Genomic DNA, 117,797 nt, shown 5'->3' with positions numbered 1-117,797 from the left:
AGCTTGGAGATGACTGGGACATTTTGTGGCCTTCCCAGAGGAGATGTTGGACCTGCTATCTACACAGAGGCCAGAGAGGGAGCCCCGTCTCTCTAACTGGGGGGAGAGGGGGAAAGAGGGGAAATGGTTGTGAACACATAGGATGGCCACACCTTTGACTGTCAGCAGCCAGGAGAGGTGCAGAATGGAGCACAGAATCTTGCTGTGCAGTCTACAGCAAGCATGTCAAACTCAACAGCTGACACAGGCCAAATAAACAAGGCTTAAGTTTATGTGGGCCGCAAAAAAAACAAAAGCTTCAATTTTCATAGAAACATAGGTTTATTTCAATAGAGACAATGCTGAATACAAAGGGCTGAAATAAGTGAGTAATCATTAACATAAAATAATAGAACATTTTAATAAAAATCAATATTTTTTCTTGAACATTAACTTACCTGACACTGAATAACTGCACAAATAATAAGTGTAATACAAATAAACCTATTTTTCTTTTTAAAAATATATTTTGTTGATTTATTACAGAGTGGAAGGTAGAGGGATAGATAGTTAGAAACACTGATTAGAAACATCAATCGGCCGCCTCCCGCACACCCCCTACTGGGGATGTGCCTGCAACCAAGGTACATGTCCCTGACCGGAATCGAACCTGGGACCCCTCAGTCCTCAGGCCGATGCTCCATCCACTGAGCCAAATCGGTTTCAGCTAAACCTATTTTTCTCCAAAAGCTATGTATTTCCTGTTGCCCACACCAAACAAGTCAGTACAGGACTCATGACTTAGCAATCGGCTGCTAAAATATTTGCTGCTAGTATTAGTGAAGAGAAATGGTGCGCTTGTGCATAAGGCACGTAAGGGAAATGAATGCAACACAATTATAATAATCAGTCAATAGGGAACATTGTAGTTCGTTATTAATAACTAGAGGCCCGGTGCATGAAATTCATGCATGGGGAGAGGGTTCCCTCAGCCCAGCCTGCACCCTCTCCAATTGGGGACCCCTTAGGGGATGTCCAACTGCCAGTTTAAGCCTGATCCCAACAGGCAGTTGACATCCCTCTCTCAATCTGGGACTGCTGGCTCCTAACAGTTCACCTGCCTGCCTGGCTGATCACCACTAACTGCCTCTGCCTACCTGATCACCCCTAACTGCCAGCCTGAGCTTGCCCCCAATCACTCTCCCCTGCTGGCCTAATCTTGCCCCCAGTTACCCTCCCCTGCCAGCCTGATTGCCCCTAATTATCTCTGCCTTGGCCCCCACCACCATGGCTTTGTCCGAAAGGAAGTTAGACGTCCGGAAGATGGCTGGTTGACCCGGTCTAATTAGCATATTACCCTTTTATTACTATAGATGGATTGTAGAGGATAGGATTGCTTAAATAGGAGGGAAAGCCTTTTTCAGCAGGAGAGCCTTTTTCAACCATGTACCTTGGTTGCGGGCACATCCCCAGTAGGGGGTGTGTAAGAAGCAGCTATCAATGATTCTCTCTCATTGATGTTTCTAACTCTCTGTCCCTCTCTCTTCCTCTCTGTAAAAAAATCAATTAAAATATATTTTAAAAACACACATAATCTTTTTATCTGCCTGATAGTCAGCCATGTGCACTATACTGCCAAACCAGTCATTAAAAAATTAAACCACTTTCTTACACCTTACACCAAACAGCTGTTGCCCTTAAAACCCCTCATCAGCCCCCACAGACTTTGCAGTTCACCCAGATTAGGTTCTGATTGGTTGGTTTCTATGACAGTGTCAGAAGCTTCTCCAAGACTCCTTGCAGTTCACCCAGATTTGGCCATTGGCTCCTTGCAGTTCACCCAGATTTGGTTCTGATTGTTCAGTTTCTATGCCAGTCAGCGTCTCCGGGCCTATCTCTGGGCCTGATTAGAGAGGCGGGGCTGATCAACAGCCACTCCAGGCTGCTGGCAAGCGGGCTGAACTGCTGATCTCTCAGAGAGAGAGGCGGCTGCTGTTCGAGGCCCCAAGAGAGAAACTGTGGCTCAGATGCTGCATCTCTCTCTCTCAGGGCCTCGCCAGCCAGCAGCCATTGCAGCCACTGATCAGCCCGCCTCTCTCAGTCCCTGCTCGCCAGAGCCTGCTGCGCGTGCAGCCTGGAGTTTGGTTGAGCCTTCAGTTGTTACGGACCCTGGTATTTTATATATTAGGATTTATATATTAGGATAATAACAAAATATTGTAAAAATTAAGTTACAAAATCTTTATTAAAACATTTCTTACATACCGTTATATTGGTTGGGCCGCTAAAATATTTGTTGTGGGCTGTATATGGTCTGCGAGTTTGACATGCTTGGTCTATAGCATCTTATGCCTACTCTGTGTGTCATGGCCACAGCAGGCTTCTCAAGCAAAAGAGTCTTTAGGAAGGTCTCAGGTGTGTCTTTGCAGCCACATAGAGCCCCACGATTGCAGTGCTGACAGGCCAGCTCCTGGGTTCTCGTCTGTGAGAACCCTCCGAAGGAACCGGAAGGGGCCTGTGGCTGTGAAGGTCTCTGCCCGTCCACTTCAGCTCCCGCCCTCACGGAAGTTAGGGTGCAGCTGGCACACACTGAGCTCCAGACCCTGTAACTAGCACTCCCCTGGATTATGTCACTTCATCTCACAGCAACTTTATGAGGTTGGACAATTATTTTCCCCTTCTGAGATGAGATTGAAGCTCATGGACATTGAGTAGCTTGCCCAGCACCCACAGCTAATATATAAGATGAGGCTGGAATTGAATTTAGTAGTCTTGTTTCCGGATGATCAGTTGTGAATTAATATTTTAAAAGTATATCTTTATTGTTACAAGTATTATAGATGTCCCTCTTTTTCACCCCATTGACCTATTAATATTTTTTAAATATAGACATTAGTAACAGCCTCTGTAGTATTTTTATAGTGTCTTAGTTTTTCACTAATGGAAAGATCTAGTCAAACTAGGTGATCCTACAGGAAGAAAGTATTCTTTGATAAATGCAATCACACTTTATTTTCTGTTCGTTAATCCTCACTTGAGGATATTTTTCCCCTTGGTTTTTAGAGAGGGAGGGGTGGAGACAGGGAGAGAGAAACATCAATGTGTGAGAGAGGCACCGATTGGTTTCTCCCACAAAAGCCCCAACCAGGGCCAGGGATCAAGCCTGCAACCGACGTATGTGCCCTTGTTTGGAACTGAACCCGGGACCTGTCAGTCCAAGGGCCGACACTCTATCCACTGAGCCAAACTGGCTAGGGCAGTGGTCGGCAAACCACGACTCACGAGCCACATGCGGCTCTTTGGCCCCTTGAGTGTTCTAATGCCGCTTCTTCAAAATAGACTCACCCAGGCCGAAAATCGACTTCTGTGCATGGGCCACGAAGTTTCAATCGCACTGTACGTGCGTGCCTGCACATGGTATTTTATGGAAGAGCCACACTCAAGGGGCCAGAGAGCCACATATGGTTTGTGAGTTGTGGTGTGCCGACCACTGGGCTAGGGCTAATGACACTTTCTTACCTTAATTCTTTTTTTTTTTTTTTTTTTTTTTTACAGAGGAAGGGAGAGGGATAGAAAGTTAGAAACATTGATGAGAGAGAAACATCCATCAGCTGCCTCCTGCACACCTCCCACTGAGGACGTGCTCGCAACCAAGGTACATGCCCTTGACCGGAATCAAACCTGGGACCTTTCAGTCTGCAGGCCGATGCTCAATCTACTAAGCCAAACCAGTTAGGGCTTACCTTGATTCTTATCCATAGTGTTCGAATCTTGGGAACAGCAGGAACAGACTTGCAAATCAAATGACCCTGATTTGGTACTTTTAAACCAAGGAGGCCAACAAAGGAGAATTTCAAGAAGGGAGTTGTTAATAATGCTATATGCTATGCAAAAGTCAATAAAATGGGAACTTTTAAGATTCCATCAGAGTTGTGATTAAATTTTTTATTTTTATTTAACTTACTGGGGTGACATTGATTAATAAAATTATATAGATTTATATCTATTGTATACCAAAAGAGGTCTTCCTCCCCCCAGTTTAAATGAACTAGATCATATATATGTGGTACCAAATTCAAAATATCTGAGGCACACAATGAAAAGCCTAGGTCTCCCTCCCATTCCTGGACCCTAGGTACCCAGTTCCCTTTCCAGGAAGCAAACCATGTTACCAACTTATTGTGTATCCTGAGATACTCTGTATACATATCCTATATAATAAAGAGGTAATATGCAAATTGACCATCACACCTTCACAAGATGGCTGCCTATGACCAGGCCAGCAGGGGGGTTAGTGAGGGACGACCAACGACTGAACAGCAGGCTGTATGGGGCTACCAGGACAGCAGGGAGAGCAGTTAGGGGCAACCAGGCCGTCAGAGGGGGCAGTAAGGGGTGACCAGGCCAGCAGGGGGGCAGTTAGGAATGATCAGGCTGACATGCAGAGGCAGTGAAGGGTGATCAGGTTGGCAGGGAGGGGCAGTTATGGGCGACCAGGAAGGCAGACAGGTGAGCGATTAGGAGGCAGTGGTCCAGGATTGTGAGAGGGATGTCCAATCCCTGTGATTGGGCCTAAACTTGCAGTTGGACATCCCCGAAGGGCTCCCAGACTGCAAGAGGGTGCAGGCTGGGCTGAGGGACCCTTCCCCCCTCCCCCCTGCCCTGAGTGCAGGAGTTTCGTGCACTGTGCTTCTGATAACAAGTGCATAAACTTTTTATTTTCATTTATTTATTTATTTATTTATTTTTTTTTTATAAAGGCTCCTACTATATGCAGTGTCATGCACCTTTGTTAATTTAACAATATTCTCTGGTCTTGTAGAACCTTCCATAACAGTACAGCAGGTTCCTCATTACTTTCTGCAGATGCACAGGGTTCCATGGTGTGGATGTTTCCTGATTTATTTAATAAAGGTATGCTTCCAGCTGACCCTCAAAAGCACTGACACCTAGGAAAGATACCACAAAGGGCTTTCTCTTTGGACAGCAAGGTAGCTGCCTGGGTAAGTAGAGCTGAGGAACTCTCATGTGGAAAGGGGTACTGTACGAGGGCTAACTGACCTCAGCAAGAACTAGCTTACTTCAGAGGGGCTTTCTTACAACCTACAATATGATTTATAAACTTAATTTCTGAAAATGGCATACCTCCTTACACATTAGCTAGAGGAGCGGGCAAGATACTATCTTCAATCTTTTGTGAAATGAGGTAAGTTATAAATCTTTTTCATCTTTGTAACTCAAGCATCCTCAGAGAATCTAAGTATCTTTTCATTTTCTAGCTTCTAATTCCTAATATCCTAATATGTGTAACATCCTCTAATTCCTCATTTCCAGGAGAGAAAATTCTTCACTCAGACTTGACCAGTTTAAAATCCACTACTGACTGACTATGGATAATGGCTGAACCCTGACCTCATATCTCATCTATAAAGCAGGACCTGTATTACCTATTTCCTTAGGGTTTTTATTAGGATTAAATGAGGTAACATTTAGAACACCTAACAAAGTCCTTGTCATAAAAAGTTTAAATTATTTGTTTTCTCTGTTTTGCTCTTCTGCCTCTTATAAGGTACTAGTAGCCCTGCACACAAATACGTGCGCCAGTAGCTCTCTGCGGAGCCTGGTTGCTCCATGCCTGCTGTCCAGAGGCTCTCCGCGGCCCAGAGGCCCATCTGTTGCTGGGCACAGAATGCTTGCCTCATTGCTGGGGTGATGATGGAAGCACCCCTCCCCCCCAGCTGCTCTGTGCCACTGCCCAGAGGCCCTCCGAGGCCAGGGTGGAATGCTTGCATTCCCCCCTACAACTGCTCATGCTGCCCCCTCCCCTCCCCCCCCCAATCCCAGGATTGGGGGCACTCTGGTGGGGCTGAGAGGACTGGGCACCGCCATCTTGTGGCTATGGGTGCCACCATCTTTGTGACGGAGTGATGATTAATTTGCACACTACCCTTTTATTAGATAGGATGACCCATGCAACTGATCATTGCTCATTCTTGATATATGTTAACTTAAAAATTGGAATAGATATTTATAAATCAGTTTTCTGTGTTTTGTTGTAGTCTTAGAATAGAATCTTTTAATTTTTACTAGAGGCCCGGTGCATGAAAATTCATGCACTCGAGGGGGGTCCCTCCGCCTGGCCTGTGCTCTCTCATCTAAGCTGTTAGTTGGACATCCTTAGCACTGCCACAGAGGCGGGAGAGGCACCTGCCACTGCCGCTGCACTGGCCAGCCATGAGCCGGCTTCTGGCTGGGCAGTGACCCCCTGTGGAAGCGCACTGACCACCAGGGGCAGCTCCTGTATGGAGCATCTGCCCCCTAGTGGTCAGTGCGCATCATAGTGACCAGTTGTTCCACCGTCAGGGCCAATTTGCATATTGCCCTTTTATTATATAGGATTTTAAGTAGAGGATACATGATCAGAAATTCCTTTGTGTGTGAACTGCATAATTTAAAAAATTACTCACAAAATTAACAATTCAAAATATATTTTAGCAACACAAAAATGGTTTAATCAGTTTTATTCTCATAGAAGTTCGTAGTTATAGGCCTAGTTTAAGTTATAGGTAAATATAATAAAAATCAAGGAGAATTCTTGAATTGTGGCTTGTATTCTATTTCAACTCTGAATCTATTCTCTCTCAATTCTGAATCTATGTTCACATCAAAATGATTAGCAATTCTCTAAAAGAGGATGTGTTTTCTCTGAATCAGACTGATATTGGCAACTATTTCATGACTTCCCACCCCCCAAATGGCAGAAAGTCCTCTTAAACCAGTGATTCCCAAAGTGGTCTATATCGACCCCCATGGGTCTATGACAACCTGCAAGGGGTCTACGTCAGTGAAAAAAAAATTTGGGGGTCCATGAAATGAAAATGGGGGTCCACGATAGTGGATCTCAACATACACTGATAGTACCTATTTACTTACATCATATTATCTTATAATATAAAAACATATAAATTATTTATAAAAGTACCTATGAAGTAAAAAATTTATTATATATGTTTATAAAATTGTGTAAGTTGTAGGATAAAAACCTGCACATAATGATATACCAGTATCATCTTGTTACAAGCATACGCGCAGTAAACATTCTTGCCAATTTTTGTCTCAAAGCTTTGCGAACTTGCACCCACTTGTTCAATTCGTCACTCTATAAATATGAATGTGAGAAAAATACGTTCATTCATTTCCTAAATCTTGAATAGGAAAGTGCTGAGAAAATATTTAAAAAAATATAAACTGGTAGTTTATCATATAAATTATAGTGAATCAGTGTTATTTTGTTTGAGAATGCCGGAGAAAAGTAGGTACATTATTTTTTATTAAATTTTAACACTAAACTTCACTACAGTTAGAAATTTACAAAAAAATCAATATCAGGTAAGTAGGGGGTCTACCCAAAACCGAAAAACATGGCAAGGGGTCTATGGCACAAACAAGTTTGGGAACCTCTGTCTTAAACTGTCTTAAGCCAAAAAATGAACTTAATGACTCAGGTAATTAAAAAAAAAAAAAAAAAAAGGGATCTTCAGGTATGTCTTGATTCTATCAATGTAAGTTTTTGGTCATAAAAATATTTAGGAGATGCCGAAACCAGTTTGGCTCAATGGATAGAGTGTCGGCCTGGGGACTGAGAGGTCCTAGGTTTGATTCCAGTCAAGTGCAAGTATCTTGGTTGCGGGCACATCTCCAATGGGGGGTGTGCAGGAGACAGTTGATCGATGTTTCTCTCTCATCAATGTTTCTGACTCTCTGTCCCTCTCCCTTTCTCTCTGTAAAAAATCAGTAAAATATAATATATATATATTTTTTAAAATTTAGGAGATATTTTTGTTTTAAAAGTTTATTTTTGGCTTATTAAACCTAAACTGAAAAACTCAGTTCTTATAATTAAGTTCAACTTTAACTATAATTAAATGTTCCACCTTTCCTTCTTGAATATAGGGAATATAGTTAAAATAATTGTTTTAATGTCTGTTTATTCTGTCATCTGTGACATTTCTATATATATTTCTACTGACAATTTTCCTCCTTCTGAGCTTTATTTTCCTGTGTCTTATCTGGTAAGTTTTGGTTGGATTGCAAACACTATTATCTTGTATTCCTCTATTCTTGAGCTTTCTTGCACATCATTAAGTTACTTAGAAGCAATTGGATTCTATTGGCTCTTGCATTTAAGGTTTGTTAGGTAGCAACAGAATAGCATTTAGTCCTATTTCCCTCATTACCGTGTGAGTACTCTGCCAATTCCTCATGAATAATGAGGCAACTGGTTGATAGGAACAGACTAATTCTGGCCCCATATGAGCAGATTGTTCCTGCTCCCCATCACCCTCTGAAGTTCTTTCCCATGCCTCAGGTGGTTTCCTTACACACATGCACTTATCATATTCATCTGATCTGCACATCTCCAGAACTTGCTTCCTCTATGGCTCTCTTCTCTCCAGTACTCGACCCTGTCCAGCCTGCCTTGACTTCCCCAGATGTCCACTCTATCTCTGCAGCTCAGGGAGGCCACTCGGCTACAACTGCCGGTGCTATAGTCTGACAATCTCTCTCCAGGTCAATCGGTGCAATGGCAGCACTTACTTTATTTCCTTCTCTTAGCACACTGTCCTGTGCTATCTGATGTCCAGTGCCTATAACCTGGCTGCTTATATAATATTTTGTCCGGTTTGCATTTCGTTGCCTCTCTTAGGATGTTTAAATCATCCATTGGATTTTGCACCCCTTTCAAGGCTGTGTCTGCCCCTGGCTGCAACACTCAGTTATACTAAGGAGAGACTGAGGGGTTCAAATGATGTTATTAGGACTTCTCTGGGCTCTGCATTGGCTTCATTTTGGGCGTCTTGCTGTGATGTCTACAGCCTGTTTAAAGCCCTCCAGTGTAAAAAGACTGCGCTTCTTGTGCCGCTCAAGCAAGATCTCAGTGGGAGTCTGATGGCCTCCCATTGGCCGGGTTTGGTTCCTTACCTATCCCTTAATCAATTACTGTTATCAGGAATAGTGTCTGCTCCACCTGAGACACGCGTGAGAGATCAGGTGACAAAAACCAGGGAAAATTATGCTGACCGGCAAATCAACATATTACAGTCACAGCCATAATCCTTCTGGAGAGTCCTGGCGTTCATGTGGGTCTTTGGGTTCTCAGGAGACCAGGCCATCTTGGTCCGTAGAGCCTGCTGTTAGCACAGTCAGCGGCTCCTCTGGAAGCCGAGCATGCTGACGGTGCTGCTGCCTGATAGTCTACACCCATCCTGAGGTTCCCATTGTTTTTTTCTTTTCTTTTTCTTTTCTGAGGTTCCCACTGTAAAAGCAGCTACAGATGTTTAAAGGCTAGCACACACTCACCAACAGCCAGGAATCTGTTTGCATATCAGTTTTTGAAATTTCATGATTCTGCTGAAGCTAGAGCAATTCGGCCAAATGAAGTTGGATTAGTCCCCAGTTATCTCTGCTTAGTCTATGTAGATTTTGACGTGGTTACCCTGACAAACCAGAAATCCAATTCCCAGTTTTCTTTACTCACAGTCTTATAAGCCCCTGAAGTTAGGATACTCTGACGCCAGGGATTTATAATTTAAAAAATTATTTAAAAAAAAACCCCACCAACTTTCTCTAATGTCCACAGTTTGATCTGGATGTATTTAAGTGAATTCAAATGTTCATACCCAGCTTCAACTTCTTTAGAATATTACCTAAAAATTGTAAATTTTAAGGGCATAAGTAAAAATTTCATAATTTTGATCACACTAGGACGTAAGGCTGTCTTGCCATCAGTCACAGCACACAATTACCTGGTGGTGGTGATGAAATGGAAGCTTTCATTCCAGGGCAGACTTTTCTTTTTGATTTTGCCTTTTCTTTCATGTAGAGCCCCATCTATGCCAAGCAAACTCATCTTCCCCATGTTTATGCCAAACTGCCGAGATCCTCTCCGACAGGTGGCCAAGCCTGCCAGCTCGTGTGTGAGCTCACTAGTGAGGGATCTGTTTTGTCGACCACCCTGAGCGAGCCGGCTCAGGGGCGATGCCCTGGCCGGAGGGCCCAGGACCGATGCTCCTACTGGGCACAACGCTCACAGGAGGAAAGGGGGAGGAAGTGACTGACTGAGGGTGGCCAGGGAGGAGTGGCTTGGCACGACTCCAAGCCTCGAGCAGTGGAAGGCAGATTCGGAGCAGAAAGATGTATGTTGTCCTCGGCCCCACTGTGTGCCATGACTGTTAGCAGGGTACTTCACCTTCTGGGTTTTGTTTCCATCTATAAAGTTAAAAATTGTATTATCTCCGTGTCAGTGTTGTGAGGATGAAGCGACGGGACCTTTGTGAATCACTTGGCGGAGCACTTCCCTTTCCTACTGACCTGTACCCCTGCTCCGAGCTTTCCCAGGGCAGGTATCAACTCTGAGGAGCATCGCCCTCGTGTTTCTGAATTAGCCACGTGTGGCCTCGCGGGTAAGCCCTGCTGAGCGGCCGTCCGGTAGTACACGGTGGCCCTGGCGATATGCTGGATGGCCTGCTGAGTCACCCACACCAGGACAGATGGGACTGAGCTGGACAGTTTGAGAAAGGCCAAGGTTCCCCCAAGACGTTTTATTTTAAAGACCAAACCTTTATAGACTCCTCAGGAAGGTTTCTATCTTATAACCTTTGCAATGGACTTCTTTTTTGTGGCCATAAGACAAGCTTTAAAAAATTGTATTTTCAGTGATGAGAATATTTCCCTTAAATTTTTTTCCAATTACAGTTCACATACAATATTATATTAGTTTCAGGTGTACAAGACAATGATTAGACATTTATATAATCTATGAAGTGACAGCCTCAATAATGCTAGTACCCATCTTACATAGTTATTACAATATTATTGACTATATTCCCTATGCTCTACTTTACATCCCCATAACTATTTTTTAACTGCCAATTTGTACAACTTAATCCCTTCACCCTTTTCACTCATCTTCCCAACCACCTTCAGTTATCTATAAGTTTGTTTTTTAGATTCTACATATAAGTTTTTTAGATTCTACATGATATTTGTCTTTCTCTGACTTATTTCACTTAGCATAATACCCTCCAAGTCAATTTGTTGCAAATGGCAAGATTTCACTCTTTTTTATGGCGATGTAATATTTCATTGTATATATGTATCACTTCTTTATCTATCTGTCTATTGATGGACACAGGTTGCTTCTACATCTTGGCTATTATTAAGTGACACTGCAATGAACTTAGGATGCATATTATTTTTGAATTAGTGTTTTTTATTTCTTTGGATAAATAGCCAGAAGTGAAATTGCTGGGTAATTGCTCTTAGTTCTATTTTTAATTTTTTGAGGAACCTCCATAGTATTTACTGCACCAATTTACAATCCCACAGCAGTGCACGAGGGTTCCCTGTTCTCCACATCCTTGAGAACACTTGTTTGTTGACCTATCGATGATAGCCATTCTGGCCTGTGCTTTGGTGTGATGACACTGACTCAGGGGGCAGAAATAGTCCTGTGAGTCTTGTACTAGTAGGATGTTGTCGGTAAATTACAGGTTCCTCTTCATAAAAGGGACAGCTCTTTCTTTGGAGCAATAGACTAGCTTTTACTTTATGATTGACCAGGATTCCTTCTTGGTGCTGCATGCCAGGAAGGCTGGCACCAAATTTAACACTCACTTTTATGTAAGATTTAGAACTTCATGGGATAAATGTTTTATATATGTTCATTCTAGATGTTGTGTTTGTTGATATTATATAAAGGAGGGATTTTATGTGGTAAGATGTACTTAGATGTGCTAGAGGGAGAAGAGACATTAAAATGGTTTTAAAACCTCCACTTAAAATCTAGGGGCCATATGGGAAACCAAAAACCACAAGACAGTGATTTCATAATAAAAATGCATACAAGTAGGAGAGTCATGAACCAATAAAGTAACATTTGTAAATTATATTCTTAAACTTCTCTAGTTTCAATAACGTATTTGTTATTATAGCAATATTTCAACATTATATTCAGACAGAGGTTTCTTTCCTTCCAAGCACTTTCTCATTTGGGAAACATAACAGGAGAGAGAATGTACAATGTTAAAAATTTATTTCTGAAATGCTTTATTCTTTTAATCAGTATACATTATATTAAGTATAGAATTTCCTTAAAAATTAACAAATAATTTTAAGTTTCACTGTTAGGACACTTATAGAGGGAAGAAAACATCTGGCCCTTTCGACTTTTCTTTTTACATTTGTCCAAGTCCAAGTAGAGTCTCGTATTAGGGTTCTTCTGTGCTACTTCTGTCCAAGTTGTGACAGCTACAACATAAATACAGCTTTTTATTAATCACAAAAGATACATGCATTCAAATATTTTAAACACCTTAAAATGCACTTTTGCATTTATTGCATTTCTAGAATAATAATACATTTTCAGCACTAACTCAAATGTTTAAGATTTGTAGATATTTTAAAATTAAATAGCAATAAACACTGTCATGGCAAAAAATGTGGAAAACATAGGTGCAAATTCAACCAATGAAATTTATAAACCCTGAGAATAAAATTAATACTTAACTCAACATGAAAATGCAAAGAAAAAAACGTCATGTGGGACTTCACTGCTGACAGATCACTTCTCCACTTATTTTAATTAATTTTATTTCTAGGCAGTTGTTAAAAGGACAAGGCTTTTATCTCTTATTGGATGAATTCTCTCAGAGATAGCAACTATAAATTTTAAGCAAAATACAAAACCAACTCCCCGAAGGCAATGGAGAACAGCTGACAGGAGGGGACAGCAAATTCAACCAATGAAATTTATAAACCCTGAGAATAAAATTAATACTTAACTCAACATGAAAATGCAAAGAAAAAAACGTCATGTGGGACTTCACTGCTGACAGATCACTTCTCCACTTATTTTAATTAATTTTATTTCTAGGCAGTTGTTAAAAGGACAAGGCTTTTATCTCTTATTGGATGAATTCTCTCAGAGATAGCAACTATAAATTTTAAGCAAAATACAAAACCAACTCCCCGAAGGCAATGGAGAACAGCTGACAGGAGGGGACAGCACTGGCCGAGTCCCTGCTCCAGCGGTTCTCAGCCTCCGGGAGGGCAGCTGGTGCCACACTGGTAGCTAAATTCCGATAGAAAAACTGCTGTCATTCTGGCCTGAAGGTCTAGAGGAGTGTGGGGCAACGAAAGTCATTGGAAAGTGAGGGAGAAATCCTGGAAAGGCAAGAGCCAGTGTGATGCGGTCCTAAACTCTGTGCTAGACTTTTCCTAAGTCTATGGTAACACCCTGAACCACTGGTGAATGAGAGAGTAAGAACTGTCCCAGAGACAGAGTCTGAAATCTGAGTCTAACCAAGGTAATCACCTGCTAACACCACAAGTCAACACTCTTTAGAGAAATAGAATTCAGTTTAAAAAAAAACACCAAACAATATTAAACATACAATCTAAAATTAAGTCAATATATGAACAGGAAAATATGATCCAGGAAAGACAATGGAGACTGACAGCAAGATAATCTGGGTTTTTAAAGCAGCTATGACAACTTTCCTCAATAAAATTATGAAAAATATGCTAACAATGATAAAAAGTAAAAATTCTAGAATTGGTAAATATGATATTATTCAACAGTAGAATGGGATAACAGGGAAAATAGACTTAGTGAAGCTGAGGACGGAGAAACTTAAAACTGTACAATCTAATGAACAGAGTTCTCAGGGATCTGTGAAACAATATAAAAAGTTGAACATATATGTAGATGGAGCCCCAAAAGGAGAAAGAGAATTGGGTATAAAAATATTTGAAGAAATAAAAGCTGAAAATCCCCCAATTTTGTGATTGTATAAATATATAGGTTTTAAAAAATTCAGTGATCCTGAAATATAACAGTCAAAAAACCATAACTAAATTGCTGAAAACCAAAGATAATAAAAAAATATTAAAATCCAGAGAAAAATTATATATTACATATAAAGTTATATCCATCTGAATGTCTGCTGACTTCCCATCAGAAACAATGGAAGACAGAAGATTATGGAATGATCTTTAAAGTGTTGAAAAACTGTCAATTCAGAATTCTATATCCAACAATAATTTAATTGAAGGTGAGATAAGGACATTTTCATATAAAAGAAAATTAAGAGAATTCACTGCCAGCATTCCTGAGCTACAGTGACTAGAAAAAGTACCGGAGCTACAGTGAGTGATAGAAAAAGTTTTTCAGTCAACAGATAAAAATTAGAATTATTCTAAGGGATAAAGAGCACTGGAAATCATATCTGTGTAAATGTGAAAGACTTCTTTATATCTGAAGTACAAATGAGAACACTGTCCATTATGCAATGTTAGTAATATGCGTATATACAAATGATATGACAATCACAGAATAAATATTGAGGAAATAAGTCTATATGATTGCAAGATTTCTGCATTTAATGCAAATGGCACAATATTTAATCTATGAACAGTGAAAGATGTGTGTATATATTGTATATGATGATCTCCACAGAAACCACTAAATAATGTGGAGATATAGCTAAAAAAAATCTGTGGGTGAATTAAAATAGAATTCTAAAAAGTGTTCAGATAATTCAAAGTAAGGCAGGGAAGGAAGAACAGATGAACACCAAACAGAAGACTAGTAGAAAGTAAACAGTATGGTAGCCCTAAATCCAATGATATAAATAATTAATTAGATAGCAACAGACTCCAATTAAAAGAGAGATTATTGCCCAGCTGGTGTGGCTCAGGGTCTGAAGTCATGGTTCACTTCCCAGTCAGAGCACATACCCAGGTTGCAGGCTCGATCCCCAGTAGGGGATGTAGAGGAGGCAGCCAACCAATGATTCTTTCTCATCATTGCTGTTTCTTTCTCTCTGTCTCCCCTCCTTTCTGAAATCAATAAAAATTTATTAAAAAAAAGGCAGATTGTCAAATGGTTGTAAAAAACCCAAAAGATCCAACTATATGCTACCTATAAGATATGCAAGTTGAAAGTAAACAGATGGAAAAGTTGTAATATGTAAGCTATAAGTGTGAGAAAGCTAGAGTGGCTATGTTAATACCAGATAAAGTAGACTTCAAGACAAAATATTATCAGATGTGTAGAAGAATCGTATATAATAAAAGAGTAATATGCAAATTGACCATCACTCCAACACACAAGATGGCTGCCCCCATGTGGACACAAAATGGCCACAACAAGATGGTCAGCAGGGGAGGGCAGTTGGGGGCGATCAAGCCTGAAGGGGAAGGCAGTTAGGGGTGACCAGGCCAGCAGAGGAGGGGAGTTGGGGTGACTGGGCCTGCAGGGAAGGGTAGTTGGGGGCAATTGGGCCAGCAGGGGAGGGCAGTTAGGGGCAATTGGCAGAGGAGTGGTTAGGGTGTGATCAGGCTGGCAGGCAGAAGTGGTTAGGGGCAATCAGGAAGGCAGGCAGGCGAGTAGTTGGGAGCCATCAGTCCTGGATTGTGAGAAGGAGTCAGACATCCCTCAAGGGGTCCCAGATTGGAGAGGGTGCAGGCTTGGCTGAATTTCATGCACCGGGCCTCTTGTATTACATAATAACAAAAGGGGCTATTAGGGAATACAACAATCATGTATGTGTGCTTACTAATAACAGAGCTAAAAGTGTACAAAGCAGAAATTGAAAGAGATAATTCTATAATTATAGTTGATTTTAATATGTCTTTTCATACCTAATAGAAATATACAAAAAAAAAAAAAAAATGACACAATTTAAGTAATGCCTTCAACTATCTTGACCAAGTTGCTATTTATAGATCCCTTCCCTCAATTTCTGCATAATGCATGTTCTAATTAAGTGCATATGAAGTGACTTGCAAAATAGACCATATGTTGGGCCATAAAAAGAATTTATGTTCTCTAACCACAAGGGTATGAAATTAGAATTCAATAAGAATAATATATCTAGAAACCCTGCAAACACTTGAAAACAATAGATCTCTACATAATATATGGGCTAAAGAATAATCCACCTGGTAAATTAAAAATATTTCAAACAATGATTATGAAGATATATCAACATTTGTGGAGCACAGCTAAAGCAGTGTTTGGCAAAAGTTTCAATTTTATAGTTTTTTTTAAATGCTTATTTTAGAAAAGAAAAACTAAAGTTGTTAACTTAATATTCCAACTTCAGAAAAGGATAAAGTAAACTCAAAGTAATCAAAATAAAATGATAAAAGCCTTGAAATCAATGACTAGAAAACAGAAAATTAGCACAAAGAACATCTTGTTCATTAGAAAATATTAACAAATTTGAGGATTCTCTAGTTAACCTAATCAAACAAAAAGATTGTTTACATGATGTTCTAGAATAGGCAAAATTAATCAGCAATGGAAAAACATCAATACAGTGTTGTTGGGCAGGGGTTAGGAGGGGCTAGAATTGCCTGGGAATGGTCACAGAGAAACTTTGTGGTGTGATGATTCTGTATCTTGTTGGGGGTTTGAGTTACTCAGGTGAACACATCTGATACAACTCAGGGATGTACACTTAAGATCTGTGTATTTCATTGCTGTAAATTTTACCTCCAAAGGCTTAAAAAAACAACACCCTAAGGCCTAGGGGTGTCGAACTCAATCAGAGAAGGGGCCAAAATCTAAAATCCAGCCCAAATCGCGGGCCGAATGGTTTACTGAACAGTCATAAACTGACAATGTCATAAACTGACAGCGGAGTGCAGTGATGACAGCGCGGTGCGGGCCACATTGCAAGGCCTGGCGGGCTGGATTTGGCCTGCGGGCCTTGTGTTTGACACATGTGCCCTAAGCAAACAATGAACTCTAAGTAATAGTATTGACATGATGTGTTAAGAGGGAAGTATATTGATATCTATAATTTACTTTAAAATTAATTCAGTAAGTTGGGATGATGAATGAACAATGGATAGATGGGTAGGTATCTTAGAAAGTACAGTAAAATGTTAATGGGGAATGTACAGGTGCTCACCGCAAATTCTCCAACTTTTCTGTATTTAAAATTCTCATAATACCATTGGGCCACTATATTGAGGTTAAAAATATCAGAACTACATAATGGGGTAAGAAAGTTGTGCTAGAAAAGGAACAGCTACTAAAAATGAGTAAAGAATATGGTCACTTTTGTGGCAGTCATGGCAAAGGCGAGTGAACATGACTGGTCAGTCTACTGAGCAATTCAGGTAGTTCAAGCTTACGAAAGTCATAAAGTTAATATATTACTGAGAACACTGGGGGAACAATACTACAACGTATAGACCTTGTGCACCTCAGCCACTGCTGTCATTAACTTTCATAGTGAATGTAATTCCACTGTTATCACCTGAGCACATTTGGTAGTAACAGCCCAAGAAAGTTACTTTATTTCTTAGCCTAATTTGTGATATGCTTTGCAAAATCAGAAATGTAGACAGTATCTAAGGAAATGTTGAATTAAAATTTTCCTAACTAAGTATATTACTTGAATTTAAAATTTTCTGAATTTATCTTTTTACACATTTGGGATACTGAAAATAATTTACTTATCAGACAGAGTTTTTTACATAGTTGTCCATGTTAAAACCTTACATTTTATTATAGCTCTATGGTTTCAGCTGGTTCAGATGAATATAATTATTCTCTTGTTCTTTTTTGAAAAGTACCAACAGCAACTTAGGGTATGTTAACAGAAACAAACTAAAAAGGTAAACTTTACCTGTTTTACAAATTGTGTAGCATTAAAAAGTTCACTGCAGCCATATAGAATGTGTTTGCCTGGTTTCCCCTGTAAAAATCAGAATCAAGTAAGTAACAAGTATTCTCAAGAAGAGGGACTAAAGCTAATCTTTTTGTTATTCTTAAAGATTTTTTTCTGGGGGGGGGAGGGTGTTGGATTTTAACCCAAAATTGCATAGAAAAAATGGTGAAGTGGCATAGTATTTTTTTAAATATGTTAACAGAAGGGATTTGATAACTGCCACATTTCATAACTATCTATAAAAACTTAGGCCAACACTCTTGCAATGAAGGATCTGTATTACTTGAAGAAAACATTCTCAGACTTTTTTATGTGGAAAGTGGGAGATGGTGCAGTTAGCATGGACTGTCATTTTAGTCTCATTTGTGCAATACAGTATTTCCATGTTAATACATCCCATTCCATTTTGTAACAATGAATTTCCATTCCTAATTTTGGAAAGTTCTTAATGCTAAAATTATTATATGTATTGTGAACTTGAAGGTAAATTCATATTTCTTTTGCAATGTAAAAAGTTTATTCCATAACAAGGCAAATATAATTCACCATGGAACTAAAGAATTATGGCTTTGCAATCCAAGAGAAGGACATTTCGCTGTGACGTAGAGGCTGAATAAATCTCATACAGCTGGCCATCTTTGAGAACAAAACAACAGTTACACCTCACTCAATTTTTTTTAGAATGAAATGGTAGGTGCAACAATTACAAAGGGTTATAAAATTTGGATTTTGAGGCTTCACAAGATATACTTGCATGAGACATTAATAGAGGTAGAGATCATAGCATATAAAGATAAAGCAGCCCAGTGTGGCTCAATGGTTGAGCGTAGACCTATGAACCAGGAGGTCACAGTTCGGTTCCCTTTCAGGGTATGGGCATAGGAGACGGCCAATCAGTGATTCTCTCACATTACGATGTTTCTATCTTCCTTTTCCTCTCCCTTACTCTCTGAAATCAATATATCCTATCTAATAAATGAGTAGCGTATTTTCCGGCGTATAAGACGACTTTTGAAACGGAAAAAAAAAAAAAAAGCCTGCTCAGATTGGCCAGTCTATTAAAAAAAGAACTGGTGTTGCCTCGGAAGTGGGGGGTAGTTTTGTACAGCGAATATAGGCCTAAACCTATGTTTTAACTGTAAAATTAGGGGAGTCGTCTTATACGCCGGAAAATACATAATATACAAATTGACCATCACTACAACACACAAGATGGCTGCCCCATGTGGTCAAAGATGGCTGCCCCCATGTAGACACAAGATGGCCACAAGATGGCCAGCAGAGGAAGGCAGTTGGGAGGGAACAGGCCTATGAGGGAGGGCAGTTGTGGGCGATCAGGATAGCAGGGGAGGGAAGCTGGGGATGATCAAGCCTGTAGGGGAGGGCAGTTAGGGGCAAACATGCTGGCAGGGGAGCAGTTAGGCATCAATCAGGTTGGCAGGGGAGTGGTTAGGGCGTGATCAGGCTGGCAGGCAGAAGCGATTACTGGCAATCAGGAAGGCAGGCAGGTGAGCAGTTAGGAGCTAGCAGTCCTGGATTGTGAGAGGGATCCCAGATTGGAGAGGGTGCAGGCTGGACTGAAGGACACCCCCCCCCCCCCAATGCATGAATTTTGTGCACCGGACCTCTAGTACACACACACACACACACACATACACACACATACACACACACACGCACAATAAAGAAGGCACAGGGAAACATTACAGAGGTCCATAACGTCTAAGCACAGCTCCTAGGATTCCATCTCAGTAGCACAATTCATTTTTAATTGTGAACCACCAAGATACAGTGAAGATTGCTTAGTCTCAGGGGAGCTCAAGGAGGGGTCTTTTATACCTCTCTGACCACATAGCCAAAATCATGAGCAGGTTCAATAGCAGAAACAAGAATATATGACAGAAACCAGGTGCCAACCATTAATCTTTTAAACAGTGCTGGTCTACCCTGTATACTAGCATAAGACCAAATAAATCACTAGTTAGTACAGTTTATTGAGGACTGACCAAGTTTCCTTATCCATTCACCCATTGATGGCACTTAGGTCTGTGGCAACCCTGTGTTTATCCTTGGGAACACTTAGAACCAGTCCTGTGGTTGACCTTTGGTCAAACCTGAATGAAATAGACCATCTTGTGATTAATACAGTCCTAAGGGTCATGGATAGACCAGGAGACAATTAGCACTAGCTTGTCACCACTGTTTATAAAAAGTATCAGTTGGCACCTGGTTTATGTTATGTGCTCTTGGTTCCCATTTTTTTTTTTTTAATGAATCTTTATTGTTCAGATTATTAAAAATGTGATCCTCTACCCCCCCTCAATTGCTCCCCTTCACCAGGTTCCCACCCCACCCTCTGTCCTTTCCCCATCCCCCATTGTCCTCATCCATATGTGCACAGTTTTTGTTCAGTCTCTTCCCGCACCCCCACTCCCCTTTTCCCCGAGAATCGTCAGTCCACTCCCCTTCCATACCTCTGATTCTATTATATTCACCAGTTAATATTGTTCATCAGATTTTTTAATTCCCTTGGTTTTTAGATTCACTTGTTGATAGTTACATATTTGTTGATCATAATTTTTATTTTTATCTTCTTCCTCTTCCTAAATAACCCCCTTCAGCAATTCATATAATTCTGGTTTGGTGGTGATGAACTCTTAGCTTTTTTTTATTTGTGAAGCTCTTTCTCTGTCCTTTGATTCTGAGTGATAGCTTTGCTGGGTAGATTATTTTTGGCTGTAGGTTTTTGCTATTCATCACCTTGAATATTTCTTGCCATTCCCGTCTGGCCTGCATGGTTTCTGTTGAGAAATCAGCTGACAATCTTATGGGTGCTCCTTTATAGGTAATTACCTGCTTTGCTCTTGCTGCTTTTAATATTCTCTCTTTGTCTTTTGCTCTTGGAATTTTAATTATGATGTGTCTTAGTGTGGTCCTCCTTGGATTCCTTTTGTTTGGGGTTCTGCGGGCTTCCTGGACTTGTAAGTCTATTTCTTTCCCCAGGTGGGGGAAGTTTTCTGTCACTATTTCTTCTAGTATTCTTTCGGTATCTTGCTCTCTCTCTTCTGGAATCCCCATAATTCTGATGTTGGTTCGCTTGAAATTGTCCCAGAGGTTTCTTACACTATCTTCAACTTTCTGGATTCTCTTATCTTCTCGCTTCTGCAGAGGAGTGTCCTCTGGCTCTTTGTGTTCTAAATCTTTGTCTTGATTCCTCGATCTTCCAGTCTGTTTTTAGGACTTTGTATAATATTTTTTATTTCAGACAATGTTTTCTTCATTTCTAGTTGATACCTTATTATTTCTAGTTGCTCCCTTTTCATATCCTCATAGGTCTCATTTATTTTATTGGCCTTTTTTAGGATATTGTTGAATAACCTTATAACTGTAGTTTTGAACTCAATGTCCAATCTTTTCTTTTCCTCCATCTCCTTCCTTTGTGTCCTTCTTCGTGTCTGCATTTTAGTTGTTTCCCTGATTTGATGGAATAGCTTTGTGTGCTAGGTGTTCTGGTAGAGCCCAGTAGCACAGCCTTCCCAGTTACCTGCGGTGGACAGTCTTGGTGTAACCCTTTGTGGGCTGTGTGTGCAGTCTTGTTGTTAAGCCTTGCTTATTGTTGGTATCACTGGGAAGCATTGATCTCCAAGCCAATTGGCTGTGAGGATCAGCAGTGTCTCAGGTAGGAGGGCTTCTGAACTCCGCTTGGATAGGGTGGGGTCTCGGGGTGGCGCAGACAATCTTTGGTTCCCTGTCAGTCTCGCCTTAGAAAAGTCCTGTTCGCCGAGTTTCGGAAGATTGGTTGCAGGCGTGCACACCTCTTTGGTAAAGGCGCAGACAAGCTTTGGATTCCGGCCAGTCCCTCCTTAGAGAAAGCCAGCCTCTGAGAGAGCTTCTGTGCTCAGCCACAGATGGGACGGAGTCTCGGGTTGGTGCAGACAAACTTTGTTTTTCCTTCGGCTCCTCCCCAAGTCCCTCTGGCTTCACACACCTCCAAGAGATCTCTGCCCGCTGCCTGACAGTCTGGCCTCTCCCTGTCTGGTGCCGTCTATCAGTGCAACAGGAGGTGGAAAAGTCCAGTAGCGAACTCAGCCCGGCCCGCCCTCTCTGCGCCGGGAGTAAGCCAGCAGGGATCTCAGTCTGGCCCTTCCTCTCCGTGCCAGGAGTAAGCCAGCGCCTTTTTGCGCACACAGTTCTCCGTACGTTCACAGTTCCTGAGGTTCAGCGTGCCTTCTCTCTCCTTCCCAGATGGCAGAGCCTCCTCTTAGCCAGCAGTCTGGTGCTTAAGGGCGATGTTTCCCCTGTTTTCCAGTTCTAAATTCAAATTTGTTGTGGTAGGCTGCATTCGGGTGTTTACCCTATGCCGCCATCTTGGTTTCCGGTTCCCATTTTTTGATTCTGGCTCTATGGTCACAGAGGCTATAAAAGATCCCTCCTTGTACAAGATGATACCCTTGAGACCCAAGGATCTTCCACAGATCTTGGGAGTTTACACTGTGAAGATGAAATATATCCTGTGCAAGTGACATAGCAGTTGTGCTGGGAGTTTGAAGATTTATGGCATCGGCATATTTTTCCCCCCTCCTGTTGTATCAAAATCTCTATCTTTATTAAAACCTTACATAACATAGGACATAAGGAATGATAATTCTTTAATGTTAAGTAAATAAATGAAGATTCCAAGATGTCTTTCTAACAATCACTAATTCCATCACCCCCGCATTTATTAATATATTTAGCTTTTCAAATCACACCCTTTTCTCCATATTCTCCTGCTTAGTTGTCCATCACTCCCTGATGCTGTCAGCTCTGAGGAGTACTCCACTGCTAATTTGCTACCTTTAAAGCTCCTGTATGCTGAAAAAGCAGCATTCTAAATTTGTGAGAAGTATGTTGCTGACTGAAGTCAATGGGATGGGAGAAAAGTGCTTATGATTCAGGTAAATGCGTTTGATAAATCATTTCACCATGGGAGACTCTTTGGGAGAGGGGTTACTTGAAGTCTCTAAACATGTAAAGTCAAACTAAGATAGGTAGCTGAAAAATACACTACATCAAAACGATGAAATATTTTCCACCTCAAGTACAATTTTAGTCTAGAAATGAATGTGATAGGAATAAAAAAAATCCTATGTAAGTGGTTTATGTAAGAATCAGGAGAGCCCTCAAGATAGAGAATGTCAGCATTCTAAAGACGAACAACTCTTGTAAGTATCTTATATAATAAAAGCCTAGGTGGCATCGTGTGATGCTGCAACGTCACAAGATGGCTGGCAGGGGAGGGCAGCTGTGGGAGATTGAGCTGGCAGGAGAGGGCAGTTGTGGGAGATCGAGCTGGCAGGGGAGGGCAGTTGGGGACAATTGGGCTGGCAGGGGAATGGTTAGGGGCCATCAGGCAGGCAGGCGGTTAGGAGCCAGTAGTCCCAGATTGTGAGAAGGATGTCTGACTGCTGGTTTAGGCCCAATTACTGTGGGATCAGGCCTAAACTGGCAGTCGGACATGCCCTGAGGTGTTCCATATTGGAGAGGGTGCAGGCTGGACTGAGGGACAAACTTCTTTGTGCACAAATTTTGTGTACCAGGCCTCTAGTTAAATGATCCTAGGGCCTAGGGCCTAGGTAATAAAGAAGGGATATGCAAATTTGCCGCCACAACATCATAAAGCTGGCAGCGCCCACAGCCACAAGACGGCTGCTCCCAGTCCCCTCAGCTCACTGGAGTCTCCCCGTCCTTTCAGCCCAGCCAGCGGGGGGGGGGGGGGGGGGGGGGGAGGACAGACACACGGTGTGGCTGGACCAACCCTCAGACCCCCAGCTGCCCAGGGCTGGCCCGAGGTGCAGGCAAGCTTCAGATGTCAACTGCCCAGCCACCCAGAGCGGGCCAGAGGCGCAGGCAAGCCTCGGATGGCGGCTTCTCAGCTGCCCAGGGCCATCTGAGGCTTGCACTGCCGGCAGTGGCAGCAGCAGAGGTGTGATGGGGGCGTTGCCTTCCCCTGATCGCATTGCCTCCTGCCCCTGAGGGCTCCCAGACTGTGAGAGGGGGCAGGCTGGGCTGAGAGACCCCCCCTCCAGTGCATGAATTTTCATGCCTCGGGCCTCTAGTAAAAGAATAAAAAAGTCAACATGTACCTTTATGTAGTCAATAAGATTTTGATATTCAATGTAGTTGCCTCCTCCAACCACAAAAACAATTGCCTAAAAATGCAAACAGAAAAATAAGTAAGTTAAAAGAAATAGGTAAAATACTATTTTAAAACAGTATTTTAAGTTTTCAAGCAGAAAGTTTTTAAGTGGGAACATACTCCACAACACAGATAAAAGAAAAACTAGCTAGCAAAGGTCATATCCTGCATGCCTGATGTTACTTATAAATTTGTTTCTAAAAAGTTTATATATTTATAAATTTCTAATGTCTATTAAGAAGTAAATGACACAGGTTTTCAGAAACAATTTAGAGGAAAATAAACCTCATTCTTCACATAAGCAATAGCAAGGAAATCCAAAGGGCCTTCTCCAAAGGCATTTTTGAATTTTAGGTTATTTACTGTAGGTAGAAAGAACAAAACTTAGCAATTATATAATTCCCAATATACATGATGGGGCAATATACAGGGTGGGGTAAAAGGTTCACAGCTGTCCATATAAAAAACAATGCAATAACTAATTAATAATAACACAAGAATAAACTGTTTCTGTGTACTTACAACTGTAAACCTATTTTTGCCCAACCCCGTATGTTCTTTAATTGTATTTTTACTAAGAATCTTCTTTGTATTTCAAATGCAAGCATAGTCACAAAAGTTTAGAATCTAATTTTAGAAGTTCCAAACATATAAAACTTTCTTAAAGACTTCTTTTTCTGAGAATTACTTAATTTCATGTCAGGTATTTTAAGCTTAAATGATTCTCAGTGTTTAAAGCAGCTTTATAAATCAGAAAAATATAGTTGCTAAGAATATATATTTTTAAAGAATCTTGGGTGCACAGAATTGGATTTATCAAGATTGCCATATTTATATATATAACGAGCCAGGATCCATAATGTCCAAAACGACCAAAGGGATGGCTGAATGCCAGGCTGTGCTCGCAGCTGGCTCTGGTGGGCGGGGCCTGGCAAGTGGGCTGAAATGCTGACCTCTCTGATTAGGCCCAGAGACACTGACTGGCCTAGAAACCAACCAATCAGAACCAAATCTGAGTGAACTGCCAGGAGCCAATGGCTGCCTAGGAGGTGAAGTTTTTGATACTGACTGGCATAGAAACTGACCAATCAGAACCAAACCTGGGTGAACTGTAAGGAGCCAATGGCTGCCTAAGAGGCGGAGCTTTTGATGATGACTGGGATAGAAACAGACCAATCAGGAACTAATCTGGGTGAACTGCGAAGGCAGAACCTAAGTTGGGGTCTAAGGAGGGGTTTTAAGGGCAACAGCTCTTTGGTGTAAGGTGTAAGGAAGCGGTTCAATTTTTTAATGACCAGTTTGGCGGTACAGTGCATATGGCTATCAGTCCAGGTATAGAAATTATATGTTTTTTTGTCTGCCAAGAGCATCTCTTCCTGCTGAAAAAGGCTCCCCCTACCCCAACTATTTAAGTAATCCTATCCTATATAATTTATCTATACTAATAAAAGGGTAATATGCTAATTAGACTGGGTTGACTGGCCATCTTCTGGATTTCTGACTTCCTTCCAGACAAAGCCATGGTGGTGGGGGCTGAGGCAGAGGTAGTGAGGGATGATGGGGCCGGCAGTGGAGGGCAGTTGGGAGTGAGATCAGAATGGCAGGGGGTTAAGGGGCAATCAGGCCAGCAGGTGAGGGCAGTTGGGGGGTGAGATCCGGCTGGCAGGGGAGGGCCGTAAGGGGTATCGGCAGGCAGAGGCAGTTAGGGGTGATCAGGCCGGCAGGGGAGAGCAGTTAGGGGCAAAAGCAGGCCAGCAGAGGAGGGCAGTTGGGGGCAATCAGGCTGGCAGGGAAGGGCCGTTAGGGGTCATCAGGCAGGCAGAGGCAGTTAGGGGTAATCAGGCTGGCAGGGGAGAGCAGTTAGGGGCAAGATCAGGCCAGCAGAGGAGGGCAGTTAGGGGCGATCAGGCAGGCAGGTGAGCGGTTAGGAGCCAGTGGTTCAAGATTGTGAGAGGGATGTCCCCAATTGGAGATGTATACCACATCATTTCACTAAAAACCCTTTCCCCCAGTGCATGAATTTTGTGCATTGGGCCACTAGTAGTCACCATAATAAATCATGTTTAGGATAAAGATGTTCTTGACTGCTTGGTCATCTTTTCATCTTTCCTTTTCAGGGACAGATTATTTTTAAATGAGACGTACCTCTTGGAATGGACTTTTGTTCCTCGGAACTGAGCTGTAACAAAGAAAAACCATACTGAAAATTTCACCCACGGCTTTTCTGATGGAGAAAAATAGGCATGGGACACACACACACACACACACACACACAATTAGATATATATTTACAATTCTTCCTCTTTCACTGTCTTGGAGGGTGGGTCCTTTAGTTTTGTGTAGCCTGGTAATGAATTGGGATGCAGAGGAAGAATACAGAAGAGGTACATGTCTCAGTGTCTAAAAGGAAATGGGGCAACCTATGGACCTTAAAATAAAATTATAGGAGAAGACTGAGCAGCAGCTCCCATAGAGTGGAAATCTGGGTTTAAGATGAGTTGATAAAGTATATATTTTAGTGATAAATTATATAAAATTTTTTACCATATTCAACATAATATTACAGTGTGGATATCTACATTTGTAAAAAAAATCATGTAAACAGAAGGTTAACAATTTAGGAAAGAAAAAGGGAAGGGAGTAGGGATTTGCACTTTACTATAGCATATATATATATATATATATATATATATATATATATAGCGTGTGTGTGTGTGTGTGTGTGTATATATATATATATATATATATATATATTAGTATTATATACAAATTACATATTTATTTATACTAGTATATTTATAATATAGTTTAAAAATACTTCCTTAGTGTCCAAGAGATCTTTTTATAAAAACGTTTTCAAAGCTCTTGTGAATCAGATGTATATTTGTTTTGGGCGCTAAAATAGGCTGTACAAAGATAACTCAGTTTTTCCTCAGAAACAATTTTTGAAAATCCCAACCAAGAGAGGAGAGCTATTATAACTTCCCTTAGTTATTCAGAGGCTGATGCCACGGTCCTATCACCTTGCAATTTCTGTGGTTTATTGGAATATTCTACAGAGACCAGAGCCCATCTGACTGAAACACCTCCTCAGTACTGAACTGCCTTCTAGAGTGCTTTAAGTTCAAGCGGTTGCCAAGCTTCTGGACCTCGCGGACCACCAGTTGGTGACCACTGATCCTGGGCACCTGCTTTAGTTGCTCTGAGTACAAGTGGAATGAGGAGAGATAAGATTTAAGTAGCACAGCATTACTAGTTACTAATCACCCAGATCCAGTTGTGATGACAGTTCAGAGAAGAAGAAGAGCCTGAGCTCCTGTTTTATCACTGCCGGTATTCCTCCTCATTATCACACTTAACAGACAAGTCAGATGAAGAGAGTTCCTCAGTACGTTTCCAAGAAGAAAAATGTTATTTACTTGTTAGTATATGAAAACGCAAGGAAAAAAGCCCAGAGAATATTGAGATAGGAAAAGAATTTTAAAATCCACCATTTTAAATTGTGCACTCAGTGATTTTTAGTATGTTTACAGAGTTTTAAAACCATTACTAGTGTCTACTTCAGAACTATTTTTATCATTCCCCAAAGAAGCCCCAATACCCATTAGTTGTCACTCTTCATCTCTCTCTTCTATAACTTATCCTTTGTCAATTCCTTCTTGGCAGCTGTAGCTACTATCAGCAGCTTATTTGCAACTTTGTATTTCTGATAAGTTCAAAAATGAGAATAACCTTTTAAGATACCACAAGTACCAAATCATCAGCTATCTAATGATTAGATTATCTATCCTGACTACCTACAAAGATGTGAAAGCTTGGGGTAAAGCAAAGACAAAAATTCCATTTTTGTCATGATATATAGAAATTCTCTGTAGAATGTTTCATTGTTAAAAAGAAGTATTTATAGCAATCCATAGTGACGTAGATTACATGGACCAGTTAAGTAAAAAATAAAAACAACAAAACAACTGGTATCTGCCCTGGCCAGTGTTACTCAGTGGTTAGAGCGTCAGCCCGAGCACTAAAGAGTCTTGGATTTGATTCCTGGTCAAGGTATGTACTTGGGTCCAGTTTCGATCCCTGGCCCTTATTGGGGCATATACAGGGGCAACCAATCAATGTGTCTCTCACGTTAATGGATGTCTCTCTTTCTCTCCCTCTCCCCTTCCACTCTAGGAATCAATGGGAAAAAATATCGAGGATTAACAACAACAAAACACCCCTTCCCCCTTACCCTCCAAAAAAGAACCCAACTGGTATCTAACATAAAGACACATTTTTCATTTGGTCCAAAAAAGAGTATTTATTTAAAAACATACATATTATCCAAGATCCTCCTCTCCCCCACAGCTTGTTATACCACATCATTTCACTAAAAACAAAACAAAAAGCATCTAAAGGTACTTTTGTATGTGTATATCTTGAAAGGAAAAGCACAAAAACATTTTAAGTATAATTACCAGTGATTATCTCTGGATTTACTTACCAGTTTTCTATGCAGTTTAATTTTTTAATATTAAGCAATTACTAATTTATAACAAAAATAATTATGTTACTTCCATTCTTGGCAGGGGTGGGGAAACCTACAACAAACACACAAGAGCTGCTTACCTGTCATTGCCTCGTAGCATTTTGGGATCAAAATATCTGAAGTCATCAGTTTCCTATTAAAAAAATAGAATTTTACCATGACTATGGAATTTGTCTTCAGAAAGGTACAGTTTGGCTTAATTTATTTTAATGAACCTATTAGTCTGATAGAATGCGTAACCATCACCATCACCACCACTACCACCACCACCACCACCACCACTACCACCATTTACCAAGCACCTTCTATGTGTTAAGCATTATTCTACTGCTTTCAATAAAATAACTTAATCCTGATAATATCAGTGAGGTAGTAATTATTATCCCTATTTTTCAGGGGAGCAAGCTGGAATACATAGAGTATATAACTTTGCTAAGGTCACATAATTAGTATTTATGTTAACTCCAAGATCTGAGCCCAGGTAATCTAGTTTTAATGCCCACACTCTTTTTTCTTTCTTTTTTTTTTTTTTTAATATATTTTATTGATTTTGTACAGAGAGGAAGGGAGAGAGATAGAGAGTTAGAAACATCGATGAGACAGAGTCATCGATCAGCTGCCTCTTGCACACCCCCTACTGGGGATATGCCCGCAACCAAGATACATGCCCTTGACCAGAATCGAGCCCGGGACCCTTCAGTCCCCAAGCCGACGCTCTATCCATTGAGCCTAACCGGTTTCGGCAAATGCCCACACTCTTAATCATTATACTATCCTGTTTCTTGAAAATGTATCAGGTTTACAAGTGATGTATTTTTTTTTTTTTTTTTTTTTTTTTTTAGAATTTTATTATCTTTATATGTCCATGATTTAAAAATATATATATATTTTTATTGATTTCAGAGAGGAAGGGAGAGGGAGAGAGAGAAACATCAATGATGAGAGAACCATTGATTGGTTGCCTCCTGCATGCCCCACACTGGGGATTGAGCTCACAAACTGGCATGTGCCCTGAACAGGAATCGAATCTGGGACCCTTTAGTCCTCAGGCCCATGCTCCACCCACTGAACCAAACCAGGTAAGGTTATATGAGAATGATTTTATTGAATGTACTGAATACCTATTACAGGTTCACAATCTCTTATTTGAAACATTTGGAGTTATATGTATATTGAATTTTTAATTAAAAAAATGTTTTAGATAACATCATGCATAAACTGTATACGGCTACACTCCCAGGGGATAGCACCCCATCATCTACCACATTAACATTTCTGCAACTAAGTATACGAATATCAATATAAAGGAGGATAACTAAAAACTATAGAACCTCAACTTCAATTAAGGTTAGGTCTGTCACCAAATGAGTTCTATAAAATCATTTAGTTTTCAGAACATTTTGGATTTTAGAAGTGGTGGATAAGGGGTTGTGGACCTCCTCTATATTGGAAACTAGTGTCTCATATTAAAGGAGTTGGAAAGGACTGCTTTACTGCTTATGATGTAATCGCTAATCTCTGCCTCCCTCTCTCCTTCCATGGCCCAACCAGCCAAAGGAAATCGTTCTTTTCTACAGTATGGATGGCACTATCCAAACCTGACTGATGACAAACTACTAAAGTGTTGCCACTATCAAGTCTTGTGCTAATCAATCATAGAACTCTCAGTGAACCAAATACATTGTCAGATCCATTAATATTCTGATCCAGGAAACCATTACTGGCTAGATTTACAAGGTAATATACAACCTATCTGATAAAGCCTTAATCCTTTTCTTTCAGTTTATTCAATTAAGACAAATAAAAAGAGAACACTAAATTAACAAATATAAGTTATAAGAATGCACCTAGAATGTTTATAGCATTTTAAAGCCATTCAAAACATTTTTACATACTATCTCATTTAATTCTTATTAGGCACTTAAGTGTGTAATGAATATTAGCTAATACCATTATCACTGTCATTATTCATCATCTCAGCTTCAAGATAGGGATAGTAATAAAATACAATAAACTTCCTCAATGCCTTGTAGATTTAGTATTAGTCTAAAAGTTCACATTTATTTATAGTTTTACTCTTTACTAGAGGCCCGGTGCACAAAATTTGCTCAGGGTGGAGGGGTGGGGGTGGGGGAGGGTGTGTCCCTCAGCCCAGCCTGAACTCTCTCCAATCTGGGACCTAAACGGGCAGTCGGACATTCCTCTCACAATCCAGGACTGCTGGCTCTCAACTGCTCGCCTGCCTGCCTTCCTGATTGCCTCTAACTGCTTCTGCCTGCCAACCTGATCACCCCCTAACCACTCCCCTGCCAGCCTGATTGATGCCTAACTGCTCCCCTGCCAGCCCAACTGCCCTCCCCTGCAGGCCAGAGTCCCACCCAACTGCCCTTCCCTACAGATCTGATTGCACCCAACTTTCCTCCTCTGCTGGCCGGGTCACTCCCAACTGTCCTCCCTTGCAGGCCCAATCCTTCCCAATTGTGCTCCGCTGCTGGCCTGATTGCCCAACAACTGCCCTCCCTTGCAGACCTGATCCCTCCCCTGCTGGCCATCTTGTAGTGGCCATCTTGTGTTCACATGGGGGCAGGATCTTTAACCACATAGGGGCAGCCATCTTGTGTGTTGGAATGATGGTCAATTTGCATATTACTCTTTTATTAGATGGGATAGAGGCCTGGTGCGAGGGTGGGGGCTAGCTGGTTTGTCCTGAAGGGTGTCCCAGATAAAGGTGGGGATCCTTTGGGACGTAGGGTGGCCTGGGTGAGGGGCCTGTGGTGTTTTGCAGGCCAGCCATGCCCCCCAGCGACCCAAGCGGAGTCCCTGGTAGCTGGGATTTATTTATTTTCTACAATTGAAACTTTTTAGCCTTGAGTGGAGGCTTGGGCAGGCCATTGCCAGGGAAACCAAAGCCTCCTGCTCGCTCTATGGATGCCACCATTTTTGTTGGGATTTATTTATCGTCTAATTTTGTAGCCTTAAGTGGAGTCCACGGCAGGCCAGGGTGTGCAGGAAGCTTGGCTTCCTCCATTGCTGGGGAAACCCAAGCTTCCTGCTCCCTCCGTGGCTGCAGCCACCTTGGCTGGGTTAATTTGCATACTCGCTCCTGATTGGCTGGTGAAGTGGCTTGTGGGTGCAACAGAGGTACGGTCAATTTGCATAATACTCTTTTATTAGATAAGAGGATTACTGTTTGGAATATCTTCCAGACATTTACTGCCTATAATAAAGTCATATTCGCTAAGATCATTATAAGTATGTATTTCTTGCAGGCTTTTCAAGAGAGCTCCTTCCTCATATATTCTAGGACAGTGGTCAGCAAACTCATTAGTCAACAGAGCCAAATATCAAACAGTACAACAATTGAAATTTCTCTTGAGAGTCAAATTTTTTAAACTTAAACTTCTTCTAACGCCACTTCTTCAAAATAGACTCGCCCAGGCTGTGGTATTTTGTGGAAGAGCCACACTCAAGGGGCCAAAGAGCCACATGCGGCTTGCGAACCGCAGTTTGCTGCGGTTCGCAAGCCGCAGCCCTAAGGCATCCCAGCCCTAAGGCATCCCAGCTAATTTGCATATTAATTTTATATATCTATATGTGTGTGTGTGTGTGTGTGTGTGTATATATATATACACACACACACATAGCTTGGAAACTGATTCTTTAAGTAAATGATAACAATATTTACTCATTTGTCTATTCACTCAACATTTTATCTCTCAATTTACTTTTCAGCCCCAAAGACTTTAGTACCACCTGAACACATATACTTAAAAATTTCACTATACATTCCTTTCCTAATTTTTAGAAAATTAAATTTGTTTAGTTCTCTTTATGTTATACCAGCTGATACTTACTATTCTTTTTCATTTATAGAAATGTGCTCCTTAGGATATATTTTATATTAAATTATACATGTAGATTATACATTTAATTTGGATGAGGACTGCCAGAATGGTTGTAGTAGCTGAGAAACCAATTCCCATTATCTGTGATAACAGCTAAAAAAGAACATGGACTCTTTTCTTCCCCTCATATAGTCTGTTGTAATTAAGGTCATAGCAAATTCATCTTTTATCACCTTCATATAGTCAGTTTGATATATTTAAGAATTTTACAAGTATAATGTTACATGCTACTCACAGGGTTTGACTTCATCTCCATGAGATTGTCTAAAATACGAGTAACAGGTAGATTCTGTGGAAGAGATTAGTATTTTCATGAGAAAAGTCCTCTATTATTAAACAACGAAATCATTCTAAAGTTAAGTATACTTACCTTCCAACTGAACACATTCTAAGATTAAGTATTCTGTGAATTTTTTCATAGACATAAATAGCTTGGCACTACTCAAGTTTCCATAGAAAAACAAATTCTAAACCAAAAGGTCCTTTTAATGTTTAGATGTATCTAGATTTTACATGTTTGGGCTTCTTTACTTTGTTAGATGTCTGCTTTTTAACATTAGTAATGGAAAGCTTTTGTTTTGATCACATAAGATTCCTATTGTGTGTTTTTTTTCTTTCATTTCCTCTTTGAAAATTGTAAGTTTCTTTAAAAACAGAGTAACTTAAACTTTGTGAAGATGTATGAGATTAAATGACCTATCAGAGTTCTTTAATTTCTACTGTATATTCTTCTATGCCAAAAGATACTTGTGCTCTTTAAAAAATGGGGAAATGAATATATACAAACTTTACTGACCATTTTTATTTTGCCTGGGATAAATTCCAAATTTTCAATGACACTCTGCAATGTCTTCTTATGGAACAAACTGCACCTTGAATATGAAATGTTGTTGGCAGAAGATTGCCTTTTGACATGCTTACATGCCTTTGGGATAAGTAATACTATTGTTACATTTCAGTCTGATGATTTTTATCATTATTTTGAAAATAACACATGGAATATAGAAAATTTACTATGTGATTATTATGCCTATTCAAAGTGCATTCCTACTGGGATGGTATTCTGCCTACTTTGAACTGATATTTCCTTTGTGAGCTGTACAGGAAGTTCTGGAAAAAAGTTTTGAATCTTAGAGACTTCACACAACAAAGGCAACATAAAGTCTGATTATTTAAATATCTGTATATAACACATTACTATTTTGCAAGGAGTTTTACTTTCCTTAGGCAATACAACATTTTTGAGTTACTAAAATGGACCATCACTAAGGAAAATACTGCCTTGAGCAAACAGAAAAATATGCATTTTTTTTTCTTTTACTTACTCTGGATGGCAAGTAAAAGCCTTTTAAAATTAAAAGCTATTTCATTATCTGATATTTGTTGGCCAGGAACTTTTTAATATAAACACAGCACCAAATGCTCAAGCTGACTAAATGTGCTTCCTGAATTCTATTATTTAGGATTAAAGAAAAAAAAAAGTAGTACAAAAATGTTCTTTTAAGTTTGTTTCAAGTAAAATTGAGTTTGTTCATGAAAGAAAAAGTCTAAGCCATTACTTTCTCTAAGCAATAATGGTACAAATTTAAATCTATAAAAATGCTTTATCCAAAAGAAAAAACTATAGTTGTAAATTTATTCTAAGCAATACTAATAGAAAATGATGGAGTACTTTGCAACATAACAGAGAGAAATAATTTTTTAAAAAATCTGAATTAAGGGAACATTATAAATTATAAGATTTTACGAAAGTTAACTTTATATGCATTTCTTTATTTACATATAACTCTTTAGTTCCCTAAATTGTACTATTTGATTTGTGCAATGGAGAAAAATTCTGAAGAGATTTTGTAAAAATAAAGCCATTTTAATATTTATACCTATGTCTCATAATAAATCTTTATTTAGTATAAAAGATTTTTCCATGGAACAGACGGTCAAATCTCAGAGGAAAGGCAGGGATGGATGGGTGGAAAGAAAGAGATCAACCACAGAGCTTGTATGCACATATACATAACCTATGGACACAGACAATAGGGGATGGGGTTAGGGGTGGGCTAGAAGGGGTCATTGTGGGGAAAAAAGGGGACACAAGTAAAACTTTCAACGATGTTTGAAAAAAATAAGATTTTTAAAAAAGATACAAATTTTGCTTTTTATTTTATAGCTCAGTAGATAATAAAGACAAGCTTACCAGTGATTAAGCCATTAAATCACTTAAGAAAAATTTCTTTCTAGCAGAATAGTTCAAATGTTCATAAGCCCATAGACAATTCTTTATATTTTTGTCTGGTCTTTACAACCAGACAACGCCAAAAGAATCATTTACCACTTCTGCCCCATACAATATTCACACACTGTCACAGATAAAGGGAAACTTCATGTGTAGAGAATGATAAAGGAAGTATATGATGTATTTTTTTTAATATATTTTATTGGTTTTTTTACAGAGAGAAGAGAGATAGAAAGTTATAAACACCAATGAAAGAGAAACATCGATCAGCTGCCACCTGCACAGCCCCCACTGGGGATGTGCTCGCAACCAGGGTACATGCCCTTGACCGGAATCGAACCTGGGACCTTTCAGTCCACAGGCCGATGCTCTATCCACTGAGCCAAACCGATTTCAACATAATATGCAAATGGTCATTACGCTGTAAAGCTTAATGACCAACCACATAATGACCTGATCATGGATCGGCAAGAGAGTGTGGCAGCGAGCTACAAGCGGGTGGTGGAGAGGTACAGGAGGGGGAAGGGCAACAAGCTATGAGAGGGATGGGGTGGGGGGAAAAGAGGGAGAGCCACTGGAGGGCAGCAGTGAGTCACTGGCAAGCTACTGGTGAATGGATTCGTGTGCAGGGCTACTAGTAATAGAATAAGAGAAAAACAATGCAAATACGAAAACCATTTAAAAATGTCTTATGTGTAAAACTGTCATTTGATTTCAAAATAAAGTATGAAATCAAGTGGCAGTTTTATTACCCCAATACATAAATTATACTTAAATTTTTAAAAAATATATTTTGATTTCAGAGAGGAAGGGAGAGGGAGAGATAGAAACATGAATGATGAGAGAAAATCATTGATTGATTGCCTCCTGCATGCCCCACACTGAGGATGGAGCCCGCAACCCAGGCATGTACCCTTGACCAGAATCGAACCCAAGACCCTTCAAGTCCACAGGCTGATACTCTATCCACTGAGCCAAACCAGCGAGGGCTTAAAATGTTTTTCTTATTCTAATTTACACAAGCCTTTAGGCTACTAAATTCATTACTCTACTCTCTTAATATGCTAAAACTTAAATAATATGGATTATGTATCAGTTTGTTATTCTAAATAGGTTTTATTTTTCTCAAGACACTTATGGCTTTATTATTACAAATATACACAAAAATGTAAGTAAAATCCAAGAGCAAATTAAAAACAAGAAAACAAAAACAATGACAGACCTCGGAAAAATTCTTAAATATATCAACAAAAGACCCCTAGTTTTACTTTATTCCTAATAGTTATAATTTGAATATATCTAGAAGTTGCTTTAGCTGAGCAACCTGTCAACATGTGAAGTTATACTGAAAGATTACCAGTATGTTTTCTAACAAGTGTACTTACTTGCTGTTTCAATACCAGGTTCTTCACTCCTTCCATCACAAACTGCGATCCAGTATTCATGACTCGTGACAAGAGACTAGGGGCAAAAGAGGATCACAATAAGCATAAACTATCTCTCCAATAGGTTATAGATAAAATATTTGCTTAATTACATACCACATGCTGATGCCCTCTATACCTACCATATTTGTTTTCACTAAACAGAAGTAACCTGAGAATTCTGGTATTACTGCTGCAATTTTATTTAACAATGAAAAAATAATAAAATACTAACTAGTCAATAATTATTAACAAAATGTAAAAATGAAATGCCCTCAAAAATAAACATTTTGATTGTTGAGCCTTAGCTATAGCTTTTTAAAAAGCTGTTGACAGTATTACAGATGTCCCGGATTTCCTCCTTCCACCAGCCCTCCCCATCCCAGGCCTTCCTCACACTACTGTCTGTGTCCATGTGCTATGCATGTAATATTCTCTTATTAATCTCTTCCCATCCCTCCCACCCACTCTGAGATCTGTCAGTCTGTTCCATGTATCCATGTCTCTGGACCCATTTTGATTGTCAGTTTATTTTGTTCATTAGATTCCACATATAAGTGAGATCATGTGATATTTGTGTTTCTCTGACTGACTTATTTTGCTTAGCATAATACTTTCCAAGTCCATCCATGCTGTCTCAAAGGGTAAGAGACCCTTCTTTTTACAACCGCATAGTGTTCCATGGTGTAAAATGTATCATAGTTTTTTTATCCACTCATCTACTGATGGACACTTGGGCTGTTTTCCAGATCTTAGAGATTGTAAATAATGAGCCTTAGCTATAGTTTTTAGGCAAATTATAACTTGTAGAGAACTGCTTGCTTTCTTGGTTGTCTTAATGCTAAAAGAAAAAAGTTAAAGATAGCAAATTAAGTTGCTTTAGGAATTCAAAACACCAACAGCGTGTGTGTGTGTGTGTGTGTGTGTGTGTGTGTGTGTGCCCATAAGAACGATCAGGTCAAAAGATACTATTTTCTCTTTATCATAGCAGTTAGATCCAATCCTGCATTGTAAATGGTCTTTCTATATATAAAATCTATCATATAAAATGTGAAGTATACACACCTGTGAATTTTACCTCAATTCTGAAGAATGTTATCTAAAATTTTAACATAAAAAATACCAACAAATGATTTGCCATACTAGGTTTATACGTGTGCTTCCAACAGCCTCTTTTGGGACCAAAGGATGCTTTGTGAAACAGATTGATAATCCTGTGTTAAGGTATCAGAAGGCTAGAGATATCCTTTAAAGCATCTAAAATTTTATTGTCACAATTTTATTTAAATCCTCAACTACAAGATCCATAAGAAATGTAAGAGGCTTTTACTATTCAATAGGATTTTCATGCCTTAAAATATATTTTCTTTGCAGTTTAGGTTTTTACAAGGGTATTTCTGGATCACATGATCTCACACATCTAGAGGAAATAATGAACAACATAAACAGACCCAGAGAAAGAGAACCAGCGATCAGACTCTCAAACCTCAGAGGGAAAGTAAGGGAGGATGGAGGTAAGGGGAAGAGATCAACCAAAGGACTTGTGTACATACATATGGGCCTAGCCAGTGGCCATGGACAACGGGGGTTGGGGGGGGGGGCATATCTAGGGAGGGGTTTGGGATGGGAATGGGGGAATAAGGACAATTATGTGAGACCATAATCAATAAAAAAAAAATTAAAAATATATATATTTTCTTTTTCCGTATCTTGTCCTTATTCCTCTCTGAAATGAAGAGATGGACAAAGATCAGAAACAATAGAAAGCAACCTTTGTTGGAATGGACAATTTTCAGGTGGTTCCCTAGTACCAGGAACTCTGAGGAAGTATGCTAACTTATACAGCACGACTGTAGGTGAAGTCAGCTGGACTCATTTTGTCAAACACTTATAAAGCTCTGCATTATGACAAGTAATTTTGTTTTTGTGAATGGTTTCATTAAAAGGTGTAGCTCAGGCCAGGCCCGGAGCAGCGGCTGCCAGGCTGGGAGCGGCCAGGCCCGGAGCAGCCGGGTCTGGTGCGGCCAGGCCCAGAGCAGTGGCTGCCAGGCTGGGAGTGGCCAGGCCTGGAGAAGCGGCTGCCAGGCTGGGAGCGGCCAGGCCCGGAGCAGCTGGGTCTGGTGCGGCCAGGCCAGGAGCAGCGGCTGCCAGGCTGGGAGCGGCCAGGCCCGGAGCAGCAGCTGCCGGGCTGGGAGCGGCCAGGCCCGGAGCAGCCGGGTTGGGTGCGGCCAGGCCCGGAGCAGCGGCTGACAGGCTGGGAGCCGCCAGGCCCGGAGCGGCAGGGACCGGAGCAACCGGGCCCAGAGCAGCCGGGTCGGGTGCGGCCAGGCCTGTAGCAGCAACAGCCAAGTCCAGAGCAACTAGGTCGGGAGCGGCAGTGACCAGACCCGGAGCAGCTGGTTGTGGAACGGACCAGAGCAACAGAGGCCAGGCCCGGAGCATCCAGGCCCGAAACAGCTCGCTCCTCGCCTGTACCTGCCCACGGCTGCCTCTCAGACATGGCTGGAAACTTTTGCGGGAACTTGAGGGTCTGCTGAATCAAGTGATGAAGGCTTAGATCTGGATGTGTTGAGTTAGTATAGCGCTGGGGTGTTGATCTGTGAGTGCCTTGGGTGGGGCCTGGATGAGGCTGGTTGACCTATTTGAAAATGTCTTTTGTGTGAAGTGTATCATTGGGCATGTGGAGGTATTATTGATATGAGAAAATGCTAAGTAACAGATTTACTATCTGAAAAGGAATTTACTATCGGGGAAAGGGAGGAAGAGACTGAACATAAACTGTGCACCTATGGATGAGGACAATGGGGGATGGGGAGGGGGCAGAGGGTGGGGTGGGAACCTGGTGGAGGGGGGAAGAAATGAGGAACCTTTGTAATAATATGAACAATAAAGATTGATTAAAAAAAAAAAAAAAAAAAAAAAAAAAGGTGTAGCTCAAACCCTGGCCAGTGTGGCTCAGTTGGTTGAGCATCATCTCATGCACTAAAAGGTCGCTGGTTCAATTTCCAGTCAAGGAACATGCCCCACTAGGAGCTGTGCAGGAGACAGGTGATCAATGATTCTCTCTCATCGATGTTTCTCTTTCTTTGCCTTCCTCTTTTTATCTAAAATCAATAAAAACCCATTTTTTTAAAAAGTGGTAGTGCCAGGCGTAGCTCAGTGTTGAGCATCGACCTATGAACCAGGAGGTCACGGTTAGATTCTAGGTCATGGCACAGGCCCCGGGTTGTGGGCTCAATTCCAACAGGTGGTGTGCAGGACTCAGTCGATCAATGATTCGCATCACTGATGTTTCTATCTCTTTCTTCCTCTCTCTTTTTAAAAAAAGCTATAGCTAAGGCTCAGCATCAGGCATATTGATATTTTAAAAAAATGGTAGCTCAGGATAGGGCTAGGATAAACCTGTTTTTCTCTGGGCTTCATGCGTTTGCTCTAAACTATAAAATATAAGTTAAGAACTTGAAACTAGTGTGATATGGAAAAGAGTGGTTAGAATTACTTTGTTCAGCTCCTCTGAAAATCATGCAGACTTTGTACAATACTGTGGAGTCAGAAGCCATGCCCAGCCCTGGGGACTTCCTCCCTTTATTTAGCAGGATGCCCAGGTCTACCCTGAAGCTAGGTCTTAAGTGCTTCAGACCTAGCTTCAAGTCTATATCCGTTAACAACATTGATGTAAAGATGCCTTTAGCCTTCATTTATCTTCTGGAAATGAAAAATGTAATGTTTTAAGAAGGGAGCAAAAGAAGCCAATAGCTCATACCATATAAAATACATGAACTTATATTTTAAAATGAAAACTTAAACTAAGAAGCTAAAGGCATATTGATATTTACTCTCTATCACTAAAAATATTCTGCATTTAGAGTGTCTGTGGTGTTAAGGCCTGAAAGTCCAATGATGGTCTAACGCACCAGACTCACCCAATCGGAATTATTAAAAACACTTACCCCATTGGTTTAGTAGTAGTGCTGCCATAGCTGGTAGGAGCTGAGGCCATCTTGGCAAAAGCCCTAAGAAATAAAATTTATAGGTAAATGTTAATTATTAGAGCTAACATTCAGTATCATGGTATTAAAATATATATTGAGCCCGGCTGCTGTGGCTCAGTGGTTGAGCTTTGACCCACGAGCCAGGTCACAGTTTGATTCCCGGTCAGGGCATATATCTGAGTTGTGGGCTTGTTCTCTTGTGTGAGGCATGCAGGGGGCATGCAGGGGGCAGCCAGTCAGTGATTCTCATCATTGATACTTCTCTCCCTTCCTCTCTGAAATGAAAAAATAAAATAAAATATTTTTAAAAAATAAGTATTTACTAGAGGCCCAGTGCACAAAATTCATGTATGGGGGCAGGGATTGGGTTGGGTGTCCCTCAGCCCAGCCTACACCCTCTCCAATCTGGGACCCCTAGAGGGATGTCCAACTGCCCGTTTAGGCCCAACTGTCCTCCCCTGCTGGCCATCTTGTGGTGGCCATCTTGTGTCCACACGGGGGCATGATCTTTGAACACATGGGGGCAGCTATTTGTGTTGGAGTGATGGTCAATCTGCATATTACTCTTTTATTAGGTAGGATAGAGGCCTGCTGCATGGGTGGGGGCCAGTTGGTTTGCCCTGAAGGATGTCCCGGATCAGGGTGGGGGTTCCCTTGGGGCGTGGGGCGGCCTGAGCCAGGGGCCTGTGGTGGTTTGCAGGCAGGTCACACCCCCTGGCAACTCAAGTGGAGGCCCTGGTATCTGGGATTTACCTTCTACAATTGAAACTTTGTAGCCTGGAGTGGAGCCAAGCCTCCTGCTCGCTCCGAGGCAGCAGCCATTTCTGTTTGGATTTGTTTACCTTCTATAATGAAAACTTTGTAGCCTTGAGTGGAGGCTTAGGCTGGCTAGGGCAGGCGGAAAGCTTGGCTTCTTGTGTTGCCTGGGAAACCCAAGCCTCTCTCCTGCTTTCTGTGGCTGTAGCCATCTTGGTTGGGTTTATTTGCATACTTGCTCTGATTGGCTGGTGGGCATGGCTTGTTGGTGTAGCAGGGTAATGGTTAATTTGTATATTAGTCTTTTATTAAGTAGGATTGACAAAGAAGCGTGGGGGAGGTAGAAGTAGGTACAGGTTAGATAAATGGTGATGGAAAGAGACTTGACTTGGTATGGTAATACAATATACAGGTAATATATTATAGAATTGTAAACTTGAAACCTATATAATTTATTAACTAACGAGGGGCCTGGTGCACAAAATTTGTGCATGGGGGGGAGAGGATGGTGGTGTTCCTCAGCCCAGCCTGTACCCTCTCCAATCTGGGACCCCTCTCCAATCTGGAATCCCGGTAAAATTGGGCCTAAATGGGCAGTTGGACATCCCTCTCACAATCCAGGACTGTGTGGCTTGTGGGTGTAGTGGAGTTGCTGAGTCCTTTGTCTCTGGTATAGCCTTTGTTTTAAAGTCTATTTTGTCTGGTACAAGTATTACTCTACCACTTTGTTTTGTTTCGTTTCCATTTTCATGAAATGGAAACCCCTTTTCTTTCAGTCTCTGTGTGTCTTTTAATCTGAAATGAGTCTCTGGTAGACAGTGTTATGTAAGGTTCTTGTTTTGTTATCCATTCAGTCATCATATATATGTCTTTTGATTGAGGCATTTAATCCATTTGCATTTAAAGTAATGATATATATATATTGTAATTTTATTATTCATATTTTGACTTTTCCCCCTTCTTCTTAAAGAAGACCCTTCATCCTTTCTTATTCTAGTGGTTTGGTGATGATGAACTCTTTTAGCTTTTTCTTGTCTAGAAGCTCTTTATCAATTTATCTTCAAATTCTAAAGGATAGCTTTGCTGGGTAAAGTAATCTTGTTTATAGGTCCTTCCTTTTCTTCATTTTGATAATTTTGTGCCAATCCTTTCTGATAGACACATTTCTGTTGAGAAACCAGACATCAGTCTAATGGGGGCTCTCTTGTAGGAAAGAGACAGTCATTCTTCTGCTGCTTTTAAGATTCCCTCTCTGCCTTTATCCTTTGGCATTTTAATTATGATGTGTCTTGGTACAGGCCTCTTTGGGTTCATCTTATTTGAGACTCTGTTTTTCTGAACTTGTATGTCTAGCTCCTTCACCAGGTTAGGGATGTTTTCTGGCATTATTTTTCAAAAAGAATTTTCAATTTCTTGCTCTCTCTCTTCTCCTTCTAGCACTGCCATGACATAAATGTTGGTATGCATAAAGTTGTTTCAGATTCACTTTTGGGGATTCCTTTTTCTTTTTGCTGTTCTGATTAGGCATATTCTGCTTTTTTTATATTCCAAATTGCTGATTGATTTTCTGCTTCATCTACTCTCCTATTGATTCCCTGTAATTTATTCTACATTTCAGTTAGTGTACTCTTCTTCATTTCTGACTGGTTCCTGTCTTTTTATATGCTGTTTAATTTTTCAGTAAGTTCATTAAACATCCTTATAATCAGTATTTTGAACTCTGTATCTGGTAGTTTGTTTGCCTCCATTTCATTTAGTTCTTTTTCTGGAGATTTCTCCTGTTCTTTCATTTGGGATCTGATTCTTTGGCTGCTTCCCTATGTTTGTTTCTATGTATTAGGTAGAGCTGCTATGTCTCCTATACTTCGTCGAGTGTTTTTTTGTAGTAGGTATCCAGTGGTGAAACTTCCCTAGTAACCTGAGCTAGACACTCCAGGTACGCCCCCTGTGTGAACTATGTGCAGTGTCCTGATACAATTGAGCTTTGATTGCTATGGGCAGGTGACTGGGAGGAAGTGACCCTAAGGCTGATTGGCTGGGAGGACCGGCTGTAACTACAGTGGAGAAGTTTCTGTACAGGGGCTGACCCCATGGAGCAGGACTCGCTCCAGTAGGCTTTGGTGCCAGATGAGTTTGCCTCTTGAGTGTGTCACTTGTGGAGGTATTTGGGTTTTAATCCAGTGTAGTCTGAAGCTGTCTACTAGGTGCACTGGCTCTGGGGCCTTCCGAGGGATGCAAGGTTAGCCACTGCCTGTGCCCTGCCCACATCACCTGCCATGAGCTACAGAGTGATCCATAAAAGGCTACTTGTGCTGGCTTGGTGGTGCCTAGGAGAGGTGAGTTGAAAACCAAGGCTGACTGATGCTAGTGCCAGACCTGGAGCCACTTAGCAAAAGGAAAGGGGCATGCTGCTAGTTTGAGAGATTTTAGGAAAGTCTGAAGCCTGAGTTAAGAGAGGCTGTATTGAAAATCCACTGGAAACAGCTTGGGTGGCCTGCAAGTTGGGTGGGACAGGGTCTCAGAAAATCACCAGGGAGGGACAGTGTTAGCTAGGCTGATGGAGATTCATATATGGCACCCACCTGCCAATTTTGTGGTGAAAGGTCCCAGAAAAGGAACAATGACCTTTGTCAGCACTACCAGTCTTAATGTAGCTTCTTTATATAGCACTTATGCTTAGCTAAACTTCAGGCAGTTCTGAATGATGATTTTTCTATTTAGTTATGCATATTTTTTAATAAAGCTGAGATCAGAAAGTATATTCAACCTTATAGCCTTAAAACAATTATTTTAAGAAATATTTTGAAGGTAATGTTTGTTGTAGAAAATTTGGAAAATAAAGATAAGTACCCAAAAGAAAAAAAAATTCTACCACTCAAAGTTAGTCACTAATAACACTTAGGTGTACATCACTTCAGCTATGTAACTACATACACTGAGTGGCCAGATTTTTATGATCTCTGAACACATAATAATCTGGCCACAGTGTGTGTATGTGTATGTGTGTGTGTGTGTGTGTGTGTGTGTGTGTATTAGAGGCCTGGAGCATGAATTCGTGCATGGGTGGGGTTGGGCCAGCCTGGCCAGGGGGAAGGAAAATGGGCATTTGGCCAGTCTGCCTGCTGGTTGAACTCCTGGTCGAGGGGACAATTTGCACATTAGCCTTTTATTATATAGGATACACACTGAGTGGCCAGATTATTATGCGTTCAGAGATCATAATAATCTGGCCACTCAGAGTGTGAGTGTGTGTGTGTGTATATACATATTTATACACACACACACACACACACACACACACACACACACATGTTCATATACACACACGAATGGGTAAATGGATTTTAGGGATACTATAAATGATGTCATATAAATTTTGGCTCAAATATCACTTCCCAGAGACTTTTCATATCTCCTCAATAAATTTAGTCACCACTCACAACAGGTTAAGATGTTATCACTGCTTTATATCACTTAATATAATTTAATATTTTGTTCATTTGTTTACTTGATTTATTGTTCCCTCAACACAAACAAACTCAATGTGTAGGAGCCTTCTTTAGCACACTCACTATTGTATTCCTGATGTCTAGAAGAGTCCCTATGCACACAGACAAGGGAAATAATTATTTATTGTAGAGGGCTGCCTGGGAAGACACATGGGCATTTTCCTTTAAATTGTCAGCTGAATCTGCAACAACTGGCAGAGCTGAGGCTCAGATACACATTTCCCCAAGATGGCAGAAAGTGTAATCAGCTTGGCCTTCATATCAAGCCCAGGTGTTGGCAGGGGCGGGTCTAGATATGTAAATCCAGACAAGCAACAGGAATGCTAGGGCCTACTTAAGAATGCAAATAAGCTCCTTTGACCCTAAGTTTTGGTGTTACTTCCTGGTATTGGGGGTATAAAATAAATGCGATGGGAAGGATCACGTTGTCATCCTCCTGCCTCTCCATCAGAGAGAATGGCAGCCCACCCAGCTCCCAGCTTTTAATCTATCTCTGTGTCTTCTCTCTTTGTTTCCATTCTTTCTCAATCCCTGGCCGCCTCCACTTAGAATCGGTTTGTTCATCTCTCTCTGCACTGGACATGGAAAAGGGAGATCCCCGCCATGTTTGGCCTCTGCCGCATCAGGCCCCCACAATTTATCAAACAAATCAAGGAATACTGTGGTAAACTACTTTTACACTTTCAATATAATGAACATTGCCCAATGTCATTAAATAAGTCTTCTACAATGATTTTTTAATGACTCTTGAATTTTGTCTTATGGAAAGACCATAATTAATTTACTAATCTTATTGGTGGACATTTAGGTAGGTTTTCAAAATTTCATTATTAAATTGCTTCTAAATTTTAGAACTCTAATACTCTTTGGGATAAATCCTCAAGAGTAGAAGTTATAGACCAAGGGCATTTAATTTTTTAAAAAATTAAAACCTTAGCCCTAGCTGGTTGGCCTGAAGACTGAAGCGTCCCAGGTTTGATTCCAGTCAAGGGCATGTACCTCGGTTGCAGGCTCCTCCCTGGCCAGGGCTCTGCTCAGGGCATGCAGAAGGCAACCAATTGATGTGTTTCAGTATTTCTCTCTGTCTTTCGCTCTCTTCACTCTCTAAAAAAATCAATGGGAAAATACCTCAGGTAAGGATTAAAAATTTTTAAAAATTAAAACTTAAAAAAAAAACTTTATACTATCCAGCAGAATTGAGACAACTTATATTTCTAATAGCAGAATATAAATGTATCAATTATTTTGCTTGCATCCTGGGCACAATATTTTGTAAATATTTACATTATATTAATTTGCATTTCTCTGAGAACTAGTGAAATTAAAACTTTATTTTAATGTTTTTGAGACATTTGACCCAAAATTTCATTCTTTGACTTTCTCATCTTATCAGTGAAGAGAAATAAACATGTCTGGAAATAAAAACATTGTTATTTTGTATAATATTAATTGTGAATAGGGAGGGATAAGAAAATATTCAAACCACTGAATAAAATATATTAAAGCATTATTCAATTTTCTTAGTAACATTGCCATTTTCTTGAGAATTCAACTTCCATTATGCTCTCTTAAATGATGAAAATTTAAAAGGAAAACTTACTTCCATTGTTTGATATACTGTAAGGGGTTAAGGTTGCATCCTGCATCAGTTAAGGCTTTTTTGTATTGCTCCAAGTCAGCCTAAAATAAGCAAAGAACGATATGACAAAATTTTTACTTTCATGAAAGAAAAGACCATGTTATTTGTTGTCATTTGATTATTCAAAAAAGGTCAGACTAAAGGCATGAGTTTGAATTTGAGGAACCCAAGTGGAGTGGAGTTGCATTTGAAGTGAGTATCCAAGTTGGGCACCTGAGACAAAAATCACATATGAAAATTACCTTTGACATGCTCTCAAATCACATATAAAGCACACAGTTTTGTCAAAAAAGGCCAACAGACTGTTTTTTCCTCCACTGTTGAAACAGATGGCCTTTCCTTAAGACAGGGGTCCTCAAACTTTTTAAAGTGGGGGCCCGATCACGGTCCCTCAGAGAGCTGGAGGGCCGGACTATATGAACTACTAATTCCTACTGTAACACCTCGGCTGCGCTCACTGCCCAAAAAACCTGGCGGGCAGGATCAGACTCCTCTGCGGGCCGCATGTGGCCCGCGGGCCGTAGTTTGAAGACCTCTGCCTTAAGATAAGCATTAAATAAAAGATTTGGCTTGACCAAGATCATTTCAAACGAGACACACAAGAGAAATGACATCTCATATTCATTGCAGAGGTCAAATTCTTTTTTTTTTTTTTTTTTTTTAAATATTGTAGAGAGCCACCTGAGAAGGCACATGGACATTCTTTTTATCAGCTGAGCCTGAGGGCACTGGCAGAATCCTGTTATTAGTACTGATTTCTTAATCCATGTGCTTGGAATGAGGAACAAATAGGACCTTGACTCACCCAGGTCTTGATATGCTAAATCTTGTACCAAAAAATAAGGAGCTTACCCAGATTTTGATGAATAGGATCTGGGCACACCCGAAACTCCTTTTGACCTTATATTCCCCTTTGGAAGCCAATAAATATGCTGTGTTGTCTGTGGTGAGTGTGACTGTCTCTCCATCAGAGAGATGGCACCCACCAAGCTCCCAGCTTTATGAATCTATTTCTGCCTATTGTCTCTTTCTTTCTCTAAGTTCTTAATCCCCAGCTCCTCCCCTCAGGAACCTGTCATTTTTCCGTGTGGGACACGGAAAAAGGAGAAACTCCACAAAATATATTTTGTTGATTTTTTACAGAGAGGAAGAAAGAGGGATAGAGAGCTAGAAACATCAATGAGAGAGAAACATCTATCAGCTGCCTCCTGCACACCCCCAACTGGGGATGTGCCCGCAACCAAGGTACATGCCCTTGACCAGAATAGAACCTGGGACCTTCAGTCCCCAAGCCGTCGCTCTATCCACTGAACCAAACCCGTTTCATGAGGTCAAATTCTTAACTAAATAGAAGTTGTCTTACAATTTAAAAATCATTGTTTTCTCTTTTTTGCTCTTTTTATTTACTGATGAATAAATTTAGTTGAAATAGTGTAATTTATAGGAGCTTATTAGCAGTGACTTCATTCTAAAAATTTTATAAGACAGAACCTTTAAGCTCATCTTCAACCAGTAATGTTTACTCCTTTGCATTTTTGAGGCTATTAAATCTGATATCAATAGTCATAATTTACTTCAAACCTCTTAATGGTCACTTAAAGTTAAGAAAAAACATAATCCTTATCTATCTATCTATCTATCTATCTATCTATCTATCTATCTATCCATCCATCCATCCATCCATCCATCCAAAAGGCTAATATGCAAAGTGTCCCCTCGGGAGTTTGACCGGGAGATCAGGAATTCAATTGCTCGCTATGATGTTTGTTGACCACCGGGGGTGTGTGGAACAAGGTGGGAATTGTGCACTGGCGGCAAAGGGGTGGCAAGGGAAGGAAGTGGGGAGGCAGGGAAACGGATCAGCTCTGAGTGCCAGCCAGGCCCAGGGAACCTACCTCTGCACGAATTTCATGCACCAGGCAGGCCTCAAGTAAAAAATAAATGTGTTCAAATTTAAAAAATCTTGAATTAAGTTTTTAAGTTATATGTTCTTAAGGTAATTTTATAAATAGGCTATGAGGATCCCCTAAGATACAGGTATACCTCTATTAATGAGAAATAAAGATCAACTATGTGTTCCTAGGATAAGGTAAAATTGGCTGAAAACAAATGATAGGTTTAGTTTGCTGATTTAACTTGCCACAGATTTTTTTTACCAAAAGCCTTGCAATAATCCAGATATTTTTAAAAAAATCAATACTACCAGCAAAGAAAAAGAGTTTACAAGAGCCATATCATTCTAGATGTCATCTGCGAGCTTCTTATACTTTTTGAAAAGTTGGTAAAATTATACTGAGTTAACATTAGAACAAGTTAAGAGGTTTCTAACTCAACAACAGGACTGATACCAAAATCTTTGCTTTCCTTCAGAGCAAGTTTAATGGCCTACACATACTTAAAAAAAATTTTTTTTTTCAAAAGCAATTGATGGCTCATTACAGATAAAAAAACCAAAACAATAAAATTACCCACAATCCATACTTTCAATGAGAAAAAAAAAAACAAAACAAAAAAAACCTAGAAGGACCCTTTATAATTTTCCAATTATTCTTAGGAACTTATTCTAACATAAAAGTAGTTATTTTATTGCAATACAAAGAATCTCAACTTTATTTTTATATGAATCATGCAAAATGAATCTGAAGTTTACCTAAACCTTATTAAACTACAATCATTACAGGACTTTTTGGAACACTGTATATTTTTCTTTAAGCGACTCATTTTCTATAATAAACATTAGTTTTTAAAAAATCTTTAAAAATTACCAAATTTTTACTTGAGGTGAAAGATAAATTCTTTGGGAAGCAAATAAATATTAGTAGCTACCACTTAAAGAAATGGAGCTTTTGCCCTGGTTGGTGTAGTTCAGTTGGTTGGGTGTTGTCCCATGCACTGAAAGGTTGGCGGTTCGATTCCTGGCCAGAGCACATGCCTGGGTTGCAGCTCGATCCCTCAAAGGGGGAATGTGGGAGGGAGCCAATTTATGTTTTGCTTTCACACTGATGTGTCTTTATCTCCCCCCTTTCCCTTCCTCTCTCTCTAAAAATCAATTAATCAAATAAAAAAATACAAAAGAGAAATGGAACTTTTAAGATCATCACATCAAGAGAAATAAACTTGGTTAACTTAGTTTAGAATAGCTATTTTCTACAAATAAAAATGTTGGCTACTTGAATTCCGTTCATATTCCAACAACTTAAAAGGGGTCAGACATTTAATGAGAGGATAGTTTTCTTGGTGGCAATAAACACTGTTATAAAACTCATCAGTATAGGGAACCAGCCTTAACAAAGAAAGGGATGAAGTCATTATTTGCCCATAGTGATTTTTAACTCTATTTTTTAAACAAACACGTTTTCCCAATAAATGGAGACCATACCTCAGAAGGTGCCTGCTGTGCGCTTATATAATAGATAAGAAACAGCCTCATTTTATCTTCTGGAGTTCCTGCTACATAAGGGAAAGCAGAATTTTAAAAACCCTTCATAATTCTGGGTATTTAGTCCACACAAGTATATAAAAAGTCAAGACATATCTAAATGTGAATCTTCATTCAGCTGATTTAAGGTTATAAACACTTTAGTTACAATCAGATAAAATATAGATATGAAAAATTTGTAAATGCTTTGGGATTAAAGAGATGGGATATGGAAGTATCTCCATTCTTTTTTTTTAATACTTTACATTATTTTGAGATTTATAGGATACTACTGCAATGAAAAGGGGATGTTAATAATAATTATGGAAAGACAACCGACATAAAAATGGGACTGTCCTGGGACACAAGTTGTGTGGTCACCCTAGGTATTAGGTTATGAAATCTTGCGGCCTAAAATCATCCAGATCAGCCTAAGGTCATACTTTTAAATTGGGATCATTAAATATACATGTCTCCTCTTTCTGAAGGGCATTATATTACATTTAATGCATTTATATTAAACACTGATGTACTATGCATAACATATTTGTCTAAAATTTTAAGACAAAACAAGATTTTAAAGAAATGTCTTGCTTGTAGTGGGTGCCTTGGGCTACTACTACTCCTATTACCCAAAGCCCAAAACTGTCCAGAGAAGCTAACTTATTCTCCCCTCTGCTACTCGGTTTATTTGGGTCAAAAGTGTTAACAGTCATAGGTAACTCAGTTTCACTACTCAACAAATAATATGCACTCTCACTTCAAACTACATCCTAATACTCAAGAAATCAAATTGTTATACTTTATTACAGAATAAAAACAAGGAGAAATTTTTCAAAATATGACTGATAAACCATTTTTAAAAAATATGGTTAGAATCTAGACACCCATTCTTAAAATTATCCTTATTCCCTATATATGACAACAATGGTGATAAAGATCTTTCTCCAAGGTTCTCATGCTTACAAATATAGTATCTTGGACACTTTGAATATCAGGTTGAGATTCATGGTCTTGTTTAAATCCTAGGAAAAGCTGGCACTTTTGTTTTAGCAGGTAATTAGCCTGCTGGTTCAGCCAAAGTTCCTACCACCTTCCTGTGGGTTGTGGTTCCATCTCTGATTCTATTTTCAAACCCTTCTGCAGTGCTATGGGGATGTGTCTCACTGCCCAGTGGCCAATAGGAGAACTGGGAGATCATGCAGCCCTTCACCTCTTAGTCTTTGGAATGTTGTTTAGGATCAGATTCCCATATAGGCAGTTTAGAGGTGAGCCCAGGAATTCATAACAACTTGATGGGGTAGCTTTTCTGAGCTCCTTCTCTGCAATCTTCCTGGTTCTTCCCAGTTCCCTTGGCCCTTCCTTTTTGGTGCTCCAGCCAAAAAGCTTTGGCTTTAGTTACCCTGCTCCATAATGCATTTCCTGTAACTGACCAAGCAGCTAGAGGAAGTAAGAGAAAAAGAGCAATGGGCTTGCTTTAGGTTCTTGGGACCACAGCTTGTAGGTAGTAGAGAAAGGGTCCCCTCCCTCAGAGTGTAGGGGCCTGCGGTTCCCTGCTGTTGCTTTTAATCTTCTCAGCATCTAGTAGCACAGCCTTTCTCATGGAAGGCACACATTCTGTTTAAAGAAGGAACAGTTCCCATTCCTCAAGGGGAAACATTTTATAGTTGCTATGTGCTAATAAATGCCCCAAACCTCTGCTCATGTTTTTAAGAGTCCTGGTAAGAGCTATAGAGCATCCAAATACTTAACATGCACGTGAATCACAGGGGAACCAAATTGAAATTGCATCTTCATAGTTACAAGTACTCTAGCGCTTGTAGCCACAGCTTGGATCCTCTTGTCACACGTAAGTTTCTACGTAACTGCACTCTATTTTAAAGTCAGAGTGTCCAGCTCATTATATACTTTCTTTCCCCAATCTCAGCCCTGGAATCAACCACTTCTCCAATGAGTCCTGATGTAAAATGGTATTTATAAGCTAATACCTTTACTATAGGGGCACTGCTGCTTCCAGCCCTGCTCAATTGGCAGAGCTAGATAATACATATATAGGATGTCCCCCAAAACTTATATATGCACTTTGAGTAATTATAAAGGCAATGTTTAATAAAATAATTTCATTTTAAAAATTGTGCTATCAGCTGTTCAAGTGTGTATACATTTTTGGGGGGCACCCTGTATAAGTGCACACACACACACACACACACACACACTCACACACACACACACAAACATCTGTATTTATTTCTCTGACAGATACATAGTGAAAACACTAAGTATATAACAACACCTCCAATTCCAATCCAACATTCCAGGATTCATTCTCGTCCTCTCCCTTTCCTATTTATAACTTCCTTTTCCAACAAGGAGAAACCTGGCTCCCTTTATGTTATCTGATATAGTTACTTATTTAACCAGTTCCTTGTATGTAACAAATATCATATCTCTGCTGCCATCTTTGCCTGCATGGAAGCCTCCACGTGGACACGGATTCCCTACAGTGGACCCATTCACATGCCTGGCCACACTGCTCACCCCTTTGGGCTGATGTTGGGTTGGCTCCTGGGCAGCGATCTCTTAGAGCTCTAACACCCGTGCTGGACTGTTTCCACCTGTGGACACTGCCCACTTCACTCGGACTCAATACCTTATTACAAATTATCAACACTCCCATTACCTACATGTAGACGCCCTTCTCATTTTACTCAGGTTCCAACATCTTGTTCTGGTTGAAAGTGACTTAGGCTTCTGCTCTGCATAAATGCCTACATTGCTCAGCCTTATTTAATGTCTTTAAAAATAAAGTGTTTGAGAAAGTAGTGGGGAAAGAACAATGAAGGTTCTGTTTGCCCTTTTATCAACACACTATTTATTTTAACTTTAACTCAAAAGTTAAATGCCTACTTGTTAATAACTCTGAAGCATTTTTTTCATTGTAAAATAAAAATACTTATAAAATGCTATGCTCTCACTACAAATCTAGCTTTTTAAAAGTATAAGCAAGCCTAGCTATATGGCTCAGTAGGTGAGCCTCAATCCATGTACCAAGAGGTTGCTGGTTCAATTCCTGATCAGGGCACATGTCCAGGATGTAGGGTCAATCCACAGTAGGGTGCATGCAGGAGGCAGCCGGTCAATGCTTCTCTCTCTCCCCTTTCCTCACTCTAAAATCAATAAAAACATATATATATTTTTTAAAGTGAGAGCAATACTTATGGCTTCTCAGAAGTTGTATGAATAGAATCTTTAATTACAAATAATTTGGATGTCTTAAAATTATTTTAATTTGAAATACAGTCAAAAGCTCATACCAGCCCAGCCGATGTGGTGCAGTGGTTGAATATCAACCTATGAACCCAGAGGTCACAGGTTCCATTCCCAGTCAGTTCCATTCCCAGTGCTTGGATTATGGGCTCAAGCCCCAGTAGGGGGCATGCAGGAGACAGCCAATCAGTGATTCTCTCATCATTGATGTTTTTTTCTCTCTCTCCCTCTAAAAATTAAAATTAATAAAAACATATTAAAAAAAACAACAACTCAAAAACCATTATCATCAGGCGAGTAACGTTTGTGCAAAATATAAGATGAGTAGAGCTTATATCCTTTCTGTTCACTTTGGAAAAGGGCTGAGATTTGAACTGATAACTATTCTGAAATGATTAATAACTCTCTAAAGTTTTGTGATTTTAATATGCTAAAACCTATGTAGATCCTATGATCATTATAATTGAAAGCAATAATTAAATTACATTTTCCAAATACAAAGAGTATGTCTTATCTTAAGAAAATTTAACATACAAATATTTAAATGATTATAAAATATAAGGGACTGACTAAAGAGTTTCTTTAAAAGTGAATTCCCTAAATATTTAAAATAGAATCCAGCTTTAGATACATCTTTTTAGAAAACTCTTTAGGTTTAAACCAAATTTAAAAAGTGTATCACTTAGCGACACCTGCTTTGAATGTTATACTTTCAAATCTTCCTGGACCAACAGAAATTGAGCTTCAAATGCAGCACTTTAAATGAATATAAAAAGTGCTTAAATACCATTAAAGAAAAGTTCAATGAAATAAAATACAAATAATTTTTCTACTTTATGAACTGCTATGCTACAAACTTCTCAAAAGAAAATAATTTAATTATCTCATTATTAGCATAAATGGTTAAAAAAATATTTCTATTTAGATTTTACTAAAATTGAAAATGCTGGATTCACATGTGAAACTTACATTAACCTCAAATTTATGATACATACCATCAGGGTCTGATATTATATCTAGAAGAGATTTATCCAGAGTAGTTTTGCTCATTATTTTTTCTTCATATTCAAAATATACATCTAGTTTTCTTGCCTGTTTCAAAATAAATATTAGATTAGAATACCTCAAGTAATAAAAACACATTAAGGGCTTCTCAGCTTACAAGTTTTATTTTCTACTAGAGGCCCAGTGCACGAATTTTCATGCACTGGAGGGGGTTCCCTCAGCCTGGCCTGCCCCCTCTCAGTCTGGGAGCCCTCGGGGGATGTCCTACTGATGGCTCAGGCCTGCTGGCCTCCCTCTGCAGGAAGCAACCGGGAGGATCAGAGGAAGACGCCACCCCCATCGCCCCACTGCTACAGCCAAAGCCAGTGTCTGGGGCTGCCAAGCCTCAGCCCTTGCTTCTTAGCGCTGGCCCCAACCCCCACCCACTTGTGTGTGTAGAGGCGATCTGGAGCCAGGCTGGCTGTGGGAGGGGCTGTGGGAGGTTGAGGCACCACAGCTGCACCCCATCCAGCCTCTGTGTAGGCTCCAGGACTGCGCGCTGCCCCACCTCTCCTAGCGCCTCCTCTGTGAATGGAAGGGCCACACAGCGCAGGTGGAACCAGCCCAGGCCTACTGGCTCTGCCCTGCCTCTCCCGTGCCACTGGCCCTTAGCCCTGGCAGAAGCTGTGGCTTTGTCCAGAAGGACATCCGGTCTAATTAGCATATTACCCTTTTATTGGTATAGATCTGTGGTCGGCAAACTGCAGCTCGCAAGCCGCATGCAGCTCTTTGGCCCCTGAGTGTGACACTTCCACAAAATATCACGGCCTGGGCGAGTCTATTTTGAAGAAGTGGCATTAGAAGAAGTTTAAGTTTAAAAAATTTGGCTCTCAAAATAGATGTCAATTGTTATACTGTAGATACTTGGCTCTGTTGACTAATGAGTTTGCTGACCACTGGTATAGATGATCAATTTTAAAAGCAAACATTCATTTCCTAATAGAATTTATTTTAAAGTGTCTTACTTCCAATCATATACTTTATGTAAAGAAAACCCCAGGTTCAAACCTCAGAGGGAAGGCAGGGGAGGGTGGGGGTAAGGGGGAGAAATCAACCAAAGGACTTGTATGCAATGGACAACAGGGGGGTGAGGGCATGAGTGGGGGGGAGTTTGGGAGTAATGAGAGAATGAGGACACATATGTAATATCTTAATTAATAAAGAAATTAAATCAAAACAAAACCCAGATTGATCCTTTGTTTACCATATTTGACTTATAAATTCAAATTTGTCATATTTTTATTAGCAAAGATAAAAACCACACAAATCTCAATTGCTATATACATCAGTAACTAGCTAACAAATAATATTCTATTCCATGGAAATTAGTGGTCATGTAATAGTTATATATTTTTTTTTTTGTGAAAAAATCTACATATTTTTACCTTAATAGAATAGAAAGTTACCCTAAATTATTTTCAATGTTTTTTAAATAAAACTGTTTTTCCTCATTAATACCCCATTTAATACTTTGAAGTTTTAGGTATCAGAAAAGTAATCAAGCTTAGCTTTTTGATATCACACCTTTTCCCAAATTAAAAATTTGATTAAAATTATCCAAATGAAATTAACATGTTAGGATCCTCCTAATAAAAATTAATACCAAGTATCTATTAAATTATGTTTCAGATAATACATGAGAGAAAAAAAATAACAAGTTTTCTATTGAAGGTGTTAATAACATGTTTTCTATTGAAGGTGTTAATCTAAGACAGTGATTTTTAGCCTTTTTCATCTCATGCACACATAAACAAATTACTGAAATTCTGCAGCACATCAAAAATAATATTTTTTACAGTCTGACAGAAAAACCCCCATACAGATATAATATTGATTCATTCACACTGGATGGCTATTATTGTGTTGCCAGTTGTCATGTTTTATTTGACAATCTAAGGGAAAAGAGGTCAGTGCCCCTGACTACATAGTCAGGTATTGCATATTTTAAGAATTCTTGCTGCACACTGGTAAAAAGTCACTGCTCTAAATGAATAGAAACCACTTATGAAATAAGTTAGAATATTTGTAGATACCAACAAAGAACCAATATATAAATATAGAGCATAAATAAATATAAATATATAATCATTAAAAAAAAAAGCTAAGGTGACAGAATGAAATAGTTAACCAATTGTGGAGGAAGAAGTGATAAAATTTGAGTTGAATTTTGAAAGTGATCTGAAGGATAGAGTTCATTTCAGTGAAAGGGATCATACCAAGGCATAATAGGCCTAAAGAAAGAGGCATAATAGGCTAAGAAGTGATTTTATATATATATGAGGTACAAGGAGATCAGTAAGAGTCCCTCAATCCACTCCCCCGCAGTGGCACAGGTCAAAGTTCTAAATAGATGAAATACTCAGTTAAAATCCCAAACAACATAAAAAGATATATGTACATTGAGATCTGCCCCCACCCTTGGCCTCTTCCACCCCATTTCCACCTATTCTTATGAATATTTACTTTATTTATTAATAGTTTTATTTTTTTGCATGTAAGCAAATAGGGTCTATATCCTAATATCCTTATATTTACTGACACAAAAGGTAATATACTGTACTCTTCTGTCCTTCGCTTTTACTCAACAAAATACATGGAGAATTTCCTAATCAAGGAGCTCCTGATAAGAGTATAATAAACTTTACAAGTTTTCCTTTTTATAAATTATTTGGCACTTTATCTTCTTCAGACTTCCTGACATAGGAACTATCTTAGCTACTCTACAAGCTATTTTGAATACCAAAATAGAAGAGGTTAAGTCCTAGGAATAAAAAAGTATAATATTGCTGAAACCGGTTTGGCTCAGTGGATAGAGCGTCGGCCTGCGGACTGAAAGGTCCCAGGTTCGATTCCGGTCAAGGGCATGTACCTTGGTTGCAGGCACATCCCCAGTAGGGGGTGTGCAAGAGTCAGCTGGTCGATGATTCTCTCTCATCGATGTTTCTAACTCTCTATCCCTCTCTCTTCCTCTCTGTAAAAAAAAATCAATAAAATATATTTAAAAAAAAGTATGTGGTTTGTGAGCCGCAGTTTGCCAACCACAGATCTAGGTGAAAATAAATAATAAGCATTTAAAAGGACATAGGTCCAGTCGGCGTGGCTCAGTAGTTGAGCATTGACCGATGAACCAGGAGGTCACAGTTCAATTTCCAGTCAGGGCACATGCCCGGGTTGTGGGCTTGATCCCTAGTGTGGTGCATGTAGGAAGCAGCCAATCAATGATTCTCTCTTGTCACTGATGTTTCTCTCTCTTTCTCCCTCTACCCTCCTCTCTGAAATATATAAATATATAAAAGAATAAAATCTTGCCATCTGCAACAAACCTAGAGGGTATTGTGCTAAGAATGAAGACAAACGCCATATGATTTCACTTAAATGTGGAAGCTAAAATAGAAGATAAATGAACAATTGGAACAGAAACAGACTCATAGGTACAAAGAACATTTTAATAGTTGTCAGATGGGAGAGGGATTAGCAGGATGGCTAAAAAAGGTGAAGGGATTAAGAATACACCCTGGTAATCACAGAATAGTCATGGGGATATAAAGTACAACAGAGGGAACACAGCCAGTAATATTGTAATAACTATTTATGGTGTCAGATGGTATAAATTTATCAGGGTGATCACTTCTAATCACTGGGTTGTACACCTGAATGTAAATATAATATTGTACGTCAACTTTAATTTAAAAATAAAAAATTATTGCCCTGAAAAAAAAAATAAATAAATAAAAAAATAAAAAAAATAAAAAAAATAAAAAAAAGTATAATATTAAAAATGGACGAAAGAAGCAGAAAAGAGATCCTAGAAAAGACCATAGCGGTGGCTGTGGAAATGGAAAGAGACAGATACTTAATAATTAACATGAGAATGGAGATTTAAAGCAAATAGTGAAAAAAGTCTAAGATAACTCATGAGGAACTAGGATAATGGCAGTAGTAATTTTGTTAATGTGAATATTATATTGGGAAAGGCTAATCGTCTGTAGAATGAAGCAAGAAATGGAGGGAGTAATGTGATAAAGTAAGGTGTTAAGTTTACTTGCAGACCCTCACAATCTGCTCCAGCCAACCTTTTCTGTTTAACTACTATACACTTGGATAGTTCCCTAAAGTCACATCAAATAACTCACTGACATTTCTTCATTAGACATCATGAGTCTAGGCTTAGGCTCAGATTATTCTCTTAGTTTTTTAAGAATATATCCTTCTTCTATCGCCTGCCTGGGGAAGACTACTCATTCTTCAAGGACCAGCTTCTTTGCAACTCTTTCTTCAATCTCCAATCTTTCCCATTCTTGCCCCTCCCCCAGTCTCTTAGCTATAATAATGAAAGAGAATTTATTATTCCTTTAAATGTGCACCTTACATACATTTCCATAATAACAATGAACCTATATACTGGGAATACCTAAAAGGCTAATATGCAAATAGCCGAACGGAGGAACGACCAGTTACTATGATGTGCACTGACCACCAGGGGGCAGATGCTCAACGCAGGAGCTGCCCCCTGGTGGTCAGTGCAGTCTGGGCTCACAGCTGGTAAGCACAGATGCGGTGGCAGGAGCCTCTCCCGCCTCAAAAGCAGTGCTAAGGATGTCTGACTGCCAGCTTAGGGCTGCTCCCCACTAGGAGCTGTCCTAAATTATCAGTTGGACATCCCCAAAGGCTCCCAGACTGCGAGAGAGTGAAGGCCGGGCTGAGGGACCCCTGCCAAATGCACAAATTTCGTGCACCAGGCCTCTAGTTATACTATATTATCCTCCTTTGTTTACATGCTACTCTGAAAAAAGTAACCTCTCTAGAGTGTGTCTAATTAATCATTTAACACTAATAGTTTAAAAAGGCATATGGCTCATAACAAGTATTGACAAAATAATTGTTGAATTTCAAAGCTATAAGATCAGGATATATATACAGGTAAGTAGTCATCTCTGTTAAAGGTATTTAAATTTATTTGATTTGAGAGTAAGTGGGGGAAGGAGGGAGAGAGAGAAACATCTAGTTGTTGTTCCACTCATTTATGGATTCATTTGTCGATTCTTATATGGGATCAAACCAAAACCTTATCATGCCAGGACCATGCTCTAACCAACTGAGAAGTCCAGCCAGAGCCTAATTAATAGTCATCTTTAAAAGTTATGCAAGAAAAAAAGTGATGAAAGTAGAAGTGAAAAATGCAATCAATCTCTAGTGATTTGATATATGAAATTAAGTATGCTAAATGACATAATCTAATCTAATGCATAAGCCTACATAAATCAGTGAAGAAATATTAGATCCATTTTGTTCTTCTTGATGGATTAGTTTACATTTGAACTTCCTGCATAAGAGAACTAATATCTTTCAGCATTTATTATGTACAATGCACTTTACAATTATATTGTTATTTATTTATTTATTTATTTATTTATTTAAAATCCTCACTGGAGGATATCTTTTTCATTGACTGCTAGAGAGAGTGGAAGGGCGAGAGACATACATCGACTGGCTGCCTCCTGAACTATCCCCTACCAGAGCTGGGGAGCCTGCAACCAAGGGACATGCTCTTAAACAGGAATCAAACCTGTGACCCTTTGGTCTTCAGGCCAATGCTCTAACCACTGAACAACTGGCCAGGACATCATTCAAATGTTTTTAAACAGTGAACCTCAGGACCCTCTTTCTCAAATTAAGTCTTCTGCAGAACCCTAAACATAAAATAGCTTTAAGGTAACCCATTAAAAGTCTCTATAGAGCTCAAGGGTAGCAGAGAACAGTGTTTAAAAACTAACTTAGATTATCTCATTTTAATTCTCCAGATAATAATATGAGCTAGAAATTACTAGTCTCATTTTAAAGATGAAGGACACAAAGAAACATATTCTTATTTTAAGGTTACCAGAGTAAAAGTAGGAGAGTTCAGATTCAAATCCAGGTCAGACTCCAATGTATATCATAGAGAAAGTGTAGGAAAAATTTTATTTTCCTTAAATACAATTTTACTTCTTTGTATATGCTTTATGAAAAATAAAAAGTATATTTTCTAATTAGTATATATTTAGGTTTTTTGAAATACACATAATTTAGTATATGTGCCACAAGGTTGTTTTGACCCGATACATAATATTTTTAGGTCCTTTCTCAACTTCTTGAAATAAGGGATCATCCATATAAGGAACAACTTCTGTACAGAAACAACTTCTGTAATCCCAAAAAGACTAATTACTTTTATATACTACTAGAGGCCCGGTGCATGGATTCGTGCACCTTAGCTTGGCCTGCGTCCTCTCACAATCTGAGACCCCTTGGGGGATGTCAGAGAGCCAGTTTCAGCCCGATCCCCACAGTCCAGGCTGAGGGACCCTGCCAGTGCACGAATCTGTGCACCAGGCCTCTAGTATTCATATAAGATCTTTGGTTAAACTCTTCCTGTCCTCCCCCCTCCCCTTCCCTCTGAGATTCATCAGTCTGCTCCATGTTTCCATGCCCGTGGTTTCCGTTCCCGCTTTGAGCATCTGCCCCCTGGTGGTCAGTGCACATCATAGCTACGATATGGTCAGATGATCAGCTGATCGCTTAAGCTTTTATATATATATATAAAATATGAGTTCAAAGGAGAATACAACTGTGATTACAGGAGTTAATTGAAAAAATAGACAAGTTAAAAATATAAAACAAAATAATAAGGTCAAAATAAACAGGATTTTTGGTAGCTTCAATAAATATCAAGAATAAGTAAGAAGGGAATTTTATATAAAACCAAAGGACTATGCATGGAATATAAATTATAGCTAGTGAATATAAATTCTAAGCCATGAATTTCTCAAAAATCCCTTTTAAAATCAGCTGTCCTCTTTCTTCACTATAATGGAAAACTCTTAATAGTTACCTGGGATATATAAGTACAGTTGACCCTTGAACAACAGGGATTTGAACTGCATGGGTCTTACGTACCAAATTTTTCTATAAATATACAGTTGGCCCTCTGTGTCCCTGGGTTTTGCATCTGGGAATTAAATCAACCTCAAACCAAAAATGCTATTTTTTTTATTTCAACTGAGGGTTGAGTGGTGCCCCTAATGCCAGTTTTGTTCAAGGGTCAAGTATACAAATTTTTGCTTTTGAAAATCATTAACTAAAAACATTTGTCATATGACCCATATAGGACATGAAGTGAATTCCCTTTTCCTTCTGACAATTTAAGAGTATTCACTCACACACACACACACACACACCCGCCCAGTTCCTCTTTCCATTCTAAGTACAGAAGACACCACCACTGTGAAACTCCCTACTCACTACTAGCTACAATTTTCTTTCCTCACCTCAGTCAATGACTGGTTGATAACAAGATCTACATTGCTATTTCTTGGCCTTCCCTCTCTTCTAATTCTCAATTCTAATCTCTAACATTAGTCAGTAGTGAAAGACAAGAAAAAAGGAGAGTTAACTTTTTTTACTATAAAGAATTCATGCCAAAAAAGGTTTGGCTCAGTGGTAGTGTCGGTCTGTGGACTGAAAGGTCCCAGGTTCGATTCCGGTCAAGGGCATGTACCTTGGTTGCGGGCACATCCCCGGTAGGGGGGTGTGCACGAGGCAGCTAGTCTATGTTTCTCTCTCATTGATATTTCTAGCTCTCTGTCCCTCTTCCTTCCTCTCTGTAAAAAAAAAAAAAAAATCAATAAAATATATTAAAAATAGAAAAAGAATCCAAATATTCCTCTCCTCCTTCCTATCACAGGAGGGAGAGGGGTTGATAAACTATTCTCTGTTTCAACACATTAGGAATCTTTCACATTATGAATTAAATAGGGTTTGGACAGGGACCAATCATGTATTTTCCATAGAAAAGTATATCCTAAGCTAATAGGAACTTAGAACTATATCTTTAGTCGGATATGTATAAACTATATCTATGTTGAAGATCATTTAAACTCTAGCCTTTTTTATAAAAAAAACAAACAACAAAAACCAAAATTTTTATTGATTTCAAAGAGAAAGGAAGAGCGAGAGAAATATCAATGAGAGAGAACCACTGACTGGCTGCGTCCTGCATGCCCCACACTGGGAACCGAGCCCGAAACGCGGGCATATGCCCTGACCAGGAATCAAACCATGGTCGACGCTCAACCACTGAGCCACGCCAGCCGGGATGTTCTTTTTCTTTCTTCTTTTGCTCATGTTTAGTTCCTATCAATTTTTAGGTATGTATATGGATATCTCACCCTCCTAGTGGTTAGCATCTGTATGTTGCACTTAATAGTCTGCATATGCCCCTAGCCTAGAGTATAAATTCCTCGTGACTAGTTGTTCTTTGTTGTATGCCTTGTGCCCTGGAAGATGACTGAAATTCTCCAAAAGCACAATTACTTTTTATAATATAACAACACAGCACATTAATATATTCTCAGTTAATTACATGTATTTTTTTTGGCATTTCATATTGGTGAGTTTTTAATGGGTCTGCCAAGATGAAAAATTATGTTGCACAAAAATCAGATGATCCATGAACTTATATTTGAAGGTGTTGTATAACACAGGCGGCTGAAAATGCTTACTTTGGAGCACTTGCTCATATGTCAGAATGACTGAGACACTTTAAATAAATCATTCTACATAAGGGAATACATCTCTTCTGTGCAGAGATGGGACAATATACTGGTGGGAAACCTGGGCCTAAATATATATTCTGCAGAATGCTACTTCTCAGAGTTGGTTATAAGAAGTATTACCTAAAAGTGTTTCAAAGTCAAAGGAGTTTGAGAAATACTGGCTAATTAAGTTTTCTAAAATCATGACTTGCAGATTACTTTATATATTACATTGCACTGTGAATCTCCAAGAGGAGAATAGAGTAAATTTTATTTCTAACCTTATTTGACCAGGGAAGAAACCTCACTACTTTGTAGAATCTACTTAGAACTCTGTCCCTAGGTACCTTCTAGCTTGACAGTCTTAAGCTCCACGGTAGGTTCACGAAGGACTCTGGAAAATAGAGACCAAAGAACAGAGGAAAATGTAAGGGCTATGTTTGACTCTGGCTTTCTACTCTAACTTATATATCCCTGATTCTCATCAATCATTCGCTACTCAGATATTGTGTGTGCTGTCATTGTAAGCTATCTCAGAACAAGTCAAGGTATACATAAATAAACTGTGAGGAATTTAATTAAAAAAATAAGAACTGCATCTGTCCTCTCCTTTTATTTTAAACATTTTAATCTTCATTTTAATTTGCTTCTATTCTCTGCATTTATCTTACTGCCTATTTCTGTAAGGAAAAAGTATATAAAAATTATTTCGGGCTTACCTATTCACAAATTATGTACTATATTCTGTTTCTTGCTATTCTAGGTCACTTTAAACCTAAATCAAACATTCTCATTACCAAAATTAATCTTTGGTTTTCTCAATGACTTAAACAAAATGTGGTTTTTTTTTGTTTTTTTTTTTTTTAATCTGTGAAATAACTTATTTAAAATAACCACTAAGCTTTGTTTGAATTTCTGAAGAGTAACTGACATACAATACACAGAATTTGGTAAATTTTAACATATGAATGAATTCATGAATACAATTCAGATAGAGAACATATCAGTCATTACCCAGATAAGTTTCCTTGTTGTAATGCATCCCTTTTTACCTTCTAACACTTCTCTTTCTGTCCTTAGATAAGAACTGATCTACTTTATGTTACTATAAATTAGCTTCATTTTTGCAAATTTATGTAAACTGAATTAAAGATTATGTACTCTTTTTTTAAAATTAAATTTTTGGGGTGACATTGGTTAATACAATTATGTAAGTTTCGGGTATACAATTCTATATCATCTGTATACTGCATTAAGTGCTTACCACTCAAATTAAAGTCTTAGACAGTCACCGAGAGTAAACAAATGCACAAAGCTGGGGTGCTGCTTAGTGCATCTGGGAACATTGACTGCAGATGTTAAAACTGATGCAGAAAGTCATGCCAGAGACAACAGAACCAATTACTGCAACTGATGCAGTGTAATCACTTGCAGAACTCTATTTACCAGCGGTGACTCTTGGGTTTAAATATGTAGACTATACTTGCAAATATGTAATATTAATGTTGCCAAAATTACTATAGCAGATAGGCCATGTTTTCATAATACACTAGAGGCCCAGTGCACAGAATTCGTGCAGGGGGCAGGGGGCGGGGGAGTGTTCCTCAGCCCAGCCTGCACCCTCTACAATCTGGATCCCTCTCACAACCCAGGACTGCTGGCCCTCCTGATTGCTCCTAAGCACTTCTGCCTGTCAGCCTGATCACCCCCTACCTACTCCCATGCCAGCCTGAATGATGTCTAACTGCTCCCCTGCCAGCCTGTTTAACCCCAACTTTCCTCCTCTGCTGACCTGGTCACCCCTAACTGCCCTCCCCTGCAGGGTTGATCGCCTCCAACTGCCCTCCCTTGCAGGCCTGGTGCCTCCCAACTGCCCTCCCCTGCTGGCCATCTTGTGGTGGCCATCTTTTGTCCACATGGGGGCAGGATGTTTGTCCACATGGGGGCAGCCATCTTGTGTGTTGGAATGATGGTCAATCTGCATATTACTCTTTTATTAGATAGGATGGCAAATCTGTTAAAATGTGTTAAAAATAGTAAATTAGTAATAAAACAACACAAAAACTAATTTAATTATAAGCAAATCTTATTTAAAAGCTTTTTAAAATTAACAGGTATTAATTTTCACATATGACATATGGACTGGAAATATTCTCCATTAAATTCAAAGTCTGTTAAATCAAGGTCCGCAAAAAGAAGGGTTTACTGTACTTTCCTTTTTTTTTTTTTTAAATGTGACTCCTTACACTCTTATTTTGAGATGCACCCATGTTGTTGCATGTATCAATAGTTTATCGCTGATTAGTATTCCATTGGATATACCATGATTTGTTTATCCAATTTATCTGATGATATTTGGATGTTTCCAGTTTTGGGGTATTATAAAGACACAGTTATGAACATTTGTGTACAATGAATATATGCTTTCATTTACACTGAGTAAATGCCTTGGAGTGAAATGGCTGGTACATAAGAGGTTTGTATTTAACATTTTAAGAAATTGAGAAATTATTTTCCAAAGTGGATGTACGCTTTTACATTTCTACCAGTAATTTATGAGTTCTCTAGGTCCTCTGTATTTTTGCCAAAGGTTGACATGAACAATCCTTTTAATTTTAGACACTTTAATAGATGTGTAGTGGTATCTCACTGTGGTTTTAGTATTTTTTTAATGATGGAAACTTATTTGCTATCTATATATTTTTTTAAATATATTTTTATTCATTTCAGAGAGGAAGAGATAGAAACATCAATGATGAGAGAGAATCATTGATCAGTTGCTTCCCGCACGCCCCCCACTAGGGATCAAGCCCGTAACCCAGGCATGCGCTCTTGACCGGAATTAAACCCGGGTCGCTTCAGTCTGCAGGCCAATGCTCTATCCATTAAGCCAAATCAGCTAGGGCTATCTTTATTTTTTTTACGTCAAATTTCTGTTCAAATACTTTGGCCATTTTTTAAACTTAATTGTTTATTTCTTATTATTAGGTTTTGAGAAGTCTTATTTCTTTAGATTAACCTTTAATAAGAATCTATTAAACTAGGTCATGCTAAATGACAATGCTTCATCTTCACAAAAACGGATGGCAGAGAAGTGAAAGCAAAGAGCCCAAGAAAAGTAATTTCACGTTTTTTTTTTGGAGATGTGTAAGTAGTCTCCAGAAATTCAGTGTGTGAGAAATTGAAGGGTATTCTACTCATTTAAGAGCTATCTTTGGTCATACTTTAAGTAAGAAATACGTATTCAAGTCCTAGTAATGATTAGCCTTATTTGGGATGAGAAGAGGTAGAAGATAGTGGTAGCTTGTCCATGGGGACTTCCTGATTCAGAACGTATTTTCCCCTGCCTTGAAGAAAAGACAACTAGGTCATAACAATATTCACGTGGCATGTATATTGGAGAAGAGATCATTTTAAATAGATGAGTCAAAGTCCAGCCAGAGAAATGCTCTAATTTCTAGCACAGTAAAATTCCTTCCCTACTGTGATCAGGAGGGGGGTGAGCAGTTAATCAAAGCCAGTTAATAGAAAGACAGATACAAGAAGATCTGTGTTGTATATATACATTTTAAACATTGCCTTTTAACTTAAGACCTAGAATGTACAATTATATGTCAATTAATTATATGATATTTTTTCTTTCTTGCATAAAGTACACCTAAAAGGCATCATCAATGATTTCCAGTTTCTTTCTTTCGAATGGACTAAAAAAATTTGTAGACATTTTCAGAGCAATTTTATTACTTCTGAAATTTTCCAATCTTTTAGTGTTTTTTACCCACTACTAATTTGAACAATAATTAGATCACCACTTCATTGAGTGTTTCTAAGATGTGAACTTAAGTTTTATACACAGAATACTCTTTTCCTATTCATAAAACGATAGGTTGGAATTAAATACAAATGGCTATTTTTTGGTAAGCTAAAAATTCCACTTGTAAAACATACTAGCTGTCAGTTGTCAATATGTCAATATTGTGGCAAGTTAGCACTATGCTTTACAGAGAGAATGAAGGGCATCAATTAATTTGATGTATTGACTAGTGGAGACCAAATAAGAGAATTTCTAAAAATTAACCACTGGAGCAAGGGTTGTGGTTAAAAGCTAGCACTGCTAGCAGGGACTCAGAGTGTAGACCTAGGGCTACACATGTTTGCTTGATCAGATAATGTCTTCAGACCTCATAACTTTCTTCACAGGAAGTAGTAAAACAAAATGATGATTCAACACCAATGAAGACTCAATCCACAACAGCTTATTAACAGTTGGTTCTTTATTGGCTACAAGAGGATAAAGCTTTCTGATGTCACAGCTCTTCCTCTCAAAGGGGGGGCATTAGGTGAAAGAGCACATAATGCTACTTCTCTCTCTCTCATATACTATGATTTGTAAGTTGGTAAGTAGGTATCTTTTCCTATCTTAGGTGTCAGATGCTAAAGAGTACTTAATTCAATTTAACGATAAAAAAATTTAAATCTGGCCTAACTCGTTTGGCTCAGTGGATAGAGCATTGGCCTGTGGATTGAAGGGTCCTGGGACCGATTCCGGTCAGGGGCATATGCCTGGGTTGTGGGCTCGATCCTTAGTAGAGGGCATGCAGAGGCAGCGATCAATGATTCTCTCTCATCATTGATATTTCTCTCCCTCTCCCTCTCCCTCTTCCTCTCCTCCCTTCCTCTCTGACATATTTCTTAAAAAATTAAAATATGTTTGCAAATTATTTAAGTAGTCTAAGAAGCCATTCCTTAACAACCAGCAAGTGGGGAAAATCATATTTTTATGAGAAATAAAAGAACTACTAAAGGAAAGGTTTGAAAGTTATGAATTACAGAACTTTCAGTCAAGATGACAGAGTACTAGGTAAATGCGGTACATAAATATTCCCACAAACATATCAAAATTACAACCAAACTAAGGAACAACCATCATTGAGAACCTCATGAAATGTAGCTGAACAGAAGTCCTATAGCTAAGGATTTACAGAAGAAGCACATCAAAACTGGTCGGCCGGGTAAAGATGTGCAATAGGCTGGTCCCATACCCACATGTGGCGATTAAAAATCAGAGGGTATCTTTGGTTCAGAGGTTCCCCCCTGAGGGTCAAAGTGTCCCAGCCCCTTCCTAGCTCCCTCCTCCCCAGCTCAGGGATCCACAGGAAGAGAAGTCCCTATAACTCTGGCTGTAAAAACCAACGGGGATTGAGGGCTGAGGGCTGCTGGATTCCCAGGCATTCTTCATAAAGGGCCAGCACACAGACTTACTGGAACTCACTCGCTCTGACCTCCAGCCTTGGGACAGCAGATTGAAAGGCACCAGGGGCATACGGGGAGGAACTGAATTGTCTGGCTGTGGGTGAGAGCTGGCAGAGACCATTATTCTGCTGCTGAGCCCTTAACCTACAGAGCAGGCAGGTTGAGTTTCCATCAACTTGACTAATTGTGTTCCTCCTACCCTGATGATAACCCACCTCCCTTAAAATACTTTCACTGGCTTTTCCATACACACAGCCTATCTTGGCTTATGCTGTGAACTTTCTTAAAACCTCACAAGGACCTCAGGTAAACAGATCTGAACAGTCTCTTTCCACTTTATAGAAATGTTGCATATAAAAAAAGGGAAAATATCAGCAGAACCATTTAGACTGAACATTTATGTTTCTATTCCTATAGGTACATGAAAACAGTAATTATCAATATGAATATGAATATGTAGAAGGAAAAAATTAGGCTGTCAGCTTAATAGAAATTTGCAGATTTAAATTCCAAGCTGCACAATGCTTCTTATCTATCTACATTAGCTCGTTTCTAACCCTCTGTGACTTTTTAAATAATTTTAAAAAGAAAACATTTAATTTCCCTTTCCATAAATCCAAGATACTAACAACATCTTGGATAGGCAGCTGACATATCCAACTTTTTTACAATGCTTTTCAAATGTTTATTAAATGGGAAGTAGGAGTCACATCCTAGCATATGATGAAGCTGTAACTAGAATTCAGTTCTATGTCCAGAGTATAAGTACCTGTACAATGCTGGAACTAAATCAAGCCAATATCAGGTAATCATGAATGAAGTAATGAGAAAAAACTATAACAACATATATAAGATCAATTTATTTGTTTCACAGTACAATAGGAGATAGAAAGAAGCTTTAATGCTAACAGACTCATCTAAAACTAAAAAGTTCAGGGCCAAATTACATAATGAAATGATGATGATATTAACAGCTATTTTAGATAGTACTACAATAAAACGAATGTCTAAATCTGTATTGCTGATGGTGAGATACAGCTCTACTGTTAATTGAATAATATGTATAAAAATTTAAAAAATTATATTGGGGAGGATAAAAGTTAAATTTACCTTTATATGTTCTAAAACAGCAGTAGCAACATTTGTGTGGAGATCAATAAGTCTTTTTTTTTCAAGGAGTTCTGGCAAAGAACTACAAGTATAAAAAAATTTAAAATGAACCATTATATTTTCTAATTAATGACATAGACCTTAACAAAACCCACCTGGTATGTCCTCTAAGGAAACTTAGATAAAACAGTAACAAAATGACAAATTAAACTATCAACTGGATGTAATCTCTAGCCTTGAACACATACAGTATTTACTACTCTAATGCAGGTGAAGTGCTTCTTAGTTTAAAATCATCTGCCTCCTAAATATCATTACTCCACCGTTCACTTTTTGGTTCCAATATCTGGAGGCTTAGAATAAAATCAGGTTAATGGAAATATGATTGTACTTATACTTCTAAAACATTTTTCCTTTCTCCTTAATAGCATTTAAAGTATCCAAAGAAATTGCTTAACCTTTAGTTAATAAAGTAATAGTAGCAATGATAAATTTAATAACAATTTGCATTACTTTATCATCAATATTATCTTCTTTGTAAAATTATCCACATTACACAATATTCCAACTAGTAAGAGAAGCAAATGATCTGCTATATAAAAGAAAGAACTTAGACTGAACATGTTAAAAATACAATTTAGTTCTTTAAAGGTATATGTTATTACCTAATATATCCTATTACTAAAAATATTAACAAAATTTTACCACCTAAGTAAATCTTCTCAATAAAAAGTCTTCAAAGAGGAGATATTCCTTACTTACCTAACAGCTGATGTTAGCTTAGCAGTATTGTCAGAAAGCATACTTATGGCTCCTTCATCTTCCCCTTCTAGTCCCTGGAAAGGAAAAAGTTTCCAGTAACTACTCACACATCCCAAAGCCCAAGCATAAAAATCAACATATTTCTAAGATCACTGGTAAAGAGTAAGATTTAGGTCATCAAGAATAATAATTCTTCTCCTTTAAGGAATAAACATATGTCTTTTAACAATTATAGAAAAGTTCTAGCCACCAACAGCCCAATAAATGGTTGATGACTATAAAAAGGATCAGCTGGCATTTCAGACTGGCCCAGAAACTTTTCACAGGTAACAGAGTAATAAATAGTAGAGCTAAAATCTAAAGTTAGCTCAAAGTACAGAATGAGTAGCACTGAAACACATCCTACCTAATAAAAGTGTAATATGCAAATTAACCATCGCTCCGCTCCACAAACCACGCCTACCAGCCAATGAAAGCGAGTATGGAAATAAACCCAACCAAAACGGCTATAGCCACAGAGAGCAGGAAGGAGGCGTTTCCCCAGCAATGGAGGAAGCCAAGCTTTCCATCTGTCCTTACCGGCCTAAGCCTCCTCTCAAGGCTACAAAGTTTCAATTATAGAAGGTAAACAAATCCAAACAGAAATGACTGCCACCACAGAGCAAGCAGGAGGCTTGGCTCCGCTCCAGGCTACAAAGTTTCAATTGTAGAAAGTAAATATATCCCAGATACCAGGGCCTCCACTTGAGTTGCTGGGGAGCATGGCCGGCCTGCAAACCACCACAGACCCCTCGCCCAAGCTGCCCCATGCCCCAAGAGAATCCCTACCCTGATCTGGGACACCCTTCAGGGCAAACCAGCTGGTCCCTGCCCATGCACCAGGCCTCTATCCTAACTAATAAAAGAGTAATATGCAGATTGACCATCACTCCAATACATAATAAGGCTGCCCCCATGTGTTAAACGATCCTGTCCCCATGTGGACACAAGATGGCCAGCAGGGGAGGGCAGTTGAGAGGGATCAGGCCTGCAAGGGAGAGCAGTTGGAGTTGCTTTATGACCCAGCAATTCCACTTCTGGGTACATAACTTCCTTCCCTGCAGGGGAGGGAAGTTAATGATGACCAGGCTGGCAGAGGAGGGAACTTGAGGGCAAACGGGCTGGCAGGGGAGCAGTTAGACATCAATCAGGCTGGCATGGGAGTGGTTAGAGGATGATCAGGCTGGCAGACAGAAGCAGTTAGGGACAAGGTAGGCAGGAAGGTAGGCAGGTGAGCAGTTTAGGCACAAGGGGATTGGTCTTAAAAGGGCAGTTGGATATCCCTCAAGGGGTCCCAGATTGGAGAGGGTGCAGGCTGGGCTGAGGGACAACCCCCATTTGCCCCTGTGCATGAATTTCCTGCACTGGGCCTCTAGTATTTCTAAAATAACACTGCATTTTATATATATATTTCAAACAGTAAATTAATATTTAAAAATATTTGCTCTACTCAGTATTTAGATTTTATTATGAAAAAGATCTTTTATGTAAGTTGAGGTATTTCTTTTTCTTTTTTAATAAAAGCAATGAATGGCCTTGAATTTTTAGAAGAAAAAGTTAACTTCTTTCTCCTTCCAGATGGTCTTCTGCTTCCCTATAATTCTAAAAAAGTAAACAGAATCTTACCATAATGCTTTTAAGTCGTTTAACTTCATCTTCCTGTGCTCTGTAAGATTCTAGTTCTTGTTGAACTGATTCTGCAACTTCTGGGAATGGACTGAAACAGTTTTGGACAGAGGGATTAATATCCAATATTTATTGAGAACTCAAGTTAACTCCCCCAAAATCCAAACAATTCAACTAAAAAGTGGGCAGAGGACCTGAAGACACTTCTCCCAAGAGGACATACAATTGGCTAACAGACATGAAAATATGCTCAACATCACTAATCATCAGAGGAAAGCAAGAATGTAACACCTTATACCTGTCAAAGGCTATCTCATGCACTCTTGGTGGGACTACAAATTGGTGAAGCCACTATGGAAAACAGTGTAGAGATTACTCAAAAAAATTAAAGGTTTTTTTTTTTAAGAGACAGAGAGAGGAAGAGGGAGAGACAGAAACATCAATGATGGATCGGCCGCCTCCTACATGCCCCCTACTGGGAAGTGAGCTCACAACCCAGGCATGTGCCCTGACCAGGAATCAAACAGACAACCTCTGGCGACCCTTGGTGCCATGGTACAATGCTCAACCAACTAAGTCACACCAGCTGGGCCCTCAAAAAATTAAAAATGGAATTGCTTTATGACCCAGCAATTCCACTTCTGGGTACATATCTGAAGAAATCTAAAAGACTAATTTCAAAGAATATATGCACCCCTGTGTTCACTACAGCATTATTTACAATAGTCAAGGTATGTATGCAATCTGTAAGTAACCATCAATACGTGAGTGCATTAAAAAGAACCTGTGGTACATACAATGGAATATTACTTGGCCATAAAATAGAATAAAATCTTAACATCTGTCACAGCATAGATGGCCCTAGAGGTTATTATGCTAAGTGAAATGTGCCAAACAGAGAAAGATAAAATACCACATGATTTAATTTATATGTGGAATCTAAAGAACAAAATAAATGAAAGAACAAAATAAAAATAGACTTGAAGATACAGAAATAGACTGATGGATGCCAGAGGGGAGGAGAATTGGGGGCCAGGTGAAAAAAGTGAAAGGATTAAAAAGTACTAATTGGTAGTCACATGGATTAAGTAAAGCATAGGGAATATAGTCAACAATCTACAATATACTAATAAAAGTATAATATGATAATTAGACCAGAAGATCTTCTGGGAGACATTCCAGATGTCCTTTCGGACAAAGCTATGGTGGCGGGGCCGAGACAGAAGCGGTTAGGGGTGATCAGGCCAGGAGAGGAGGGCAGTTGCGGGTGATCAGGCTGGTGTGTGTGTGTGTTGGCGGGGAGGGATAGGAAACAGTTGGGGGTAAGCGGGCTGGTGGGGGGTGCAATTGAGTATGATCAGGCCAGTTGGGGGAGTAGTTGGGGACAAGCAGGTTGGGGGTGGCAGTTGGGGATGAGCAGGCTGGCAAGGGGGGCGCAGTTGGGGTTGAGAAGGCTGGGGGCAGCAGCTGGGGATGAGCAGGCTGGCAAGGGGGCATAATTGGGGGCGAGAATGCTGGTGGGGGGCAGTTAGGGGCAAGCAGACAGGCAAGCAGAGTGGTTAGGGGCGATCAAGCAGGCAGGCAGGCAGGCAAGCAGGCAGATGAGTGGTTAGGAGCTAGCAGTTCTGGACTGCGAGAGAGATGTCCGACTGCCAGTTTAAGCTTTTTCTCTATTAGGAAATATAAATTTAACATAAACTTTAAAATACCCTACATCCTCTATAAATAAGGTAACTTCTTGTATTTCCCCATTCTGGAAGGAAATGTAGACTATGAAATTCTAAAGAGGAGAGAATTATTTAAAATAAAGTAAATCTTGCCGGGACCGGTTTGGCTCAATGGATAGAGCATCGGCATGGGGACTGAGGGGTCCCGGGTTCGATTCCGGTCAAGGGCATGTACCTTGGTTGCGGGCATATCCCCAGTAGGGGTGTGCAAGAGGCAGCTGATCAATGACTCTCTCTCATCCATGACTCTCTCTCATCGATGTTTCTAACTCTCTATCTCTCTCCCTTCCTCTCTGTATAAAATCAATAAAATATATTTTTAAAAAATGTTAAAATAAAATAAATCTTAACAGTACTCAAATTTGCCATAGTCAGAAAGAGGAAGATAGTGGCTTTTTCTGTACAGAGAAAATAAAATTCTTTGCTATAATGATTTTAAAACATAACAAAATAACCCCGAACATTTTGAAACTTTATATCCTACAGCTCTCTCATCATAATTGAGGCCAAAAAGAACAGCCATATAAAGAACATATATATATAAATACAGTAACACAAAGTATTCAAAATAACTTAGTATTTCTTAACTGTTTCTCTCAGAGTAATAAATTTTGTTTAGAATGATTTTTCTAGCTATAATGACCACCTGCTAAATTTTAGAACAATTAATGAGCCTATCATGTAGTCTAAACTTCCAAATGACAGAGCAACATCTAGGATCTGTGTATCTGCCTACAAATAAATCACATGACAAACTGTTTTAAATTTTAGCTATTATTTCTAATGTACTTTAAATAAATCTGGTTTTCAGGCTCAGGCATTCTTTCCACAGATACATAAAACTGGGTTTGTATGAAGGCAAAGGGGGCAAAAAAAGGAAAATCAGACCTAAATGGTTTCCCTATCACAAAAACCCATTTTAATGAAAGGTAGAAATTGTGTTATTGAAGGTCAGTGGGGATAGCAACAAAATTTAGAAAGACTATCTGTAAAACCTACAAGATCATATGGTATGAGCTACTTGAATGGGGAAATGACTACTATAAAATAACAAAAAACAACTAAGGCGTCAGGAAGAAACCAGGCAATGAAGACACATGTCTATGAATTATTCTATATAATAAAGAGGTAATATGCAAATTGACCATCACACCCTCACAAGATGGCTGCCTATGACCAGGCCGCAGGGGGGTTAGTGAGGGACAACCAAACGACTGAACAAGCAGGATACATAGGGCAACCAGGCTGGCAGGGGAATAGTTAGGGGTGACCAGGCTGGCAGAGGTGGGGGTACAGTTGGGGGCAATTAGGCTGACGGGGGTGGGGGCAGTGAGGGGCAACTAGGCCGGTGCGGGGACACACACACACACACACACACACACACACACACACATAGTTGGGGGCAACCAGATCGGCAGGTGAGGCAGTTAGGGGCAACCAGGCTGGCAGAGGGGGCAGTTGGGTGTGGCCAGTCCAGCAGGGGTGGGGCAGTAAGGGGTGACCAGGTCGGTGGGTTGGGAGGGGAGAGGGAGAGGAGCAGTTAGGAGCAACCAGGTCAGCAGGGAGAGGGCAGTTGGAGGTAACCTGGCCAGCAACTTGGAGGTAGTTAAGGGCAATCAGGCAGGTGAACGATTAGGAGCCAGGGGTCCAGGATTTTGAGAGGAATGTCTGACTGCCGGGCAGTCGGACATCCCTGAGAGGTCCCAGATTGGAGAGGGTGCAGGCTGGGCTGAGGGGACCCCTTGGCTCTGTGCATGAATTTCATGCACCAGGCCTCTAATTTAATTATATATAGCTCCTATTCATTGTATAGATGAACCAAGACCTTTTGGGTTGTTTTTTTAAATATATAAATTAAGTCAGTGACATCTTCATTTCTTTTTAAAGATAAAGTTTTTACTTAATGATATTTTTCTTACTTACCTTCCTTTATGTTTCTGCCAAAATTTGTCAACTGGAGTTAAATCATAAGACTTCTTGTTTTTCCTCTTTGGTCTAGCACCAGCTGGAGTATTTTCCAATCCTGAAGATTCTTCCAAATTAACTCTGTTTAAGTGAAAATCCTAAGAAAAAGTAATCCTGTATTAAATAATAGTTTTCTGAATTTAAGAACCATAACATTTCCTACAATAAGGAAAATAACTGCTGGCTTTTCTAATATTTCCAAGGACAAAACACAGGATCTAAAATTTAGAAGACTCTTTTCAACATATTTTTACACACAAATGTACTTTTTTTTTTCTTTCACAAATGTACTTTTGTTTGTGTATAAAGTACAGCTGTATAGGATTAAAATTTCAAATATTTATAAAAACCATGTTAAGATTCTTGTGTATACTAGAAAATATTTTTTCATATGCCAGCATAGACATATTTACTTTTAACAATGGATTAGATCATACATATTTTTGCCTTACCTTTCTCATTTAATAATGTATTTTAGAGCTCTTTATCTGTATATGTACAGTTACCTCATTTTTTTCATGCCAACATAGTACTCCAATATTCAGCTCTACCTATTTATTTGGCCAGATCTTTTGATGCTTAGTTGTTTCCAATACAAACAATCTTAAATATTTGTAAATTCATAGATTTGTTACTTGATGGAGGATTGCACGTTTAAAAAATTCCAACAGCTATAATAACTGTACTCCCTTCAAATAAGTTCTAAGAGCTAGTTAGAAAATTAGTTGTTATAGTTTTCTGCCTAGAATTAATTTTACTCCTCTGAGGCTTGAATTTTTTTTTATTTTTATTTTTTTTGCCCTTTCTCAAAAATCAAACATACAAAAAGAAAAAAAGAAAAAAACAACAACACACCCCCAAAATAATTTTTTTTCTTTCTATTTTTGCATTTGACTCTTGGGTTCCTTCATGTAATAGCATTATTTTATGGTTCATCTCTATTCTGAATAGCTAGCTAGAGATAAAACATTGCTATCAATAAGTAAATGATGAGCAAGTAAGAAATTACATGGATAATTATCTAGCATGATATAATAATATAATACAATCATCTTAGTTCTAAGATATAAGTTTTAACTAATGATTTAACTTGCAGGTCTTAGTAAATTCAGTGTACTGGATACAATTTAATCTCCTCTTGATAAAACAAAGTCATCAATACTGAGTCTAGAGCCTTAGACCATACCATGTAACTTTCTCAAATAAATCTCTACACTATCTTATTTCCTTGCCATTTTCCTTAGGACAAAACCCCCATCCAAAAAAACAAGAAAGCAAAAGATGTCTAAATGTCACAGTGGCATAAATAACAAGAGTATTGTGCTGTATTTCAATCTGTTAACATAATCAGTAACCTTATTTCATTAATCTTATTTTCCCATCTACATATCTTAGCCTCACTTTGCACACCAAATCACCCATATAGAAAGTACAATAGACATTAACAGCTACCACTGAGAAAAACCCTTTGATTTTAAAAATTAATAAAACAAGATATTGAAGAGAAACATTTTTAAATAGTTCAACTTTATTACTAACTACAATTTCCAGTGAAGTACTATTTCAATAGTGATGACAGAGCACATTCAAAATAAAAGAAACTTATTAGCAAAACTACTACTCTATAAATAGGACTGCATATTATTACTAAAGTTTTGGTGAAATACTTAGAGAAAACACAAATGGTAAAGATATAACAGATGTTAAGAGTTTTGAGAAATAACATAATAATGGCAAGAACTTTTCTTCCATTGTTTGCATAATGGCCAAGCAAATATGGAAAACTAATTTCAGTTTTGAAAATTAGGAAATCAGAATATTCTGTGTTGTACTCAACCATGTTAAAGAAACTGCACATTTATACAAATAAAAGACAACAAAATTAGTTTTAACATGAAAGAATCTAATCTGTTTCCACTGACATTGACACTTTCCTGACTTAGAAGACTGGATAACGGTGCACAAATCACCAGATATAAATGTGCAAGTCTTTAGCAGTCTTATTTTCTTTTCTTTAAAAAAAAAAAAAATTTATTGATTTTTTACAGCGAGGAAGAAAGAGGGACAGAGAGTTAGAAACATTGATGACAGAGAATCATCGGTCAGCTGCTTCCTGCACACCCCTTACTGGAGGTGTGCCTGCAACCAAGGTACATGCCCTTGACTGCAATCAAACCTGGGACCTTTCAGTCCGTAGACCAACGCTCTATCCACTGAGCCAAACCGGTTTCGGCTAGCAAGTCTTATTTTCATTTCACAAATTAAAACAGACCTGGACAGGCAGAGCAAATGTTAACAAAATGGCATTTGAATAATATGCGTGACATCTACTGATACAGAGCTGGGGGGCATGGCCAGCCTGCAAACCACAAGCCCCTCACCCAGGCCACCCCAAACCCTAAGAAACCCCCACCCTGATCTGGGACACCCTTAGGGCAAACCAGCCAGACCCATCTGTGCACCAGGCCTTTATCCTATTTGTAAAAAATAAATAAATAAATAAATAAAATAGGTATATAAAAGAATAATATGCAAATTGACCATCATTCCAACACACAAGATGGCTGCCCCCATGTGGACACAAGATAGCTGCCACAAGATGGCCAGAAGGGATGGGCAGTTGGGAGGCACCAGGTCTGCAAGGGAGGGCATTTATGGGCAATCAGGACAGCAAGGGAGGACAGTTGGGAGGGACCAGGCCTGCAAGGGAGAGCAGTTGGGGGTGACCAGGCTGGCAAAGGAGAGAAGTTGGGGGCAACCGGGCCTGCAGGGAAGGACAGTTGGAGGGAGGGGGGAAGAAAGGCCTGCAGGGGAGGACAGTTGGGGGCGATCAAACCTGCAGGGAGGGCAGTTAGGGGTGAACAGGCTGGCAGAGGTGGGAAGTTGGGGACAACCAGGACTATAGGGATGAGTTGCAGGGGGGATCCAGGCCTGCAGGGGAGAGCAGTTGTGGGGGACCAGGCCTGCTAGGGAGGGCGGTTGGGGACAATAAACCTGGCAGGGGAGCAGTTAGGCATCTATCAGGCTGGCAGGGGAGTGGTTAAGGGGGATCAGGTTGGCAGGCAAAAGTGGTTAGGGGCAATCAGGAAAGCAGGCTGGCGAGAAGTTGAGAGCCAGCAGTCCTGGATTGTGAGAGGGATGTCCGACTGCCCAATTAGGACTGATTCCAGATTGGAGAGAGTGCAAGCTGGGCTGAGGGACATACATCCCTGTGCATGTATTTTGTGCACTGGGCCTCTAGTTCCCTAACAAAAATCTTAAAATTTTATTTCTATCAATGAAACAAGATTTAAAGTTCAACCCACAACTGTTTGCCCCTTGCCACAGTTATGGTGAAAGGACATGTTGAGATAGCGCCTCATTGCACTGAATCCATGAGCAGAGCTCCCCCTTGCCCATTGACATTGGACTAGGGGGGGAAAATATTTTAATCCACAGAGGCTTGAGGGTTGTTTATTGAGTTTTCACAGAGAGGAAGAGAGAGGGACAGAAAGCTAGAAACATCGATGAGAGAGAAACATCAATCAGCTGCCTCTTGCACTCTCTCTACTGGGGATGTGCCCGCAACCAAGGTACATGCCCTTGACCGGAATTGAACCTGGGACCCTTCAGTCTGCAGACCGATGCTCTATCCACTGAGTCAAACCGATTTTGGCTTGAGGGTTGTTTTAGATTAAGCAGCAAACCTAACCTATTTTCATTGAGACGCCAAGGAATCCTATACAGATTCCACAATGTCAGGGACGCTTTGGTAAGCTTGTTTACTCTTATTAAAACAGAATTCCTTGTAACTCTGGAAATCATGACCTGAAACTCTCCCCCACCCCCACGATTTACTGCTGACAATAAAAACATTTTCTAACAGTTTCCAAGTGATAATCTGAATTCTTAAGCAATTTATTCAATCTCTAAACCTTTAAAGAATTTGGGCCTTAATGATTTAGAAATGTAACTATGACCACATGTGGCTACTGAGTATCTGGAATGTGGCTAGTCTGAATTGAGATGTGATGCAAGTAAAAACATACAATGGATTTTAAGACAATATATAAAAAGAGAATATAAAACATTTAATATTTTAAATTATGTTAAAATACTAATATGTTTGATATACTGGGTTATATAACATATATAAAAACAAATTTCACTTGTTTCTTTATATCTTTTAATGTGGTTCCCAGAAAAATCTAAAATTACATCTGCAGGTTGTATTTCTATTAGATAACACTGATTTAGAAACACTTAACTTTGATCAATGATGACAAGGGAGAGAAACAAAAAATATACATAAGACCAAAAAAAAAAAAAAAAATCAAATTTAGAATATTTGTAAGAATTATTTAATTGAAAAATGATTAATCATAAACATACATAAATGTCTCAAAATCTTATGTACTAAGCAACAAGGATATAAGAGAAAAAATCAGTAGTATCTAAAACTAGGTCAGCAAATAGTAAATAAATAAAAATACTCTTCTTTCCTTTAAATAAAATTTTAACAAAAATTCAGAAATAGCAACGAATATGGAAATACTAAATAATACCAAATGAACTCAAGGCTGTCTTCTGGGCTTTTACATAGCTCACACCTTTAGTAGAAACTTCTTATGATCAACTATAGTTTGTTCAGTTATAAACAATCTGTGCTTATATTAAATTAATAAAGTTTACATTACCTTCTTTAGTTTTAGGCAAATGCCTGAAACTATTCCTACAGAGTGCTGTCCAAGAGGTAATAAAGGTTAGAGAATCAACAGAGCATCAACCTTCAAAGTACCAAATTAAAGTCCCTATGTATGTAAGCATAAATTCTGATTTAAAGTTTCAAATAGTAAGAGTCAGGTAGCAAAGGGTCAAAGACACAAAAAGAATACCTATCTGGAACTTTTACTCCATCTTGTGGAGGTAGAGTATAATTAAGAATTTTAAAAGCTTAGAACAAACTTCAAAAGCAGCAGTTTTAACACTCAACCAAAAATGGTGGTGTTACAATTTATGATTCTCTCAGTTACAGATTTTTCACATCTGGAAACTGCAGTAAAATTAATGATCAAGTCAATATAAGTCATATCGTTACTAAAACCAATATTCTCAAAAGACTATTTTCAAAACACCTAAATGTCCTATATAATAAAAGCCTAGTAGGCAAAGTGTCCCCTCCACCAGAGTTCAACGGGGAGTTCAACTGCTCACTATGGCGTGTGCTGACCACCAGGGGGTGGTCCGGAACATGGCAGGCGTCAGAAACGTGCAGCAACCTCTCACCAGCAACCTGGGGGCAGGGGTGACGGCAATGGAGGTGTGATGAGAATGCGAGGTGTCCGCCAAGTTCACTCTCACTCACACACCAGGTGCCTGCGAAGAGCCCACCCTGCACCCGCATGGCATCTTCCAGGTGAGCTGGGCCGCAGCCGCAGGGACTGCAGGGACCGGTTGGGTTCCCCTTGGGTTCAAGCAAGAGCCAGTCTCTGAGGCCTGCTGGGAGAGATTGAGCTGCCTGCCAGCATCCATAAGGCACCGCTGGATGACCCAGAGGCCCATGCTGTGCCCCATGCTGTAGGCCCACAGTGTCTGGCTGTGCTGCATCTCTGCGTGGGGACTCGGGTGACATGACTTGGGCGGAGGAGGGTGCACAGCACTCCAGGGGTCCAGGTGCTGCCCAGGGCCCAGAGATCAGCTGGGACCTGCCCTTCCACACCAGATGCTCATGCTTCGATCACTGGCCAGGGTTAGGGACCACACCTGTGCATGAATTTTGTGTACTGGGTCTCTAGTTTTAATAATACTAGGGGCCTGCTGCATGAAATTCGTGCACTAGGGAGAGGTTCCTCAGCCCAGCCTGCCCCCTCTCACATACCCCCACCCCTCCAATCACAGGCTCGGCCCCTTCCCAAGCTTAAAGCCTCTGCCTGATGAGTTCCCTTCCACTACCCCACCTTTCCTGCCACTGTGGTGGGCAGGGCGGGGCGGGTGGACAGGTATCCCTCCCACCGCCCCCATGGCCACCTCCGCCAGTCTCCAAGGCCCCGCCCACCCAACCTGCTGCCTCCTACAGTCACGCATGCCACCTCCCTCTTCCTTCTATGCTGTCTTCAGTCTTCACTCCTCCCTCCCTCCTCGTATGCAAATTAACCGCCATCTTTGTTGGGTTAATTTGCATACTTGTTCTGAATAACTGGTGGGCATGGCTTGTGTAGGAGAAGGATGGTTAATTTGCATATTACTGTATTATTAGATTAGCTACTGAGAAAACAACGCTTTAAACAAAACAAAAAATTTGAGAATCTACTCCCAAAAGTTTGAGATGTGCATTGCTAATAACAAAAAATAAAAACAATAACCCAAGTGTCCACGAGAATCCACTATTCTACCCAACATGCAAGCATGGGTCACGTCTGCTTTGCTCACCCTGTATCTCAGTGACTCCTACAGTGTCTGGTACAGAGCAGGCACTTAATAAATAATTGTTGCACTGAATTCTTTGGAGACACAAGGTTGCCAACTTTTTTTTTTTTTTTTAATATATTTTATTGATTTTTTTTTACAGAGAAGAAGAGGGATAGAGAGATAGAAACATCGATGAGAGAGAATCATCGATCAGCTGCCTCTTGCACACCCCCTACTGGGGATGTGCCCACAACCAAGGTATATGCCCTTGACCGGAATCGAACCTGGGACCTTTCAATCCACAGGCTGACGCTCTATCCACTGAGCCAAACCGGTTTCGGCAGGGTTGCCAACTTTTTATTCTGTGAAGCCAAGTGAAGAAACTTAGAACAAAACCAAACCAAAACCCTACCATCTACTTTTACCATCCTGTATTTTTAAAAGAATATTTTAATTTAAAAGAGTAGAAAAAAAAAATTAGTACATTTCACAAGGATACAATAAAAGGTAAAGCACTAAAAAATTAATATAAAGGTCAGTCATAAAAATTATCCTTATTATTCTCATTTCACTCTGGAAGAGAGAAAACTTTAAGGACCAGCATCAGCCTTGTTTGGTTTTGGGGAATCTCTGCTATTTACATGTCCCAATGGGGAATCACAGCATATTCCATGAATTGCAATTACTTATACGTAAGTCTTATCTCCTGAATTCAAAGAATCATGTGCACTAATTTCCTCCAAGAACTCTGCAAGATCAGTACTTAGAAAGGATCTCAGTATCTCAAAGCTCTATACAGCCTCCACACACCGCTTGCAGGAGAGAAGAGGTGACCCCTGAACTGTATGTTCTAAGACAGTGGTCGCCAACCTTTCGGACCTCACGGACCACCAGTTGGCCACCGCTGTTCTAAGATATGCTGCCCCTCGGTCCTACCCAAGAGTCAGGGCTCCACTAACCAAATATAATTTGAGACTATCAAAAGAATCTCATCATGCCCATCAATCCCTGCATGCTTTTTGTATTTCCCCTCACCCCCGTTTCAGGTCCCAAATCTTATTTTTACCTGACTCCCAAATCACTTCCGTCACGCCCTCTGGAACTCATACTCAGTCATCAGCAAAATCTCCTATTCTGAACATCAACTCTAAACTTCCATCGTACTTTTTGCTCTAATTGAACTAAGTGACTATCCCTTGACCATCTGTGTGTTGTTCTTTACTCATCACACACTTCCTATCAGTGGACCTGAGATTGGCACAGGTGTCTTCCTTGGTATTCTCAGACTCTTTATTTGTCCTCTTCCCTAAAACAACACCAGTGTTGAAACTCCCATCACTGGCCTATAACAGTTCTCAATCAGAGCTAATTTGCTCCCCCACCTCCACCCCACCCCATCCCCTGGTTATATATGGCAATGTGTAAAGACATTTTGGTTGTCACAACTGAGGGAGTGCTAATATCTAGAAGGTACAAACAGAAATGCTGCTAAAAATCCTACAATGCACAAGACAATCCCCCCCAGTATAAAGAATTATTGAGTCCAAAATGTCAGTAATGCCAGGATTGAGAAATCCTGGTCTATAGTCATCCTCGCCACGAAGGCCTCCTATAGATCTGCAGGATATTCTTATCTCCTGTATCAACTTTTCTCCTTTGATCACTCCCATTGATATTCAACAATGCTATAACTCTTTGTTATTTTTTTGACCTCACACTCTTTCCAAAAATCACCCCTTTTCTCAGCTCTCCTACACAGCAAAACTCATTTAGGTTTGTCTATATTCACTCTCTTCTGCCTCCCCCTCCAGTCTTTCGTAGTTAAAACCACTTCAGTATTTTGCTCCTACACTATGAAGGCTGCTCTTACCAAAGTCACTAATGAGTTTGACACTGCCACATGCAATGGTGACTAAAGTCTTCAACATTTGTCCAAGCTGATGCCTGCCTCCTCTTTGAAACATTTAATTCACTGGCTTCCAAAATGACACAGACCTAGTTCTCATATCTAACTGGTTGCTTCATCTGCTAGTTACTATTCATCACCCAACCTCTAATGTTAAAATGCCTCAGAATTCAGTCTTGGACATCTTCTCTCTTCTACCTACACCCATTCCCTAGGTTATCTCGTCTTATCTCTTGGCTTTAAATGCCATCTATATGTGGACTACTCTAAATTTATTTCTCTAGAACAGATGTTTCTCCTGAACTTCAGAAGGACGTATCTAATTACCTATTTGATATCTACACTTGAATACCTAAATAGGTAGCTAGCTCACACTTAACATGTCTAAAACTCAACATCTGATCTTCCCCCACAAAATTGCTCTTTCTTTTCCATTTCAGTAAATAAGACCTGTTCATTTCCAAAGGTCAAAGCACTGTGACTTCTCTCTGTTTTTTGGATCTCACACCCAATTAATCAGCAAATCTATGTTCAACAGATTATCATAAACCATACCATTTAAGTTATCATCATCTCTTATTACGATAAATACAAAAGCCTCCTAACTGGTCTCCTTGATTCTTTCTATATCCCCAAGGAGTCTATCAGATGTCAGTCCTTTACTTAAAACCACGAGTGACTCCCCATTTCCCTGAAAATTAAAAGTCAATATTCTTACAATGGTCTATAATGTCCTATGCCAGGGATTTTCAACCATGTGTCACAATTTTTTTTTTTGCTTAAATTGTTCAACTTTATTTTATTTTTTTAGAGACTTAAGACATACTTTTTTCCCCCTGTAAGAATTTTTAATACATGTAATACCTGATAGTCAGGGGCACTGACCTTTTTCCCCTTATATTGTCAAATTAAAAAATGACAACAGCCAACACAATAAAAGCTGTCCAGTGTGAATGAATCAAAATTATACCTATTTTGTCAGATAGGAAAAAATAATTTTTCTTGGTGTGCCACAGAATTTTAGTAATTAGTTTATGTGTGCCATAAGATAAAAAAGGTTGAAAATCACTCTATGCTATATTGCTTCCTAAGTCCTATCTCCTGCCTTATTTTGCTCTGGCTACCTTGATAATGGACATCCTTCTATCTGGAATGCTGTTCTCTCACATAAACATAATTTACTACCTTATTTCCTTTAGACCTTTCCTCAAATGTGTCCCCTTTTTAGCGGGTCTTCCTTATTTTATAATTATAATTCTGTTCTCCATTCCTCAATTTTCCTCCAGAGTATTTCCTTCTGAAATGTTGTGTTTTGTTTATTTTACATATCACCTGTCTTTCCTGCTAGCATGTTATGCTCCAGAAAGAAATATTTTCCTTTGTTTTATTTATTGCTAAAACGAGGTCTTGTTCTGTAGAGAGTAAGCACTCCAGTAATGGTAGAATTAATGTCCTCTTCTTCAGCCTCTAAACCTCCTAAAACTGGCTTCCATGGTCCATTACTCAGGGTTTAATTCCATGGTCGCTTTGTTCTTGCTCTCTTTATTGACTCAGAGTTGACTACTATTTCATTGACATTCATCTTAAAGAGTTGAGAATGAAACAGGATTCTAGGATAGACAATTGTGCAGAACTGCCAATTTCCATTAGTAATCCTAAAATCTAATTTAAAGAAATACTTTACAGCTAAATCTGAGTTTTATTTTATTTTATTTTTTAAATATATTTTATTGATTTTACACAGAGAGGAATTGAAAGGGACAGAGAGTTAGAAACGTCGATGAGAGAGAAACATCGACCAGCTGCCTCTTGCACACCCCCCACCGGGGATGTGCCCGCAACCAAGGTACACGCCCTTGACCGGAATCAAACCCGGGACCCTTCAGTCCGCAGGCCGGCTCTCTATCCACTGAGCCAAACCAGTCCCAGCTAAATCTGAGTTTTAAAGAAATAAACTATTAAGTCCAAATCATTTACTGCATGTCTTTCATTTCCTTTAATACATGACATTACAGGCAATCTTTGCAATAATGATACAACTTTATACTATAATCCCCAGAGGCCAGATAGGAGTTAGTAAATTAGAATTATAGTCTCAACAGAGGCAATGATATAGGTTCAAATTCTTTAACTTCTGTGTCTCAATTTGCTTTTAAATGGGAACTGTTCTGGCCCTACTACATAGTGCCTTGTACAGAAATTATATGTGTACATATTTCCTTCCCACTGCCTTTGAAGATTGGGACTGCATTTTATTTATCTCTGTATATCACCTGCCATTCATAACATGTAGATGAATAATGCAGGGTTTTCTTTTAATCATGAGATTACATATGTGGAATTACTTCAGAAAAACATGGTGTAATATGCTTATTTTTATCATAAAATGAAGCTTAACTAACTTCCAGAAAAATGGGAGAAATTACAGCTTTTCTCCCTAAGAACATATTTATTTACTTACTCAGTATTTAAAACAAAAAAGTCATTCATTTTCCTCCATTTCCTTTTTTCCATTATGACCAAAATATTACTGATTTATCTTACAATTTAAATATCTTAAGTTTGGAATGTCACTATTCTCCAGCATCCAATGATACCAAAACTCCATCATTATCATGTGTATTTGTGAAGCCATGATGTTAATTTTAAATGAAGGGACTCACTAATGTTACATCTTAGTAAAAAGGGGTATATTTAGCTTCTTACCAGTACATCATGCACCAATGCTTGATATGTCCAAGTATGGTGTAAAGGAGTTGCCAAATCTATGTTTCTGTCAACAAGGACTAATAAAGGCCTTTGGAAGCTGTAAATATTAAAAACAATTACATAAATCTTGATGCCAGTGTATACATCTACATTTTTGTAATACGTTTCAGTATATGTCATTTTGATATGAACAAAAAATATGGTATTCCATAATACTTTGCTTTTTAAAATTTTTTCTAGTTCAGTCAGTCTAGTAAAGTAATGCTTTGGACTACTTAGAGTCTGTGTAAAATGCTGGATTATGTCTTACTTAGGTACTTTTTAAAGGAAAAAAAATCCATACAAATGCTTTTACAGAATAATTAAAGTTATCAAAGAAGGAATAAGTCACTTCTAACCAGATTTATATTTCATATTTTTAAAAAAAGGAAAGGCCATTATTAGAATTTTATAAATTTACACAAATGTTTGACAGTTTTATCAATTGCAAATTATAATTTTTTTCCTGTAAACATAAATTTAAAAAGCAGCCTTTAGAGAAGACTCATAAAACCATATCGCATTATAATTGCCAAAAACTAAAACATCATGCCACAATGGTACCTAATTATATAATTATTCACTTACAAGTCACTTCATATGTTGTTTTACTCCATTATTATAATTTAGATGTGAAATAGACTACACTTAAAGCAAAAAGTCATTTGGTTACCATGTGTCTTCAAAATTTGTAGAGCTTTGCTTTAAAGGCACTATTGTATCAGAAATACATGTTCATTTTCAGAAGTTATTGCTATCTGATTATATTAACTATATGTATTTTGTTCTGCAAAGAGACCTCTGACCATTATAGTTAACTCACCCCACCCTACTGGGTGCAAGACAGTGAACTCTCCCTGAATATAAGACTAGCAATAAAAATTTGAAGTGGCACCTTTATCATTTACTATCATTTATTAATCCAGAGCTAGGTTAAAGGAAAGCAAGGAAGGAGAGCATAAGGCAGGGCTTCTTAACTCAGCATTATTGACATTTAGGGCTGCATAATTCTGCATTATGGAAGATCCTAGGATATTTGGCAGCATCCTATACCACAGCCCAGTAGATTCCTAGTTGTGACAACCAAATATTACCAAGTTCCCATTGAGAATAATTAGCCTACAACTAACTGGATTCAAATGTATTTAACAACAGTCCCTCAAGGCTGCTGACCACTAATTAAAATAATTTAGAAATGCATCCAACTAATTAAAAATAAGATAACTACATTATAATAATGTAATTTTTCTTTAATTATTCAAATAAAAGTGTCTTTATAGTTCTAACTAATTTGGCTCATTGGATAGAGTGTTGGCCTGAGGACTCGGGTGTCCCAGGTTCGATTCCAATCAAGGGCATGTACCTTGGTTGCAGGCACATCCCCTGTAGGGGTTGTGCAGGAGGCAGCTAATCGGTATTTTTCTCATTGATGTTTCTAACTCTCTGTCCCTTTCCCTTCCTTTCTGTAAAAAATCAATAAAATATATTTTTAAAAAATAAATTAAAAAGTGACTTTAACCGAAACTGGTTTGGCTCAGTGGATAGAGTGTTAACCTGTGGACTGAAAGGTCCCAGCTTCGATTCCAGTCAACGAACATGTACCTTGTTTGTGGGTACATCCCCGGTAGGGGTGTCCAGGAGGCAGCTGGTCGATATATCTCTCTCATCGATGTTTTTAGCTCTCTATCCCTCTCCCTTCCTCTCTGTAAAAAAATCAATAAAATATATATGTATTTAAAACTGTATTTATATTGGCACTATAAAACGGAACTATTAAATAGGGTATGACAATACAGAGATTGCTTCTGTTGCAATAAATAAGTGAAAATTTGGTGTTTCTGCTCCACTTAATGAGAAACATCTCTTAGATTTTCCCAAAGTTTCATTTATTTATTTATTTATTTTAATTATATTTTATTGATTTTGTACAGAGAGTAAGGGAGAGAGATAGAGAGTTAGAAACATCGATGAGAGAGTCATCGATCAGCTGCCTCTTGCACATCCCCTACTGGGGATATGCCCGCAACCAAGGTACATGCCCTTGACCGGAATCGAACCCGGGACCCTTCAGTCCCCAAGCCGACGCTCTATCCATTGAGCCAAACGGGTTTCGGCTGATTTTCCCAAAGTTTTCTGTCTAGTTTCTGAAAAATGCAAATTTTACATTTACTCTTAAAAAGAGTTTCACTGAACTGTAGTATATACTGTATTGTTAGTGCCATAACTAAGAAACTTGGAGTATTCTTTCCTTGAAATAAATTCATTTGTATGAATTTCTTTAGATCTTCACTCCAATATCATCCATGGTTAGTAATCAAATGTTACCTTATTGCAAAATGCAATAATAATTGAGCAGCCAGTAACTTTGACATTATCTACACATGCTAGATATGCTGACAAAGACAAAAACACTTTATTAGTTTAAGCTATTAGTATTTCAATATAAAAATGGAAACTAGTTAATAGGGAGAAATAGATTTAAGCTTCACAAATTTTTTATTTATTTGTTTTCATTACCAAGAAGCTAACTGAGAATTTAATGAAATGGCTTCTGACCTTCAAAGTCATAGAAACAGAAAAATTTCTCCAACAGATGATAAAAATGCAAAACAAAAATTTCTAACAAAAGGAAGTAAATTAAATATTTCATTTGTATTTCAAAAACAATTTGAGTCAAAACCCTGATCCTGGTTACCTCATTTTTAAAAGGAAACAAATTTCAACTATAAGAGTATTTTCTCAGATAAGAAAACCCCCAAAATTACAAATGTTTCATTTTAAATTCCTGTAAGTATAATTAACTAACATAATACCTGAATTGGCCAGCTCCAAGTGTGTCACCTGTAAAAAGACTGTTTCTTGCATCTCTTAGATTTTCCCGAAGTTTTTTGTCTAGTTTCTGAAAAAAGCAAATTTTATATTTACTCTTAAAGAATAATTTCACTGAACTGTAATATATATGTATTGTTAGTGTAATAACTAAGAAATCTGGAATTTCTTTACAAAATAGCAATTCTAAAATCTTAAATATTTTAGTTTCTTCACTATTCAATATCATCATAACTTGGACTTGAAAAGACCAATGCCTCTTTTACTGTGACTCAGATCTGATTTCATCAACAATCACTTTTCCGTGACTATTTGTACTTTTAAGTACAGAAAACGCTTTGCAATAATGACCCACCTTCTCAGGCCAAGCATGACTGTTGTACCAAGGAAGGTGATATATGTAGTGGAGGCTACAAGAGGGTCCAGAATAGAAATGAAATATGTAAAAGGAAGCAGCCCTCCACCAGTCATTGATTCATCTGGGCTTTAAAACTAAAATATGTCATTTACCTCTTTCCTTTTCAGTAATTTTTCTAAGTCCTTATTTACTTTTTAATCTTTAAAGCAAATTTTGAGTGCTCAATTTATATTGAATATTTTATTCCAATATTTTAGCAAAATGCCCCTCACCATTTTTAAAATGGTTATGATTGTTAATAAATATTTGCTAAATAAATTGTGGTATCAAATACTATTTGGAAAAATAAGGCTGAAAAAAAAAGAAAAAAGAAAAGGCTGAATGAGGCATACATATGTAAGTAAAAAAAAATAAAAAAAAATAGGGTTAGTTTGACTAGTGTGGCTCAGTGGTTGAGCTTCAGACCATAAACCAAGAGGTTAATGGTTTGATTCCCAGGCAGGGCACATGCCTGGGTTGCAGGCTTGTGCCCCAGTAGGAGATGTGCAGGAGGCAGGTGATCGATGATGTTTCTCTCTCATCAATGTCTCTGTCTCTCTCTCTCTTTCTCTCTCTCTCCCCCCTCCCTCCCTCCCTCCCCCCCCCCTTCTTCTCTCTCTGAAAAACAAACAAAAAAACCAAAGCAAACAACAAAAAACAATAAAAGTTTCCCATCCTAGTCTATTTAAGGATAATACGCAAACTGACCCTAATGGTGGAATGACTGGAAAGACCCATCACTGTGATGCACACTGACCACCAGAGAGCAGATGCTCAACCCAAGAGCTGCCCCCTGGTGGTCAGTGCACTTCCACACAGGGAGCACCACTCAGACAGAAGCTGGGCTCACAGTGATGCTAAGGATGTCTGACTGCCGGCTTAGGCCCGCTCCTCATGGGGAGGTGGGGAGCAGGCCAAAGCCATTAGTCAGACATCCCCCGTGGGCTCTCAGGCTGCCAGAGGATGTCTGACTGCCAATTTAGGCCTGATTCCCCAGGGAGTGTGCCTAAGCCAGCAGATGGATACCTCCCCAACCCCCCGAGGCAGTCCCAGATTGCAAGAAGGCGCAGGCTGAGCTAAGGGATCCCTCTCCCTAACCCCCTCCCCCGCCCCTGCAAGTGCATGACTTTCCGTGCCCCGGGCCTTTCGTTTTTCAAATAATAGGGCTAGAATAGCACATTGAAGTAAATCATCTTACTCCATTACATAGAAGTACACAATGATTACTTTTTATTTTTGGTAAAATCCCAATGTTATGAAAATATTTGCTTTAGGTACTTAATATGTAACTAATAGCAATCATATTCTTAAAATTAACAAAAACATTTGAGGTATTTATGGAAAATAGGTAATGCAGTATTATTTATCCCCAATGGATTTTTGCATAAACTCACCACTGCTACCATTTCTGCTGCTGTTCCTCTTGAACATCTGATTATAGGAACAGCACCTATTTTAACAATAGATGTTAGCAATGATTTCCACTCTTAATAATTAAAATGGATACTTACAAAATTTATTAGCATTAAAAAATAACATACAATACATATGTATATAATTTTAGGCTACAAACATAAAAGGATTTATAATCTGAAGAGTAAAAGCAAAATGGACCTTCCCAATTACAAAGAAAACATTAGGGAGTCAGAAAGACTATTTTTATATATTGTTGGGCAATCAATGTGACCAGATTTTTTTTTCAATGAATTCCCTAAATCAGCATTTTAACACCCTACAGGCAGTTTCAAAAAGTAAGTTTACTCTCTACTCAAAAGATTCACTTTAATTTCACTTAAAGAAAAAGAATGAAGATAATTTAGCAGTTTGGTATTATTATTTTTTACTTATATTACAAATTAACCATAAAGAATTACAGTCTTTTTGAAATACTAATTTAAAAGATAATAGAAAACACCTCTTCACATAATTTTAAATGCTTCTAAAAAATATCAACTTATTAGACTTAATTTCTTTATTGCTCCACATTTTTCAAAGGCAAAAAATTCTAAAATAAAATAAAAACAATTACACTGAGAAGTTCATTAAAAAAACCTTAGGATATTATATTTTCTATATGCTGAAATTGTTGCATTTTAGATTCCATACAAAGCGTGCTCAGTCAACTACAGAAGTAAAAATTGGACTATTAGCAAATTTTTAAACTTTGGTCTTATGGCAAGTTATTCACACACATAATAAAAAACATTCAAATTTTAGCCATGTATAATGTTAACTCTCTTGATTCCAATACACTAAAATAATCCCCACTAAGAAATAGATATGGGTTCTTTCAGGTTTTTTTCTATAAATAGTTTAAATAAGTGCATAAGTGGAGTATATAAAAAACAAAAGCAGAATATTATAGTGTAACAGATTAAAATGAGTTGATAAATAATTTACTTTGAAGAAATAACAAGAAAGACTTGAAAACTTACCCAATGTAACAAAAAAGCAGAAGAGGCTGTCAACAATAGTGTCCATAACAGTTTCCATTTCAGTGTCTGTGATATCTGGCCTGTTAATAGCTAAAATGACACAAGTAAAGGAGAAATAAAGAGACCAAATTATATGCCTTATTTTATTAAATTCTTAAAATTATTACTAAACTCATAATCAATACTCAGTTTAATAACATGTAATACTCAAATAAGTAAAATTTTTTATGCTTAAACTTTACAAGTATCCATTAAAAATTATACTACCTTAAAAAAATCCCACCTCGGTATCAGTAGTAAGTAGTATCAATATCAGAGCAGTAATAAGAAAAAAGACACCACATAAAATACACAAAGTTTTTGTCAGAGTAATCGAAAAATATTGTATTCCATAGTTTTATTCACAAGCACTAGATGGCCTAAAAAAACCCTCTTAATCTTCAACTACTGCCAGAAAAGGATAATGCAAATCAATATGACAAGACCAACTTCACATATCATTTTCTTTTTATTATGTTGAGTTATATTAAATTCTTTTCTGATCTACTAGATGGTACATAAGTGGTTCCCAAACTTAAGTAAGTATAAGAATCACTCTAAAAATATGGAAGAGAAAGAAATTTCTATGAAAGTTATTAAAAACTAGAGATTCTTGGTCCTTTCCCCTAGAGATTCAATTCAATAGATTTGAAATAATTCTAAGAAATATGCAACTTTGACAAGCACCTTAGATGATTCTTGGGGCTATATTTTGAGAAACATTGTTGTGAATTCTGTCCTTGACAGTCAAAGATTTGACCTTATTCATCTTCCTATTTCACACAATAACTAGGCCCAGTGTTTGACAAGTAACTACTTCTTAAAAGATTACACTAAAATATTATCTATATGCTATTTTTAATTTCCAAACATCATGAAAATGAAAAAATTTTAAATTTAATATTACTTGTGATTAACATGAAAGGAAATCAGAACTGAACTGGATATATCAAAATATGTAAAGAGCCGAGACCGGTTTGGCTCAGTGGATAGAGCGTCGGCTTGCAGACTGAAAGGTCCTGGGTTCGATTCCGGTCAAGGGCATGTACCTTGGTTGCGGGCACATCCCCAGTAGGGGTGGTGCAAGAGGCAGCTGATCGATGATTCTTTCTCATCGATGTTTCTAACTCTCTATCCTTCTCTCTTCCTCTCTATAAAAAATCAATAAAATATATTAAAAACAAAAACAAAAACAAAAAAAATATGTAAAGAAATACTTTGTCCATGCAAAGAACATAAAAATAAAAACGATTGAGTCAGGCAATACAGAATCTGTATGAAAAACATGCTGCTACTTGGTGCAGACTGCCATCTATCTAAATTGATGATAGAAATGGCATAACGGTAAATTGTGAATTATGTAAACCAAGGGACACCAATCTAGGAAAACACTCAGTTCATTCTGTTAATAACTTATACAAATAGGTAAAAATCTACTTGGAAGCTTCCAGTCCTTTGGTCCTATTCCCTAATCCCACACTCTAAGAACTGACCTAAATAGTAGTCAAAAAATATTTCATCGATAGCATCAACTCACTTGTGATAACAATCTGATTTGTCTGAGAGAGTAGCCTGAATCTTACTGAGATATAAATCTGCTTCCTTTATAAGATAAATTCTCAACCCACAGAAAGCAGATAATCTAATCCATGGCACTAGTATATTTGATTTATGTTTGGAATAATCTTCTTAAGATCAGTTAAAGCACTTATATTGTGTGAGAGGATTTGGCACGTCTCTCTATATAAAAGGCTAGTATGCAGAGTGTCCCCTTGGGAGTATGATCGCTCGCTATGATGTGCACTGACCATCAGGAGGCAGTGCAGAACCAAGAAAGGCCCACGTGAGATGCCAGAAGACCCTGATCAGCCCTGATCGCCAGCCAGGTCTAAAGACCCTACCTGTGAATGAATTTCGTGTACTGGGCCTCTAGTAATTATATAATGGTTAAGAGTGCTGTCCTTGGAGTAAGTGCCTGGGCTTAGTAACCTAGTTCTGCTATTTCCTTATTAACTTCCTTAACATCTGAGACACAGTTTCTTCATTTGAAAATGAAAATAATAATACCTACTTCACAAAGTTATTCTAAGGAGTAAATGAGCTTATATTGTAAAGTGCTTTATAAAGCAACCTAGAATTATTATAATAACTATACTATTTAGAATATGAGCAGTTTAAGATGTGATTGTACTTAAATTAAATTTATATTTCAAATTTATTAATAATTTCAGACTTAGGCTGTTTAAAATTGAGAGGCAGTGTAAGAAAATTAAATTTATAAGTACTTGAATATATAACAAACTTAGACTCATTATGAATTTAATTATTTTAAGATTATTTAAATATTTGGGTAGATTGTGCTTGTTAGATTTAAAAATTTGCCTAGTCTGGTATCTAAAGTACTTAAAAATAAAATTTAATATTGTGAATTTATAAAGGCAATTTAGACTGTTTAAGGAAATTTAACAAACTAAACTAAATAAGTTGTTAAATAGAACTTATTAGAATTTAGTTGTTCAGTTTAAGTTAATTGATAAAAATAAAGATGCTTGTTTTTATGGAACCAGATTTATAAATAACGTGCCAACGTTTATAAGTTTAGCTTAAAGACTTAAGGAAAATTAGGTATTAATCATGTAACTTAAGTAGTTAATTAATTTATAATGCAATTAACTGAATAAATTTCTGTAAATAACTACTATAAAAAATTTCTTACATGGGCAATTCAACAAGTATATCCTTTTAGGAGTGTTGTTTATCACTTTTGAGCTTTTGGCTAAGAGCAAGCATAGGAATGCTTTTAATTTTTTTTTTTTTTAAGTATATCAAGGAGCTCAATGAAACCAAAATATTCATATTCTCTTATTTTAGGTAGCTTATCATTTGGTACAGTGTTTCATAACAGGGCACCACTGACATTTTGGGCAGAACAATTTTCTGGGTGAGCTGGTTTACACAATGCAGAACATCTAATCCCTGCTAGCAGCAGCCCACTCAGTTGTGACAACTGGCACTTACACATTTCCAAGTGCTCCTGTAAGTGGGAACATATTTTCCACTTAAGAGCCACTGAAATTCTAGTCATCATCAAGCATCTCAATCCTTAAGTAGCAAATTAATGATTTCACTGAATTGGCTAATGACATCTTCTACAGTCTGCAATTTTCTTAAAATTATTTGACATAACTAATCAATGGATATTAAATTTCAGTTAAACAACATGGGTTATAGAAATCTACTATACAACATAGTATGTATAGTCAACAATACTGTATACTTTAAAATGTTAAGAAAGTAGATCTCATGTTAAGTATTCTTACAAAAAAAATCAACAAAGAAACACAGGCAATATACTGTAGTGTGTATGAATGTCTGTTAATTTTAACCTACATCCCAGGAATGGTCAATTTACCAAAATTGGAAAGCAAACTCTAGCGGTGGGGAGACAGCATTCGCTTCGAAACCAATCCTCAATCTCACTACTGCGGAGTCTAACAACCTGTATCTGAGAAAGGCACTTCATCCATAACAGTACTCTAGAAGCTGCTGACTCCTTGTGGTTGTCCGATCTTGACAAACAGCAATATTAGCCAACTTTTTCTGAGTGCTTACCATGTGCAGAAACTTTTCTGGGCATTTTATACTAATCTATTTAAGGCCCACAAAAACTCTCTTAAGTAAGTAGTAGAATTATTCCCATTTTATAAAGAACTGAAGCACAGAGAAGTAACTTGTTCTTGTCCAAGGGTTAGAATACTGAAGAATTAATTGAATCTTACTACTGAACATACTGTCTTACTTGCCATGAGGGAATCTTTCATACAAGTTGTTGTGCAGCACTTAAAAGGTAAAAAAAAATGATACTTCACTGAGCTTACAAAACAGATTAAATAAATTTTGCTTATATGTGACCGAATTCAGTATGATACCTGTGTTCTTTGCATGCTTTTAAAAATCTTATTGAGCTCTATAGCTGTAAACAAAGCTGGTTTTGGACTGCACTAAACAAGTTCATTTTTTTTTACAGTACACCATTCAGTTTGTTAACAATGAATTCAATATTCCTATTTTTACCTACCACGATATGAAACAAGCTCCTTATTTTGATTACATAAAACAAACATATCATCTTCCAAAGTAATAAAATTGAGATACTGATCAAAAACCTAAAAACAAACAAACAAAAAAAAAGGTTTACAAGTCAATTTTACAATAAAGCACATTTTGATTTAATATACCAATGGCAAAAATTACAATTTTATTCAATAGCTAAAAATCATACTACGTAACAGATTGCCTAACTGGGCAAGAATAAACTTAATATATATATAAAAACACACACAAAAACAAAAATAAACCCTTTAGCTCTGGCTTATTTTAGAGCACATATGTCAAACACAAGGCCCGCGGGCCAAATCCAGCCCGCCAGGCTTGCAATGTGGCCCGCACCGCGCTGTCATCACTGCACTCCGCTGTCAGTTTATGACATTGTCAGTTTATGACTGTTCAGTAAACCATTCGGCCCGAGATTTAGGCTGGATTTTAGATTTTGGCCCCTTCTCTGATTGAGTTCGACACCCCTATTTTAGAGCATGGTCCTGATATACCATGGTTGCAGGTTTGATTCTTGGTTAGGGAATATATAAGAATTAAACAATGAATAAATAAGTGGAAAAACAAATGATGTATTTCTCTCTTTCTCAAATCAATAAAACAAAACAAAATAAAATAAAATAAAAGCCTTTAAGCAATAAATTATCAAGGAGGAAAGTAATATTTTCAGAAAACAAAATTTATGAAGACAAGTTTTTAAAAAAAATTATGGTTGGGATGGAAATGGCTATCAATTTTGAAGAAAAAGCACAATTAAAATTTTTATAGTTTAAACACGCTTATCTAATAAAGTCATGTTTTTCTACCATGAATGTTTATAAGTAGGAGAAAATTATACTACTTCTTCAGAAATAAAATCAGGAGACAAATTAAGAAAACTAAAATTGTAATCTATATAAATATATATATGAAACCCTAATATGCAAATAGACCAAATGGCAGAACAACTGAACAATTGGTCGCTATGACATATGCTGACTGCCAGGGGACACGCACTGAACATGGCAGGCATTGGTAGCAGGAAACAGAGCACAGAACATGGTGGGCGTCGGCAGTCGCAGGATGGTGGAGCAGGTAAGTGGGGGCACCAGACCAACGCGGGGATTTGATTGCTGTCATCAGGGCAAGCCTCTGGTGTTTACTGAAAATTCTTTGCTCCCACATGTTACAAGTCCTGTCTGGCACTTGCACCTGCTGCCAGCACTGGCCCCACTTGCACCCAGTGCCAGCACTAGAGCCACTGCTCACACCCACTACTGGCTGCTGGCCCCGATCGCCCCTCAGGGCTTCTCCACCTACCCCTGCTCCTGAGGAGTGATTGGGGCCAGCAGCCACCTCTAGAACCCAGTGCCAGCGACAGTCCTGTTTGCACTGGCTGCTGGCACCAGAGCTGCCACCCAGTGCCAGCCCAGATTGCTAGGTACCATCAGTGGGTGAGAGTGGTAGCTGCGGGCCCTGAGCGCCCCTCAGGGAGTCTCCATCACCTCTGATCCTGAGGGGTGATCGGGGCAGCAGCCGTGTTCACACCCACTGATGGCACCAGCTCCATTTGTGCTCTGCGCCATCAGCAGGTGCGAGCGTGCGAGTGGTGGCAGGAATGGGGCTGCTGGCAGACGGGACTGGGAGGCCATGGCAGGAGGGGCGTGGCGGGGGTGTGCAGGATGGGGCAAGACCCGTACCGGTGCCCACTGCAGCCTTGAGGCCCACAGTTCATTTCAAGATGCACGAATTCATGCACTGGGCCCCTAGTTTTATATAAAACTAATAAATTTTGGAGAAGCAAGAACATTAAAACATAAGCCTCAAAAACTAATCAGAAATAAAAGAGTATTATCTAAATCTATGAATGAAGACTATCTAAAATCAGTGAGAAAAATAAGAAGCAAATGCATGGTTGTTTAGTCTTTTATTTGCTCTATATTATTCTCCAGAATTTCATTTATGTCTCATCTAAAGTTAAGAAGCACAGGGGTATAACCAAGAATATATTTTACAGATTTTATAACAAAGCTGAACCTGTCACTATGATGTAGAATTGCTGGTTAATTGTGAATTTCATTTTTCTTATAATATGCAGTATAGCTTTTTTAGACCCTCTCTCCTAAGTAAGAAAATAGCTAGAGCTGTTATGGTAAATAAGTGATTATAGATAAAACAATGTAAATACATTTTTAGTATAATTTATGATAATACAACTGGCAAGATATTTCTAAATCGAGCTAAAAAGATTATACTAATCCCAGCCTAAAACAAACATTGATTCAGCTTCTTCTTTTTATCTTTCAAATTCATTAAGTATGTTTCTTCGGTTTAATTTATTTTGTCCAGGTTAAGTTGAAGATAATTTACATTATCAGAACTCTTTCTAAATGTAGTGAGTCTGAATATTCTTAGGTGGTCCTTTGTACGTTAGACACCTATTTCAACTAACAGGTTTCAGAATATTACTACATTTTATATTAACAAAATTTCATCAGGCAACCAAAATCTCTTACCTTGGCTACTTGTGGTACTGCATTAGCTGCTAATGCTGCATTTGCAATATCTTCCAGTTTACTTCTTGAAATAGCAGAAATAAAATTTAAATAATATGATTCATAAAGTTGATTCCGAAGATCCTATAAATACAATGAACACTTCCTTCTTACAGGCTAGTATAAAGAATGATCACAAATAAAATCTTTTAGATATCATAAAAGCAAGGTTTGAAGGATAATATATCATTTAAGAGACAAGTTATATAAACATGACAATCAAAATAAGTATCTTAGCCGAGACCGGTTCGGCTCAATGGATAGAGCGTCGGCTTGGGGACTGAAGGGACCCGGGTTCAATTCCGGTCAAAGGCATGTACCTTGGTTGCGGGCACATCCCCAGTAGGGGGTGTGCAAGAGGCAGCTGATCGATGACTCTCTCTCATCGATGTTTCTAGCTTTCTATCTCTCTCCCTTCCTCTCTGTACAAAATCAAAATATATTAAAAAAAAACAAAAAAACAAAACAAAAAACAAACAAAATAAGTATCTTAAGAGAACAAAGTTATAAAGAAGTATTGGTTACTTGGTTCCAAACATAACTAATTAGATATATTAATAGTTATATTATCAATGAAATCCTATTAACACATTAAGCGCCAAGCCTGTTTTGTCTTCCTTTCTGTTTAGTACAAGATATCTGATTTCAACGATATGCTGGGGGCCCAGTGACTGACTGGTTTGGACGCAAAGTATAACGTCAGTCACTGGTGACTGACATGGCGCTTAACTTGCTAATTACATTATTTAACAAAACTAATAAATTTTGGAAGACATAAGCCTCAAAAACTAATTGGAGAGGGAAGAGGAAGAGGAATATTGATGTGAGGGACATTGATTAGCTGCCTCCTACACAAGCCCAGACTGGAGCTGGGATAGAACCCGGAACCCAGACACAAACCAGAAATAGAAACCAAGACCCTTCAGTGTGCAGGGCCCGTGCTCCAAATACGGAGTCATAGTGGCCAGGGCAAATTTACTTATCTTCCTAAATTTCAGGCAAAATAACCACATTTTTCAAAGCTAAGATATTGCTAATCATAACAGGCACCATTATTTCATGTAACATTAAGAATTAATGCTGCAATAAAATGCTATAACACACCCTAAGTTTTAAGATGCATGTGATTTCAGAAATGTTGAAATGTGAAAAACTGAGGAGTTGGAGCCTGTGTGAAGAAGGTGGCTGAGCAGGGCAGTAGTTCTACAAAGGTTGGGAGAATCATTAAAGGACTGAGAATTGAGAGGACTGAGGAAATAAATAAATCTGTTAAGGATATTAAGAGCCATGTTTCTTACTGTCAGAGAAAGAAGTTATAAACTTGAAAAAGAAAAAGCTAGAATGCATCCTGTATTTTTAAACTGAAACAGTTTTAGAGGTCATCTATCTATCTATCTATCTATCTATCTATCTATAATGATAAGTAGGAAGATTTATAAAATTAAATCTATATATATAAAAGCCTAATATGCAAATTGTCTGCTCGGGAGTTTGATCAGGAGACTGGGAGTTCGATCGCTCTCTATGACATGCTTTCCTGATCTAAATGAACAGCCAGGGTTGACATATCCATTCTGCCTTTCCTCCTGCCTTGAGCAAAAATGTGATGTTTACAACTGCAGCTGCTACCTTGCAGCCATGAAGCAATAAGCAAACCAATAAAAAGCTACAAACTAAAGATGATAGATCAGAAAGATAGAGGGAGCCTGAGTCTTTGATTACCTCATAGAGCAGCTATACTACCTTGGACATCCTACTTCCAGGCTTACTATTATCTTAGAAAAAAAATCCTACTTTTAAGCTATAGTGTTAGGTTTTCTGGTTTGTTTGTGTGTTGTTGTTTTTTAAGCTAGACTCAATCTTAATCAATAAAATTTTCTTCTGCCAAAAAAATAATTTTAATCTGGAGACTGGTATTTAAAATTCAAACATAGTCTCAAAAAAATCAAAGTGGAGAAACGAGTAAGGGAATTTCTGAGTTTTCACACTGGATATCTTCAGATTTTTTTAAAATCTGTTTTCACATTCAAAAGTCAGGAAAATAAGAACTCATGTTACCTGGCACATTCTGTCAATGTTTTCTTCAGTTGGCATTACAAAATACACTGCAGGAACATCTGGAATAGGATCTCGATCCGAGTGCAAAAGCCTAGAAGACATAAAGAACATAAAACTCACTTTTTTCTTAGTCACTTATCTAAAAAGACAGTTTAAATCACTATTCACCAAAGTAGTTCATTAGTTCAAGAACAGTAAACCAGTACTCTAAAAGCTCTTGCTGTAATTATTTATTTAACCCAGCTTTCTCGTTGTATCAGTGTTACTATTTATATAGTAAGATTCTAATCTCTTAAGTCTTAATTTCTTACTAAGTATACTGGTTAATAATGGCGGATTTTGTAATCAAAGGAAACACAATAATTTTAAGAGAAACAACAAAAATGCTTTATTTCAAAGTAATGTCCATTGCTAGCTACACATTTCCCCCATCTTTCAGGTAATTTGTGGATACCGTCCCAATAGAATTTTTCTTGTTTTGAGGCAAGCCATTCAGAGACCCAATTTTCCACTTCTTCCGTACGTTTTGAAGTGCTGCTCAGAAAGTGCATGGGCCATTGACCGGAACAAGACATGATCTGAAGGAGCAAGGTCTGGTGAATACAGCGGGTGGGTTAATACTTCCCAGGCAAGATCTTTTAATGTGTCTTGAACTGGTTTTGAAGTGTGTGATGGTGCGTCATCATAAAGCAAAATTACTTTGCCGGGTCTTCTGGAATATTCTGGTTGTTTCACCATCAAAGCGTGGTTCAATTTGATGATCTGTTGTTGGTTTCGATCAGTATTAACGGTTTTACCTGGTTTTAGAAGCTCATAATACATCACACCTTCCTGATCCCACATAATATGTCACACCTTCCTGATCCCACCAAATTCTTTCTGAAGCGATTTGGCCTTGCAGTCAATGTTGGTGGTTGTCCTGGATCAACCCATGATTTTGTGCATTTGGGATTCTCAAAATAAATCCAATTTTCACTGCCAGTCACAATTTGATGCAAAAAAGACTTTCGGAAATTGTTTGCTGAGCAACGTTTCATCTTTCTGCAAGTTGTTTTTGAGTTTGACACGCATCTTCATCCAATAATGCTTGTAATTGTTGGTCTTTAAACTTTTGTGGTTGACCTGGACATTCTTTTACCACAAAATCATCACTTTTAAAGGGTTTAAACCAGTGTTCACAAGTATCTTGAGATGGAGCATGCTCACCATAAGCTTCCTGAAATATTGAGCAGCACTTTTCTTCAAATAAAGTAATGAATTAAAACTTCCCCCAAATGCTCTTTTTTTTTGGTACAAAATTCAACATTTTTAAGTGTAAAAATATCTGCTGTTAACACCTTCAGAAAATTTGACATATGAAGTTCTGAAGTTTGCTGTCAATACAACAAAATAGCATACATATAAAATCGCATATATATCAACATATGTGTAACTCCATCTATTGAAAAAACTCTATTAACTGGTACACCTAGTATACTCCAGTTACCTTACTTTTAATATCTTTTCTACCAATGTTCTTCTTGAAAGAGAACTTAAAGCACATTCAAAATGAATTTTATTTCCATTTTTCATAGAAAAAGGGTTGGGGAGGTGAGTGGAAGGAAAGTGAAGTTCTCCAAGAGAGAAAAAAACAGGAAGCTGAAAGTCCTTGGAACAGTAAAAAAATTTAACCATAAAGTCAAATATATTTTTTAAATGAAAGAAATATAAATGCTTCCTTTAAGAGAATTTTCCCCCCCTACATAACAGAATGCATAAGAGATTATCTAAGCACTCAAAGATTTTTATCACTTGATAATTTTCTTTTTTATAATCCAGGCCCGGTATATTCATTTAAATATGCAATATCAAATCACAAAATGTCTTTATTTTTCATTGTAAGATTTTACTGTGCCTGTATCAGGAAATAGAACTAAAATTTGATTTCTACTATATTCTATAGTCATCCTTCTATAAGAAATATTCTATGTACAATCTTTTGTGTGTCCTTCTATATACAATATTGTAGTCATCCTATAAAGAAGAGAGTGAAGAGGCACATGCAATTTATCAAACATATAAGAAGCAACATAGTCAAATAAATTCAGTAGTTAAGAAGACAGCATAGATAGCCTCCTATAGTGATTAAGCCATTACTTCATAGTTACTTAAATTTTTCATATTAATGGAAAACTAATTTTAAAAGTATATGTAAATTAAATTTAAAAATGTTCAGAGCTGAAGATCTTAAGACAACCAGTTATTTTCTAAAGAGGGTAAACCAATCTGTAGAAAAAGATGAGAGAAAATTTAAATTCTGAAATTAGAAACTCTTAGACTGAGGATTTATTTTTAACATAAGAAGTTAAGGGTTGCCCTCACTGGTTTGGTTCAGTAATGAGTGTTGGCCTGCGGACTGATGAGTCCCAGGTTCTATTCCAGTCAAGGGCATATGCCCGGGGTTAGCTTGATCACCAGTGGGCAGTGTGCAGGAGGCAGCCAATCAATGATTCTCTCTCATCATTGATTATTCTCTGTTTCTCTCTGAAATCAATAAGAATACATTTTTTATTAAAAAAAAAAAAGGGTTGAGAATAAAAGATTAAAAAATGTTATTCTATGAAATACTGTAACTTAACATTATATTCTCTATAAATGTCCCCTAATAATTTTAAGGTACCCAAAGAAATCTTTAAAAACCATTTGAAAACAAATGCCATTATTAGAAATATGTTAAAACTCACAGATGCAGAGTGATTCCCATGTCTCTCAGCTCCTTCACAGATAGAAGAGGAGAGATGATATCCTGGCCAAACCTGTCATAAATGAGCACCTAATAAAAAAATTGTGGGTTTTAGACATCATTATCGGTGAAGAGTCAACAGAGAGACCATACTAAGACAATGTTGGTATACATTTTATTTTAATGAATCAAGTATATTGAATCCTTATACATATACCAATTTAATATTTTCTAGCATTTTCACTAAAATGTCCATTCATGCAGTAATCCATTCTTTTTTTCTTTTTTTAAATACATTTTATTGATTTTTTACAGAGAGAAAGGTAGAGAGATAGAGAGCTAGAAACATCGATGAGAGAGAAACATCGAACCTGCACACCCCCTACCGGGGATGTGTCCGCAACCAAAGTACATGCCCTTGACTGGAATCGAACCGGGGACCCTTCAGTCCGCAGACCGACGCCCTACCACTGAGCCAAACCGGTTTCGGCCAGTAATCCATTCTTAAAAACATTACTACTTAGGCTAAAATAAATTAATAATTACATAAATTTATTCTTACAGACTACTTTTTCTATGTTAAAAATATATACTAGAGGACTTTTGATCAAGATGGCAGAGTAGGTAAATGCTGCGCTTGCTTCCTCCCACAACCACATCAAAATTACAACTAAATGACAGAACAACCATCCTTGAGAATTACCTGAAGACTAGCTGAACAGAACTCCTACAACTAAGGTCAAATGGAAGCCATACTGAGACTGGTCGGAGATACAGAACAGTCTGGTCCCACTTCCATGTGTGGCAGTTTAAGAATTGGGATGGCCCTAACTGACTTGGCTTAGTGGATAGAGTGTCTGCCTGCAGACTGAAGGGTCCCAAATTCGATTCCGGGTAAGGGCATGTACCTTGGTTGCGCATCCCCAGTGGGGAGTGTGTGGGAGGCAGCTGACAGATGTTTCTCTCTCATCAATGTTTCTAACCCTCTATCCCTCTTCCTTCCTCTCTGTAAAAAAATCAATAAAATATATTTTAAAAAAAAATTGGGATGGATATCATGGCTGTGGAGGTCCTTCCTGAAGAACGAGGGATCCTAGCCCTCAGTGACAATGGGATAAATAGTCCTTCAAATATCCCACTTCAGATAGAACACAGACAGAATGAAAGTAAAGAAATGGAAAAGACTATTTCATGAAAATGAAAATGAAAAAGAAAAAAAGCTGGGCTAGCCATACCTTTATCAGATAAAGTAAGACTTTTAAAAAAAGGCCATCAAGAGACAAAGAAACCGTGGCTGGCTTGGCTCAGTGGTAGAGCATCAACCCGAGGGATCATGGGTTTGATTGCTGGTCAAGGGCATGTGCCTCCATTGCCACTGGATCCCTGACCCGGGTTGGGGCCCATGCAGGAGGTAACCAATCTATGTGTCTCTCTCACACTGATGTCTCTCTCTCCCTCCCCTCCTCCCTTTCTACTCTGTTTAAAAATTAATGGGAAAAAATATCCTCTGGGGAGAGAGAGGGAGGGAGGGAGAAAGAGAGAGAGAGAAATGACATTTCATATACAATAGCTTAGGTATGGAAGCAACCTAAGTGCCCATCAATAGACAATTGGATAAAGAAGATATGGTACACATAATCAATGGAATATTACTCAGACATAAAAAATAATGAAATCTTTCCATTTGCAACAACACTGATGGGCCTAGAGAGCATTATGCTAATTGAAATAAGTCAGAGAAAGATTTCACTTACATGTGAAGTCTAAAAAACAAAACAAATGAACAATAAAAACAGAAACAAACTCACAGATATAGAAAACAAATTGATGTTGCCCAGGTTTCAGGCTTCATCCCTAGTAGGGGGCCTGTTTCTCTCTCATTAATGTTTCTCTCTCTCTATCCATCTCTCTTCCTCTCTTTCTAAAAATCAGTAAAAACATTAAGAAAAAACAATAAATAAGTATAGTTTATGCGAGGGACAATAAGGAGATAACCATAAATGATGAGGAAGAAAAAGGGCAATTAGGGGATATGCTCAAACTTGAATTATGAGTAATTCAATATAGATAGCTTTAACCAAAGTACTTCTAAGGACTCATGGAGAATTTTCAAAATGCCCAAAACTGAAACCAAGGTGACTTGTTCTTAATTCCTAGCAAGAGAGAAATTTAAAGTGATTATAAACTGATAAGTCTGAAACTAATTGATTGCATTATCTCTTTGAAGAAAGGAGCTAGAGGGAGCATGAAGTTTAGAATGAAGTAGCTGAATAGGAAGTTTAAAGGTTTCCCCAGCATTTCTCAGGGAGAAAGATTATGGATTGCTTTCTGATCCAATTACCAGTTTTACTGACAATTTTATGAATCACAAATTAATGAAGTGGCTTTTTTTTTTTTTCTCATTGATTTCAGAGAGGGAGAGAGAGAGAGAAACATCAATGATAAGAGAGAATCATTGATTGGCTGTTTCCTGTATGCCCATTATTGGGGGAGGGGAGTGCAGCAAGTATCCAGCCAACAACCCAGACATGTGCTCTTGGCTGGAATCAAATCCGGGACCCTTCAGTCTGCAGGAAAACGCTATTCCACTGAGCCAAACCAGCTAGTGGCATTTTGGTTTATAGATCACTCTCTCAAGAGTTGATAAAAATGGACCAATCCCCAGAGTCTCACTAACCCTGAGCAATCTTGCAAGATCCAAACTCTGGATTAGCAGAGTTAAAAACAAAACATAAATCAGAGTAAAACCAGCATAAAGACCTAAGAAAGGGGTGCTGCCCAGGAGATCAGGATTATCTAGGTAAAATGCTGCTATCATTGCCTGTCTTACTCCATATAATATTTATCAAAAAGATTCATATTAAGAAGTCATGTTAAATAAAAATAAAATATTCATGCATTACCACCAAAATGTGCTACTGTTTAGTATTAACAAAAAATGCTATCCAATCACCCTCCAGTAAATGCTGAGAAAAAGGAAATAGTCCCCATTAAAATAAACTTTCCTACCTTCCATACTGGTTCTCCAGTGCTGTTTTTAACATGAGGCACATTGAAATTCAACATACGTTTCAAAGCCACTGGAAATAAAGAGAGTCTCATTAAATATAACATTTTTTTTTTTTTTTTTTTTAGGATTTCACTGTCCCCCCACATTTATTACTTACTACCTCAGAACAAAATAGACACATTATTCAAGTAAAACTAATTAATCAAATGACTGGGTATTGAGCTGAAACTCAGGCATGTGCCCTGACTGGGAATGGAACCATGACCTCCTTTCTCATAGGTCTATGCTCAACCACTGAGTCACGCCCATTGGGCTATTCTGTGTTTTTTATTGCTCATCTGTTCATGTGTACAAATAATAGACTCAGATATAATTAACTTTAAGGAAAATAAAAATTTCAATGTACCTCTATGTGAAGACAAGATGGCCAAATAGAGTTAGGTACTCTTCAGGTCATTTAATTTTTAAGACTGGCAACACTAAAATCTACTTAGTTGATTTTAAAAAGCATTTTGAATAAGCTTTATTATTAATACAGAATAATCTACAAGTCCAACTCCTACGGTATTAGATAATTACATAATGCTCCAATTACCTGAATATTAATTTACAGCATATTCACTCATTAGAAAACTTTCTATTAAATGCTTGTTTCTTGAGGCAGGTAAAATAAGAAATTGCATTTCAGATATATACTTGCATATTTTTATGTGTACATACAGGCACAACATTTTGGTAAAATATTAGTACCTAATGCCCAGGCAGTAATACACATTGCCAATACTAATTTATACCTACTTCAGTAGCTCATGGGTGTTATGGTATTATACAAAAAATAAACAAACAAAATCCACTTTGCATAAAGATAGTTAGCACTTGAGGCATAGCAGGATTAACTCTCCCACTGTGCTTTAAAAGCTGTCCCTCCCACCTCCATCCTGGCACTCAGCCCGAGAGAGAAAATCCTGTTTCTAGGAACAGCTGTTCACACTCTTGACCTAGGACACTTGGGAAGAACCACAGCCTGAGCTGCACGTGAGCCCCAGGTGCAGGGTTCTCCAGAGGTAGGTCTCGCTAAATGAGAGGCCAGTAACAGCAGGTATTTGCCTTCTCGCCCCAACTAGATGAGTATCCCCAACTCTGAGCCTGGGCTAACTTGTGTGTGTGTGTGTGTGTGTTTAATTTTATTTCAGAGAGAAAGGGAGAGAGATAGAAACATCAATGATGAGAGGGACTCATCGACTGGCTGCCTCCTGCACAGCCCACACCAGGGACTGAGACCACAACCGGGGCATATGCTCTTAACTGGAATCGAACCCGGGAACCTTTAGTCCCCAGGCTGATGCTCTATCCACTGAAGGGCTAACTTGTTAACAGGGATTTTGACACTGGGTTTGTTAATAAAGCAAAGGTCTGTATCCAAATAATATATAAGAATGTAATTTTTTAAAAAACATTTTATTGATTTTTTTACAGAGAGGAAGGGAGACGGAGAGTTAGAAACACTGATGAGAGAGAAACATCAGTCAGCTGCCTCCCCCACACCTCCACTGGGAATGTGCCCTTGACCGGAATCGAACCTGGGACCTTTCAGTCCGCAGGCTGATGCTCTATCCACTGAGCCAAACCAGTCAGGGCATAAGAATATAATTTTACTTTCATCAGAGTAACACCCTAAGGCATAAATCATTGCTTTTAGCTCAAGTGACAAACTAATTTTTTTTTATTGGCCCTAAATATATTACTCAGTAATAAAAATTACCCAGTTTTAGATTTGTAGTATCACCCTTGCCTGAAATGTTTTTTTGCATTCATTCACTATATACTCATTCAATAAATGTTAGTAGTGTTTACCATCTGCTGGACACAGCTTTAGTTGTTGGCACTAAACAAAACAGACAATAAAAATTACCTATCCTTAAGTAGCTTTCATTTTAGTTGGGGGGTGGGGGGGAGGGAGACAACAAAATAAATAAAACATGTGGAATGTGAGATCATGATAAGTGCTATGGAAAAAAAACAAGGAAGGGAAGGGGAAGGAGGAGTAGTGGTGGAATTTTAAGTAGTCAGGAAAGGTCTCCTGAGTAGGTAACATTTGAAGTGAGGGGGTGAGCCACAGATACCTCTAAAAGAATATTCTAAATAGAAAAAACATATATGAAGGCTCTGAAGTAGGAAGTCTAGTGTATTTAGAAAAGGGAATAATAATAGGGAATGAGGTCAAACAGTTACGTGCGAATCAGATCATATGGAACCTTATAGACCAGAGGTTGCCAACCTTTTGGACCTCACGGACCACCAGTGATCAGCAGACCTCTGGTTGGCGACTGCTGTATTAGACCACTGTAAAATCACTTTGGCTTTTACTATGATGAAATAGGAAGCAGTTGGAGGGTACATTTGAGTACTGTGCAAAGAAAAACGGAGGAGGACGGGGATGTAAAAGCAAGGAGACCAAGTAGGCAGCTATTACAGAAATTCATGGTGGCTTAGACATGACAACAGTCAGATCCTGGAAATATCTTCAGAATAGAGCTGACACGCTGGCTGGTTTGGCTGGGTAGATAAAGCGTCAACTTGCAGACTGAAAGGTCCCGGGTTCGATTCTGGTCAAGAGCACATGCCAGGATTTTGGGCTCGATTCCCAGTAAGGGACATGCAGGATTCTTATCATTGATGTTTCTCTCTCTCTCCCTTACTCTCTCCGAAATCAATAAAACATATTAAACAAAAAAACAAAAATTCAGAACAGAGCTGACAAAATTTACTGACAGACTTGATGTGGGATATGAGACAAGTCAAGAAAACTCCCAAGGTTTTTGACCTGAGCAACTACACGATGGAGCTGCCATTAATTGATATGGGGTATACTGAGTTCAGAGGACAGACTAGAGAGATAAACTTGGGGATCATCAGTATGTAGATAATACCTCTTTATCCAAGAGGTTCAAGAGATCACAAGAGAGAAAGCAGTTGATCTGTGGTTCTCCAATGCTCAGAAGTGAGGGAGCTGAGCAAGAACCGCAACACAGAGGCATGCAAGAAGGACCATGGTAACACAGGATTCTGCCTGCTGAGCTAAAGGCAGAAATAGAGAGGGCAGTGGTCCAGGACACATGCAAACAAGATGGCTTTTGAGGTGACCTTTAAGATGAATAAAGATTCTTCAGAGAGGCAAAGCAAAAAACAGGCATCTGCAAAATGGAGATAATAATACATATGAAAATCACTAAAACCATTGGCCAGCAATACTATATGCTCAATATATATCAACCATTATCTACCCAAATACATTGCAAACTCCTCTGTATTACACTGTCTGGTACTTAGAATATCTGAGAATTGACTGCGAGTTATTTCCCAAAACATTCTCAATATATATCAGGGAGATGTTTAATTCTGCAACTATAACATGTATAATAGGGTTTATTTTTCTCTGAAAATAAAAAAACAGAATTTGTGGGTACTAAGATAATAAATGATTAATCTGGCATAACCTATCTAGTAATGATGTGCAATCTTGCTATAATTAACTTTATTTCTGCAGAAATATGCTTAGATTTTAAATTCTACATTTTCTGCATATAAAAATTACTACCATACAATTTTCATTTTTTTAAAAAGCTCCTTTGTATTGGTAAAGAGTGTTCCTTCACATCTTATTTTTAATATGTAGTATAACCTAATTCACTGAGCTTCAGTAAGGTGTCAGAACCATACTTTAAAAACAAGTGGGGTTTCTATCTGCTCCCACAGATAAAATGAATGGCAAGTATTCCCCAAGTCTTGTTAGACTTTCATGTACAGTATTTAAGTTATGTCTGCCTTCATCTGATAGCTTATATTACATTACCTACTGGGGAAAAGAGAACACAACTCAGTATGCACTGTGTGTCATTGTCAGTCTGAAGTCTGTCATTAATTTTTTCTGTGAAATCCAAAGGAAGGCATCAAGCACAAAATCCCTGCTATAGGACACATTAATCATAACCAGTTATTTTCCTATTCAAATTTACATGCAACATAAAAATAATTACAAGAGACAGGATTTACAAGTATGCACATTGTTGATGGCTTATTTCCATTAGCTCCTCAGAACTAACAGCTTGGTAACTTTTAAGACAACTGGCTAAACAGGTAAGGTAAAATTCAAGTTGTCTAAAAAATTAAGGCAACACTAAGAATATCTAGGATAGAAAAAAATACCAAAGCTCCTGGGAAGAAATATATACTTCACCACCCCCACTACGTTTCACTGTATATACTGTACATGCAGTTTAAAAACAATAATCAGTGAAACAGTTAAAATGGTAAGGCTATTTTCTTTCCCCCTTGCCATTCTTCAATCCCATTCCAGCAAGCATTTCTCAAGACAAGTAGCCCCAGTGATTGAGTCCAAAGGTGAACCGGCCGAACGTAAGATGCGCGGAAAAGAACACTTGTTTTTTTAACTGCGGTGGGAACGCCAGAACACCAAGCTTTCACCGTTAAAACGGAGAGCACTGAACCAGGCACAGAAACAAGCCCAGGGAGGCAACCCGGAGGGGAAAACGCCCCCGGCCAGGGCTCGTCCCGTCGGCCTCGGAGGCTGCGGAGGAAAGAGACGGAGCAGGACCGCCGCGCCGGGCCCGCGGCGCCAGCCCCTCCGGCCCCCGGCGAGGGGCCCGGGCCCGAGCCCGCGGCATCCCTTCCCCACGGACTCCGAAGGGAGGGGCCCCGGGGCTCCGGGAGCCGGAGGACCCCCGGGAGGGCCGCCTTCCAGCTCCGAGCGCGGCGGCCGAGGGAGGGCGGCGACCGGCCGAGGAAGAGGGCGGCCCCCCCGCAGGCACAGGACCGCGGGGAGAAGGAAACCAAGGCCTCGGTACCTGTTTGTCTCTCTCGAATACTGGCTGCCGCCATCTTGGCTCCCTCCGTCCACTGCCGGGCCGGCGAGCAGAGCCCGGGGTGACGTGGCCGCCGCAGCCGCCCCGGAAGCAAAACCCGGGGGGCGGGGCCGGAGGGAGTTCCCGGGCGCGGACCCTCCCACGGCTGCGCCCCGGCGGGACTGTGAAACCCGGTGCGGGTTCCAGCCGGAGCCCTACGAAGATTTTCTGCTGCGGAATTAGAAGGCGATTTCATTCTGTCTAGTCAAGCCACGCCTCTCAAGGGGTAGCCGCTTGAAGTTGAACTCTGCCGGTGGGGGCGCGGTGTAGTGCGGAGAAGGTAAACGCTGGACCGTTCTCACCGGTCACTTACAGACCACCGGACTAACGGGAAGTGAAGTTCCTGGCACCAAGGGGGCGCTTACACGCTAGCTCCCTCCTTTGTATCCTCTTGGCTCCCCTTCACTGGCTGCTTCAGAGCAATGTTTTTCTCAGTGGTCCAGTTTTATGGTGGTGGTTTGCTAACGTGGACACAGGAGCCAGAAGGGTGCAAAATGGCAAAGTGATATTTCCTCCCATCCCTTAGATAACTGCAAAATCGCAAAACATTACTTTGGGGGAGAGCCGGTAAGCCGGTGTGCCGTTTGTTTTTTTTTTTAAAATATATTTTATTGAGTTTTTACAGAGAAGAAGAGAGAGGGATAGAAACATCGATGAGAAACATCGATCAGCTCTCTCCTGCACACGCCCCTCTGGAGATGTGTCCACAACCAAGGTACATGCCCTTGACTGGAATCAAACCTGGGACCCTTCAGTCTGCAGGCCTATGCTCTATCCACTGAGCCAAACCGCCTTCAGCAAGACTGGTGTTTTAATATACACTTGAAGTCACGTGATGATCAAATGTACCCAATATTGATATTTTCTAATTTAGTCTATATTTTATTGGATGTAAAAATGGATACAGTGACAGCTCATATCCCATGTTTAATGAGTTCATTGATGGCATTGCAAGAGCTGTTGAGCGTGTTCATTCTGAAATGAAATCGTAGACCCTGTGCCTCAAAATATGCTATGAAAACAACTTACAAATTTACATGAGACATAAGTTAATAATTACCCTAATTACACAAAAAGCACATTTCTATAACAAAACATTAACTTCTCTATTTTACAAATAAAAGTTATTTTTATGAAACTTAAGAAAGGTGATATTTTAACCACCACTAGGAAACACCTTAAAGTGAGCCTACATTCTTTTTCCTTGTGTAATATTTCAGTCCAAGCCTATTCCTGAATCTGTGTAACCATCTGTCTTGCAGCAAATGTCGTGGTGTCGCCTATTATTTTTTCAGCTTTATGAAGGAATAATTGACAGAATTTGTGAGATATTTGAAGCGTACATCGTGATAAACATGTAGTAAAGGGTTCCCCCTTTAATTGTCACATCACCATATATGTGAGAACATTTAAGTTCTACTCTAAGCAAACTTCAATTATGTAATGCAGCTATAACTACAGTTATGTTACATATTAGGTTTTCCTTTCTTATTCAGCTTAAAGGTGAAAGTTCATTACTGAATCATGTATCTTTTATGTACTAGGCGCTGGGAACTGGAGGTCATAGGGTGAGGTTGGTAAAAGTTATGAAATTTTTAAGAACTGCATTCTCTCTCACTTCTTATAATTAGCATAGTCATTAAGAAATTAACTGGAATATTTACTGCTTTATTTAGTGCTATCACTAATATTTTTAATAGCTATTTTTATCATCATTGGAGTTTCTTTTTATTGACAAGAGCAGTGGTCTGCAAACTGCGGCTCACGAGCCACATGAGGCTCTTTGGCCCTTGAGTGTGGCTCTTCCACAAAATACCACAGCCTGGGCGAGTCTATATTGAAGAAGCAGCATTAGAAGAAGTTTAAGTTTTAAAAATTTGGCTCTCAAAAGAAATTTCAATCATTGTACTGTTGATATTTAGCTCTGTTGACTAATGAGCTTGCTGACCACTAGACTAGAGGAAGGGATAAAGGGGGAGAAGAGACAGAGAAATATTGATGTGAGACACATCTATCACTTCCCTTCTGTATGCGGCTGACCAGGGATGGAACACCCAACCTAAATATGTGCCCTGACTAGGAAGCAAAGCCCTCAGTCTTTTGGTGTCAGAGGAGAGCTCCAACCCCGAGTCACCTGACTAGTGCAATTACAATATTTGATGGAATCACCAGTGATCTAGGTGTATTTTAATTGAACAGAAATGACAGTTCCTGCCCTATAGAAAAATTGTACTTAAATTTTTGTGTCCACAGAATAGAAAATTTACAGGCTTGCCGACCTTCCAACATCTGAGAACCTGATCTTGTTCATCTATCATTTAACTGTTTTAGTTCCATCAGACTTTTCCCTAAGACCATATGTTACATTAAAATGCTAAGAAAGTCCTAGCCGATATGGCTCAGTAAAGTGTCAGTGAGTAGAATGAAGGATCCTGGGTTGAAAGGATCCTTCATTCTACTCACCGCATATGAAAGAAGCATACTGCCTGGACCTCAGTTACAGGCTGGATCCCTAGCCCTGGTTGGGACACATGTGGGGGGAACCAATTGATGTATTCTCATAGCCAGGGGTCCTCAAACTTTTTAAAGTGGGGGCCAGATCACGGTCCCTCAGAGAGCTGGAGGGCCGGACTATATGAACTACTAATTCCTACTGTAACACCTAGGCTGCACTCACTGCCCAAAAAACCTGGCGGGCCGGGATCAGACTCCTCTGCGGGCCGCATGTGGCCCGCGGGCCGTAGTTTGAAGACCCCTGGTAGACGTTTCCTTCTGTCTCTCCCCATCCTTTCCATTCTAAAAATCAATGGAAAGCCCCGACCAGTGTGGTTTAGTGGATAGAGTGTTGGCCTGTGGACTGAAGGGTCTGTTTCGATTTCGGTCAAGGGTACATGCCCAGGTTATGAGCTCAATTCCCAAGGTGGGGCATGTAGGAGGCAGCCAATCAGTGATTCTCATCATTGAGGTTTCTCCCTCGTTCTCGCTTTCCCTTCCTCTCTGAAATACAAATATATATTTTTAAAAAAAATCAATGGAAAAAGATCCTCAGGTGAGAATTAACAAAGCAAAAAAGCTAAGAAAATGTTTAACATTTTCATATAGTATCTACATAAAAGTGATAAAAACTGTCCTGAACAGAGTGCACACAATGTAAATTTTTTAAAAATGTCCCAGAGGAGAGAAAAAATGGCGATGGAATAGACAGACATGTCCCGAGCCTTGTCCCGGAGCAGAAAGAAAAAACAGCTGAGGGTTGCATGGGGAGTGTTTGTTGGCGAGTTAAGGTACAGCTATACTCCAGGAGAAGGTGAAGGACTGATGGATGGGGTTCCCCTGACCAGGCAGCCCCCACTGTTGCTGGGATCCCTCCCGGCGGTGAGCAACCCGCTCGGACAGAGACCGCACCACCTTGAAGGGGAAAGTATATGTTATTGAAAACCTAAAAATCTACAACTGCGGCACCCACCGATAGCTGTGAACCCCAGAACACTGGTCTCCAATTGGCACAAACATGCAGATTCAGAGGAGCCCTACAATCCACCATTGAAAGGAGAGAACTACATAACCAGACATCCAGAAAAAAAGAGACCATGGGGAGACAAAGAAACAGCCCGCATATGAAAGAAGCAGGCATCTCCAGAAAAAGAAGAAAACGGAATGGAGGCAAGCAACCTGTCAGAGAAAGAATTCAGAGAAATGGTCATAAGGTGGCTGAAAAGAATGGAAGGCAAATTCGACAATATGAGTAAGAACCAAGAGGAAATGAAGAACTAAGAAGAAATGAAAAATGACATTGTTGCTGTAAAGAACTCAATAGAAAGCATCAAAAGTAGACTACCCACTGTATGGGAGAACATATTTGCAAATGTTATCACTGATAAAGGTTTAATCTCCAACATCTACAAACAGCTTATACAACTTAATAAAAGGAAGATAAATGATCCAATTAAAAAATGGGCAATGGACCTAAATATAATCTTTTCAAAAGAAGACAGAAGGCAGGCCAAGAGGCACATGAAAACATGCTCAAAGTCACTAATTATCCGAGAGATGCAAATCAAAACAACAATGCGGTACCATCTCACACTTGTCATAATGGCTATCAACAACAAATCAACAAACGACAAGTGTTGGCGAGGTTGCGGAGAAAAAGGAACCCTCGTGCACTGCTGGTGGGAATGCAGACTGGTGCAACTACTGTGGAGAACAGTGTGGAATTTCCTCAAAAAACTGAAAATGGAACTCTCATTTGACCCCGTAATCCCACTCTTAGGAATATATCCTAAGAAACTAGAAACACCAATCAAAAAGGATATATGCACCCCTATGTTCATAGCAGCACAATCTACAATAGCCAGAATTTGGAAACAGCCTAGGTACCCGTCAGCAGATGATTGGATCAAAAAACTTTGGTACATCTACATAATGGAATATTATGCTGCCATAAAAAAGGAATTCTTATCATTTGCAGCAACCTGGATGGAATTGGAGAACATTATGCTGAGTGAAATAAGCCAGTCAATGAAAGAAAAACACAACATGATCTCACTCATTTATGAATAATGAATATTATAAACTGATGAACAAAAAGATAAATACAGAGACAGTAAAGAAATAAGCAGACTGTCAAATTACAGTGGGAGGGTAGGGAGATATGGGGGAGATAAAAGTTCAACCAAAGGACTTGTATGCATACATATAAGCATAATTAATGGACACAAAACTCTGGGGAAGGAGGGCATGTATGGGAGTGGGGGGTGGGGGCGGTTGGTAAGGTATGTACACATATAATACCTTAATAAAAAAAATGAAAGAAATAAAAAGTAGACTAGAAGAAGCAGAGGACTGCATCAGTGAGCTAGAAGACAAGGTGGGGAAAAATAGCCAAATAGAGCAGCTTCTCGAAAGAAAAAATTAAAAAGTAGGAGGACAGCATAAGAGAGCTTTGGGACAACACAACAACACAACAAAACAACATCCACATAAATTGGGTTCCAGAAGGAGAGGAAACTGAGCAAGGAACAGAAAACCTGTTTGAAGAAATGATAGAAAACTTCCCCATATAGGTAAGAAAAAACACACAAATCCAAGAAGCTCAATGGGTCCCAAGTAAAATGAACCCCAAAAGACCAACGCCAAGGAACATTATAATTAAATTGGCAAACACCAACGACAAAGAATCTTAAAAGCGGCCAGAGAGAGAAAGTTACAAACAAAGAACCCCCATCAGACTAGCAACTGATTTCTCAAAAAATCAACTGATTAAACAAAAAATCAGCAAAGAAACATCAATCCTAAATGACTTACTAGACTAATTGTAATCTTCAGAATATTTCACCCCAAAGCCACAGAATATACATTCTTCTCAAGTGCACATGGGTTCATTTTCAAAGATAGATCATTGCTGGGTCATAGGCAAAGTCTCTTCAAATTCAAGTAGATAGAAATCACATCAAGCATCTTCTCAGATCACAGTGGCATAAAACTGGAAATCAACTACAATAAAAACAATATAAAAAATCAAACACATAGACTAAATAACATGCTATTAAATAATGATTGAGGTACCAGAGAGATCAAGGAAGAAATAAAATACATCCTGGCAACAAATGATAATGAAAACAAAACAATCCGAAATCTATGGGACATAGAGAAAGCAATCTTGAGAGGGAAGTTCACAGCTCTACAAGACTACTGATAAAAACAAGAAACAATGGTAATAAATTACCTAACCCTACAACTCAGAGTTAGAAAGAGAGCAACAAGAACTGCCCAGTATAGCAGAAGGAAGGAAATAATAAAGATCAGAGCAGAGAGAAACGACTTTGAGACAAAACAACAACAAAAAAGAACAAAACCAAGAGCTGGTTCTTTGCAAGGATAAACAAGATTGATGAACCTCTAGCCAGGCTCACCAAGAAGCAGAGAGAGAGGACTCAAACAAAATAGAAATGAAAGAGGAAAAATAACAACAGACCCCAACACAATACAAAGGATAGTTTAAAAATTCTGTTCCAAAAAACTGGACAACCTGGAGGAAATGGACATATTTCTAGAAAAATAAAACCTTCCAAAACTCAATCAGGAAGAATCTAAACATCTCAATAGATCAATAAGTATGGAAAAAATTGAAGTAGTCATCAAAAAGCATTTGGCAAACAAAAGCACAGGGACAGACGACTTCAGAGGGGAGTTTTACCAAACATTCAAGGAAGAACTAAAACCTATCCTCCTCAGACTATTCCAAAAAAATTCAAGAGGGAGGAAAACTTTCAAGCTCCTTCTATGAAGTCAGCATCGCCTAATACCAAAACCAGACAAAGACAACACAATGAAAGATAATTACAGGCCAATATCCCTCATAGACATAGATGCCAAAATCCTCAACAAAATTCTAGCAAATAGGATCCACCAGTACATCAGAAAGATCACATTCAAGGAATCCATCATTCAGTGTATTCTTATGCTTTGTATTGGAATACTTAAAGCAAAAAACTTTGTAATACTTGAAGCATAAGCACTAGTTTAATAGCTTCCTGGAAAAGTAACAATGAAGCACGTGATAATCACTACATAAAAAGATTATAGATTTATAAATAGAATCTTGTTCTAATATTCTTATAATGACTGAATGCAGTCACTGAAAAATTTAACTATTATACTCCCCTTAGAATTTAGTATTGAGTACAAAAGTTACACTAGCTTTCAGATAATTAGGAAAATTATTAAAAGTTTTAATATAAAATAGAAGCCAAACTGATTTATTTCTCAAGTTAGTAATCAAATGAAGGATTTTTTACTTGACCCAAACAGAGAATGGCTTACTATTCATAAAGTAGGAATTAAATGTGACAAAATATAAAATAAGCTAGTTTCTTTATTTATTTATTTATTTAATCAAATTTTTACGGAGAGGAAGAGAGAGAGAGATAGAAAGCTAGAAACATCAATGAGAGAGAAACATCGACCAGATGCCTCTTGCACACCCCCTACTGGGGATGTGCCCGCAACCAAGGTACA

At 38.8% G+C, this 117,797-nt stretch overlaps 1 protein-coding gene across 2 annotated transcripts; it reads right to left on the bottom strand.

The window, feature by feature from the left end:
* Positions 1 to 12,056: 12,056 nt before the first annotated feature.
* SCFD1 (sec1 family domain containing 1) lies at positions 12,057 to 110,851 on the bottom strand. Of its 2 annotated transcripts, XR_014794188.1 has the most exons (26): positions 110,721 to 110,851; positions 105,855 to 105,925; positions 102,847 to 102,935; positions 100,124 to 100,214; positions 98,027 to 98,149; positions 95,497 to 95,584; positions 91,380 to 91,469; positions 90,339 to 90,394; positions 88,532 to 88,617; positions 85,677 to 85,776; positions 74,636 to 74,775; positions 70,986 to 71,076; positions 69,321 to 69,394; positions 68,559 to 68,640; positions 53,574 to 53,670; positions 49,273 to 49,343; positions 45,855 to 45,934; positions 39,948 to 40,010; positions 35,959 to 36,034; positions 32,576 to 32,629; positions 28,516 to 28,568; positions 26,050 to 26,083; positions 23,852 to 23,917; positions 17,685 to 17,753; positions 14,779 to 14,880; positions 12,057 to 12,288 (listed from the first exon to the last, which is right to left on the bottom strand). XR_014794188.1 is itself a non-coding variant. In XM_084874692.1 (25 exons), exons 1-25 carry the CDS (start codon positions 110,752 to 110,754, stop codon positions 12,265 to 12,267), a joined length of 1,902 nt encoding a protein of 633 aa, XP_084730818.1. In that variant the 5' UTR covers positions 110,755 to 110,850; the 3' UTR covers positions 12,057 to 12,264. The 2 variants fall into 2 exon arrangements, 1 of the variants encoding a protein (XP_084730818.1); XM_084874692.1 differs by lacking the exon at positions 14,779 to 14,880 and having other exon boundaries at positions 110,721 to 110,850.
* Between the last annotated feature and the right edge of the window lie 6,946 nt (positions 110,852 to 117,797).

This window comes from Pipistrellus hanaki (assembly GCF_964339955.1).
Source record: "Pipistrellus hanaki genome assembly, chromosome: 1".
In the NCBI taxonomy this organism is placed as follows: Eukaryota; Metazoa; Chordata; class Mammalia; order Chiroptera; family Vespertilionidae; genus Pipistrellus; species Pipistrellus hanaki.
The sequence above is the reverse complement of the archived record's forward strand: the minus strand, read 5'-3'. Positions and strand labels throughout refer to the sequence as shown.

Excerpts from the sequence above, each read along its gene's own strand:
- SCFD1 (XM_084874692.1), bottom strand. The coding sequence starts at position 110,754 with ATGGCGGCAGCCAGTATTCGAGAGAGACAAACAG. Across the intron at positions 90,395-91,379 it reads CTGCTTTTTTGTTACATTGG|GTGCTGTTCCTATAATCAGA; the intron begins GTAAGTTTTCAA and ends TTGTTAAAATAG. Across the intron at positions 49,344-53,573 it reads TATAATATCAGACCCTGATG|CAGGAACTCCAGAAGATAAA; the intron begins GTATGTATCATA and ends TCCCTTATGTAG.